The sequence below is a fragment of the Sesamum indicum genome, linkage group LG2, assembly GCF_026168435.1.
Source record: "Sesamum indicum cultivar Baizhima isolate 11 linkage group LG2, ASM2616843v1, whole genome shotgun sequence".
In the NCBI taxonomy this organism is placed as follows: domain Eukaryota; kingdom Viridiplantae; phylum Streptophyta; class Magnoliopsida; order Lamiales; family Pedaliaceae; genus Sesamum; species Sesamum indicum.
The window spans coordinates 3,116,580-3,259,460 of record NC_142658.1 but is presented as its reverse complement, the minus strand read 5'-3'; the positions used below and the strand labels follow the sequence as shown (position 1 = coordinate 3,259,460).

General features: G+C 35.5%; 11 protein-coding genes and 1 non-coding gene across 21 annotated transcripts in view; 5 read left to right on the top strand and 7 right to left on the bottom strand.

Annotated features, from left to right (window-relative positions):
• The window catches only part of LOC105178673 (phosphopantothenoylcysteine decarboxylase HAL3a), a 4,050-nt gene extending 819 nt beyond the window's left edge, over positions 1-3,231 (top strand). The window contains exons 2-6 of one of the 7 annotated variants that reach the window (XR_016063398.1): positions 1-126; positions 444-683; positions 2,011-2,086; positions 2,207-2,263; positions 2,379-3,231. The exon at positions 1-126 is cut by the window's left edge and continues 222 nt beyond it. Coding sequence is in view for 5 of the 7 variants with exons in the window: in XM_088876745.1 (XP_088732871.1) it covers positions 1-126; positions 444-683; positions 2,011-2,076 (432 nt within the window). In the remaining 2 variants the exon portion in view is untranslated. Of the gene's footprint in view, positions 127-443; positions 907-1,909; positions 2,087-2,180 lie in introns of those variants that run through there. The other 6 variants (XR_016063397.1, XM_088876745.1, XM_088876749.1 and 3 more) reach the window with 6 other exon arrangements.
• A 2,530-nt stretch (positions 3,232-5,761) lies between these two features.
• LOC105178686 (catalase isozyme 1) lies at positions 5,762-9,844 on the top strand. The gene is made up of 8 exons (NM_001304397.1): positions 5,762-5,911; positions 6,181-6,277; positions 7,104-7,381; positions 7,642-8,418; positions 8,502-8,591; positions 9,352-9,419; positions 9,514-9,607; positions 9,713-9,844. Exons 1-8 carry the CDS (start codon positions 5,897-5,899, stop codon positions 9,770-9,772), a joined length of 1,479 nt encoding a protein of 492 aa, NP_001291326.1. The 5' UTR covers positions 5,762-5,896; the 3' UTR covers positions 9,773-9,844.
• A 5,923-nt stretch (positions 9,845-15,767) lies between these two features.
• On the top strand, positions 15,768-18,979 carry LOC105178707 (cyclin-B2-3). The gene is made up of 12 exons (XM_011102239.3): positions 15,768-16,060; positions 16,261-16,338; positions 16,492-16,627; positions 16,734-16,790; positions 16,986-17,034; positions 17,143-17,295; positions 17,370-17,501; positions 17,663-17,752; positions 17,854-18,075; positions 18,159-18,257; positions 18,354-18,532; positions 18,616-18,979. Exons 2-12 carry the CDS (start codon positions 16,287-16,289, stop codon positions 18,758-18,760), a joined length of 1,314 nt encoding a protein of 437 aa, XP_011100541.1. The 5' UTR covers positions 15,768-16,060; positions 16,261-16,286; the 3' UTR covers positions 18,761-18,979.
• A 402-nt stretch (positions 18,980-19,381) lies between these two features.
• Positions 19,382-19,454, bottom strand: TRNAE-CUC (transfer RNA glutamic acid (anticodon CUC)). The gene has a single exon. It is a non-coding gene; the product is annotated as a tRNA-Glu (tRNA).
• A 194-nt stretch (positions 19,455-19,648) lies between these two features.
• On the bottom strand, positions 19,649-27,340 carry LOC105178693 (1,4-alpha-glucan-branching enzyme). Of its 3 annotated transcripts, XM_011102224.3 has the most exons (14): positions 27,182-27,340; positions 26,066-26,182; positions 25,492-25,699; positions 25,177-25,246; positions 24,748-25,017; positions 23,540-24,446; positions 23,101-23,217; positions 22,941-23,003; positions 22,667-22,774; positions 22,118-22,219; positions 21,815-21,882; positions 21,597-21,678; positions 21,029-21,145; positions 19,649-20,049 (listed from the first exon to the last, which is right to left on the bottom strand). In XM_011102224.3, exons 1-14 carry the CDS (start codon positions 27,257-27,259, stop codon positions 19,861-19,863), a joined length of 2,496 nt encoding a protein of 831 aa, XP_011100526.1. In that variant the 5' UTR covers positions 27,260-27,340; the 3' UTR covers positions 19,649-19,860. The 3 variants fall into 3 exon arrangements, with proteins under 3 accessions (XP_011100526.1, XP_011100531.1, XP_088733537.1); XM_011102229.3 differs by lacking the exon at positions 26,066-26,182 and having other exon boundaries at positions 27,182-27,338; XM_088877411.1 differs by lacking the exons at positions 26,066-26,182; positions 27,182-27,340 and adding an exon at positions 25,807-26,028.
• Positions 27,341-32,167: 4,827 nt separating this feature from the next.
• LOC105178720 (uncharacterized) lies at positions 32,168-33,719 on the bottom strand. The gene is made up of 2 exons (XM_011102254.3): positions 33,387-33,719; positions 32,168-32,969 (listed from the first exon to the last, which is right to left on the bottom strand). Exons 1-2 carry the CDS (start codon positions 33,505-33,507, stop codon positions 32,449-32,451), a joined length of 642 nt encoding a protein of 213 aa, XP_011100556.2. The 5' UTR covers positions 33,508-33,719; the 3' UTR covers positions 32,168-32,448.
• An 11,612-nt stretch (positions 33,720-45,331) lies between these two features.
• Positions 45,332-52,145, top strand: LOC105178729 (putative flavin-containing monooxygenase 1). The gene is made up of 4 exons (XM_011102264.3): positions 45,332-46,223; positions 47,976-48,142; positions 49,564-49,919; positions 51,656-52,145. The coding sequence occupies exons 1-4, from the start codon at positions 45,527-45,529 to the stop codon at positions 51,999-52,001; spliced, it is 1,566 nt and encodes a 521-aa protein (XP_011100566.1). The 5' UTR covers positions 45,332-45,526; the 3' UTR covers positions 52,002-52,145.
• Positions 52,146-57,981: 5,836 nt separating this feature from the next.
• Positions 57,982-63,279, top strand: LOC105178738 (UDP-rhamnose/UDP-galactose transporter 6). 2 transcript variants are annotated; one of them, XM_011102277.3, is made up of 6 exons: positions 57,982-58,254; positions 58,917-59,162; positions 60,162-60,346; positions 60,464-60,664; positions 60,890-61,051; positions 62,497-63,279. In XM_011102277.3, the coding sequence occupies exons 2-6, from the start codon at positions 59,033-59,035 to the stop codon at positions 62,824-62,826; spliced, it is 1,008 nt and encodes a 335-aa protein (XP_011100579.1). In that variant the 5' UTR covers positions 57,982-58,254; positions 58,917-59,032; the 3' UTR covers positions 62,827-63,279. The 2 variants fall into 2 exon arrangements, with proteins under 2 accessions (XP_011100579.1, XP_011100585.1); XM_011102283.3 differs by having other exon boundaries at positions 58,245-58,378.
• A 2,665-nt stretch (positions 63,280-65,944) lies between these two features.
• Positions 65,945-80,652, bottom strand: LOC105178750 (protein GIGANTEA). Its single transcript, XM_011102288.3, has 15 exons — positions 80,456-80,652; positions 79,128-79,454; positions 78,804-78,875; positions 78,598-78,652; positions 78,366-78,508; positions 77,890-78,161; positions 75,425-75,480; positions 73,147-73,387; positions 72,925-73,075; positions 72,458-72,667; positions 70,825-72,357; positions 67,562-67,630; positions 67,084-67,302; positions 66,787-66,879; positions 65,945-66,560 (listed from the first exon to the last, which is right to left on the bottom strand). The coding sequence occupies exons 2-15, from the start codon at positions 79,212-79,214 to the stop codon at positions 66,261-66,263; spliced, it is 3,501 nt and encodes a 1,166-aa protein (XP_011100590.1). The 5' UTR covers positions 79,215-79,454; positions 80,456-80,652; the 3' UTR covers positions 65,945-66,260.
• A 23,874-nt stretch (positions 80,653-104,526) lies between these two features.
• Positions 104,527-105,021, bottom strand: LOC148789109 (uncharacterized). Its single transcript, XM_088877520.1, has one exon. It carries the CDS (start codon positions 105,019-105,021, stop codon positions 104,527-104,529), a length of 495 nt encoding a protein of 164 aa, XP_088733646.1.
• A 3,127-nt stretch (positions 105,022-108,148) lies between these two features.
• LOC105178755 (tryptophan aminotransferase-related protein 4) lies at positions 108,149-112,067 on the bottom strand. Its single transcript, XM_011102301.3, has 5 exons — positions 111,696-112,067; positions 110,634-110,925; positions 110,087-110,379; positions 108,654-108,925; positions 108,149-108,557 (listed from the first exon to the last, which is right to left on the bottom strand). The coding sequence occupies exons 1-5, from the start codon at positions 111,983-111,985 to the stop codon at positions 108,346-108,348; spliced, it is 1,359 nt and encodes a 452-aa protein (XP_011100603.1). The 5' UTR covers positions 111,986-112,067; the 3' UTR covers positions 108,149-108,345.
• Positions 112,068-137,512: 25,445 nt separating this feature from the next.
• LOC105179018 (tryptophan aminotransferase-related protein 4-like) lies at positions 137,513-139,794 on the bottom strand. The gene is made up of 5 exons (XM_011102604.3): positions 139,468-139,794; positions 138,995-139,286; positions 138,327-138,622; positions 137,946-138,226; positions 137,513-137,858 (listed from the first exon to the last, which is right to left on the bottom strand). Exons 1-5 carry the CDS (start codon positions 139,752-139,754, stop codon positions 137,635-137,637), a joined length of 1,380 nt encoding a protein of 459 aa, XP_011100906.2. The 5' UTR covers positions 139,755-139,794; the 3' UTR covers positions 137,513-137,634.
• Between the last annotated feature and the right edge of the window lie 3,087 nt (positions 139,795-142,881).

Genomic DNA, 142,881 nt, shown 5'->3' with positions numbered 1-142,881 from the left:
CTTTATACTGATGAGGATGAATGGTCTAGTTGGAATAAAATAGGTGATAGTGTCCTCCACATTGAGCTTCGAAAATGGGCTGATATTATGGTCATTGCACCTTTGTCAGCAAACACACTTGGAAAGGTAAACATATTTAATGGTGTTTCTCAATGGTTCACCATATTGTCAGGAATGCTGGTGTCTTGCGTAATATAGTATGCATTGGCTATACAAATGGACCAGAAAGCATAAAACCTTGAACTTGGAGATCAATTTGAAATGAATCTTTGGGAAGTCACTTTAGCTTGAAGATGTATTTTGTAGATTTGACTAAAGCATTTAGTGATTTCTTGTGGGCCTGTGGCATTCCTTCCTGTAAATAGTTGTTCATCTTCAACCATCGTCGGATGTGGTTTGATCAAACTATGATTTTTGTTGGACTTTGGTGTATTTTTATGTAGATTGCTGGGGGATTGTGTGACAACTTGCTGACCTGCATCGTCCGGGCATGGGACTATACTAAACCCATGTTTGTGGCACCAGCCATGAATACCTTCATGTGGACCAACCCTTTTACGGAACGTCATCTCATGGTGATTGATGATCTAGGAATTTCTCTTATCCCACCAGTGACGAAGAGGCTAGCCTGTGGAGATTATGGGAATGGTGCAATGGCTGAGCCTTCTCTCATATATTCAACAGTAAGACTTTTCTTTGAGAATCGGGAACAGTCGAGCAGTGGCAATATTTAGTTATGATCTATTCCGTGCTTCATTTGTAGAAATGAAAAATTGTTGTATCTAAAGTTCCTGGGCTCGTATAATTGATGAACAATATAATGTATCAAAAGAGTTTGTGGTCATCTGAAAGCTGTAATGTGCAACTAGTGGTTGGTTCTGTTTATCTAACATCCTCTATTTGAAATTTCATGCTTGTATATTACTATTTAAGAACAAATATTCTCTATCTGCAAAGGAGTCAAGCGAATGCCAAGGCTTGGTAAGATTGACCTTTTCTTGCCAAAGCATAGGCCCTAGTTTGAGGGGATATTCAATATAGATTGTTCTCCTTTTTCCGCTGCTTAAATCATTGGAGTTCCATTCATAAAGGTAAGGTTTAGAGAAAGTTTTCAGCATAAAGAGCCTGGCAAGCTACTAGAGGATGCTGTTTCAATATCTTTATATATCGCAAACCCAGTTATCTCTGTTTCCCTACATCTGTTATCTTACACTTTTTCTTTTTCTTCTTCCTAATTATGTTTCATTTGGATATTATTTTTTTGAATTTCAAACAGTCAAAGTTTAAATAGTTCTAAGTCAAGTTAGAAGAAATTGAAGTAACTGGTGAAGCATCCTTCATGCTGAAAAAGATGTTATCCTACTACCTTATGCACAAGTTAACTTTTCCTGGCTTTCTCTTCTTTTTTGGTATGTTGTGAAGTTAGTTATGAGGATTTATGCAGCTTTAGGTGGCAAACTGCATGCAGTAAAACTAAACGAGGAAATGACCTTCTCTTTTTGGTATTTGGTTGCTAAAGTATGTTTTCATTTTTAAAGTGCTTGATCTTAAAGAGGAGTGTGATAGGTAATAATCGGCATCAGTTTGGTGTTTTCCTTATCTTTATTGAAGTAAGTTATTTGAAAACATGGCTGATTTGTGTGAAGGGAGTGTTTATTTCTCAAATTTTTTGGTGTTATAACTGATGGATCTCTTGTTTGTTGTGCTTGTCATATGGCTGATTATTTTTTTCCTTTGAACACTGAACCAATGGCCTCCGTTCATTTTGCAAAAGGAATAGTGTTGGGGCAATCCTAATATGCAAATTTATGTACGTGTGCATCTGCTATTAAAATTTCTTGCTTTTCAAGAATTAGTGTGAACTTCTTTATCCATCATAGCTGGCATTATATAAAAGATGCATGGAAAGATGTGCAGAATTAACATGTGAGATCATAGCCTAAGCAGCAGCAAGAGCATTTACTCTCCAGATGAGGGAGATCAAGTAGTGACACAATGAAGGTTTGTCAGGGAGGGTGGCTTACGATGGAACGCCTTGATAAATTTTTGGAGCACAATGATACCGCCAACCAATGAGATATATGTTGTGAGTTCTTGTTTTTCATGAATGGTGTTGTAGTATCTGTTTCTGTTATTTGATCCCAACATTAACACTGCTTGTTTGATGTGATTTATATCAGTGCTTTTGTATTTATCTCGTGCTCAGATTAGCAATCACGCAGTGAAGTCGGGAAGAGAGCAGTCCAGTTGACAACAAACGAAGGTATAAACTATTTGCAGTTGGTCACATTTGCATATTTGTTTTCTTCTTCATTTGTATAGTGATTGCTGTATCTTGTATCTGAATTGCCTGAAAACTTTACTTCTTGGCATGAAAGGGGAGAGATCAGCATGGGATCATGTTTCTAGCTTTTGAGGCAAACTCAGAGGAACTTTCCATATCCATATCATTGTTGAAATCGTGACATTTTATGGTGAGAAGAAACTTTTTTGTGTCGGTAAATTACAACGGGCTCTCTTGAGGTTCGTCATAATTATAAATACTTTCTCGCCCTTGAGGTTTGTTATAACTACAAACACCCTCTCATTTTTTGAAAAATTACAAATACCTCCTTGTGATAGCCATCATAAGGGGTATTTGTTAGGATTATTTGTAATTTCAGGGGAATATTTATAAATTTTTTAAAACACGAGTTATTTATAATTATGACAAATTTAAGAAAAACTCATCACAATTTATCCCCTTTTTATTTATTTTCCCCTTTCTTTGTTCAATCGGTCTATTAAAAGCAAGGACAAGCATAGTGGGAGATACTTCTATTATGAAACCAAAAATATAATATATATTGAGAATTTATTTAGGGTGTGGTGGTCAAATTGTACAAGTAACATTTGAAATCACCACACCATACATGTGAGATATATGTTCCAACTTGCAGCCCAAAATCTTTTCCTCACTATTTGTTGAAATGTTAAATGAAGAAACTGAGCGATATGGGTTGGAGTGTCATCAGACGTGTGCTGATATTTATAACATTTTATATGAATTTATTTATTATTTTTAATTATATTGATGTATTAGTCGAATACATATGATAATGTATCGATGAAACTGGTATACATGTAAGGTTTGAATTTGAAACCAGCACACCAAAAATGTGAGATATGTCTTCAAACTTGTACCAAATATTTCTACAACTTGTGGGTCTACTCTCCCACAATTTCCCCTTCTCTTTTCCTCACAATTTGTTGAAATGTTAAATCAAGAACCTTTTGACTTTTGGATGGATAGGATGTAAATAGCTCGTACTTAGTCCATCCATGACCGTTGGATCAAGAATGATCAATGGTTAAAAACACAAGTTCTTGATTATTGCATCTTACGTATTACTTTTTCGGTTTAGGCAGGTTTTGCACGTTGTTCTACCCAAAAACAAAAATTATGAAAACAACAAATTTTATAAGAATTTGATGCCATCTTTTGGAACAAACCAAACAGTGAGTATAGTTTGTTATCAATTTTAAGGGAAAATTGCACTTTTAACCCCCTAGGACATGAAGCATTGCATGTTTCGCCCCAAGTACTTTACGAGATTAATATTTTTAGTCATTGTGGTTGTAGTCCAATACATTAATTCTGTAGAACCAAATCTATTAAGCTTTTGGGACAATATTTGCATTATTTTTTAATTTATGGGACTAAAAATATAATTTTAACATGTAAAATTTTCCTTGCGCTGGAAAATTATAAAGGCCATATTTTTTTGTTTTTTCAGTAAATTAGCTACAAGTTCGTTACAAGCCTTGATAATCAGTATATCACTTATCTGCGTAACAACTAATTACTATTTAAACAGATAAACGGTCACTCATTGATGAGATTCGAACGGGCTTCAATTTCGCTTCATCAGCTTAATAAAGTCTTATTTATCATGTAATTTATGAATACAAAATTCTAATAATAAAAAGATAGATATTTTTCCTTATTAGATTTCACCCATACACTTCACATGTACAAATATTTATTTATTTATTTATTTAATTTTAAAAATATTTTATACATATAACTACAATATAAGTCCCAATTAAAAATCCAATTAGACCTTTGATTGAAGGGCACACACATCCAAAAAGCATATTTCCGTTTCACACTACGAGATTCAAACTTTGTATTTCTTCTTCATTTATTTTTATTTTTTTGAATTAAACATAATTATAAAAAAAATTACAACCAAAAAACTTGTGGTGTGGGCCCAGATGAATTGCGGCCCATTCTTGTTTCCGGCCCACGGAGGGTTGCTTTCTATCACCAGCACGCACCTCAAGGACAGTTGCTACGTGGCGCAATCGTATCGGACGAATTCATTACCGCCACACAGCAGCAGATGCAGACTGGATAAACTCCAAAGCCTTGGATAAGAAAACATGGCTTCATCACATCCTCTATTTTTATATTACCCCTAAAATAAATCATTTATATCTTATTTTATGAAAAAAATTTAGCCCACATAAAATATATTGAATAGTGCCAAAAATTCATTAATTATATCTTGAAATTTGATACCTGAATTGTTAAAAAATCTCCATCGTATAAAAAATTAATATATGGACAATTTTTATAATGAAATTTAATTATATAAACACTTTATGTTTTTTAAAACTTATAAATACATTTCTTGAAATTATAAATCTAAATATTCCCATTTCGTCTATGAAAAAAATTTATACAAATACCCTTTGAGTTAAATTCGATTTATGTAATTTTGCATTTTGCCATTTGTAACTGTTTTTTCATCGAAAAAATTTCACATGCATTGTGCAGTGATATTTAAAGGTTGTGTGATGTGATATTTTTCTCATATGCACAACATGTGATGCTTTTTCACCAGAAAAATCAAGAAAAAATGGTCATATATAGCAAATTGCAAAAATTTCACAAAGTTGAGATGGTAAGTTGACACATAAAAAATTTAGATGCCAAAGTGTACAAACGGGTACAGTTCATATGGCAAAATATAATTTACCCTTATTTATATTACTTTTTAACTATTGTTTCTATTTTTTTAAAAAAAATTCAATCCTATTTTGTTTGTGCTAACTAAGTCAATTATTAATAAAGCAAATGAATATTAAATATTCCACAGTCTCATCAAGAAGGATTTTGACCAATACGATGACATGTTACTGCAACATGAGTCTGGTAAAAGTCAAAATTTTAACTCGTTTAGAACAAACACAGATCAAAATATACGGAAAAAAACAACATAAGTTATTTAATGTTGCTCTTTAAGAAAGATATTATTTACGACAATAAATGACTAAAAAAATATCTGCATTTGCATTAAACTCGCCTCCAAAATCGATCTATATATATATTATATTTATTTTTGTATTATCAGATATGTTTATTTGACAAAATTCAAAATGATATTTTATGAAATTTCCGATCGAAATATTTATGATACGACATTCGTGATTTTATTTTTCGAATTACTGAATATTATCAGGTTTGCGTAGATGGATTGTGAGACACAAAAAATTCGAATATATTATGTGATAATAATAAAAGAAGAGCCACATATAATAAGATAATGATATAATTTTTATTTAGGAAATTAAATGATTTGGACTTTATTGTAAGAAAAAAATGAAATATATTTATTTTTGTTGTAAGGATAATATTTTTTCCTTTGGTTTAAATGTTTTGTTATATAAATTGGGTGTCTGTGTGTGTTTGTATAGAGAGAGGTATATAGAATTGCGAGCCGAAGAACAAGAGAGCCCCACCACCACAATTTAAAAACTCGGGAGCTGATCTCCACACGTTCCTCGTGCTCCTTGGCGAACAAATTGGATTCTTGACAAGGGAAGTGAGAACTCTGCCTGAGCTCTATCCATGGATCCGTACAAGGTACTGTTTTTGGTTTTGGATTTGGTTTTCATTGATTTTGGATTGATGGTGCTGGAGGTTATTCGCTTGGTTGTATGATTGCTAGTGTGTGGTCAAATTCGTGATTGTTTGGTGTTTTGGATGATGTTTTTTAATGGTTAGTGTATTGATTTTAGCTTGGAGGTGATGCGTACTGTACAACTTCTTCTTCTTCTTTTTGGTGTGTGTCTGTGTGTTTGATTTTCTGTTTTCCGTGGAATATTGATGTTGATGGTTTGGTTCTGGCGCAGTACCGTCCGTCTAGTGCTTTCAATTCACCTTTTATGACTACGAATTCTGGAGCTCCGGTTTGGAACAATAACAACTCGTTGACCGTCGGAAGTAGAGGTACTTCTTCTTTCGCTTGTGTTTCTCCTTTTTAGTGGAATTCAGATTCATTAATCATTGTGATTGGTTTGGTATTTTGGTTGGTAGATAGTGGAACTTTTCACTTGGTGGGTCCTTTTTTATTGATTCTGTGTCTGATGGTCAATGATGCAAGGAGTCGATGATTGTTTTGTCTTGCGGGGTCATTTTGAATGTTAATTTCCTACACAGTTGAAAGTGTTTTGGGGGTCCGCTTGGACAAGATTTGGATGTCCCAACTTTATGATAAGATGTTGGCCACAATCAGTTGCTTTCCACTTTTTCTTTTGGAATTGATTCAGAAGTTGTGATTCGCCCTGCCGATTGTTTGACTGCAACAATAGAGAATTGGGTGATGGATAAGTGAATAGTTGCATGATTTTTGCTAGGTGTTTCTGTTCTTGTGATTATGACGAAAATTCACTGTTTTTTTCTCTTTGAGATTTGTCCTTGATTTGTTGATAGTATAGTTTGTTTATTTCAGCTTTGTTTAGCTCTTAGGTTTTTCTTAATGCTTGTTGATATTATCCTTAACTTATGTTCATATGTGTAAGGCAAGATATCCGTTGAGCATAATGAATTCTTCAAGAGGGAATATTGATGAATTTGCTTAATGTGCATAGACTCTAGTTATGTGTATACTTTTTCATCGAAATGGTGTGGTATAGTATGATTACACTGTTCTCATCAATTTTGTATGCAGCTCGCTTTTTTCGTTCTTAATGTATAGAAGTCCTCTTTTATGGCCTTGAGTTGAATGGGTCATCAAACTTTGGGTACTGATGCAAAATAATCTTCTATTTGACAGGTCCGATCCTCCTTGAAGATTACCATTTGGTGGAGAAACTTGCTAATTTCGATCGTGAGAGGATCCCAGAACGTGTTGTCCATGCCAGAGGTGCAAGTGCCAAGGGTTTTTTTGAGGTCACTCATGATATTTCCCACCTTAGTTGTGCTGATTTCCTTCGAGCTCCAGGAGTTCAAACACCAGTTATTGTTCGATTCTCCACTGTCATCCATGAGCGCGGTAGCCCTGAAACTCTCAGGGATCCCAGGGGATTTGCAGTGAAATTTTACACAAGAGAGGTAAAAAAGTTGATGTTCCATTTTATTTGTGCTAAATCTCTTTTGCATATATGAACCAGAAAATCCTTTATCTCCTTGATTGCATGAATTTTATCGTTAAAAAAGATGGATTTTTTTACTTTCAATTCATTTATTATTTTCCTCTTTCAAAAATTTATCAGAATGGAATGCTTATTTAAAAGATCAAGTGGCAAAAGATGTTCGACATTATGACGTGATATTACTTAACTGATGTTGGTTACTTCCCTTCACTGTTGCAGGGAAACTTTGATTTGGTGGGAAACAACTTCCCTGTCTTTTTTATTCGTGATGGAATGAAATTTCCTGATATGGTTCATGCATTGAAACCCAATCCAAAGTCCCACATTCAAGAGAACTGGAGAATCATGGATTTCTTCTCCCACCATCCTGAGAGTTTGAATATGTTCACATTCCTCTTTGATGATATCGGTGTTCCACAAGATTACAGGCACATGGATGGCTCCGGTGTTAACACCTATACTCTAATCAACAAGGCTGGGAAAGCACATTATGTGAAGTTCCATTGGAAGCCTACTTGTGGAGTGAAGTCTCTGTTGGAGGATGAAGCTATTAAGGTTGGAGGAGCTAATCACAGCCATGCCACCCAGGATCTCTATGATTCAATTGCAGCAGGGAACTATCCAGAGTGGAAGCTCTTTATTCAGATTATAGATCCCGACCATGAGGACAGATTTGACTTCGACCCACTTGATGTGACCAAGACTTGGCCTGAGGACATCTTGCCCCTGCAGCCCGTCGGTCGCATGGTGTTGAATAAGAATATTGATAACTTCTTTGCAGAGAATGAACAGCTTGCTTTTTGCCCTGCTATTATCGTCCCTGGAATTTACTATTCTGATGACAAGCTTCTGCAAACTCGGATATTTTCTTATGCCGATACTCAAAGGCACCGTCTTGGGCCAAATTATCTCCAGCTTCCTGCTAATGCTCCCAAATGTGCCCATCACAACAATCATCATGAAGGTTTCATGAACTTCATGCACAGGGATGAAGAGGTATTTTACTGCTGCTTCTTAAGATTATGTCTTTCCAGCATCTTAAGTCTGATGTTTTAATCTGATGTTCTGGATCTTTCCAGGTGAACTACTTCCCTTCAAGGTATGATCCCACTCGTCATTCCGAGATGTACCCCATTCCTCCAGTGGTGTTGTCAGGGAAGCGTGAAAAGGTATATAGTTTCAATTGGCTTGTTTCTACCACCTGATATAATGTTTCTTTATATGAGTTAAATTTGATATTGCACTATAAGGAGTTGACGGGAAAGTCATGGATTGTTTCGGTCTTCGGTTTAGAATTTATTTGAGTTCATCAAGGTGGAATCATAAGGCCTTTCCCAAATCATCGGCAGTTAGTCTGTTCTCCTGTGAGCCTCAGTCCTTGGGCAAATTATATATATATATATATATATACAGATATATATGTAAGTAATTTCACTGATTTAATCCTCTGCCTCTGAACACTCAACTAAAAAAATATCTTCTGTATTTGTTTCTATGGAACCGAAGAAACTATCGAGATGGTGAACCTGGTAAATAACTCAAACACTAAATGAAGAAAAATAATTTATGATTCTCATCTAATAGAAAATAGAGATGGGAAAAGTGAGGTGATACGGATGTTATATTTTGGTGCAAATTGGATTAGATAAGATTCTGCATAGGGCATTTTAGCAAGTTGAAGCAGTTATTTTGGGATCAGGGAGTAGCTTGCCGTCAAGTTAGTTTGTTGAAACAAAGGGCTTATCTGCCTGCTTGTTTGGAGTTAAATCATATACTGGAGATTTTTATGAAAAAGCTAACAGTCGAATCACTGAACCCTTATAATCTAGTCCTGAAATGCAATATCAACAAAGTCTGCATCTTTTTGGTTAAGAGTGACATGCTGAACGTTTCATGCGATATGTTCTAACAATTTGTTGATCTATGCAGCGCTGCATCGAGAAGGAGAACAACTTTAAGCAACCTGGTGAGAGATACCGTTCCTGGGCACCAGACAGGTAAGCCACATCCTACCCACATTAAAATTGATAATTGTTGGCTTTTTGAGAGTACATTAGAGTTTAATTTTTCTTCATCTCATCTCTTCTTCAGGCAAGAGAGATTTATCCGCCGATGGGTCGAGGCTCTGTCTGATCCCCGTCTTACCCATGAAATCCGCAGTATCTGGATTTCATACTGGTCTCAGGTCACATTTCTTCTTCTTCTTCTCTTCCTTTTTCTCTTAATAAATATTGATGCCCATATTCGAGCGAAGACTCGTATTTACTTGTGTTAACCTCAATTTGTACAGGCTGACAAGTCTCTTGGTCAGAAACTTGCTTCTCGTCTCAATGTGAGGCCAACAATGTGAAGATGAATGAGGAGAGATGATCTTGTTTTGGGTTGTGGGATTAAGAACAGTGCAGAGGATTTGGTGCTTGGAACTATACACTCAGTTATAGTCGTTTGATTACATTGTTCCATTATGTAAGAAGTCGAACTTGTGTTTGTTGTGTCATCATTAACCAAGACAATAATATCCTAATCTTAATAAATGAAGATTCTGCATCCTGGTACTGCAGTTTCAACGGCGTTATTATCGTTGGGTTGTGTTTGGAAGAACTGTATTTGGAGCTAAAGATTTCAAACGACTCCAATTAATATTAGGTGGAGTTTCAGAACCTTTAGTTCTCAAATCTTTCAATCCAAACGCAACCTCAATGATATTCTTAAGGGTGGCACCTTTCGTTCTGTTGTTGTTGTACTCGTTTTTGAATAATTACCCATTTTTATTTAGCTTAATGAAATTATTAATCATAAAATAAAATGTTGTTTCTGGAAGGCTATATTATTATTGATATGGAATGGTTAAGGCAACATTCTTGTCCTAATAGATTAAATTTACTAGAGAGAATAAAATGAGCCTCTTGTCTCGGGACGAAAAGCCTATTTAGGAATATTTATTAGGTCAGGTCGAGTCGAATCAAATTAAAATTTTATTAAATAAAAAACTTAGTATATGGAATGTGGAACTAAGTTGACCTGTTCGATTCTTGATAATTGCTAAATCATATGTGTTAGGTGGTCGATGTTTGGAATCTTTTTGCTGCAGATATACAAAGAAATATTTAACAGTTAATTATTATCTATATTAAAAGTACTCATTAAGCACTGTACCTTTTTTTTAATAAAGAAAATTGAGTTAACATAGTTACCACTTTTGACCTTTAATTTCTACATCTGGAAAAAAAAAAAATTAGAGGGATTTTTAAAATGTTGAACATAAAAAGTGTCGAAATTTTTTCTAATTTTATTTTCACTTATCCATCAGGCTGTTTTTATTTTCATAATTCTAAAGTATTTGGAGCTAATTTTATTTTAGTTTCACTTATTTGTCAAACAAAATTAAGAATAAAGTTATATATATATATATATACTTAAAAAATATACAATTGATAAAATCAAAAGGGCAGATGAATTAATAAAAAGTATATAATTAATATATATATATATATATATGGTAGTAACAAATATGTGGTAATTATATATATGTAAAAATTTATTTTTAATTTGGTTTGATAAACAAGTGAAACTAAAATAAAACAAGCCCTAGGTATTAGGATTACAATAATGAAAAGAGCTCAATGGACAAGTGAAATTAGAATTCGACAAAGTCTCGACAAAGGGTGATTTGGTATTTTAGCAATTTTTTTATTTTTATTTTTATTTTTTGTCAGAAAGCAATATTTGTAATGATAATTGTTGTAGTGGATACTTTAGGAATAGTAATTATATTTAATCCAAAGAACTTTTAATAAGTAATTTAAAAAAAATAGTAAGAATAATTAACACATAAAGATATGTATACAAAAGTGAATATAAAAACAAATAAATATAATATTTCGATATTTGAAATGGTTCGGTAATTCAATGACAAAGATTGAAATCAATACGAATAATAAATTTTTGAAAAAAAAAATAATAATAATTGAGTTTGGTGTTGATTGATTTATCGAAATGTGAACATCTTTATGTGTATCTAAATGAGAACATCTATATGAGTGTGTATGAGTATGTTGTGCATGTATTTGGGCGTTGGTTCTCATTTTGGACTAGACAACTATGCTGAATACTTGAGATATGTTTACTTTATTGATCGACAAAGAAACCATTTCCTATTCGACCAATCGCTACGGCCATAGACTTAGAGAGTCTAAACCATCTCAAAGCGCATAGGAAATATATCCATTATATACTGATAGGGGACAGATTCTATCTTGAAATTCACCATTCTCACTACATACTCCGGCTACACTAGACAAGGCTTATAACAACCACATTGAAAACGCAGTCATTTCTCCCCAGATTCAAGATATAGCCATCATATGCATGCGACTGTCATGATTTCTCAAGTCCAAAGACTAATCATGTATTATTGGAGTCGGAAATTCAAGTCATACCGACCAAGCCTCTAGGGATTTCATATGATGATTCCCGCTAGTCAGTTCAATCAGTTAATAACTTTGTCAATTAATCCACTAAAATTGCATAGACATCACATGTCTATCGCCGATGAAACATGACACTCATCCAATGAATGCAATACTTAGTGCAAGTCTCTATAGGACTCTTGATGCCCAGTCTCGAAATCTTCGACTTGGAATGTTTCAGACCAACCCTCAAAAGTTAGTTAGGTAGTTGCCATCCAATGCGCAACCCAACTAAATGGGTTAGTCAATTGGTTTGTGGGCATTTTTTGTGACGTTAAAACACAACAAACACATAGTGCCACAGATGAATGCTTACTACATTCATCAAACTAATATCACATTCATAAGGATTGCTAAATGGTTTCCAAAACCTCCAATTCAATTGATTTTCTGGTCACCTATTCTAATAATTTTGTTCTATTTCTTTTTACAACACAAAAGCAATATCAACATTTTCATGATATGTTAAGACGATTTAACAAAACTGCCCCTGTAGCACCCCTATGACGCTACATTTAATCACTGTTAATTATCATACTCTTTCCTTAATTACAATCCCTCTTATAAAATATTCTCATTTATCGTTATAATAAATAAACACCTTATGGGATAATAGGCATTATCAAAATACAAACCCGACAAAACACTGGTATATCCAATAATCTCATAGCCAGAACTCCTGACTTCAGATGTCAGGGCCCACCTATTCACAATAATGGCACGTCTCAAAATCTAATATGACCAGTCAGTGTAACCTATCTCCTGAAAAGTACGTGGCAAGGAGTGAGTTGCCTACTCAGTAAGTGGAGTCAATCAATCCATATATATATATATATATATAATCATACGTCGCAAGTCAAACATAATACAATCATATCAACCAACCAATATTCGTCGAATAATACCAGCAGATATAAGAAATAACATATGCTCATACTAATATATCAGCCTCCGACATAATAGTGACAGTTTCGTTTATTTCCTTAGGGCCCTACTTAAGTGCATCACTCAAAGGCCTTGCCGGCTATCGTCATTATCTCAATCACAATATTTTTTTTTCTTTTTTTTTTTTTTTGATATCACACAACACATATGATATGTCACATCATCTCCATTGATCAATGATAGCACACAACTTGTTCTTAATCATATTATCATAAACCATTGCAGTATGCCCCCTTCCAGTTAGGCAAGCCATCTTTTATTCCAATTCACAACAACATCATTAACTTCATCATTCAATTCTATTTGATAATTCTCATCATTAACTTTCCCATTCGGTTTCACTCACCAATCAATTATACAACCACATAATTATTTATCTCACGTCCGTACAATACAACCACATATAAACATAATAACAATTTCATCAATATCAAAGTAACCCAACAAATAGTCCACAATCAAACATATAAACAATCAATATACTATATCCAAATATATAAATATAAATCCTTTTCAAAATACCCATTACATCCTACCTAATTTCTTAATTAATATAATTTACTCCCAAATTTTATAATAAGTTCCAATTTACTCTATTCAAATTTTAATATATTCTAATATCAACCTATAATTTATTATAATAAAATTTAAATTTTCTTAATAGTTATCAATTAATTTCTCAATCATGTATAAAATCTTACGGACGTCACATCCCTCCACAAAACTCTACCAACACTAAGCTATATTTAGATTGAAAACATGGCAGCAATATGTTTTTTACAGCACAAACAACATCGACAGCCGTAATAAATACAATCAGCCACATGAATTTAATGAAAATTCTGATTATCTAACAGCAAGAACTCTTTTCAAATTTACTTATAATTATGCCATTAGCCATTCTGCCATACTCGTATTACATATATTAAACAAATTGTGGGGGTGCCCTTTTGCAAATAAACAAATTTAATGAACTCAAAATTTAAATTCTAACAACATGTGTGGGGGTTGTGGTCCTGTACTAAATTGATTATTATACTACACTATATATGAATGATAAAGGGAAGAATTTTGCAAGGGCATCTTGAGGTTGAGGGGCAGTGTGCCTCTGCACAAATTCCTGTTTCTCTTGTCCTCTACTGTCATTATAGAAGACCAAAACTCTCTTTTTCAGAGGCCTGTTTATTATTACAACATTGTGTTTCTATACTAAAAAACTTACTTGTCCTTTTTTGGAGTTATTACAACATTATATGTTCTTTGACCATGTTTGAATACTATGTATGAACTCAAATATATTATTAGTAGTAAATTATTCCTTTATCCATTTTTATATGCATATGCTTGTGTATACGGGCAGTAATGGGCTCTTTTTTTCTTTTCGCATCTTCGCTGATTTTATTAAGAAGTGGCAGAATCACGAGTATGCTATCTTTTTCTTGATACGACGTACAATAATAGCTTCTCCAATAGCAATGGTATGCAGATGTGGCTGTCTAAAATACAAATTTGTTATAATAACGATACGTGGACTTAATAACTCAACATAAATCAGCTGATATAACACAACATGTGACTGTCTACTAGAGTTTAAGGGCGAAATTTAAATTTTTCGACCAACATGTATGATACTGCTATCTGAAAACCAGCCAAAAAAAAGAGTCTTACAAATTAAAAAATTGTTTGATTTGCATGTACGTATATTAAAAGGATTAAATTTATGTTATATTAAGTATTTTGTGAATTTGATATACTTAAAAGTTGAAGTACGTGTCAATTATATAACGGTTCGATCTGTTGTGCATTTATAAAAGTGATCACATAGGTTTATTGACTAAATCAAGAAAAGTAAAAAGAGAAAAGAGAAGAAAGTAGAGGCAAATGTGTGTACGCTCCATGCAATATTTCAAAATCAAATCATCATTTTAGCTTTTAATAAGATGACAACTTTTTTATGTAGTTTTTACTTTTGTATACAATTTGTGGGGTTTTTTGCTACTACACTATAAAGGTTGTATAGAAATTTATCAAATGCAAAAAAAGTGAATTTTCAAAGAAATTATAAATTTATCATAAATTTGGATTTTTTAAAAAAAAGAAATTATATGTATATGCAATGCAAAATCTTGTCAAAATATTTGCATAATCACATGAATTATGGCCCTATGAGTTGGAACCATCCCACACATTCTTGCACAAAATACCCATAATTGGAAATGTTTCAAGAAATTAGGGAATTATGTTATACCTTTTATGTTATATAAGGAAAGATAATAAATTTTGGTTGCTAGATGAAAATACATTCTTGCTTTTAGCATTTTTCTCCCTATTATATAATATTTTTATTTATAATTTAAAATACGACAGACAACACTTCTGTTATTTATTAAAAATAATTTCCGAATTACAGTAAGTTAACAAACATGGCGCCATGTACGATGTTATGATGAACCGCATATATACGGCCTAAACAAAATTTTTTAAATTGCGTTGTAATTAACGAAGATAATTATCATCGTTTACGGACTTTTAGATTATGAAAATAACAAAAGAAAAATAAAAGCCTAGAGGGTATTAATTGTTGTTTATTTTGTTCTGATTTGGTATTAAATCAAATAGAGGGCATTGATTATTATCTAATTATTTAGTATTAGGAAGAGAAAATGAAGAATTAATTGAAAACCTGACAATTAATAACAAAGAATACTTATAAATAAATAAATTTAATGAGATTTTGTTTTACTATTTTTTTTTTTTTTTTTTGAAAAGGAGCACATGGGGTGGGGAGGGGTGGGTAGCACAACAGCAAAAGCAAAGATGATAATATAACCGTTGGCCCAAACAAGGAACAAGCGCGACCTTTCATCCAACGGCCGTAATTTACTAGCCGTTGTTTTCAAATATATGAAAAGAGAAATAAAAAAAAAGAAGTATGGTGCAGACATATATCCGCTGTTTACGTTCTCCCCATATCTCCCCCATTGACCCTTCTGGAATTCAATCGAACAACACTCAAGAAACACACAGAGCAGATTTGACGCACAACACACACTGAGGGAGAGAAAGAAGGGGACTTTTTTCATCTGTGAATACTCCATTGATTGATTTGATGATGGGGTTTTCTTTATAGTCTCTCTCTTTCTGTCTTTCTTTCTTTTGGGATCCTGTTGAAGAGTGCAAGACTGGATTAATAGAGATTTTCGTGGATTTTTCTTGATTTGGAGGTTGCCCCTTTTTCATTTTTTATTCTTCATATGTTCTTTGTTCTTCATTATGATTTTATGATCTGGGGTTCTGTTGTTCATCAGCCTTGAATCTTGATTGTGTGAATCTTATTTAAAACTTTCCCTTTCCCCCCAATAAGTTTATCTTGTGGTTTTTGATTTCTTTTTATGGGCTTATGATTAAATCCTTTCTCTTCCAGCAGCTGTGTTTGTAAAGATAATCAAGATGGGATCAGATGAGAATTTTCCAGGTGTGATCAGGCCTTCAAACATTCAAGGTAGTTTGAAATTTCAAATTTATAGCTAAAAGATCAGTCCTTGTTTGATTCTTGTTTGGGGTCCTTTTTTCTCAGGTTTTCAAAGTGTTTGAATCTTTAATTGTTATGCCATAGAACCTAAGTATGAAAACAATCATTAATGTGTATTGGTAGGTGGATTGATGCCTGGAGGTGGAAAATTTACAGCAGGAGTTGCTAATAATAGGAGGGCTTTGAGTACTATCAACAGGAATATTGTAGGAGCTCCACCCTACCCTTGTGCTGTTCATAAAAGAGGGGTCTTGACAGAGTATGAAAATTTTATTAACCCTAACATTTCATAATTATTCAGCAAATCTTGTTCATGTCAACAACAACTTTTCAGTCCCATGTTGATTGATTTAAATCTTGACCAGGAAAAACGCTGCTGCTAACAAGAATCCCGTTATTCCGGTTCATCGCCCTGTCACTAGGTTTGTTGATTGTTCATCCATATGTTCTTGCAGTATTTTTGCTCCTAAACCTTTATCCCATGTTCCTTTATGAGAAATCTTAAGAGTTTATGGATAATTTGAAAATATGGACTTGATTTGATCAAACAATTTCTGCAAGAACAGGTTTTGGACTTCATAAAAAATGTTATGTTTACACTCTTGATGCTTATTCAGGAAATTTGCTGCACAATTGGCTGGAAAAGGGCAGCAGCCATCAATTGAGGTACATGATTCTTGCAAGAATAAGAAAAAAGAACAGTCTTTTTTTATGCATCAGATTTGTGTTGGGATTTTGTTGTGCCTAAGATCATTGAATTATGTGTTATTCCAGGAAGTCAGGCCATCAGCTCAACCAGTATTGAGTACAAATGAGAACCCCGACTGCATTATTATCTTTGCAGATGACTACAAGAAAGCGGATGACCATGACGTGCCGATGTTTGTGCAACATACAGAAGCTATGCTTGAAGAAATTGATAAAATGGTATCCATTTCTGCTTATCTTGGTGTCGACAAATATATCGAATGCAATTCTTTATTTTGTGAACTGATTTGTAGGATGCAGAAATGGAAATGGAAGACATCGACCACGATGAGCCAGTATTGGACATAGACAGTTGTGATAAGAAAAATCCACTTGCAGTTACTGAGTACATAGATGATATATATACTTATTACAAGAAAACTGAGGTGAAATTCTCTCTCTTTAATAGCTTGAGAACTTTTTAGATTTCGGGTTTTCTTCCCATTTAATTACATTCTCAATGCGTAAAGCTTTTACTCGGATTGTTGCCTAACGTGATAAATCCATTCTATCCATCTTCTTGACCATGTAAATTTGATTGTAACAGAGCTTGAGCTGTGTCCCACCAAACTATATGGCACAGCAATTTGACATTAATGAAAGAATGAGAGGTATTCTTATTGACTGGCTGATTGAGGTAAAAACTGAATCTTGCATACGAGCGTGCTACTTCTTGTGCAATATTTAAGCAAAGAATTATGTGGATCTCATTGATGTTGTTAAATGTTGTATGTGTAGGTGCATTACAAGTTCGAACTGATGGATGAGACATTATATTTAACTGTCAATCTCATAGATCGATTTTTAGCAGTCCAATCAGTTGTGAGAAAGAAATTACAGCTAGTCGGGGTGACAGCTATGCTTCTTGCGTGCAAGTATGAAGAAGTTTCTGTTCCCGTTGTTGAGGACCTTATATTGATCTCTGACAGAGCTTACAGCAGAAAAGAAGTGCTCGACATGGTAGTTTATCGCTCGATAATCTATAAATGAATGTAACAGTAGATTCTGTCCAGAGATTTAACTCTTTTTTTCTTGTCTTGTAGGAGAAACTGATGGTCAACACCTTACAATTCAATCTTTCCCTGCCAACTCCGTACGTGTTCATGAGGCGATTCTTGAAAGCTGCTCAATCCGACAAAAGGGTTCGTAGAAACTTAGTTTCATGTGACTGAATACACAACTTATGATGCTCAGGTACTTTACTCACTAGGAAACTTCTCTCTGTAAACCTTGACCAGCTGGAGCTGTTGTCCTACTTCATAATCGAACTCTGCCTCATTGAGTATGGGATGCTCCGGTTCCCACCTTCCTTGTTAGCAGCCGCTGCAATCTTTACAGCTCAATGTACTATCAGCGGATGTAAGCAGTGGAGCAAGACGTGCGAGAGACACACAAATTACACTCAAGACGAGCTCATGTGAGTGACTTTTTCTACCGTATATCTCAAGAAAAATTTGAAGGAAACATGCAATAAATTTGTATGGATGAATTGTTCTGCAGGGAATGTGCAAAAATCATGGCAAGTTTTCATCAGAAGGCAGGAAGCGGGAAGCTCACCGGTGTGCACAAGAAGTACAGTACTTCCAAATACGGCTATGCTGCTAAGGAGAAACCGGCTGTTTTCCTTATCGATGCTTTGATCTAACAAACTGCATTCGGGGTTGGGGGGGGCTGGATGATTATTGAGCAACACAAGTTGCCCCTTGGGGGGTTTACTCAGACTCGTTCTCGAGATTTCTTAGTGTTTTTCTTTTTTTTTTTTCTTTTCCTGATGAATATATGTAATTTTCTTCAAGAAAGTTTCAGTTTTTTTTCTTGTTCGATAAAGGTGTATGTATGTCTTGTGCTAGATTTTTGGTGTGCCTATCTCTCTCCCTTCTGTGCAGATTTTCATATTGGACACATAAACAGCACATATATATATAATAAGGATTTGTAATTGGAAATCCTACATTTCCTCCTACACACAAATTTCTTCATATTTCTCCATTGATGCGAGAGAGAGAGAGAGAGAGAGAGGGGGACTCGCACTTCCTATCGACTAACATTCTCATCATCATAATATATCATAATGTAAGTTGAGTGAGCAGTTTCAATAACATTTGCACTTATAATTTTATAGTGTTGGACTTATGGAAAAGAACACACCCTCACCCAACCTCTATACTAATAATAATAAATGTCTTGTGCTCCAAAAAAGGATTATTTAAAAATAGAAAACCCAATAGAGTTGACGTCCAAAAATCATAAAAATAAATATATATATTTCCGTTGCCGGGACTCGAACCCGGGTCTCTCGGGTGAGAGCCGAGTATCCTAACCATCTAGACTACAACGGAGTTGTTTCATGATTCTCTAAGATGCAAACAACTTTAAACACAAAACATCCAGTATTTCCTTTTCAGAGGATTTTATGTTAAATTTTTATTAGTTCAGTCGTTGGATTTCATCATCTGGAATTCCCAAAGAAGCCTTCCATATGCAGATAGTCAGTCATTGTCATTACTAGTTTGCACATAAAATAACAGTAAGGTGAAACACAAAAACGTATAAATCTTGATATTAATTGATTATACCATACTACTTAAATTCAAGGTGACACTATTTCAAGTTAATTACAACAATCATCCGAACGGTCCAGTGATTAAAAGGAGGCTGTGGAGCATTATATACACCAGCGCAGTAGGAATAGCAACTGCTATTTGATGACAAGTTGGGATGAAATTCTCACGATGCAGAATATGATCACTCATCTGGCTCATCGTCGTTGTCGTCCTCCACAACTCCAATTTCTGGTACTAACATCTGAATTGGCTCATCCGCATCTGCAGAACGAGATTCTTCATGAGAACTACTGTTATTCTGTTGAGCTTCTTTCACTGCACCTGCCTCGTTTTTGCTCTCTTGTGAGTCCTCTTCGACTCGATAATAGACCTTCATAAAGAAGTAAAACATGTTAGGGATAACATTTAGTGAAAGAAAATGCAAGAACAAAGGGGTAAGCAATAAAAGAAATGCAATATCTCGAGGTTGTTCGGTTATCAAGGAAAACAATGAGGAAAGGAGCATGGAGGAGATAAATGTGTTGGAGAAGGAGAGAACCCAAATAGGCTTTTCTCTAATTTTTCTCGTCTTTTTTATGATGAAAATGACTTCCCTAGTTATATACTATATTTTCTATCAAATTTTCATTTTCTTAGTATCTTCCTTAGCAACCTAACAATCGAATTTGTTTTCACCCCATTTTCTTTTCTTTTCCTCGCCAAAATACTTAAAAAATAGGGCGTAAGGGACTCATCATCCACAGGAAGTGAGTTATACAAGATTTCAAGTTCGATTGTCATAGTTGGAATAGGAGAGAGGTTATTTCCCTAGACTACTGATACAACGTTCTAATGTGTCAGCAAACTTGAACTTCAAATTTGAGTTTTAACTGAGAATATGGCAAGCACAGAGAGAGTAGATGAAGTTCATAATCATCAACATGTCTATCAGTTTTATTACCATGAATGCTTTCAGCCATAAGCAAAACATGATACTGATGTTTTATCTTCACCCCAATCAACTAAGGTACCACCGGTTTTGAGTATTACTAATTCCATATTCTGTGTTGTAAAGTTGTGAAAGAGCATATAAATGTGTGCTTCAGCACTCATTCTGAAAGCAATCACACATATATCAGACAAATGAAACCTTTACAGTTGAAGAGAAACATCACCAGTTCGTGGTGAAGGATGTGAAATTATAAAACTGGAACTATGTCAACTGTATACTGGGATCAATAAATTATGTGTGCTGACCCGAAACACTTCAGACTGTGTATTCTGGCAATTTTCTCATAAACGACCATAGATGACTAAAGGTATCATAAGGCATGAGACTATGTAAAAAGGGGCCAAAGTTTAAAGCATACCACACATGTACGGAGAGGAGAAAGCACTTTGAAGGAGTTGGGACGGTTATTAAAATTGGTTTCAGGAACACCAGGTACTCCTTCGGGGGTTGTGAAATGGTCCACATCATGGCCCACCTGTCAAGAAATTCGTTGGTGTCATTAAAATATGGCAAATCAAAGAGATATTTTTGCAGAAAAGTTAATCTAATGTCACCAAGCCAATAAGCTCTAAAGTAGACCATCAACTGGAATGGGGAAGACAGGAAATTGTTAGCTCACCTAGGACCAATCAATCAGCCTTGAACCTGTATAGCTTAAGTAAGGTCATACTTTTCTAATGCCTAGGCACATTTAGATGTGTTTGGAAAAAGTAAAAGCAGGGTTCAGGAAGAAAGAAAACTTAGATACATTTTGGCATCTTTTCAATTATGAAAACTCCATAGAGTTAGATAAAATGAGAGCTTTTCTACTTCTTCTATAAGTCCCCTCACCAATCAAGTCTTAGAAACATAAAAGCTTCTTGTTCACCAGGGTAAAGCCTGTACGAAGGAGGGGGTTCATTTGATTAAAGCAAAAGGGTCCTTACTCTTCCATGTCCACCAAATTCCCAAGCATCACTGTCCAAAGCAACTCTATATTTTCCTGGCAAGTCACATCCAACTTTATACCTGTACATGAGGTAGTGATAAATTTATTAAGAAAAACTTAACTCACAATAAAAACTCAAGCTATACTTTTCAGCAAAATTCACACATAAATCTTAAAAAGGCACGAAACAACTTAATTGCTTCATGAGAAATGTACCCTTCATATGTATTTTCTGAATGGAAGTTAAACACAAATACTAAATCTCCACGCTCGAAAACAATGACCTGCAATAAACATCAACCCAAGCTTAACATTAACTTGGTGATTACTATTTCAAAAATCACATGACCGCACAAGTCATCTTAGAGAAAATTGATTATATGTATCAGATAGAAATATTAATATAACGAGGGACCGGAACATCAAAATCATGTGCATCACATTATAGAAGGCCTTTCTACGCCGGAAGTTTAAGTAACAGGCAAAAGCTCTGATATTCTCTCTAAAAGATACTTTTACCTTGTTATCTTCATCCATACAGCTCACAACCTGTTTTGCTGATGCAAGGAACTCAAATTTTTCATCAAGCAAATTCATGGCTTTGTTGAAAGCATTCAGAAACTGCATTTACAATCACAAGTGAGATAATGTTGGATTGAAATGCATACTTGGAACAGATAAGTAAAATTTAATTTCAGAGAGAAACATATATTGTACAATGTCAAAAATGTGTGTCAAAGCTACAGAGGGATAGAGGTTTTCTTTTTTCTTTTCTCTTGTGTACAAGGTATTGTTTGTGATTCATGATAGATGGTGTCAACTAAATAAAGGTTGCGGAACATAGCCAACATAATGTGCAGGAAAAGATTAAATTCTTCCATAGATAACATTTCAATTTATTGCACAATTTCAGAAGTTGGAAAATCAAATCAAATGCAGGTATTGAATTAATCAGAGTTAATTGCAGCAATAAATTGCTCAGGATAGTTTAAGCAAGATTTTCTCTAGAAATTAAACTTCGGGTGGCAGAAACTGTATCTGACACATTTAATATCACTGAAGACGAACCTTGAATCTTAAATGATCTGTATCTACGAGGTCCCACTGGCGTCTGCACTTATCATAACTCCAACCATTTCCTTGCCTAGGGAAGTCAATCCAGTCTGGATGGCCAAACTACAAGAAATGTTTATATCAAAATTCAGTTCCGTTAGAAGAGTGGAAAAGAAGTACCTTTAACTGTTAAAGTTAGAAAGTAAATCTCAGCAGAAGCTCCAAATTCAAGCAATTTATTCCCATTACTATGCATCTTCTACAAGTCTCAGTTTTAGGGTCTGCTTACCTCATTTCCCATGAAATTAAGGTAGCCCTCTCCTCCCAATGCCATTGTCAAGAAATGAATCATCTGCGGAAAAGATTTAGCAATTTTAGCATGTAATCAGGAAGACCGAGCAAAGGCCATGATCTATAATATATAATGAACACAAAAGGTTTTAAAATACCTTGTGAAGTGCTATTCCTCGCTCAATTACTGGAGAAGCCTCGGTCAAACAGGACATACCAGAATACATTTCTTTATCCATCAGCAAAAAAGCAATTGTTTTGTCACCCACGATAGCCTACTCATTACAAGATCGGAGAAAAATATAAGGAATAGTAATAGCTGGAAGAGATAAAAATTTGATATTAAAGATTTGACACATCTCCTCTAGATGAGAATGGTGACATTATTCAGTGCCTTACATTTTCGAGAAATTAAATTAAGCAAAGAGAGATAATTAAGAAAACTCTGAGCATATCTAGCATGGTTATTAAAAATTTAAAAAGTGGTAGACCTATATAAGATGAGGTAAATTAAAAGGGTTTAAAGATTTTTGTTAAGCAATTGTCATAATGAAGTATAAGTAGAGAGCAGGCATGGTGAGTTGATGTTTATAATACCTGATCATGGCTCTCAGCATAAGCTACACACTTTTCAGTGTATCGTCTATTTGTCAAACTCCAAGTTATTTCATTCATTGACCATTCTTCATCCTTCTTGTTCTTCAAGTAGTCAATCCACTTGTCAGGAATGGCCATGGCCAGCCGGTAGTCAAAACCAATCCCACCCTCTGGAACAGGTCGGCCAAGTCCAGGCATGCCAGAAACATCTTCAGCAATCACAGTAGCATCAGGTAAGATACTGTGTATTAGATTGTTGGCCAACATCAAATAAACCACAGCATCAACATCTGTGGCCTCACTGAAGTACTCGTTATAGTTCCCAGTGAATGCCATGTTTATTCCATGATGATGATACAACATTGAGGTTACACCATCAAATCGAAATCCATCAAACTTAAACTCATCTAGCCACCACCTCAGATTGGATAGAAGGAATCGAAGAACTTCCCAATTTGCATAGTTGAATATTCTGCTATCCCACAGTTTATGATAGCCTCGATCCCCAGTGTGAAAGTAAGAATCTTGAGAGCTTTGCCCAACATCGAAACCATTAAGTCCATCAGTGATGTTGTTACTTGCATGGCTGTGAACAACATCCATCAATACTTGAAGACCTAAGCTATGTGCCTTGTCAATCAAATATTTAAGGTCTTCCGGCGTCCCAGATCGACTGCTCACTGCAAAAAAGTTTGTCACATGATATCCAAATGATCCATAGTAGGAATGCTCCATCACAGCCATCAGCTGGACTGTATTGTAATTGTTTGCTCGAACGCGAGGCAAAACATCATCTGCAAATTCCCTGTATGTATTGACACGGGGTTCTAAACTGCTCATTCCAACATGGGCTTCATATATTCGCGGTGCCTTAGGTTTTGGAGGACGAGGGTGTTTGAACTGGTACCTGCAAGGCTATTGAATGAGAGATTGTTTAATGATGTCTAATTATGTTTATAGGACATGATTAAATTAATACAACATTTTCCCCCATTCAAGTTTTCCTACTTACTCGGAAACTTCTTTGCATGAGATGATAAAAACACTTTTTTCCCAAGGAAAGTTTTATGGACCATGTGGAAGGACCTATGAGTTAAATAACTGAAAAAGCTAAAGCCGGATATGTTTGATTTGAATCTTTCTATTCTGATGGCTTTCGAAACATCTTTCTGGTTTCAATGTTTATACTTTAGTGGCTGTTGAAATACCTTTCTGAAGGTGGTGGGTCCCAGTACACGCCATCATAAGGTGCAGCGAATCTTGTAGGATCCTGAGTTGCATACTTTATCCAGGCAGGGATGCGGTCAACCCAGACTCCGTTGCTATGTTTAAATCTGAACTTGACTCTTGAATTATGCGGAATGGCTGGATTCCCATTGATATCAGGAATTCTGATACTCCATACACCAAATTGATTTTTCTGCATCTTGTGTCCACAACCATTCCACCCATTAAAATCACCAATAACTTCAGCTTCCCTGAGTTAGAAACAAGTTAAATGTTAGGCAACCACCTGACATGAGACAATAAGCCACAAAAGTTGAGAAAATGCATTTCGTAGCATAAGGTAAAAGTGAAAGAATTAGAAAATATAAACATAAACTGAACTCTTATATCCATGAGCTCAATAGACTCACTGTGCAGCTGGGACCCATTCACGGTATACAATGCCACCTTCTTCCCGATTAAATCCAAATTTCAGATAACCTGAATGCAAAGGTAAGAATTGAACATAAAGTCATCTTAAACAGTGAAAAATCTAGCTTCTAAGATCCTTTGGTGTCATAAAGTTGTTGTTGGTTTAACAGAAGAATTAAATAATCCAGCAGCCTCATAGAATAACTTAACTGGCAGAAACAGTGACAATGAGAGAGAATCTGAATTTTTTAACTGCACTTTAAAATTCAGAACACAAAGATGACAGCACCTTGCCATTTTTGTTTCATCATTACCTTGTGCAAATTCCTCAAGGCTTGTCTCATTTTCTTCAATGAGCTTTTTTTGATCTACGTATCTCTTTATTCTGTATCTGAAATGATCTTTATAAGCCTCCAAGCCTGGATCTAAGCTAAAGAGGCCAATGTTTTCAACGTCTTCCTCCATATTTGCTATTGTAGAATGTTCATTGGTCAAAACCGCTGAGACAGATGGACTGCACACCTGGTGGAATATGCACAAAGGTTTCTGTTTCATTCTCAAGATATAGCGAAACAAACTTCAGGGGCAAAGAAGGACTCTGTTGTATCTGTATATTTAACTAGGCGTACCATCCTAAATAAGAGCACCGTTTTCAATAAATTCATGCCTGAAAAGTGTCTTAAGACTTGTTTCTATCCTTTCCATGGCTTGATTGAGGATAGTCAATTAATCAGAAAGAAACAAGGAAAGATCAGTAAGAGATAAATCCTTTTTCAGCTTTTCGATGTACCTCACCAGCACACAAGGTTTTGGAGTCCAACTCCAAAATATATGTGGTTTTTGTAAACTTCAGCACTAGAAGTACAAAGATCAGATACCATAACATACCTTTTCTTGTGCTGTATTACTTAATGGTGAAATCACTCTTCTACTTGCTAGCAATTTTCGAGAGCTAACAACGAGTGCAGATTGTTGCTTTCTGATGCACCTACCACTAATTGAGGCCTGCCAAACAAATCTCAGAATACGTTTGAAGGACAAAACTTAAACTTTTATTATAAATATCACAATTTGCTTCCGGATATCTCAATGCAAAAAATAATTAGAAAAGAAAGAGGTTCTCTCTTGTTTGGAAACCACAAGCTTGAATACGTCTAGAGGAACATATTGAATTATATATTTGCAACGAGATTAGCATTAGCAAGTTGCAGAGAGAAAAAGGCACAACACAGAATTTTTCTCCCAACATTCCATATTACTTGTTGCCATTGAATATTTTCTGATATATTCTTTTGTTTTCATTTTCCTTTTGTTTTCTTTATACCTTTTTCACCTTAGACAGCACACCGCACCGTAGCTGCTTTGGATAGTAAGTTCGCACTACAAAATTCTAAAAGAACAAAAGCATATATAGTGAAGCATAATAAAGATGTACAAGTCAAAAAGTTTTACAGCATATACTTCATACTAAAAAAGAACTGATAACTGATGAGCTCCTTCAACTATGACATTGAAGCAGTTACACAGAAAAAAGATGTCCCCAACTATATATCACATGCAGCTCTGCAAAGAAGCTTATTTGTTGTTAATCATCATTCTTCAGCAAAAACTATCAACTTAATGTCACACAGAGTCTATCAGCGTCGAATCAAAGAGTAATTTGATAACTTTTAACATACTACGATTGCCTAATTTTAGAATATTACAACTGCAGATTAACTTTACCAACAGCAAACTATCTCAACAATCAATCCATGGTTTCAGCTTCATTGCAACTCATAGTTGTTCGCTTGACGAGCTCTCCTCTGGCATTTTCAGAAATTTTCCAGAAAACAGGAATTGTTTCATAAAATAGTTATAAACGAAAAAAAAAAAAAAGAAATCAACAGAAAACTCTGCAGATCACCAGTAACATTAAGGTCCAGGAAAAATTATATCAGATAAAAAAAAAAAAAGGAATAATTCAACAATCAAACGCAAATGAAATTCTAAAAAATGAATTACCGGTGAGGAGTCTTCGCTCAATATCAAAGATGAAGACCAAAGAGCAGGCGTAGAGAGAACACTGCACGAACTGTACATATTCTCAGTGTTCAGTTAACGAACAAACTGTAGAGAGAGGGATTGCTCGAACCGGCCAAGTCCTCACATGACATGGCATTTCCTCGACTTAAATTATACAAGGTGGGGTTGTGAAAATGCCAGAGAGATTACATTAGTTCCAGAGCAAAAATATCCTGTTTTACGTATTTACCCTTGTAAGTTGGCCTGGGACTATTTCTGGGTGAATTTTCACTTTACCCCTTCAACTACATGCATACCACACTTTGACCCTTTAAATTATGAAAATGTACATCTTGCCCCATTCACTTAGGGAAGTAAAGTTTGTATCACCCTTTTTGCTAGATATTTCGAAATTATTGAAACTTTAATTGTTGATTTTGAATTTAATAATATAAAGAAATTAAATTTAAATGAAACAAACTATGATTTATAGTAGAAAATTTTATGCATAATTTTAAAAAAAAATTTAATTTAATAAAATTAATTATTTCCTGTCTGTATACATAATTGTTAATTAATAGAAATCTTAAAGTTGGCGAGCTCGGACGAGTTTTCAGAAAGTAATCTTGAGTCCGCTATTGAAAAATTTGATTTATTTTTCATATTTGGGGAAATTCAACCCTTAGCTTGAGGATTTTCGAGATTTTTCTTAAAATAAGATTATTTATTAAATATTAAATATTGCTTGAGTATTTCAACTAAGTTCATTTTGTAATTGGTTTAATTTAAATTAATTGTCTAATATTATTAATATATACTAATATGAAGAAAAAAAATTCATCTATATTCACAAACGGCGGTAATTGACACCACCTGACTAGTTTTTAAATATAACAATTATATCTCTAATTAGATTAATTTCAATCTTATTGTTTCGATAATATCTTGAATTATTTTTTAATTTATTTCTTTTTTTTGTTGAAATGCAATTTATTAGTCTATATATTTTATTGTTATTTAGAATATATTTTAACACATGAAAAATTATTTATTATATGCACACAGAGACGGCATGCAACGACTTCTAGTTTAGAAAACATAAAGTTTCGATATCTTATCTTTCGTATTTTAAAAAGATGAGTCTAATTGAAAATAAAATTATTATTTTTTTCATCGGAGGAGACAAAGCGATATTGTTGTAGTTTTGAGGGGACAAAATATTAAATGTATAAAATTGAAGGGCATAAATGCAAAACATAATTTATCTTTAAGTGCTCATATGTAAATAGTGAAAACTTTATTGGGTAGCATTATCTCCCAACTAAAAGCGCAGATGACTGTCTGCGCTTTTGTTTGCTTCACGACTTGATTGATCGGAAGAGGAAGCAAAGCACATTTGTTGCAACTTACAATGGTCCAAAGCTCAAAAAGCATAAAATAAATTAATATTATCGTTTTATTTAATTAGATTTTCAAATTATTAAATAAAATAAACTATTAAATTATGAATACAATAATATATTTAAAAAGGTTTTGTTGCTAATTTCATAAGAAACGAACCACAAATATTTAAAATAATTTAATTGGCTTTTACTTTAAGATGATTGAATAATATTAAATAATAGAATAGGCAATAAGACTTTAAAGTTTATAAGTGTCAAAATCATCAAAATAATCAATATAGAAAGGTGGTGAAATGATGAAATAATTTGAATTTGTACTATAGTAAAGGGAGTGAAGCAAATGAAATAGGGTTAAATTCATTTTGATGCCTGTGATATATCAAAATAACAAAAATCTTCTTATGAAATTTTTAATATAAAAAATCATCCCTTTTTTGTGAATAAATAATCGCACCGCCCCCTAATTAATTTGAGCCTATTTTTTAAAAATAATGACTAAAATACCCCTTCTAGTCAACAGGTCAAAGTAGGCCTATTAGTATATAATTATTTTAATTTATAATATATATAAATTATAATTATTAAAATATATTTATAATATATATATATTTATAATTTATAAAAAAAAAATTCAAAATAATAATTATAACCCCCTCCCCCACCATCTTCTTCACCCACCCCTCTCGCCTCCAACCTCGCCCTTCCCTCCCCCCTCCCCTTCCCTCTGCCCACCACCCATCTGGGCGACGCCGGTCGTCGTCGCTGGATGGGCGACCATGTCGACCCTTCGCAGATATGGGCGACGGTCGTCGCCCAGAGGTGAGGAGGGCGCGAGCCACACCCTCCTCTTTAGCAGCAGCAGCGGCGTGCCCCTTTTTTTTAAAATATAATTAATTTTTGATTAATTTAATTAAAATAATATTTTTTATATAAATAATTAAATAATTATTATATAAAATAATATTTTATTATTAATAAATATATATAATATTATATATATTAAATGAGAGAGAAGGGCAAAAATATAAAAAAAAAAAAAGTACTTTCATAGCAAAATCACAGTCAAAGCACGTGTGCCAATTTTTGTATGGATGGAATTTTTTTAACTTTATTTTATATCATAGAGAGGTATTGACACTTTAATTTTCATAGGAATTTTTTTGAACATTTCTATTATTACAGGGGGGGTCTCTGAATTTTTCCCAAATGAAATATAATTGAGGTCCTATTCAAAGCTAAGTTTAATGTATACCTACGTAATATTATAACTAAATTTTTGCTACTTATGGTGATGAAATAATTAGTATTGATGTATCGTGCGATGTGATCAGTATCTTGTTGTTTGAGGTATTAGAATGAATAATTAGTATTTTCATTACTTTTTGTCAAGTCAAGACGAATTACAAATGCTTGCATTTAATGTCATTGGGATGATAAGAGTAAAAAGGGAAAGAAAAAAAAAATGTGAAACTTCAAGTTGTGAGAAGTGAAATGGGATGATAAGAGTAAAAAGGGAAAGAAAAAAAAATGTGAAACTTCAAGTTGTGAGAAGTGAAAAGATCGATTTCTTCAACAATGTATGCCTCTACAAATGAAGCCTCGATGTGTGCTTTCTTTTTTACCTTCATTTCAAGTCTCTTGATAAATCTATTCGAACGAATGTTTATTAGAAAATATATGACAATAGAACTATTTCAAAAAACTAGAAAAACTCGTGTATTTACCTTTAAAATGGATACATTCACTTGTACTGCGCGGGTCTTTCATGCATCTGCATCAGACGGATGACACATAGATCATTTTAAAGGTAAATACGCGGGCCTTTCATGCGCGGGCCTTTCATGCGTCTAATGGTTGGCATGCCACGTCATTTTCTCGGCTATCGCTTCTGAAGCATACAATCTCTGCGGGCGAGGAGTCAGCGGCAAGTACCTAAGAATGGCATACGGGGTCTTCTTGCGATTAGGATTTCGCTCTCTGGTCGGCTTGTAATTAGCTTCTTCATAAAACTTTCAGTAATCTAGATCAATGTCGTCCTTCCAATACAACATGTAACCATTTTGCACACATCAATTTCTTTACAGGTAAGCCCAAGTCTCTTCGTACTATAGTAATCGAGGGCATGGTCTGGTCATGGGGCAATATATTATTAGCCCACTAGGATATTCGATTATATGTCCGTTCAGATAAAGGGACCTCGACTTTGATATCGACCAACTCAGCAACGGATGCCAATTGAGATTAGTGTCTAAATAATACCATATTACACTAAGGTATACACACATACATACATACATGTATACGAATTTCATCTCTTCTGATCATTAACATAATAAAATAATAATTATTTTTTCAGTAATACACTGATGCGACGCCAATAGAACAACCCAAGAGGTGCTGCAAGCAGTATATCAGTATATCAGCAACAATGGCCTCAACGGTTGAGTCAGCTTCTCCGTCTGTCGAATTACTAGCTGATGCGTACTGCTCCTTTTATCTGTGTCATTGTCCGGTTGTTCCAACTTGTATATTGGTCTATTGTAGTAAGTGTCTAAATACCTCACTGTTGGGGTAAACCAGGGAAATGAAAGACGCAACTGGAGGACTATTTCTGTGATATTCAAGCGAGCAATCAATAATACATGAAATAATTGGAGAATAACAGCATGGCCGTGCTCTGGATGGTGAAGAACAAATGTTGCTGCCAAGTGAAGCAAAAAAACAAGTCATAATACAGCAGAAATTAGCCTGGAATTTTGTGAATCAATTCACCCCATGACATAACAAATATCCAGAACATCGTCAAAAAGTCTCTTCTCCTTAGAAGGATACCGGCTCCGGATAAGCTGCAAAACCAGCACGCATTAGAAACATTTCTTACTACATGTTCATAGTTCAACAGAAACCAAGCCATGCTATCAAACTGAAACAAATAAGAAGTTCCCTCCCTTGATATATTCATAGGAAACAGAAAATACCTCAGCTATATCATTTGGGAGGAGCCCAAAACAATGAGGAAAACTGCAAACTGTCAATCCACTTTCCATTGAAGTTGCCATGAACCTCTTTACATAAGGTGGAAAGCTGAAAGTATAGCTATGAATGCCCATATAAGCTTTGGACCTCAGAGATAATGCTGCAAGAGAACCCCCTTTGGATTCTAAGGTTCTTGCCAGAGGAAGAATTGTTCCCTGTGCCAACTCTTTATTCCAGCACAGGGATGCTACAATTTCGAAGCTTCAGAAGTTGTTTCCAACCCCATGATCCACCATTGAGCCTGGCCAACTAGGGTGATCTCCCTCTTAATCTAAGATGCATAATCCAGCTTACCCAGATGGAGGATCTGTTTCTCCTCAAAACATCCCAGAGATGTTTGGTCCTGAGTGCTTGATTCATAACCACTTAGATGGATAAGTGGAATTAAACATAATTGTACCAAAAAATTTCTACATTTTCACCACAAGACATAAATTATTAAACGAAGTGGGCTGTATGATAAAATTACCTATCGTGCATAATCTCATGACACAACCAAACAGGCGTCGATGACAACAAATGCACAAGAACAGAAGCAAGATGTGTGTGAAGTAATGTACATTACAACTTTCCCACTATTTGGTATGAGCAATTGCAATCATCATAGCTAATATTTTACAATGACCCAGTAATTCATAATCAAACGCAAGCCAGAATCATTACTGGAAAACACAATTAGAACGTGTATGATATGTATGTAGGCTATCATCCATAATAGCCTCAACCACACAAATACTGCTAACTTCATTGTTTTAGTTTCTAATACTCCCCAACACCAAAAACCTAAACAGCAAACCCTACACATTTCTCAGAAGAAATCACATATAATTACTTCTTCCTAATGCTTCTAACGCCAACTTTCCTCTCAGTGACCACACCAACAGACTTCTCCACGCTACTTATAGCTATAGGCATCACCGGCGGCTTCTGGTTCTCCTTCCTAGCCCCACTCCTCAATGAGTACCGCGGAGTCCGGGCCTCCCTCCTATCCGCCACAGGAGTGGCTGCAGCCACTGCAGCCTTCCTCCGGCCGTCCACCTTCATTGCTGACTCAACCCTAACTCCAAGATCATAGCCAGACTTCTTCTCCGTTTCGCCTTTCTTTCTCTTCAGCCTTTCGTTCCTTCTGGCTGAGTACTCATCATAGAATCTGCCTCTCTCGAATAAAGGGCTCCGCTGAGCGGCTGAAGCACCACCGTCCAAGGTGGTTTCGTCCTTGTTTCCGAGCTCTTGCTGCACCATCTTCGCCAGGGCTCTCAGTTCGCAGGATATGGTGTGGTATTCAGGCCGAAGCCCGGAGTTTTCCACATCCCAATTGCGGTTGGGCAACTGGGATTTTGTCAATGAGCCTGTTTTGGACATCAAATTCACGAGAAAAAATGTTTACAAGTTAGAATCAAGAACAGGTATGGCATACGGCCTGAATAAGCCCCGCCTGGATTTTCCACGTTAGGCAACTGGGATTCAGTTCAATGGACTTGGTTTCCACATCAAATTCAAGAGAAAAAATATTACAATCCAGAATCAAGAAAAGGCATTGTGAACGGGCGGAAGCCCGGAACATTAGGCCAAGAACAAATAACAAAATTGCATTAAATGTAAGTTTCTTCATTTTCCATGAATCTCGGAAAAATCAATAAACTTCAAGCCCATCAATTAAAACTCATAAATCTAATTACAAACACACACAAAAGAAGAAAAATCATAGAAACTTACTCATGTAAAGTTCTACATGTTTCTTCCATGAATCTTGGAGAAAGAAATACCTGGTGGAGTGTGGGTGGTGTTAGTGGCTGTTGGCTGAAGGGGTTTACGGCGGGGCCGGAGCCGAATTGGAGATCTTGCGAGAGGAGGTTTCCCATTTGATCTCAGCATCATTCTTGACATGAAGATTATAGTAAGAAAAAGCAACACAAGTAATCTCAGAGAGACGAAAGAACAAGAACTAGATTTAAACCCTTAAAGAGAAATCTTGATGAAGAAGACGAAGAGGAGAAAAATGGTGAGTTTGAATCAGTAAAGGGCGTTTGGATTTGATTCAATTTTTTAAAGTTGTTGAAACAGTTGGGAGTGAGTGTGCTTTTGTCTTTAGGGTTTTATTGTTTGAATTTTCAATGAAGTGGAGGAGGAGCGTCTCCAACGGTCGTATTCTTGATCCGACGACTGGAAATGATTTGTTTAAAAAAGGGAAAGTAAGCGGTGATGGTGATGATATTCCATCAAGTCTTGAGGCTGGTTTTATTATTATTTATTAGGAATAATTATGTTCACATCCCTTTATTTATTTATTGTCTTTTAACACAAATCATCCTCGTCTTTGAAAATTTACAAAAATTACCTCTAGCAGCCTTTAAAATAAAAAAAATGCCCCTATTGACTAGGTCAATCTTTAAAATTATTTTTCAAGGACAGCAACGCCCTTAAGGGTGTTCCTGTAATTATCAAAAGATAAAAGATGTGTCAAAATAATATTTATGAAGATCAGTAATATGACCCCATATATTTTTTTATTATTTTATATCATTTTTTAATTTAAATATAAATTATTATATTAAGTTTTTCCATTGAATCTCTATATAAAATAGTATCTTTTTATAATTAAAATATTAAATTATTTAACTGATATATATATTATTCCTTCATAAAATTATTAAAATTAAAAAATTATTTATCCTCTATTTTTATTTATAATTAAATTTTATTAAAAGTTTTTGTATTTTATATAAATTATATTAGAACTAATAAAATAAATAATTTATTTATTAAAAAGATATTTTAAATTATTAAATTATTTATTTTAAAAAGATCCCTTATTCTCCAACCACACTGATGTGTGCAATTATAGCACGGGCCCAAAGTCCTTGAATCTTGATGTTGGATTTGGGCTAATTGAGTGAAAGAATTTGAGAAAAAGGACCTTGAAAACAACACGTTAGCGCTCCGATGCTTAAGTTAGTTCCAAATTTAAGATAAATAAATGTAGAGATAAATTATAACGAGAAATTGTAAATGAGAATTTCGTAAGTAAGAACACGAGTTGAAAGAGAGAGAGAGATCTCAAGAAAGTTTTTGGATTGTTGAAGGAAGAAGTTTGTTGAGGGGTGCCGTCCATATTTATAGAGGAGGAGTCCCTCTTCGCAAAGACTCTGGAGAGGGCTGTGTATCCGAGAAGGAAGGCAGGATTCTAGTGGTGGATAAGGTCGCACCTTATCCGCTCCTTGAGCAACATGTCTTCAGATGAGGAAGGACTCCTTCTTCGTGAAGACTCTTGCTCTGCAAAGAGTCCTTTTAGCCTGAGGAGTTTACTTTCTTAGGACACCTCCCTTCCTTGGGCTTTAGAAGGATGTATTATCTTTTGAACTGGACTTCTTTCTTAGGTCGAGCTTGGTGAGGCAGACTTCTTTCTTGGACAGACTCTGGGCGAGCTCCCTCTTGAGCTGAGCCTAGTGGGCCTTCCTCTTGCGTCGAACCTGTCGTAGGGAGGATGCCTTCATCATGGGCTAACAGGCCTGTCATGGTCTTGGCATTTCTACTTGGACCGATCACTTTTGGACCACACCCATCATTCAGTCCCCCTCACTCTAAAGGACGGAGGATGCCTCTTAGCTACGTAGAGTAGGAGCCTTGTATAACCAGAAGAAGGAACCCATCTTCTTTAACTTGGCGCTTGTAAGGAAGGATGGTGCTTCCTAACTCTTTGAAGTGGGGATCCCTGTGGCCTAGGAAGGAGGGACATATCTTCGTTAGCCTAGTACTGCCTTTCTCGTTGCCTGGTATCCCCAGCCTTTTGTCAGGCTAATTTGATGGCCGTAATCATGGCAGGGAAGCAGGTTCCTGTTCAAACTGCAACAACCACGTCTGGTCCCACGCTCATGGAAACCGCTTTCACCCTAGTGGTTACCAAGAGAATGTGGGTTAAAACTCCCTCCTTAGCATCTTTTGGTTTTCTCCCTTTTCCTCTTTCAAAAAGTTCTTTTTGGGGCATCAGGATCTCTCTCTAGTCTTTATCTTCCTTTGTAAGTATTCTCTTTTCATCTTCTTAGAGTTTTGTCTTTTCTTCAAAAATGTCATCCTCCAGCGAGTCTGTTCGCTTCCTTAAGGAGACCTTTTTGAGCGATGATCCCTCGAAGGCGATTTCCAAGAGGGCAGACCCTGTCCTGCCCCATTTTGGAAGAGACCAGAGGAGGAGCCTAAGGCAGGCCACTGCAACCGCCCGCTGCTTGATAGATGGGGACACAGATGAGGAAGAGGGGGAGAACGAAGCTGAGGGTTCTTCCCCTGAGGATGAGAGGAGGGGGGGGATAAGGTCCCCGTCTGCGCCTGAGTTTTCTTCTGAGGATAAGCGTCTCGTTTCCTTCAGGAGAAGAAGAGGGGGTGGTCCCCAAGGGAAGGAAGGAGAGGAAGAGAGGGTTCCTCAGTCACCAACAGACTGCAGGCCTTCCACTTTACGAACCTCCTCCATAGACCAACTTCTTCAAGAATATCATGTTCTTTTTGCCTTTGTGTATATACCCATTCTCCAATAAGTCGCCCTTTTCATCCTCCTCCTAACTGTTTATGTTTTTTTGCTGCAGAATTATGATAAGATTTACATTTTCTTTTTCCTCTTTTCTATTCTGAAGTTGCAAGGATTTTTCAAGTTCCCTCTAAATAAGTTGACTCCAAATCTTTTCAAGATTCTGGCTGGATTTTTTATAGTTCTTCGTTTCCATGGTCATCCTGTAATTGCTCATCTTTTTGCTAAATGTTATTGCCTTAAAAAGACTGAAAAAGGGTTCTCCTGTTCTGTACCCCAAAAGGGGGTATCCTTCTTGCATCCTCCTAGACACTTGGAGAATAGTTATTTTTTCATTCTTCCTCCTCATGCTTGGTCTTTCCCGAAACGATGGATCTACAAGGTCACTTCCCTTGTGCGGTGGTTTGTGTAAAAAGATAATAGATGAGCGGGTGTAACTGTAATTATCCATATTTATTAAAAGAAATGGAGAGGTTATGTTGGAAATAGGGATAATTACACTCCTCTCTCCTGAAGTTAGGTGTAATTACACGTAAATCGCTGTGGTTTGAAAAATTATATTTAGTACCTCTGAGATTTGCTTCCATGTACCAAATAAGTCCTACGTTAGTCAAAATTCACTAAATTTGCTTATACTAATAAAAAAAATCAGAACAAAATCTATATTTATCAATAATTAACTTATTACTGACTTATAATAGGTCAAATAAATCTTTTCATAACCAAATTATCCTCGTACTTCTTCACACAAAAGGATAGTTTAGTACGAAAAAAATTGTTTGACCTGCAAGTAGTAATAAGTTAATCGAGGGTATGTATTAATTTTCATTCAGTTTTTGTGGTTAATATCAGCAAATTCAATTAATTTTGACTAATGAGGAGATTTTTTGTTGAGTAAAAGCAAACCTCAGAGGTACTAGATATAATTTTTTAAATTATTATTTCCAAACACTCCCAACTTTTACATTTTTAATCACTTATCTATTTTTTTTTCCTAAAAGTAAACACTTTTAATAAAGCATAAATTTTGACAAACACCCCTTTTTTAATAAAGCATAAAGTTTTTTATTGAAGGTTTTGTGTTTGCGTTAGACATTTCGGATTCTCTAGTATACTTAGATTTTCCCATCAAATCTGAAGCAACAATCACAACCTAAATATTGGATTATAGAGTTGGTCCTAATATTACATTCAGATCCATCGACTACAAATCTAATTCTATGTTGAGTTGACGGGAGTTGCTGGGGGCACAAGGTCCCCTACTTGAAAGTGGGGGTTTGAGGAATTGTCCTCAAATTTTTATCTTTTTTATCCTTTTTGATCAAGAACAAATTATAATTTTATAAATTTTATAAGTATTTCTTGTATAAATAGTTGGTGATTGTGTTCTCATTTTATGGGAGTCTTCAATCTCTGCATGAGAGTCATTCTCTAACTTGAACTTTGTTACGGCACCATTTCTCTTCTCGACCGGAGTGGAGTGGAGTGGTGATGGGATCGTAGTTGCTCCGTTCCAGGGTGTTAGGGTCTTGCTGCCATCAACTTCGGATTTTTTATTGCCCAAGTTTATATGTTTGAGTAGGGGGTTAGGACTGGGCGGCTACATTGATTGGAAATAGGATTGGGGTTCCGGGATATGGAGACGAATGACTCTGGTTGTTCGTGGAGTGCCTCTTTGCGGATATGAGCGAGCTTAAATGTTAAAATTTAAAGAGGGAGTCGATTAATGGCAGTGAAACAACTTCTGGTGCATTTCACATACGAGTTACTTCCAAAGTTTCGTTACCTGTGTGGGCGCCTGGGCATATTGATAAATACTGCGAGGTTCAGTTTGAGGATGGATTTCTTGACTTTGATGATGATAACCCCTGTGGACCTTGGTTATGGGCACCTACACCGCGGAAGGGTCAATCTCAAGTGATGCAAATCGGGAGGAAGTCCTCGTCTAGCTATTTTAGCCAACAACGCCCGCCCACTTTCATGGGTGTTGCAGTGTTTGGGACTTTCAGTAGGGCCCAAGATGTCAGTGAACCAAGAGTTGAACCTAAGGAGCATAGTGTCAGAAGCCAATCGGGTAACCATGTGGATTGGGGAGGTAGCGCGGTGGAGGAAGTGGATTCCACTCTGCCTGCCTTGAACCGTGGTGGTTTGGATCGGGATGTGGACATGACCAGAGTAGAGGAGCCAAATGCTACTAATAAAGTTCAAGACGTACAACAGGAGTTGGACGAGGCTATTGTTGAGCGATCAGACCGTGGCTACTGTTTGGCTGAAGAGGGGTGCGAAAGGGGTCTACTTCGAGTGGTGCTTGGACTTCTATCGAGCAAGAGAGGGGTATGGCGCTGAACTTGGTCAATATTCTACTATAATATACATCCCAAGACCTATTTTTTGGTAAGGGAAGGTGCAAGATGTGGGTGTCGTCCGGGTAGAGGCATTAGGGAACGAATTAGGAAGAGGAGTTGTGGGGTTCCATTTTTTGAGAATGATGGTGCCTTCATTTGTGGAGCGAAGAGGATATTGAATTTGATTGATGATTTCTCAAATTCTATATCGGCAGAGACTGTTGCGTAGTCCTTCCAGGAGCCATGAAACTCCTAGTTTGGAACTGTCAGGGGTTAGGCCCCCCTTACACAGTTCGAACTCTGACGGAGCTCATTAAGCTCCATCGACCTTGCTTGGTGTTTCTCTCAGGAACCAAGTACAAAGCTAGGAGACGTGATTAAGTGAAGAACTTGGTGAACTATAACGATATTGGGGTGGATTCAGTAGGTAAAGGATGTGGTCTCCTACTCTTGTGGCATAAAGACATCGGCGTCTGGCTTCAACATTTCTCATCGCATCATATAGATGCCACAGTTAAATTTGATGACTGCCGAGAACATTGGCGATTTACAAGGTTTTATGGGTACCCGAAGGTGGCTAATAGGAGGGAGGGGTGGATTATCTTGAGGAGGCTCTCTTAGTATTCTATACGTCCATGGATATGTGCAGGAGATTTTAGTGGAATCTTGGAACAACATGAGAAACAAGGGACCCTCTCTCGTGCTCATTGGCAGATTTGGGACTTTAGAGAATGCCTTGACGATTGTGGACTCCAGGACCTTGGCTTTGAAGGCGACATCTTCACGTGGTGTAATAGGAGGGAAGCACCACACACTGTTCTGGAAAATTTGGATTGAGCATGCAACGACCTGAGGTGGGCTGGTCTATTTCTGCGAGCCACGATTACTCTCGAGGTGGTAGCTTTCTCTAATCACTCTATTATTTAGATTGCCCTATGGGGAGCCGTTGTGGGGGAGTAACCGACAGAAGCGTCGCTTTCGTTTCGAAGCAGTTTGGATGTTCACTCCGACTGTGCAGATGTTATTAAACACGCTTGGTCATCTGTAAAGGACTCTTCATCCCACAAATCGTTGATTGAGAAAATCCGTGCTACTAGAATGCAACTTTCTCAGTGAAACAAGGACAACTTTGGGAAAATTAGGCGTAAGTCTAAGGAGCTAAACGTTAAGATCTCTATGTTGTAAGGGGGGACTATCATGTCATCGGTAAAGGCAGAAGTTGAGGAGTTGAGGGATTCACTTGAAAAAATGGCTGCTAAGGAAGAAATTCTGTGAAAACAACGTGCTAGGGCTCTTTGGTTGGAGGTGGGGGATTGTAATACTAGTTTCTTTCATGCTAAAGCTAATGAATGTCGACTTCGGAAGGAGATCTAGAAAATTAAAGATGAAAACGGAGAGGAAGTTAGCTATAAGGGGGCGGACGTTCAGAGGGTCATTATGCATTATTTTCGTTCTATCTTTGAGTCCATTAACCCCACGCCTGAAGCTATGAATAGGTACCTGGAAGCTTGGAATATCGAGTTACCACTACTATGAACAATGCACTCTTACAACCATTCACGTCGAAGGAGATCACACAAGCCTTGGAAGAGATGCATCCACTTAAGTCACCTGGATTAAATGGTATGTCTCCAATCTTCTATAAAAAATATTGGTCCATTGTTAGTTTTGATGTTTGTGCTTCTGTTGTAGAATTCCTTAATAATGGTTCTTTCAATCGTCTACTGAATTTTACTCAAAATTGTGTTAATTCCTAACTTCTCGAACCCGACTGATATGTCTTGGTCATAGTTTCCAAAGTTATTGCCAATCGAATCAAACCTTCCTTGATGCTTTAGTCTTTACTTCTCAAGCAACTTTTGTCCCTAGTCGCCTTATTACTGACAATGTTCTCGTCGCTTATAAACTTAACCACTTTCTCAAACATAAAAATAGGGTAAGAAAGGTTATGTTTCCTTGAAGTTGGATGTCGGTAAGGCTTATGACCGAGTGGAATGGAGATTCCTTGAGAGCGTTTTGATTAGATTAGGTTTTCGCCCGAGTTTTGTTTCCCTGATTATAACTTGTTTTACCTCAGTTTCCTTTTCCTATCTTTTGAATGGGGAGCAGTTTGGATTTTTACGCCCGGAACGAGGTTTCCATCAAGGAGATCCTTTTTCTCTGTATCTCTTTCTCTTATGTGCAAAGGTGTTTACCGGGACGATTCACAAGGCTAAAGATGTGGATTTTATACAAGGAATAGCTGTCTCGCGGCCAGCTCCTTCTATTTCCCATCTCCTTTTCACCGATGACACACTAATCTTCTGCCAAGCCTTAATGGAAGCTATGTCTTGCATTAAAGGGATTTTACTCTCTTTTGAGAAGGCCTCAGGGTTGAAAATTAACAGACACAAGTCCGCTATGGTCTTTGGCCGGAATGTGGAAGAAGGCCGACGGCTGGAACTCGCAAGTCTCTTAGGGGTTACTATGGTTTCCAAGCATGACAAGTACCTTGGCCTTCCAACGATTGCGGAGCGCTCGAAGAGAGAGTTATTTGAGGTAAGGATCGCATTTGGCGTAAGTTATACAGTTGGTCGGAGAAAAAAATTTCCTAAGCAGGAGGTGTAGTCCTTTTGAAATCAGTCCTCCAAACGATCATTTATGTACGCTATGAGTTGTTTTTGACTCCCGGACTCATTCCTAACTGAGCTAGAGAGCACTATGGCCGATTTTTTCTGGCATGGTGGAAATGAATCAAAGATTCACTGGATGACTTGGGCTAAACTGTGTCAGCCGAAAGCTAAGGGAGGGCTCGTTTTTCGTCGGCTTAGGAAATGTAACCTCGCTCTTCTCGTCAAAGAAGCTTGGAGGGTCGCCCTGTGTCTGGGTAGTGTCTTATGCTGTTATCGGTCACAAATACTTCCCGGGTTCTACCTTCTTTGAGGCGAGATTGGGGGCATCCCCCTCTTATACTTGGCGATCGATTTGGGACTCTCGTGATATCCTAGCTGCATGTATCAGATGGAAAGTTGGTAATTGGGGTTCTATTTCCATTCTGGGAGACCCTTGGCCCCCGAGGCCAACAACGTTCCAGCTTTTAGGACCTCCACCCACTCTTTTAGAGAACAGTAAGGTGGCGTCCCTCATTACGCCGGAACATGAATGAAACAAGTCTCTTTTTAGATCCAAATTATGCTCTATGTACACTGATTGTGATGAAGGAGAAATAATCAAAGGACCAATATACCCTTCATTAAGGGTAAAAGCAGAATTTTACCCCACTAAAGTCAACTTACCATCAGAAATGGCAACAGAGATTCATGGGCTTGATTCACGGATAAGATCGTGGGACTTGATTTGGAGCGCGATCCAGGCGCTTATCTAGCGATGGGCCGTCTGATAAAATGATCCACCACTCACGATCGTGACACGTGGCAACCCATCATGGCAAGTTCCAATTATATAAATAGGCTAAATTACATTTACTGCCCCGTATATTAGGGGGGGTAGCATTTCAAGGACTATAGTTAAGGGTGTAGCAAATAACATCCCAGAATTAAATTTTTTTTGGCAATTTAAGGACTCCGGCAACCGAATTTTTCAAATGCGCCGGAAACTGCTTACCTGGACACAAATTAGGGTTCAAATTTGGGATTTTTGCTGATGTGGCCGTAAGGTTATAAATTAGTGCCTACTAAGCTGCTGACGTGGCTGTGGTGTAGGATAAAATTGCCAAGTCCCTCGTTGATGTGGAAAAGAACATAAAACAAAAAGAAAAAAAAATAAAAACAAAAACAAAATGCTGTTCCTTCATATCCCGATCCTTCACGATGTGGATTTTGAAGGGGATTTGGCAATCACAAGCGACTGCCCCAGATCGGATGCCTCGTAGTGGTGAAGGTGTCGAAATCATCTTCCAGGCTTTTGCTGAGACTCCTCGTTCTCTGTGTCGACGATGGAGGTCGACGGAGCCCCAGTCAACACTATAAAGGCGTGTGCCCGTGTTGCGGCGGTCGGCTTCATCGTCGCAGGGGTTGAGTCGACTGAGAAAACGGCATATGTGTATATATCTATACACTTAAACCCAAGAACAAGAACCCGCACACAAAAATTGAGGGAGAAGGTGGGTTGTGGGAATAGATACAAGGGCTGTATGTATATGCTGAGAGAGAGAGAGAGAGAGAGAGAGAGAGAGAGGCAAGTTGGGGTTCCAAAATATGTGAAGAGGAGATCAAAGGAGTTGCATTTCATGAGAAAATTTCATGATTTTTTGGAGAAAGAAGAACAAGAACTAAGAAATGTAAAGAGAGAAACGGAGGAGAGAAAGAGAGAGAGACGAAGATGATGATGGTGACGATGAAGTCGATGATGGTGATGATGAAGATGATGAAGCCCCAAATTGGAAATAATTTTTTAGCTTAGTTGGCAATATTTTTTAGCTTAGTTGGCAATATTTTTTAACTTAGTTGGCAATAATTTTTAACCCTCGACCACATCAGCAAAAGCCCCAAATTGGAACCCTAATTTGTGTCCAGGTAAGCAGTTTCCGGCGAATTTATAAAATCCGGTTGCCGGAGTCCTTAAATTACCAAAAAAAATTTAATTCTGGGATGTTATTTGCTACACTCTTAGCTACAGTCCCTGAAATGCTACCCCCCCTAATATGCGGGGCAGTAAATGCAATTTAGCCTATATAAATACGCAAGAATTCTGACCAAAGGGAGGTAATCTTAACATCTTTATGCAACCTTTATATTCGCAATTACATCTTTTCGACCAGAATTCTAACTTGAGCGTCGGAGTGTCTTCGTTGGGGACCACCCGACTAGCTTGACGTGTTTTCTGATCCTCAGATAGAACGAGATCGAGACCAACTGGGCGGGAGACGATCATAGATATACCCTTCTGAATTTTGTTGAAATATCTGCAATTTCTGCTGGACGTGTTCTGCTGCTGTTGCTGTACAGAGGAAGAAGGAGAAGACTTCAGACTTCTCAGATCGTGTTTTAGTTTAACGCTTCCTTTTTTTGTTTTAAAGCACGGTTTTATTTAACCGTTGCTCTTAGTCGCACTTTCTTTTCTTTAGCACTTTTATTAGTCAAACGCGTTTTAGTTAAGAGTTAGTTAGCTCTGCTCTGTATAAAAGAAGACGGATGTCTTCTTCTCCAGTGCATCAGAAACCTTCAAGTTCTGAAATAATACAAGCTTTGATTCTTGCTTCCAATTCTCTTATTTCCTTTCATTTTAATTCTGCCAACCTCTCTTGGTTCTCTATGTTTCCGCTGTGTGAAAATTCACAAATTTTGACTCGATCAGATTGCATCTTAGGAATTAGTCTTTCTGGAACCGAGGTACGTGACGAATTGATCTAGCATTTCAAGAACGTTTTTTTCTCGATGCGGAGTGCTTATCGGGTTGCTTTAGACCTTAAGGGGGAAGGGGCCTGCACGCAGCTAGGGCGCTCTTGGGCTTTCATTTGGAGCTCGAAGGCTCCTCCTAAGTTAATCCTGTTAGCTTGGAGGTGTGCGTGTGAAGCTCTGCGAACCACGGAGAATCTGCGGCGAAGTGGGGTTTCAGTTTCTGATGGCTGTGGAGGCTGCTCGGCGGATAAAGAAGATGTTCTGCGCGCAATTTCCTTCTGCAGCTATGCACGGCTAGTCGGGGCAGTTTCTGGTCTGTCTTTGGGTGCTTTGAGGTGCAACATTTCCAGCTCGGAGGAACGGATTGAGACCTCTTTGTAACCATTTGCTGGGCATTGTGGGGGATGAGAAATCAGAGAATTCTTGAAGGCAGAAGGGTGGAGGCTCATGAAATTATCAGATTGGCCCGTCGAATTTGTGGGAGCTTTGGAGTACTGTCCGAGCTTGATGGTGGGTAGTTGATTCTAGCATTTCTTGTTCTAATTTTGTTTTCTGTTTTTGAGTTCTACCGGTGCTTCATTATGTACTCTTTATTTTAATCTAATATCCACCAATATTCAATATTTTCTCCAGATGAATTTCTGTACCAAAAGTCTATTTAAATTGTGTTTCCAAACAAGGTCTAAACCATGTAAAATACTCATTTCTGACCCCCTTTCTAGCTGTTATAGTCCTCATCTTGTCTACTAGCAAACCCTTAATGAAGAACTTTGTCTTTTGAACTTATGACTGTGTATGTTTGCCAGACAATGTAATTGGTTCTGTCTGAATTCCATACACCACTCCAAGAACCATAATTTGTTTTCTAGCATTTCTGTCTAAAAGTTCAACAGGAAATTAAGACAAGAAAAGGTTTCTCCCAAGGCAAAAGCTCTTATCAATTGTATGCAGCCATCCTAGAAATCAGCCATGCATGATGATGAAGCATCTTTTCATGGCTGTTGTTTGCCTTGGAATGTGTAAATTAAACAATATTGTTTTTCTTTTGTGATAGGGTAAATTAGAACTACTAATACCCTTTTATTTTATAAAGAATAATCAATACCCCATTGATTTTAACGGCCCTATAACAATTAGCTCAATCCGTTCATTTCTTGTGATAAACTAATCAAAATGCCATTGTGAACTAAGACTTATAAATTTTATTTTTTCCTATGGACTAAGTGAATAATTTTTTTTATAAATTTTCAAATTTTTTCACTCACCCGTTATATGTTTTAACAATTTTTTATTTTTTTTAAGAAAGAAAAAAATATAAGAGCAAAGTTAATAAGATACACATTTTTTTTCGTTGACCTAATAATTTCATTTGTTACAACCCCAAACTAACAACAATCAATCTGAACCTCCAACGTCCAACAACCAATCACTTCAATTTTGAAGAAATCTAGGCTGTGTCTGTATTTGGACAGTAATTCTTCAACATTTGACTCATATATAGTTTTGTTCTCCCCACTTGTTTTTCTAATTGCATCCTTTGCAAAGACCATCAAGTTGCTGATCTCTTGTTGACCTTTTCCAAAATAAGAGTTAATGCTCCACATAAGACCACCACTTATTCAAGGCTAGCTCCAAGTTCAGACAATAACTACGTACCAAGGTAATTTGATACAGATTTCTCTTCCATTTGTCACGGATTCTCAACAATGTCGTCACGCCAAGCAAATGAAGAGCGACGGATAGCAATCATCGGTGCTGGAATCAGTGGCCTTCTTGCATGCAAGCATGCCATCATGAAGGGCTTCAAGCCTATCGTTTTTGAGACACAGAACAACATTGGTGGAGTCTGGTCCAACACCATACACTCAACTAAGCTGCAAAGCCCCAAAGACTACTTCCAATTCTCCGACTTTCCATGGCCTGAATCCGTCTCAGAAACGTTCCCCGACCACAACCAAGTCTTGGACTACATTACATCCTATGCGCGTCATTTTGATCTTTTCCCACTCATCAACTTCAACTCTAAGGTTGTCGGCATTAACTATGTTTCGTCCGAGGATACATCTTTTTGGAGTATGTGGGGTGGCTCCGGGGAGCCCTTTTCGGCTCACGGAAAATGGGACGTTGTCGTTCAGGATGCCCGTCGTGCTGTGGAGGAACCTAAGGTATATCAAGTGGAGTTTGTGATCCTGTGCATTGGGAAGTTCAGTGAGCTGCCAAACGTGCCCCAATTTCCACGAAGCAAAGGCGCAAATGTGTTCAATGGAGAGGTCATACACTCCATGGACTATGCTGCAATGGGCAAAGTTGAAGCAGACAAGTTCGTTGAAAACAAGAGAGTGACTGTTGTTGGTTTCCGGAAATCTGCACTTGATATTGCAGCTCAAATTGCCACAACTAATGGTATGTTAGTTTCTGTCTACCTACTTTGCAAGCATGTAATTAGAAATTTTAGTCTTAATCGAATCTAAACCAATTACATGACAAGTACAACAATTCAAGGAGAGTGATCGAGGGTCTTACCATGTCATTGGTTTGCATCAATCAATGGAAATTTCCAGTTCAACCCGGATTACACCATAATAAATAGGCTCACAAGACCTAAAAATAAGATGTCGAGCTGCTTATAAACTCCTTCAATTTTGATCATATAAGTTAAAATATAAAATTACTAACATCTTACAATAATTATGTTTCATAATCTTATTTTATCCAAACACTTCAAGGATTTTTTTTTTTAAAAAAAAGAAAAGGGTAAATTATAGTCACCTCCCCTGGGAGATTTGATCATTGCTTGAAAAATTACGAGTATTCTCCTAATTTTAATATTTGTCTAACAACAAACTCATTCTATTAGCCTTTATTGGATTTTCTTCTATGTTTTCTATAAGCTATCAAAATACCATTTTAGATTATAAATTATAATTTTATATTGTTTTTATGGATTAATTATTTATCCACCCTCAGATTTTCTTTTATATTTCTTAGATATTTTTTTGAAAAAACAAAAAAGAAAAAATTAACAAGGGTAAAGTAATCCATATCACCTTCTAGGGACTACATAATTATTTTTCATATAAAGGAATATTTGTAATATCTCAAAATAATAAGAGGATATATGTAATTATAACAAACTTCAGAGCGATTGCTCTAATTTACATTTTTTTTAAATAAAATTTATTATCTTGTAAATTCTAAAATACATTTTTCACGATGTATGAGCTTATAAAATAATTTAAATAAGTTAAGCCAAACGAACATGTTCTTCTACCTAGATCGATCGAGGTACTATAAGGTAAAGAGGATTGTGAATTATTTTCATCTTGATTAAAGGAGTTGTTTGTTTTAGTGTGAAATTTAGACCAATATTATACTATCACAGCTCTGAACTCGGTAATGAGTCGGCAGGGCTTGTAGAGCAGCACTATACTTGGGAGAATTAATAATTTCTGTATGATCCCATTGGTTACTAGATTTTTACTTTTGATCCCTTAATTTTGAAGAAATAATATTTTCCGTCTCATGACATATTTCTGTTATATATTTTAACAGATACGTGGCTGTTAGAGGTTTTACACTTTTGTTCCCATATGTTATGGGATTTTCACTTTTAAAAAGTAATATTTTTTGTCTCATGCACTTAAAGGGCACCTGGCCTTTTCCATTAAATATCTAACGAAAATGTGTCACGGGACTAAAAATACTATTTTTTTTTAAAGTTACAGGACCAAAAAGTGATCATTCTGTAACCAATGAAACCAAAAGTGAAAAGGCCATAAGTTATGGACAAAAAGTGTCATTTCCCCGACATACTTACCTTCCCTCATTCTTGTGTTGTATTTCTTTATTATTATTTTTAGAGTAAAATGCAACTATTTTTCTTAATGTTTGACATAATTATAGATACATTCTTGAATTGAAAAATAATTATGTTATCCCCAATGATGAGGTAGAAATTACTATTTTGCCCTTACTAATTGTTCTTTTTAAAAATAAAATTGAAAAAATGTAACAAAAGTTTAAGAATGGGTAAAGTAAATAATCTATATTAATTCATAAAAATATTTTAAAAAATTCTAAAATATTTTACAAATTCATAATTAAAAAAAAAAACAGCATTTTGATGAGTAGGGAGGTGAATGTTTGTATTTTCAGGTGCCAAGTATCCATGCACATTGCTTTTCAGGAGAGTACACTGGACAGCTTCTGAGAACTTGGTCCGGTTCACCTTCAGAAATTTGAACCGGTTCTCCGAGCTTATGATCCACCGGCCCCATGAATCCCTAATTCTCTGGTTTCTTGCACTTGTACTTTCACCTCTGGTAATTAATTTCAACCATTCTTCATCACATAATAGTTACCCTCTTACATATGTTTATTGGGTTAAATTTAAATTACCTCTGTCAAAATCAAAATACAAAACTTTCTTTCTTAATATCAATCACCAAACATCCAATATTTTCTCATATAAACTTTATACTCAAACATTTTTCGTCCCTTAACTTAGTGTCTCTTTACTTTATAGGTTCGTTTGGTTCATCTGAAAGAAAAAAAAGAAGTGAAAGGGAGAGGAGGAGGAATTTCTTTTTTACTTTTTTTTTCAAGTTGTTTGATATGATTGGAACCAAAATCAATCTCAATTTATTAAATACTAAAAATACTAATTTATATATAAAATATATAATATATAAAAATATAATTTATATAACTCCTTCGTTCTCGCCATCGCTCCCCTACCCCCTCCCCTATCCCCGTCACTGTTTCTCTTTCTCTCTCTCTCTCTATATATATAGCTATTAATTATATGTAATATATATTTTTTATATATATTTTATTTATATTATTTAAGTTTATATATTTGTTTCAATATTAACCGTGGATTGAAATAAATCAAAATTTGGGTTGTAGATTTACTACTTCAATTTGGATTTTAGATTCAAATTAGTTCCAATGGTTATTAAATAAGGCTAAAAATATAATTTCATAATAAAAATTAATCTGATCCATTATCAGAGAACAATCCTGAGCCCGATGGATCATTTCCTTTTTTCGATATATGAAATAGTGGATTTCACTATGTCGATTCTTAGGAAATATCGAATCAAACCATTTGCCCTTATTTCAACAAAGGAAGCACGGGCTTCTTGACTAGAAGAACTTCTTTTGTCTGGATCCCATTCAATACTAAACAAGTCCGAAAAAATAAAAATTTGAAGAAAAAACACGTGAATTACACGAACTCGCATGAGGGGTGTAATTGCTCTATTTTTCTTTTCACTAGAGGGTAATTTGTTATTTGTTTTTTGATGGGGTAATTTGCTCATTTCGTATAACACAGGTGGGTAATTTGCATTTAACCCTTAAAAAAATAGTACTTCTGGTCCCACGGCACCTTTCCATATAAGATATTTAACATAAAAGACCACTTGACTATTAAGTATATGGGGTCGAAAGTGATAATTTTGTAATCAATGAGACCAAAAGTGTAAAACCCTTAATAGCCACGTGCCATTTTTCGTTAAAAGATTTAACCAAAAGGTGTCATGGGAACTCAAGTGATACTTTTTAGAAATTACATGACCAAAAGTGAGAATCGCATAACCAAAAGTCGAAACATCTTAATTAATTACGGGACAAGAAATGTTATTTCCTCCTCGGAGGTCCATTCAGAACGTGTTTATAGACAATCTCATAGTTATAACAACACTAACTACTAAAACATGCATCTTCATCATTCTTGCAGCGTTGGATCTTCTCCAAACTCGTGGAATGCTACCTCAAATGGATGTACCCGTTGGAGGAATACGATATGGTTCCCGACCACAGTTTCCTGAGACAGATACGTTCGTGCATGTTGATGGTGTTGCCCCAGAACTTTTATGAGAGAGTGAAAGAAGGCAGCCTTGTCTTGAAGAAATCTGGTGCATTAGGGTTCTACGAAAATGGGCTGGTTTTGGACAATGATATTGAGACGGTTCATTTAGAGACGGATGTTGTTATATTTGCGACGGGATATAAGAGTGACGAAAAGATCTCCAATATTTTCACATCAATTGAATTCCAGAAATGCATAACTGCATCCTCAGCTCCCTTCTACAGGTACCAACTCTACCTACACCTCAGATCCATTCATCATGACTTGTTATTATTTCTCGAGGGGTTAACAGCAGAAAACTGTATTTTACGTCTTATAAGTTAGATTTTCTTTTCTGGCAATTTTAGTCCCATTATTTTTAACTCAACGCATTGCATCCCTGACTCTGATAATTTAGTCTCAAATTTTAATTCCGTTAAATTTATTACAAAAACAACCTTAATCCCCTCAAAACTTAATGGAGCTCGTATCATGCACAGTTGTTTTTGTTAAAAATTCAATAGAATTAAGACTTGGGACTGGAATTGTAAACTTTTATTTAGGTATATATATTGCGATTAATGTGGTGAATTAGAAAATAATAGAACTAAAATCACAGAGGGGCTAACTTACGGGATGCAAAATACAATTTTCTTGATTAATAGCATTTTACCCCTTGTAAAATGATAAATGGGTTAGAAATTTTCTGGGGAAAAAAATTGAATAAGAAGTTCGTTATCTCCCTATCTGTTTTTAATTTGATAATTTTTCGTCAGGACAAAGTTGTCCATGAATATACATATATTTGAAAATTGATTATTTCATCACTAATAGGGGAAGATAATTCGATACCGTTCTTTTGTGTTTATTTAATTAAATAAAAAATAAAGAAGAAGCAAGATTACTAAAATATTCTAACTTTAAATGTACTAAAGATATGGTTATTTTTTATTAAAAAAGTATATGTTTAAGGATATTTTATTAAAAACACATAATACCTATAATAAATAGTATAGATTAGTAAGTAACTATTGATGTAACGAACTAAAGAGATAGTTATTTTATATCGAAGGTAAATATTATTTTTATTGAATTTTTTTATTAATATTAGAAAAATTGGTAAATTTTGACTAACACAGGACTTATTTATCAGAAAGAAGCAAATCTCAAGAGTGCTAAATATAATTTTTTTAATTATTGAAAATTGATTTTACGGTACTTCTGGTCATGTATGAGTAAGACGTCTATAAATTATATATATATATATATTTGACTTTTGTGGAATTACTTTTACTTGATTTTTATGAAAAGATATACAAATATTTTAAATATTCATAAATATTGAACATTATTGATTGAAACATTTAAAGAGGGTCATTTTCTATAAGAATAAGTATGTTTAAGGGTATTTTAGTCATATACATTGTTACAATCAAAGATAGTTACTCTAATTACCTCATACTTAATAAATTGTACAGATTATTATAATATAGGGTCAAAACCTTAGAGAAACTACTTTTATAGACAAAATATAGATTTTACTAATATGCCCTTACTTATACTTTTTTCTTTCACAATAACTATCTCTTTACTTATTTTATAGTATAAAATACAACGAGCCCTCCTAAAATATGCCATAATTACAAATACTTTCTTATTATTTAAAAAATTAAAAATACCTCCCTGAAATTACAGTTATCATCTCCAATGGGTTATCACAAGGGATATAATTTGTGTTTAGAGAGATATTTATAATTTTTCAAATAATTAGAAGGTATTTATAATATGGCAAATTTCAGGAGAATCTATTGTAATTTATCCTGTTTTATAACAATAAATTTGTATTCACGTATGTTAAAGAGTTAATTTATTTCTATTTTATTTAGTAAACAAGTATATAACAAAAATTTTAAATTATGCACGAGCATCGACTGTGTTTCAATTGCTAGTAACATGAACCTCTATAAAACGTTACATGCAGGGAGTGCATTCATCCAAGGATTCCACAGTTAGCCATATTAGGGTACTCGGAGAGCCCGGCAACGTTGTTCACCTTTGAGCTAAGAAGCAAATGGCTGGCACATTTTCTCGCAGGAGACTTCAGATTGCCAAGCGTACGAGGAATGGAAGAGGATGTCGAGAGATGGGAGAAGAGCAGGCGTCGTTACAGCCTCGACGACTACAAGAGGGCTTGCGTTGGTGCGCAGCTGCAGATACACTGCAATGATCAGCTGTGTAAGGACATGGGGTGCAATCCTAGGAGAAAGAAGTGGTTCTTCCCTGAGTTGTTCTCTCCCTACCACCCTTCCGATTATGCAGATTTATGAAATAAATAATCATGTTTGAGTAGTTAGTTGTTTTCTAGTCTTTCTGCATAATTGAAATAAGACAATTCACTAATAAGAAAACGTGTAACTTGTAACGGTCTTGTTGGAACTGCCATATATGAACAGCCCAATGAACTTGATTCAGGCTTGTGGTGAAGCAAATCTTGTCTACATCTTCATTAAGGTTACAAGTTTGTAGAAATTAAGGTTCTTGCACAAAATATATCGTTGATTCCTTGTCATACCTAGGGCATGGATACATTAGTTGTTATTCGACCACGTGGTTTAAATATATAAGGCACGTACGTTTTTTATACATGTAATGTATACAAGAACTACGCAAGAAAAGATTTTGTGTAGACGATGTGTATATATCAAATGAAACAGAAGATACAATAAGATTTGGATTAGGAGGGAAAAATTCAGTTGCTTCACCTTTCATTGTTATATAATTGAAATACACTTGTTATGTGATTGGTCATTCTCCCTAAATCTTACGTCAATCACGTACTTCTAGTATAATAGATTCAAATTTGGTCAGATCTAACTTAGGCTAGAATTTTCCACTGTTAACTTGTCAGCTTTTGTTCTCTTTTGACACGTTCGAAGACTAAAACATGAACTATTGGTACAACATTTGCTAGTTGCCATTTATAGTTTCACATTGTAATAATAACAGTATTGGGTTGGAAAATTCTAGCCAAATCCTAGTTTCTCCAAATTTGAACTAATTATATAACAAGTGTATATACTTGTTGTGTCATTGATGTATAATTAAAGAAAAGTGACCAATCACATTAATTTAGTTCGACAAAACCTGATTCTAAACATGTCAATAAGTAGGGTAGCCCTACCCAGGCCCATACCCTAAAATTACACACAACAATAATTGGTATATAGTCCCAGACCCCATGGGTCCAAGACCCGAAACCTATTCCACCAGACCCGACTCGATTTTTTTTCTTACTTTTAAACAACAACTACAACAACATAAATTAAGTAGTTCATATGAAGTAAAAAAGTAGAAAATACAGAAAACAAACAACTTATAACATTACATATATAACATTAATTTGTGTTAAATACTTCATGGTTGCTTCCTCTTCCGAACAAATCGATTGAAGTAGACAAGAGAAAGACCAAAAAGATTTATCATTGCCCATTAGTATATACTCTCCAAACATAATCTGACATCAACTTCCACGAATTCCTTAAGTCATCCCATCAACACATAAACACCAAAAACTCCTCTCAAAAATGAAACCAATCAAGTCAAAACTATGCCTCCAACAGCAGAACAAGCTTGGAAACTGTCCCCATAATTTGTTTGAGAGAAAATGAAATCGAACGAAAGTTCGAGTTACGATGAAAACAGAGAATATTTTCAGATTTTAAAAAATACAAAAAGGGAATTTCTCATGGAAATTCTTGACAAATGTTGCGATGGTACCAAGAGGATTGACCCAAATCTTCTCACGCTAGAAGAAGAGCAAGAATGGTTGAGGAACTTTCAAGTTCGACGGATACTACCAGAAAAAGCGGTGAAACGTTTATACTCCACTGAAGTCCATGGTAGAATCCTAACCAAGAGAAGCGGAATGGGTAACTTCTTGCATAGTTACAGTTCTAAAAATTATGATTAAAGGAACTGACTAGAAAGAACTCGCGTCGGATACCTCAAAAATCTTCCAAGATTGGAGAGAAATACGAAAGAAAGTTCAAGACTATGGACATAGGTTAATTCATATAGCTAAGGAAATAAAAACTTTGAGCCAGAAGGTGGACAAGACAAGGACTTTATAAATCTGAAGGCAGAAATTGCAGATTTGAAGGGAAACCAAAGAGAAAGCCCTGAGATATTTAAATCCAAACAAGAGCGAATCAGGGACGTCCTTGGAAGAGTACCTCTTCTACATCAGAAGGGGAAGGCCATGGAGATTCCAAAATCGAAGACAAGAGAAGATCTGATCATCACATCTATTAGATCTATAAAGTAATGGAGGTAACAAGAGCAGATCTATTAGATTTACAAGAATTGGCGAAATTCTTTTCCCAACAGAGGATTGTGGATTTAGTCAATATCCAAACCAATGAGATCACTCCAGCACTACCACCACCAGAGGGAAGTACATACTCCAATGATCCTCCACAGGATCATCCAATGAGAGAGAGCGCGGATTTCCACACTAACGCCACCCCAACGTTTGTGGAGACCAGGCTAAAAGAAAATCCAGGAAGAAATTCAAGAAGAGTGCCTGAAAATACACCTTGCGCAAGAACCATGCTTCAGCCCTTCCATCCATACGGTGCTATAATTAACCTGGATATTATCGACTTTCACAATACCGAAAAATTGATAGATTAATGGGTTGCAGCCATCAAGATAGCAGCAACTACCTAAGAACTCAACAAGAAAACTTCATAAAACTTGTGAAGTTAAATTTGGAGGGTTCTATGAAGATCGGATGTGATAATACTCCAAAAGATACCAAAGCCAGCATCCTTACTGGAGATTCAAAAGGTGCGATAGCAGATCGGCTAGGAAGGCTTATCAAGATACACTTCATCGGAGATGGTTTCTAGAGTGGAGAAGCAACAAAAGTAGCAGCTGCAATGTTCTTCGTAAAGATTTGCAGTCCATTGAGGGAAATGTTGATCCAGTCATACAAAGTACCTGAAGGACAGCTAGATTCAGTTGCAAGAAAAATGTCTTTCCTTAACATAAATTGAAGAATTGGTGTTATCAAGCATTTATCTTAAAAAACATGAAAAGACTGAAAGGTAAAATCAAGCAAACTCCTCTATGTTGTGATAGCAATGATTTTCTAACTGTTATAGGAGAATTGAGCGAGCCAAGGAAAATGAGGAAGTAAAATAGTGACTCCTACCCTTGGAGTTCTAGAAGAATATTTTTCCCGACGGGGATCATGGTGGTCCAAGGTAAAGGCAAATCAATCAAATATGGATAGAAAACGGGACCAACAAGGGCTTCATCCCAAGGATCTAGACCAACAGACGCAAGATTCACAGAAAGAACCCCTACAAGAAGAACTTTCAAACGGGCCCATACTCGAGCCAATGAAAGTTTCAAAGAATGCAATTGCTGGACGTGTGGAGCAAGAGATCATATCTCCCTAGATTGCCGATGGAAACGTGGTGAATTACGAAACTTTAAAGCCATGGTTGACATCTTGGATGCACTCTATTATGGCGATTTGGTACCTATTTACCTCTTCGAAGATCTTCCGTCAGACAAAAGTGTCCGTGAGGAGGAAATAGAGACGGATTCAGATGGATCTTCAACCGAGTTAGAATAATTACAATGAGGGAGATATGTTTTAAACTCTGAAAGCCTGTTAGAATTTTTTTCAAGGATGACAATGTCAAACAAATCTATGTAAAGAATCTTGCGTCAAGACTCCAACCTCAACCCATACGATAGATTTAGGATTGGAGGAATTGAGAAAATCCTGACCTTACTGGTAATGTGATGGAAATACAACTGATTTCTAAAGAAGAAATTCTTGAAGAATTCAATAAGCTTAGAGAAGAAGTAGCTGTTACTATGAAATGGGATGCACATAAGAACCATTGAAGTAGTAATAAAAGCAAATTTTAAAGAAGGAATTGATTTAGAAATATATTTATCTATAATGGATAGAAGAATCAATAACCTAAGATATGGTTGTCTTTGAACAATGATAGGTAATCTGTATGCAGGAAAATTGATGTTTGACATTCATTCAAGGATTACATACAACCTAGCAGACCAAGATTTTAGTAAAGTCTTAACCCTTCATCAAGATTTTAAAAGGAAAGATCTAATGAAAGAAGAAAATAGACCATATTTTATAACTTTTAAAATTGCATATGCCCTTTCCAATACGCATCATTCAGATTTGTTTCTTATGAAAGAGTATATTGAGATTCCTAGAATTTTCAAGGAATTTGCCAAGGTAATGACACCAGATCCAATAAGGATACCTAAAATAGGTAGTATCGATATCATCATAAAAGATCGCCTAGTTTTGACAGAATACTTAGCTTTAAAACTGAGTTGAGTAACAGGATGTCCTTGTCGGAAGATAGGAAGGAGAAAGAGTAATTAAAAGTTTTAACTCCTCAAGAGATTATGATGGATAACGTAAAACTTAGATGCCCTGAATGATGGAAAGAAAGACAAGTTATATTTGAACTTTCACTAACAAACGCTAGTTAGTAAAACAACAATACCAAATTTTTGTGTGTCAATAATATCGCTAAATTAATTTATGCTATTTATTCATTTATTTATTTTTTAAATGTGATGTTGGTTTATATATTTTATTTTTATTTATGATATATTTTAAAGTATAAATAATTATTTAATGTATGCACGCAAGGATGGCATGCCATAGGGTTAGTATATATGTTTATATATCAATACTATATAAAAAGAAAAGGCATTCCACACTCACAAATAATAGTTAATGACAAATATACCAATTTTTTGTAAAGCAAAAAATGTCCTTCAACTGATAAAATAACTAACGATTTAACTTTCTCAATTTTACATTAGTTGATAAATTAGTTTTTCTTTCTTTCTTGCTTTTTTTTTAATTTTTAATATAATGTATTGATTTATATATTTTATTTTTATTTATAATATTATTTCTAATATGTTTTAATGTATGTAAAAAATTCATTCATTATGCATAGAACAACATGCCACAAACGGCTAGTATATATTTATATATATATCTTCAAGTTGAGGTGTGAATGTCTTGTTCTTCTGAAAAAAAATGTAGCTCGCTGCAATAAAATATTCTCACTGGTCCAACAATATTTCTCTTGATTTATTCCTTTAGGATACAATAGCTTGACAACAGCGTATAACTCTCTTTTGTAGGATAATTATAATTTCTTGTATATATGTGCGTGTGCCAACTAGAAGAATGATGCCCTTTTTATATGTCTAGATATCATCCACTATTTAATATAAATTGGGTAAAGATGTGATTTAAGGGTTCATTTGTTTCGAGTAAAAAGAAAATGGAAGTGAAAGGTGGGAAGGAGTGAAAACGCAAGAGCGAGGGAAAGAATAATAATTTTTTTTTCAAATTATTTGGTATGACGGGAAAAAGAGTAAATCTCAAATACTTCCATATGTTTGGTACGAGAAAAAATGATTGAGAAGAAAAAGCTTATGTTCATAATTTTACTGATTATCCTTTTCTCTTTAATTTATATTTTGAATAATGGTGGAGACAAATGGCTAGTACGTGAATATATGGTCTAGTAGTGAGAAGATGGTATTGAAGTGAAAAGATTGCAAATATTAGTATAAGACTCTTGTCATGTGATGGGTGTATAGTTCAAGAAAAATTACATTATAAACGATTTGGGCTGTCAGACCTGGTTAAAATAAAAATTTCTAAGCACTAGCCTCAACATCAATGGAGGAATATGAAGGAGTATAAGTTGTATAATGTAAATATTAAAATGTATATAACTAACTGTAATAAATGTGGAAAATTGAATATACATACATATATATATATATATAGCATTAGGGGTTGTGTATGTAAAATCATGGCCCAAATAAGCATCACTCACCGGCATCTGAACAATTCTTTAAGTTGCTTTACAGAACTTCCATCTTGTATCATCAAGCAAAAAGTCAAATTGTGTACGATCGAGTATAATCTGTTGATTCAAGAATCATCAGACAATTGCTAAAATAATAATGTAAGCCCGAACCCTACTTGAATAGAAAGTTGTAGATCCTTGGATTGTTCAATTATTTTCAGAATGTTGGGGGCATTTCAGTAATTTTATTCATCTGTAGTAGAAAGAGTCGGGATACTTACGTAATTTTTCACACCTTTTCGATATTATAAATTATAATTCTTAATTTAATTACAATATATTTATAATTAAACAATATCTCATTAAATATGAATGTATATATATATGTGTGTATATATTTATATTTATAGGTGGAGAAGCAAGAAAGTAACTTCCTTAACTGAAACTTTCATCGCATTTTGGGGTCAAACCCTAAAACACAAATCTCGTTTTCCATATCTACATTCATTCATACTGGTCTACACTTCACTCAATTCTACTCCGTATGGATACGTACATATATACGTCGATATATACATCACATGCAAACACGTTCAGCCATTATTGACTCAAGAGTCCTGAGGATCTGGAGAAAACAGAAAGTCACGCCAAAAGTCCCTTTCATTCCGTTATAAACTTCGAAAGGGTACGCTTTTCTTTATATGCTGATTTTTTATTGATGAAGTTATTTCGTTCAGGAATGTGGATTTGAGTTGTGCACTAGTTTTCAGTTGAATTTGATGATTCTGTGTGGTGAGATCTGCAATTTGGTGAGTAATTCATGTGGGTTTGGGGAATTCAATGCGATCTGGGAAAATTGGGGGTTTGGGGAGTTTAGATCTGAAACTGGTGGGTGTTTAACTGAGTCTGTATTGTGGAAAATTAATGTGGTTTTGTGCTTCAGATATGGAAAATCTTGGGATCTGTGTTGAAGTTAACTTTTCGTAATTTTTGTTGATTTTTTAATTGGTATAGTACTGTATTATTGATTTGGAAAGTTAGATTGCGATGAATGTGACAAATGTGTATAGTTTCAGAAACCTATTGACAGTAGTAATTCTTCGAAGTTGATCAAACCATGCTTCTGATATGATATACCACTTTGCTCCTGCTTTTTATCAATATCAATTTTAGAATAGATAGTTTGCTCCAAGTGTGCCTGAAAGTTAATAGTCCTTTTTCTGCGTAACGTCCTAATTTGTTTCACAATTTTCCTGCTGAAACGCATTAATGAGCTAACTTTGCATTTGCTGTATGGAAGACTTACTATTTGGCTTAAATCTTCTGATTATATTGGTGCCTGTGCAGGACATTTGGAGGAAAGACCTTGGATTGAATGTGGGGGTTTTGTTGTAATTTAGTGGTCCCATCAGGGTAATTTCACCCATTGGACAGTTAAAAACAAGAATTGGACAAAAAGCAAAATGCCACCAGCAAGCAAAGCTGATAAGAAAGCTGCAGTTGATGCAGCTGCATGGATGTTTAATGTAGTCACTTCAGTTGGGATCATTATTGTCAATAAGGCATTAATGGCTACTTATGGCTTCAGCTTTGGTAATCCCATTTCCCCTTTGTATGGAATTTACTCGGAGTTTGCATGATAGGGACAAGAAATGTTCATATGTAGTCAAAGTTGAACTGTTACTTGGATCTAAAATATGCATGCTACAAATATTTTGTTGAGGAACTTGTTTGGACTTGTTAACAATAAGGACGAAAGTGTGTGCGGCAAAGAATACTGATTATGGACGACTGTGCACTCTTGGGGTGTAGAAAGAAGAACGTTTCAAGCGAGCTGATGATGGAACAATATCCCATGCTTCGCCAGTTCTTGTTTTCCCTTTTGACAAATTAAATGAAATTCTCATGAATTCCGCAAGCAGCAAGAACCTTGGTGTTAAGATGCTCCAAAATCCAACTGGGGACTTCTTGTTTGAATTAATTGTGTCTCAAGCATTCTACTCAAACAAACAGATAATATTCTAGGAAGCATCAAGGGTTTTTACAGTCACCAATGAGTGTCTTTTGAGTTGAAAAATCTAAAGCGAGTGCACAAGGTAGAACCGTAGAGGAATCCAAATTGATTTTCTTGCAGCATAGGGGTTTAAGCAGAAGATAGAGAAGATATTAATCTTTTCTTGTGCATGTAAGATCAGCTCTATGGAGCAGCTGTACTTTGAAAAATAGTTAATTGAGGATTCTCGTTGTGCCATCACTTGCATCAACTGGATAGTTGTTATTTTAGGAAACATTTACAAGGGATTAGATTGAAATATTAATGGTAAGATTCACATAATTATTTAGGTAACATATATGCGGGAGTTGGTTGAAATCTTCGTTGTAATATTTACAGTGACTAAAAGATAAATTTATGTTAGATTATGATCTTTATTTAGGAAGTTTAAACCAGGAGGTAGCCGAATTAAACTGAAGATATTCTTCTCTGTTTAATGGTGGACTTCATGCAGTACTTAATAAAGTTTCAAGTGTTTTCATGTTTCCAATCATAATGTAAGCTTGCTTTGGCTTTCTGACCATTACAACCTCATGCAGCTACAACGTTAACCGGCTTGCATTTTGCTACCACAACGTTGATGACGGCTGTTCTTAGGTGGCTGGGCTATATCCAAGCTTCTCATCTACCCTATCCTGAGCTTCTAAAATTTGTAGTATTTGCAAATTTCTCTATTGTTGGGATGAATGTCAGCTTAATGTGGAATTCGGTGGGATTTTACCAGGTAGTGATGAATATATTATTCTATTCTAAATCAAATTAGATAAAGAAAGAGAGAGAATATTGGTCAACTTCTATTGCTACACTACTAATGGTTATATTATGTTGTGCATGGTAACAGATTGCTAAGTTGACTATGATCCCTGTATCCTGCTTATTGGAGATTATGTTTGATAAGATCCGATATTCAAGAGACACAAAGCTTAGCATCTTGGTTGTTCTCCTTGGCGTTGCAGTGTGTACAGTTACTGATGTGAGTGTTAATGCCAAAGGATTCATTGCTGCGTTTATTGCAGTCTGGAGTACGTCTTTGCAACAGTATGTAAGTTCTACTTGATATCATGGTAATGTGAGATCTTTGTTTATATATTAAGCTAGTTTAAATTGATTATGGACCCAAGCGTGGAAGTGTTGTGTGGTCCAATTTATTCCGTGCGGTACAGAATATGTACCATTGGTTTTTTATTCTAGATTTTTCGTGGGTTCTTTTTCTTTTTTCCGGCAAACATGTGGCGGCAATTTCATAGTTGTGAGTTTGCTTTTGCAGTATGTTCATTTTCTTCAGAGGAAGTATTCGCTTACTTCGTTCAATCTACTGGGGCACACTGCACCAGCCCAGGCTGCATCACTATTGCTGTTAGGTCCCTTCCTGGATTATTGGTTAACAAACAAGAGAATCGACGCTTTTAACTTTAACGTACCATCTGTGGTAAGTGCTTCCACAAGCGTACGTTGTACAAAATTATAGTCAATTGTTTGTATGTTATCATACTAGTATCATTAATACACTTGGCTGTAGTTTTGCTCGGCTTTAATGTTATAATGTCTGCTGATCTTCTGGTTTAGATAATAAAAGGATTCTGACCCCTCAATAGATAAGATTCTTTAGTCACTTGACTATGTTAGAATTTTATCCGCATGATCCAACACTTCTAGCAATTTGGCCTTAACCAGGAAATTCATTGCCATCTTTGCTTGACAACACCCTGCACGTACCAACATCTTAGCCATTTTCCTGACAAGCTTTGGATGTTAATGGGGAATAGGAGTCAAGCAAAGATGACCAGTTCTAAAATATGAAACAGCAAAAGCATCTGAAGAATACGGTTGTGAACACAAACTTCTAAACGATTATCCTGGCTAATTTCCTACTACAATGTGATCTGGTACTTGCATGATATTCTGCAAGGTTACTGCTAGTTAACTGTTGGATTGCTCAAGTGGAAGATGACCAACCTGATTCACAAATAGTCTATGGCTTCTGGTCATGGCTTCCCCCCTGGCCCATGCTAATATTGTTTCTATTGTTATTGTTTTTAATGTTCCCTTAACTTCGTTTGCAGTTTTTCACCAACGATAATCTATTCTTGTGATTTTGCTCATCTCAAATATTATTGATAATCATATGACAGTACTATTGGCTTATAGGAAATGCTAACATTTTTGCTGCCTTCTTGATCTGTTTTCAAGTTGAATCTAATTCAAGCAGTTAGAAGTAACTAATCATTTTATTTTGTCATTGAATTACTTGTGAAGAAGAAAATGTAAAATAGAATATAAGTTCGGAGAATCAGGAAGTGAAGGGTTGAGTAAATCTTGTGGGCCCATATGGTGAAACCACTAGTGTGGGGATTGGTAGAAGATAAATTCATTGAATTCTTATCAGGTACCTTAGTTCGTAGAAGTTAAATTAGAAATCATTTAGTTTCTTGCATTTAATTAAAGTATCATGTGGGAGGATACGGTTAATAGGCATCATCTGTGCCTTATAGTATACCACAAATACAGGTATCACTTACATTGAGTCACTAGTATCAACCAAGTTTTTACAAGAAGATTTTTGCTGTTACAAGTTATTTTGGGGCATAAGCTATATATTAATGTTTCTTCACATTTTTGTGATGTTGCATTTATATGTAAGCTGGTTTTTATCGCACATTATCTGGCAGGCTTTTTTATCTGATAACCACAGTTGTAACTTCTGCTAACTGATCAGAATATTATGGAAAATATCAGCATGCCTCCATGGCATTGTTGTCTTGTACATTTTCTTCTCCCCTTCAACTATGCATAGATATTCTTCTATCTGAATTCCTTTGCCTCTTTTGAGTTGTATAGTTTCTCAGCAATGATTACCTTCTCTTGATTCTGCAGATCTTCATGATCCTCTCATGTACAATTGCCGTGGGAACAAATCTCAGTCAGTTCATCTGCATAGGCAGATTTACTGCTGTTTCATTCCAAGTCCTTGGTCATATGAAGACTATCCTTGTACTGATCCTCGGTTTCTTATTTTTTGGAAAAGAGGGTCTAAATTTACAAGTAGTTCTTGGCATGGTAATTGCCGTTGTTGGAATGATCTGGTATGGCAATGCCTCATCAAAACCTGGGGGGAAGGAACGGCGCAGTCATTCAATTTCTAGAATTAGTCAGCAAAAGCATGGAGGACTGTCAGAATCTTCCGAAGCTGATGAAAAGGTATAGTACTTTCTGCAGTTGAAGTTTAGCATACTAAAAATAGCTGATACTGGGATATTCTATAATCGGTCTGACTCTAGATACAGTGCAGTTCCCAAAACAATTTTTAGTAGAGTGCCAAGGATTTTGTAACATTTCTAAGGATATTTGGTTTAAGGATTAAAATCGCCCTGATACTTGGGTCTGGCACTTTGATCATAATTTATAGTGACAAATCAATTCCAGTTGCCGCCTGCTCATAATAATTAATTTTCACTGAGTTCACTGTATTTTGCTATGTATCTAAGGGATTGTCTGTTACAGGGACATTGGTATTTTGTGTAGTATGTCGTTTTCTTGTTCAGCCTGTTGTGTTGTTATGTATAAGTAGAGGGAGAGACAGAGACAAAGAGAGAGAGTTCATATTGTAATGTATACAAACCAAAAGAGATGTTGGTGCTATGAATTTATGCTACTTCACATGTGATTGTTTTCCTTTGAAAATTTGGACAATGTTAGCATTATTATGTTAATATTCGAGCAATGTAACTTATTAGGTGTTGAATATATTTTAGATGGTAACAATCTGGATTTAATGATTTGACCCGAAAGTCCAAATATAGGGGTCGAGAAAAGTTAATAAAATTCTAGAATTATTCTAATATGAGAACAAAATCAAATTTTGATTAAAATTTTTACTAATGAGATAAGATTAACACCTGAAACTTTTCCTATTATACCATTTAGCAAGTGTTTGTAGTTAAAAATAAAAGTAGAGTATTTGATTAAAAATCAATTTATAAGCGAAGCATCTCTAATAGAAGTTTACTAGATGCGAGTTAGATAATTTTTCAATCCAATTTTGTGTTTGTGATTTTTAAAGAAGTTAGCCTAAATCCAGCTTGATAATCATCAAAGTAGCATTTTGTTGTCGTGATTTTTAGTATAGATTCAACTACCTATGCAATCAAGTATATTTCAAAGTTCAATTTTTCTATATACATAAAAATTTTAAACTCAAAATACATAAACTAAAGTCACAAACAAAACTATACATAGAAATAAATTAAATTAACAGTGGTCATTTTATGAGTCTCTGTCACGTTTCAGCAAACATTGTACAATATAAACTATATTAGTACCAACTATTGACTAATTTACAAGCTTCTGATGTATTATAACTTTTGAATTTTCAAATCTACTGTATAAAAAATAAGTATTACCAAAAAACTTATATTTTAACTAATTATAGGAAAATATATAAGAATATAACTATACCATATATATTTTTTTTTAATTTCAATGATAAAATATTATTAATGTACAATATACATGTAAAATATATTATTATTAATTTACCTCAAATAAAGTGAAGAAAATGTTTGATTGAATTTAATAATAAATTAAGATTTTCAATTTTCAATGGAAGAAGTATGATAAGTTGATAAACTAAATAAAAATTAACATAAATTGGAAATATGATGATGGTTTACATATTTTTATGAATTGACTATTTATAAAATTTAAAGTGCTAAAGAACATGTGTATATTAATTTAATTATAGGAATATATTTTTTTTAAAATTCTTTTTATATATTTAGTATTTGTTTCATTAGAACATAATTAGCAAAAATGTAAAGATATAATATATCAATCACATTGTATAAAATACAAACATTATACGTCGTCATATATTTATTGCATAAGAATACAAATAATATAAAAAATTTTATTTTATTTTTATGAATAAGATTTTTTTTGATTGGATCTTTATGAATAAGATTGGGAAGAAGTCTTTATCTCAAATTGAATTATATAAAAACATGATCATAATAATATATAAATATAAAAGATATTGTTTAAAATAAACTAGGATATGAAGATGATTACGAAATCATATTATAACAATACAATGATATTATCTAGTTTAATAAGCTCTTGCATTTATTAATTGTATAAAAAATATATAAGATTATCAATAACAAATAATTAGTCAACTAATTGATTTAATTTACATATGAACACACATATATTATACAATACCCCCAAAAAATACCAAAATTATTATTATTGTCTTGATATTATTTTACGTATACATTTATAAAAGAATTCTAGTATATTTTATTATTGTTGTTGTGGTGGTGGTGGTCTATACATTCTACAGTGAAACCTCTATAAATTAATACTGTATAAATTAATAAACTCTCTAAAATAATAAAATCTTTCGGTCCCGACTTGGGCCTTTGTAAAAAATCATCAAATTCGATAAGATAATAAGATAATAATTTTTTGAAAAAATCCTTTATAAATATTAGGTCCCATTAAAACTCTAAATTAATAATTCATAAATATTACAATTATAAATATTATGGTAATTTGGTAAAATATGAAATCCGTAATGCTTTATGCAATTCATCATTCATGGGTGATTTTACGATACCTTTTAGATGAGAAGACATGATTGGGTGTTATGAATTATTTTATTTTCATATTGAGATTTATATAGTATATGTTTCATTCCTCATGCATGAATATATTAATTGGCTATAATAGTTATTTAAGTGCAACGAATTAATGTAAACATATATCTTTAACTAATTTCAATGAATTGATACATGCGTCTATTAATATAATAATTAATTGTATACAATAAATTGATATTATACATGAATATATTTAATTAGTTACAAAGAATTGATTGATACATGAATGTAATCAATGAAACATATACGAATTCATTTATTTCCAATACATATGTACTAAATTTGTTGAATTTAAAAAATCTGTCTTTTAATTAATAAAATATTAATTTATTGATAAATTAATATCTCTCTAAATTAATAAAATTTCATGATCCCAAAGTTATTAATTTATAGAGGTTTTACTGTACATAAATATAAAATCAAACCTGATAGTTAAATTTTTTACCAATCAAAAAGCAAAGGTCCAAATCGGATTTCTCCCGCACTTCCTTTGCTAATGTCACCGCTTTTATGCAAAGGACACAACACATGAGAAAAAAAGCCTACAAGATTGTCTGTGTAATTACTCAAACAGAACATTTTCCTGATATGTGGGGATGTCAATTTTCCAAAGAGTGAACAGACCACAAAGTGGATTGAAATCATTTAACAAACCAGAAGAATTACCAGAAAACATTTCAAGTAAATATCTATTGGAAACTGAGCAACTGTTTTAAGATGAACACAATGTTCAATATCTAATGGTCATCAAGTCGGAGTCATAAGATCGAACAAACATTAATACCTGATACACACGATAACAGAAGTGGAGGGCATCAGCCCCGACGATACTGTGTTGGCAGTCCTCTGTACTGTACGCCAACCGTAATCACCTAAAGAGCAGCAACTTCTTTCCGTCCTTCAAATGATTTGATAGCTCTTTTCTACTCTTGCACTGACGGAACAATCTAACGAAGTCATCAAAAGTTAAAGCTAGTTTCAAATGGATATAGTACAGCCTAATTCCTTTGCAGCAGTATTGACAAACTGAATAGGCAGGCCAGTTGCAAGTCGGCTATGTGCTTCCCAAGTCAAACACTTCTCGATATCAGCTCGCCAATCAGTGACGTCTACATTTATGTACTGAAATGGAGGACGATGAATGCCATTCACGCCCACTTGTTTGCCCTTTGACTTTGTTGATCCTGCATGTAGAATAGCACGAAGTACTGATGTGCTAAGAGCTCGAACATGAGCACTTGGATGAGAAACACAACGAACCGTAGCTGGGAGGCGACACTGCACATGATAAGGAGTGAAAAACTATTTCAAACTGGTGATTTAGTGTTATTAAAATCAGACGAGATTTGGTTTCTACCAAATATATGTGTACGCATGTGAGTGTGTTATCTACACGTAAACCCAGCATATATATCATGGTTCATGAAAGGGGCTGTTCAGTTTCCTTTTCCAGAATTTTCTGAATTACACACAGAACACAGAACATGTTCAGAGAGCTTTTTACCTTCAACAGGTTTGTAAGGCCATCTGCAACTGCCAATCCTGATTCTCCCCATTCAAGCACTGGTTGAACTGCTCTGGCTGTTACTTCCAACAGCTGTGCAATATTTTGAGGTGCAAAGGGGTGAGCGTGAGATAGAAAATAAAAAATAACTAGGATCTCACTAAATGCTGAAACATCAGAAAGTATCTCTATACACATCATAGAAGGTTTGAGAAAAAGGTTGAGTTAGCAAAACAGATTTCATGACAGAATGAGTGGAAAACGAAAGTTCACAAGAAAAAGGTCAGAATATGTTACCTCCAGCTGAGGTAAAGTGCATGCTTCACCATCAACAAGCATCCCATCTGTAGCACGGAGGAGGACGTCTGAAGCGCTAGCCAGAATTACCAACGACTCTGGGGCCTCATGATTTCTCATTAATTCAACAATCACTTTCACAATTCTCTGGTTGATTCTCCACATCTTTTGCCCGAGATCGTCGTCTTTAGCAATCCAAGGTTTCAATTCCCTCTCCGCCTGACAAACAAACACAGCAGGAAAGTGACTAGACAAAATGATATAAACTCAGACAAAAATAAACAACAAATGTGTGGTTTAGAATTGATATAAAACTCAATTGTGCCATGTAATCTAAATTAAATAGTAATTCAACTTGGAAAAAAACATACAAATGCATTACAGCTGTCATGTACATACGAAAAAAATTACTTTCTACAGGGAACAGAGTTCACAAAACTTTTTCATTGCGTAAATCCAAGCAAAACAAAATCTGGACCTGAAGAACAACAGCTGTTGCAGCTTTCGCTGGTGATGCTGATACCACATTGCAGAGTGCAGCAACAACCTGCATTATTTAAGGTGAAAAGATAACTAGGTACATATACTAACTCCGAGCACATTAAAGCAGGGTTTCATCAATGAATTTGACGATATCAGAAAATACCTATGCGAAAATCACATGCATACCATGTTACATTGAAAAGTTCAGAGAACAAAAATGAACTATAAGACTATAGGGCTGCTCCTTGGATGGAGAAAGAGTTATGTGAACTTTAGCAAAGCAAATGGCAGTAAGCACTCAGGTTAATTCAATGCAACTGTAGGAGAAACAAGTGAAACTCATCTAAACCCCAAGAAATGTTATTGATGCTGGAAGATCTAGCCTCCATCTTGGAATTTCTCAAGTGTATTTGAGTCATGAGAAAAATAAATGCCCATAATTCCCTACCCCCCCTCCCCCCAAATAAGTTATTTCCTCATGTATTGCCTGATTTCAAGAAAAGTTTGGCAGTATTCCCATTAACAATACCTGTTCAACCAAAGACTCAGGGCTAGTTGTGTAAACCCAACCAAAAATATGACTATCATGTGTACTCGTCTATCGTTATCCAGCAGTTGTCATCATAGTCTACAGTATTGTACACCAAAACAAATCAAACTATCAACCTCCATAACAAAATCCAAAAGAAGCTGAAGCCTCTTAAGAAGCTCAATGAAGTGATAAGTCTCAAGTCTTGGGAGGCAGATGGACAATTTGACTTGTATGAGAGCCAATTACAAATTCCTCGGGGGCAAAAGTATTTAATTTCATTACAAAACTTTTGAGATTGTAAACAAGTTAGGAGAGACACTGGGTCCGACCCCCCAACTGACTCCTTTCTCTGGCAGAGACTCCAAAACTCTCCCTTTTCCAGTAGGACTACACTTCTTTGTGGAAAAGGGAAGCTGATCCTATTAAGTCTCAACCTATAATTCCAATGCTAATACTAAACATAAAGGGCCATAATACAAGTGCCTAATCAAACATTACAGGAACTACTGCAATTAGTGACATTCCAAAAATAGGCCTAGTTTGAAACTGATAAACATAAATACAGATTTAAAAGCTACCAATTATATTAATCTGTCTATTATCTTCAAATAAACTGTATTTCAATGTTATAATTTGCTATATCTGTTTATACTGTCCGTACTCCTTAACAATTCTGACCAGGCTCCTCTGGTTGGAGAGAAATCCAAATTCAATTTCTGAAGTGTTGGGGTAAAGAGAGCTTTGACATTTCCACCTTTGGCCAAGATCCGGTACAAGATTTGAGACATACATTAGCATTTCTTTCCGAATACTCGAAGAATTTAAGATATCTATTTCCTTCCCGTCTCAACATATTTTTTTTAATGCCTGAGACTGTTGTCAAACTAAATTCCACTTAAAAACCATGCTTCAATGGGATTATGCCATGCTAGTTACTTCCAGTAACTTCTTGATCCAGAGATAATCTTTACTTCAGCAATAAGGTCAACATCAATAAGTTGAAATTATATGATGCCTCCTTCCAGAGTGTCCATATCAAACAAAAGCATCAGAACCTCAATTCTGGCTCTTTTCTCCAAATCAAGTTCATCTGAGTTAAGCTGCTTCTCTTCAATATCATGAAACAAGTTACACAGATTCAGTTCTTGAATCAGATAAACTTATTCTTTGCGTTCAGAAACAAAAATATTACCAACAAGAAAGTTTTCAGAGGCTTGCTTATTCTTGGATAGCAAGTTAGAACCCAGCACAAGCATATTTGCAATGGCTTCAACAACTATTTTTCCTTTTCTTCCGTAGCATCATCTGGCTCTTCAACTTCCAATCACCAACAAAGTTTTACTATATCATCAGGCAAAAACAAGTGATAGTCACATCAAGCATCCATTTCAAATACTTGGTCAAGAATACTGTTGAAAAATGAAACCATTTTATAATTATTTTTCCCAGGTCTTTGCTTCATAAGTCTCTCATTCAAGATTGGTGATTTTGAGACTTCAACTGTTGCATCATCAATCTCTACCAAATCTCCTGCTTCAGCTTTTTCTTAGCAATATGAAAAACCTTTTTCATAGGGTTTTGAATCATTCACAGCCTCGGTTCATTGTTCCCATCCCATTCCTGAAAACTAGATAAAGCTGACCCACATGAATATTCTTTTGTGATGGAATCTTCAGTTTATACCAGTGATCCCTTTGGCTCATCAAATATGAAAGATCTTCCCTCCTCAATGCAATCGTGTATGCATCATCTGAGCTATGAGATCCCACATATTTCCCAATTTCATCATCATTTAGTGCATTCGAAAATGATCAATTGTTTTTAACACGATATTCTTTAATTGTATGTAGAAACATTATCTTGTCAATTGTTCCATATTCCTCCATGAATAAGAAGTATCAATTCATATCTTGAGAAGCAATATCCGCATTGGTTAATTCTAGAATCTATTGGCCTCCAGACAGTCCAGAACAGAGCACTAAACTCTTTTGCTGCCAATAACTGCTAATGAACAACCTTTGACGAAGTTTAGGAGCTGCTGAAGGACTGTGAACAGTAGCCACAAAAAAGTAATGTCCATGTTTATAACATTGTCTGCGGAATAGGCAAGGGTCGCGGGCTTTCTAATTTACAAAATTACGAGTAACTGCAGAATGTATCACAAATGATATGGAGGAAAAGGATGTGAGAGGTCAAAGAATCCCGGCCATGTCACACCTAGAACTCCATGGCATCATACCGAGAGTTTTGAATTGTGTTAGAAATCCAACAGAAGCTCAACGCTCATTACAGTCTTAATAAATTAATCAATATCTGTTCAATAAACAATGAAGGGTACAACTCTATAAAAGACTTAAAAATCTTCTATTTCCACTAGGACCAGACTTTTGTATGGTTAAGATGAGATAATCCTGTTAGAAATCCAAGTTGTAACTCATTATTTTCTTAAACATAAAAGAGACTTTAAACAGATTGCTAATTCATATAGTACATAATTTATCTGCATTTGTGAAATTCCTAAAATAATCCTCACAAACAATAATAAGCAAATAGATTTAAGAGCTAAGGAATAAATTCAAACATGCCTTATTTGGAACTTATATGCCCATATTCTATTTACCTTACGTTTATACATGTTCCCATCAATCATAACCCAGAAGGCAATGTTATTAACCGTTCATTTATAACAAAGCAGAAGGTATCATTAATAAGATCAACAGCATTACCTGCCTCCATCCTTGCTGGGCAGATGTGCTTTCAGCACTTGGTTGTGTTTCAGGAGATACAATCAATTTGTGCCAGAGCAATGAAACAACAGAAAAGCATAACTCTTGTTTTTCTGCCAGGACAGACTTTAGAAGAACTTGTGCGCTGCAACTGAAACCTATATGCCTATCCATTGTCAGAAAGTTGGCCAAATCTGAAGCATCCATAGGTAAACTTGCAATTCCTTTGCCCATCGTACATCTCTCAACCTCACTGGAATCGGCCTTCTGATAATTGACCAAAGCGTCAGAACCAGGCAACTTCTCACACTGTAATGAAGATGGCTGACCTGTTTCTAAGTGGTGACAGCTAGCACAACTATCAACTCTGTTTCCATGGAAACATGACATATGTTCCTTTGACACAGGTGCATGCAGTAGGTGTGCCTCCAATGGTTCTGCTTTAATTACAATCGAAGCAACAACTTTTCTGTGAATATCAATTAGATTGAAAAGGGAAGATGCCCTAGAGTGAATTTCATTGTCCCATTTGCATCTTATCAAGATAGAAAGAGCACGCATGCAAGCCTTTGAGTGTCTAAACAAATCAGAAACATGAGCTGCAACCATGGCAGCAGCCACTATTTCATTTGAACTGTAACTCCAAGATGTGCCGATGGAAGATGGCTTCAAAGAAAAAAGCGCCTCCAGAATTGCTAGTATTCGGCGAGTGTGATAAACAGCTGAATCAATACCGTTCCTCAACCCATTGGACACGTCAATTGCTTTTGCAGGCTTAGCTACGTCAGTAGTATTCACAGCATCTAAGTGATTACTTCCTTTCGAGATCAAGGGGAAAAGCTGGAGTTCACAGGATAAAGCACAAACCGCGGCAATAACATAAGAATCAAATGCTGCTACAGGCCCCTGTTTCATACCCTGTTTTCTGTCTGCTTCTCGTTGCTTTCCATTTGTTCCTTGTACATCTTGGCCTACTTCAGAATAAGAATTTTCACCTTTAGCTCGCTTGCTGCCTTTGGGCTGTGCTTCATGGCTGACACAGACAGTTAACACAACAAAGAGAAGGCGGGAAGCTAGCTCTACAGAGGCACATGATTCCAAGAATAGTGAGTGGACCATTGTGCGGAGTTCAGCCACAGCAAGATTCTTCGAAGCAGACCCAAAAGAAAATGTACTTTTTCTAATTTGTTCTCTAGAAGACTCAGGCGGAAATGTTCTCTGTAGAATTGCTTCAACAGTAGCAACAAATATCTTCATTAGACAGGTTTCAGATGGACTTCCACGAGGAAGATACTCAAGTACTTTAAGAAGAGGAATGTATAAGTTCCACGATAATATGGGAGGCTGCAAAGGTGTTGCAACTATGATTTCAGGAAGATCAACAGCAGAAGAACTTAAGGGAATCAAACCATAAGCAGCTTCCCATATTGTACATATTCTCCATTCAACCTCTGGGCCATGTGCACAAAGCATAGATGCAATCCCTTGAGCAGTAGCTTCGACAGTAGCTTCTGCTGCAGGCAATTCTCTTTGCTGGAAATAGTTGACAAATATTAATTGAAGTGGAAGAACAATTCTAGGAGGGAAATTATATGGCTACAAAAGCATTGAGAGTCAGTGCCACATGAAGTACCAGCTTTAGTTCAGATGAAATATAACCACCTAGAGGTTCATGCTGAACTCCAACTCCATCAACTTGTCTCAATGGAGGAAAAAGTAAAGCTGGTTGAGAAAGAATCCGAAAAAGCAAAGCAGCTGCAGAATCTGCAGCGACACCAGCTCGCATAGACATTGCAATCCCAATTGCACGTAAGAAATGCAAGTGCATCCAATTCCTTGGAAGCTTCAAAGACAATAGCAAACATAAGATACTTCCATATGGTTAATCAGAACTATTACATGACCAACAAATCTTCCATTGAACATTTTAAAACAAAAGCTTTTCACATGCAGATGTATCCATATTCGAGGTGAGCTACTTAAAAAGCCTCAACTTTTTTTCGTGAATCGTCACAGTATAACTTGAATTACTTTTGTCAGATGTTTTTCATTTTATACCCAGAAAAAGGAGGAAAGTAAAGTGCAATAAAATGTACCCACCCTCATGCCTGTGGCATAGTCTTCAGCTGCTCTAAGGAGTTCAACTAGTTGTACAGCAGCATCAAGTGCATCTGGAGCCCAGGATGGTGGAGCTTCTAGCAGTCCAAGAAGCAGCCTTTGGGTGGCACTCGGACTAGCAATTGCATAATATCTAACCCAAAAGAGAAAATTAAAATGTTTGAATCTACTGTGGCCATCTAAAAATAATTAACAACAACTAACCTATGGAACAGGCGTGCATAGGGCTCAAGTGCTGGCAGACCAACCACAAGATGCTCATCCATAGGCGTAGTTGGTGGGGGCAGCAGAAGTGCAGGGACAGCAGCTGCTGTCAATGTAGCGGTTTCGTAACGAGCTACTTCTTCGTCACATACACTAAGTATAACTCCAGCACCATTGGCAACAGCCCACCTTGGAGTTGATGGCATGAGCTGGGGATGCTTTCCAGATCCACGAGAAGAAGCTGAAATAATATTTAAGTAATAATTATCCTTATGACGTAATAATTATCCATGTCGTATCTAGTCATTTTTCATGTTTTTCTACAACCTCACAAATACAGGTTTATATAGTTCTACCAAAAAATTAATTTTATATATCCATTTTCCACCCAGAATCTAGCAGTCAACAGCAAAGAAAATATATAATAGGCCACATTAAAGTAAATACTTATCTATGATTTGGTTGCAACAACCCAAAGCCTGAGTTTGAATAATTTGAATGAATGTCAGAGTGAAATATAAGATGTTCATTGTCATGTTATAGGACAAAAGTGAAACCAGTAGATTTCCATCATAGATGTTCTACAACTGACTTGATACAATATCACCACCATGATTTCCATCCACCAAGTTGAAATTATAACAACACTAAATTAGCCAACTAAATCTTCAATTTGAATTTAATAAAATGCAAGTCAATAAATATTATTACATGATATCTTCAATTGGCACATGATTTATGCTGTGGAGTGAAGGACTGTTGTTTAAGTCAAATTAAAAGGAGTCAGACTCCACGACAATTTATGTTTTCCTCTTACTCTTATTTTCCTAGATTAATATCATGTTCATAGTTATTCTGAGCTCTTCAGTTAGTAACATCCCAAAATGCTTAAATCTCTCTGACAACTCTTTTGCAACTTGTCTTCAAGATGAGCTACCTTAATTAGCTTTTGTATTTAGTTTATGAGATATATACCAGATATAATTGATTTTAGGAATATTTTTGTTTGAGATCCCAACATTTGGTTCAGTTTGCATCCTTGGTCTTATTGTCTATCAAGGAAAAAGATGGGCAGAATTAGGTTTCCAACCAGCAAAAATCCCTTCTATACAGGATGAACAAGTTAGGCAGAAAGCAAGGAGAGACCAGAAAATGTACCAAATACTATGAAACTGACTAATCTCTTCTGCAATTAACTATAAAGGGACCCAGAGAAGGAAAGATTAGAGCAAATAGGATACTCAACGTTAATAATCCATATGAAACCTGGGCTGATGCCAGCGATAGATTAAATGTGGATAAAACCAGCAAAATTCAGAAGACTTGTTAATTAGGAAACAAGAAAATCACAAAGAAATTGGAACTCCTTGTCCTTGTTCGATTTTGATTTTGTTTCCTTGGTCACATTTTCATCCCTTTGAAGATAGAAAATGTTCCTCTTGTATTGTTTTGTACTTAAAGGGCTCCCAATTTTCATATTCAATTATGACATTACATTGTCTATATATAAATTGGCATACACACAATACATACATATACACGAACTTATCTCTTCTAATCATTGACATAATAAAATAATAATTATGTTTCAGTAACACATTGATGCGACACCACTAACAATTTTTAAACAATGTAGGACCATCATTTTTCATTTAAATTAAAGATACATCGATGTGAGACCGCTGACAATAAAAAAAATATACAACGAAATCAAGCAATCCATACACATTATTATCATTTCACTGAAAAGCCAATAGAACCACCCAACACTCTTGAAAATTAAAGACTAAGAATTTAAAAGTGAAGCCAAATACCTATTTAACTTCTTGATAGTTCGGGAAAGTGTAGGTTAGATAACCTAATTGGGTAACAATCTGTCACTGTGTCTCTGATAGAATTTCACTACCAAATTACCAATTATTTTCAGTAAAGTCTAAAGAGATGCCAGCCAACATTACTAATAACCCATCTGAAGAAACTCTTAAATTGCCAGAATTGAGAAGTATCACATCCAGGTTCTTATTTCCCTGTCTGACATAATTTAAAGATGCTCCACATGTCTAGATTGTGCAAGATGAGATAACAATATCTACTATATAAAACAAGTACTGGTAAAAACACTGTGAGTGCGACAAAAACTAAACAAGGCAAATTAAGATCATGCATGCAGCAGAAGACTTTCGGTGAAAAGAATAATTTATCACACATTTTATCTGATGTATATCACATACTTCACGGTAAATATGTTAATTCAGCATAAGCAAGAAACTCAACTGACCAGTCGTAGGTGGTTTCAGTTCTCCAGCTGCATATTTTCCCATCACACCTCCGCACCTACAACATATGTTAAAAGGGTCAAGCATGTCGTTAGTTGGATGAAAGCAGGTTTACTTTGATGACAGATGCATATTTACAGCTATGGTATTGCTCAGAAATTTTCTTCTGATAAACTTTAGAGAATATACCATATTGGCATGACTGTTTCACTGAAATTTCTGGAGCTATGGTAAGGGGATTTTACACAATCCCATTCTCTTGAAAGACACAACCTCAATCGATCAATCATTATCAATATTAGACGAACATGAGATGTGTAAATCACATATGGATGACCAATGAGTGGGTTGGACCTTAGCACATAAAATTTGGTAACCAAATCAACTTGCAGCCAGAATCAAGGTTTAGGTGGAAATATGTCAGGTCAAACTTCAATTGTGATAACCTGTTTTTGGCAACTTTTGTCTTCATCAATTTACTCTAACCCAAAAGAAAAGGAGAACAAATTATTGATCCCATAACTAATACCCAGCAAATTTCAGAAAGAAAAGGACCAAAACTGTTAGGCAACCAAAACCATCTCTGTTTGATCATTGAATTCCCTCATGAACATGGGTGAGAAAATTGCAATTGCACCCTCTATAGTTGCAGCCGAAGAAGGTATTGAAAATCTTGGCTAATTTTTTTTTTTAAGTTAAATTTAGTTACCAAAGAAACAATAAATTATATGCAGGGATATACATGGGTTACAAACTAACACCAGTGTTTTCCTCTTATTATTACCACCACAGTTTATGAATGTAAAACTCTGGCAGACAAAATTACGGTCAGAATAAGATCCATATTGAGAGGAAATATTCATGCACTATGATATGGAATATCCATGAAATCATAATATCTGTGTAACCAAATATTAGAATGCATGGCAGGAATACCAGGCTATAACAAAGCAGAAGCAAAATGAAAACAGGGTTTCAGCCTAAAACAAGCTTATAAAATGAAGAGAAAAATAAGATGAACACAAGAAAGTTCCGTGTTTTGCCATTTTGCCTATATGTTCAAATACCTAAAGGCTAAATCATGTCATTCTCTCTTGAAGATCACATTACATTAGCCATATACTTATAAACGTGAAATAGAAATATGAGTAAAACGAGAATGAGGAAACTATTCCAATTGTATTACAAGAATGCGATATTAAATCTTAGAAAAGTTATTTGATTTATCTGATTTCTCATAATCTTAACCAAGTTTTATTTGATTTCTGACATATATGCAAGATGGAATATAAGTTAACCCACAATATTTTTGTTAGGGTAAAATTCAATATTAGTAAGTTAACCCACTATATTTTTGTAAGGGTAAAATACCATCTTTCGTATGTGTTAGAAATCAAATAAGATTTGGTTAAGATTATAAACCCACAATATTTTTTGTTAGGGTAAATTATGAAACTTGGGTGTTACAGTGTTTTAGAAATTATGAGTCCCAAAGACAAGTTCTTTTGTGTTGGATTACTGGCCTAGTGGCGAATCCTTCTGCTTCTAGTTCAGTTACAGAAGAGCAGTATAACTTAAAAGAATGCTGCAGACAGAAAGTCGGAAACAAAGTTTCTGAAAGGACTGGAATCACTATCTAGCATATCGAAGAGATAGATAAGAGAGATTGCCTAACAAAATTCTTCATAGGAAGAATTTTCCTAGTTCTTTAAGATGCAGAATTCTATGGTTGGATCTCTTCCTTTCACATCTTAAGGCCATAGATTGATGCAGAGAATGGAAATTACTTGATCATACAGTTCGATAGTAACTCTAGAATAGTGATTAAGCATTGTAAAGCTGCAATTTTCCATCTCACTTTAGATGTCAGCAGGAAACTTCATAATATTGTCATGGGGTCAGATCTCCCTCCAACTTCTATTGTAATTAACCAATAACTTATTCAAGCCTTTTCTTAACCCCCCTCTGACCTTAATCAAGATAACATACCATCATTACCAAGTTTCTTCACGCAACCCAGTGACCATCCATTGAGGTGAAAATCTACAGAATCCCCTCATTCAAGTAATTCCTCTAAGAACCTACCATAGAGATGCTGTAACTTTGTATTATCAGAGAATGACCAACTAAAAACTGAGTTCAGTTGTGAGGATCATATTAAAAGGAAATATGAAAGACTTGTGTTGTTATCTTCTGTTTTGTGTATCTGTTGCAAAAGAGTGTCTGAGATTTGAAGTAGTCATGAAGGTTTACTTCTTACTTTTTCCCTTATATGATGAAACCACTTTTGCCCTGATATTTCTATGACAGCTAGCTTTCACAATTTGAATTACTATTAGTCTTTCAAAAATCAAAGACCTCATACTACCACACAGGAGCTGAATGGGAAAGTCTAATTTGTGAACATGAATAATCAGTTACGTAATCAACTTCTGCATGTGATACTCTACATGTTTCACTCACTTACCACCGAAAATAATCGCTTCTAATACCAAGAGGTGCTGCAAGCAGTATATCAGTTATCCAGGGAGACAATGGCCTCAGCGGCTTCCTCTCTGGTTGAGTGGGAGGGAAATCAGCTTCTCCATCTGTCGAATTACTAGTTGATGCGTGGTCTCCACTGCTCCTTTTATCTGTGTCACTGTCCTGTTGTTCCAACTTGTATATTGGTCTGTTGTAGTGAGTCAAAATTCTTAATATTTCCCCACATGCAAGGGCCCACTGCTCCAAATACTCATTCTGAAATTCAGATGAAATCACTGACATAAGGTGTCTTTTTCAGTAACTAAAAGAGTATTCTGAAGACATGAATTACTTTTAGGATACAAGTGGTGAATTAACTAGGTCGAAGCAGAAAAGACACTCCAAACACTTTAGTTCATAGCGTATAAATGAAGAAAGGCCAGAGCGACCCATGAATTAAATTGGCAAGTGTCTAAATACCTCACTATTGGGGTAAACCAGGGAAATGAAAGACGCAAATGGAGGACTACTCCTATCATATTCAAGCGAGCAATCAATAATACATGAAATAATTGGGAGAATAACAGCATGGCCGTGCTCTGGATGGTGAAGAACAAATGTTGCTGCAAAGTGAAGCACAAAAACTAGTCATAATACAGCAGAAATTAGCCTGGAATATTGTGAATCAATTCAACCACGACATAACAAATACCCAGAACATCGTCAAAAAGTCTGATCTCCTTAGAAGGATACCGGCTTCGGATAAGCTGCAAAACCAGCATGTATTACAAATTAGAAACATTTCTTACTACATATTCATAGTTCAACAGAAGCAAGCCATACTATCAAACTACAAGAAATAAGGAGTTCCCTCCCTTGATTGATTCTACTTTCAGAGGTCATAGGAACAGAAAATACCTCAGCTATATCATCAGGAAATTGTTCTGAGGTGAACTGGCCAAAGTATTCAACATAAGCAGTAACTTGAGCCTACAATAAAGTTAAACTTTTTATGAAATTTTAGAACATGAGAAGGAGAAAATTCAAAAAAGTTTAGGAAAAAGAAGTGCATACATAAAGTTACCAAACAGTAAACTGTAAGGTATGGGATAAGCTAATAGCAGTACACAATTAGAATCCAAGAAAACAAAATACAGAATGCTTGATATTCAGAAACAAAGGCAAGGCAACTCTTTCACTTTATATCTATGATATTTTTATTAAAAGAATTAGAAACTAGACCTTTCGTTGTTCTGCATCTTGTGGAGGAGGCCAAAACAATGAGGAAAACTGCAAACTGTCAATCCACTTTTCATTTGAAGTTGCCATAAACCTTTTTACATAAGGTGGGAGCTGAGAGTATAACTATGAGTGCCCATATAAGCCTCTACCAATCCAGGATCAAAAGACTATAATTCAGCATTTTTTGCTGAAACCCAAATATAAAGAACTCGTCCAGATATTGATGATGCAACAGAGCTCCAAGCTTCCAGTCAAATATCAAAAGAAATTTATTGCATGTAACCAATCCAACAAAATAATCTGAGCTTGTCGATTTTGTATGTGCCCCTGCAAAACCACAAAATTACTGAAGTCTCAAAAATCACCAGTCGTAGTGAAGTTGAAAAACATTGAAGAGCTAGGAAGAGAGAATTTACTGAATGAGATCAGAATGACAACTTAATATAACATAATGAAAATGCAAAAAAACATTAAACTTCCATAGCCGCTAAGGGGAAATGTAATTTATGATTGTAAACCAAAGTTACCATACTTTTATGATTTCTATGTCCAAAAAAAATGAGAACTGAGCCGGTACACTTCCATTTTTTTCTTTACGCATTTAGATTGGGATTTTTGTGAGCAAAAGAAAAGGAGAAATATTGATAAAAAAAAAGAAAAAGAAAAGACCACAAAATAATTTCTCTGGTGTTTTTCTTACTAAACCAAGGTCAACCTAAACCCTATTCAGCAGAAAACAGAGCATGAAAATCATGGAAATATTCATGGATTTATTCCTTGATATGGAGAATTAGAAAGAAAAACATGGCACCAGGTATAAAAGCACACAATACTTTATATAAATAAGATCCAAAAGTCCAACCATGTAAGAACCCTAACTAGTTATAGTATAAACATTTAATCAAACAAGATGAGTTTCCTTGTAGCATATACTGAATTAAATCCATAAATATCTATTATCACCAAGAACAATAATATATACAAATATATATATATATGAGAACTATCTATATATAGGTGTGTATATAACTCCTCTCCCCGTTTTATCTCCAGGGGAAATTTTTCAATCACTCAAACTGCAAATTGTTCTCACACCAGATTTCAAACATACTGGCTCTATTTTAAACAGTTTCATAATTTTTCTCGATTATCCAAATACCAAAACTCCCAGCACGCTACAAATTACTGCATTTTCTACATCTAATTCCGCCAAAAAAATATATTCACAAATCATCAACAACTTCAAGCAAAAGAACAAAATTATCTATTTGCAAATAATTAAACCAGAACACATAAATTAACAATAATAATAGTAATAATAATCCTACCTAAGTCAAGCTTTGTTCCGAGTAATCCAAAGCGAAGTAATTACTGATTCCGAACCTCAGTCCGTATTAGCAGAGTGGCGAAAATGCGCAGATTATCGGGGGGTGAGATTTTGGGTGGAGAGAGATTAGAGAGAGAAAACAGAGAGTTTAGAGAGAGAAAGGGGAAGAGAGAAGATCCGAATGAGATCTTTAGCTGGAAGCTCTCACATGCGTACGTGGCGATGATATTTTCCTCATGCCTCACTGAGCCATGTGGCATCCATCATGATGATCATGTGAACCCCATGCATGCCTTCATATGTATGTCATGATGCATCATCATGTATGTATTTCGCATCATTACATTCATTTGACTTCCACTTTTCATAACTTGTCTTTTTCATTTTTCAGAAACTTTTGCTATTTATGGCTCTATTATGGTAAGCAACATTTTTCTAGGGTTTTCTTTCTTTTAATTTTATTGATTACGAAATAAAAAATACTGTATATTTAGCACGTGGCCATCAGAGCCTTAACATTATTTATTTTATTAGTTTTGGGATTCTCACTTTTGGTCCTATAATTTAAAATAATATTTTTTTTATCACATGCACTTAATGATCACATAACTTTTTCATTAATTATCTAAGGAAAAAGGACCACAAGTACATTTTTTTTAAAATTATAGGACTAAAATGCTATTTCTCCACTCGATTACTTTAGTTACTCTAGTATCTTGGTAAATACATTTCGCCTTCCTTCGGGGGCTGTTTGGGTAAACTTATTTTAACATCTTATAAGTTCATACATTTTTAAGATTTTTTTAAAATGCATTATAAAATTTAAATTTTATTTTATAAAAAAACTCCTAAAGTATTTAAATAAAATAATATTATGAAACTTATAAAATGTTATTATAATTAATAGAATCAAATTGAAGGAACATTTTGAAATATCATAAATAAGCTAGGAAACTCCTATTCTTTATGAAAGGACTTGTAAGTTTGGAAAAATTGTAATTTCAATCCCATAAGATATAGGACACACTTTTGGTTCTGTATTTATAAGATAATTCTTTTCGGGGTCCCATATGATTAAGCAACATTGCGAATGTAGTCCAATGCACTGATCCAGTGGGACCAGATCTGCTGCATTTTTGGATCACGTTTGTAATAATTTATAATTCTATAGGATCAAAAAATGTTAACCTGCAACGTGTGGAACCAAAAGGACAACATCCCCTATTCTATGGGATCAAAAAAGCAATTTTTCGTATTTTTCTAACTTATCATTTTTTAATCTTACAAACATCTTATAAAAATATTTTGAAAATCTTATAAACTCAGTCAAACACTCGCTTGTTGATCTAATAGTTCATAAGCTCTCTACACAACTATTTTGGTAAATTATTTTTTGGAAAAATCTCAATAAAAATAGCCAGAAAATTTTTATAAGCTCTTTTTTTTTTAATAAAAAAAAAGTATACCCAACCTATCCTTTTTATAAATTCTTTAATTATAAATTCAATAAACAAAATCACCTCATAATTTTATAAGTATTTTATTTTTTTACCTTTCATACAATTAACGTTTTTTTTTCTAAATCAAAATTATTTTTAATTTTTTTGTTTGAATAACTTTTTCATGTTTTAGTGGTGGTATGTCCAAAGGGGTCCACTAAGTGTTTAAATTTTTCCACGAGAGGGGTTAGAATTATAAAGAATTGGTTTGTGCCTTAGATATTTTTGGTAAGTTGTTGATAATGTCAAATCTCCAAAGACCTAATTCTATTAATCAAATGGTCATCATTGTATTGTTCATCCTTTCCAAGAAGGGGAGACGTCACACTTTGGACGCCGTGAGTTCATTAGACGTGAAAATGGTCTCTAAACTCATCGAATACATTCTAAAATTCAACTATGAATAACTCGTTAAAAAGAAGTATCTAATTTGATGTACTTGAATCTTTTGATCAGAACTTATTTCTCGATTGATGTGGGAAGATATTATGTAAATTTTATGACTATACTTGTGTCATCGCAAAATTATGAACAAGCCCTCATGTTGAAATATTGTTCAGAAAACCCCCTATAACATATTAGTAACCCTTTATCATGCATATATATATATATATACATATATAAATAGAATTTATTTGTGGCGACTTATATAACCAAACAAACTTAATATATATGAACTTTTCGCAGGTTTTCAGTTTCATATAATATAAATATAAAAAGAAGAGTACTAAAAGACATTTTTTCTATATTTTTAAATGACTTAAAAATTCAATGTGTTTCAATTTCAGACACAATCAACATGTGACAACATGCTTAGGAGATATGTAATAGATAGGTTTATTCGGGATTCCAAGATTCATAAGAGATTTTAACAATTTTATAATGAAAAATAATTATTTAGTTATTTTGTGCACCCAACTTTTTCAAAAAGTAGCTTGATCATAAGATGCATTCACTTTTATGATAGGATGTGCCATATTTCAATCCTTGATGAAAAGTTTCAAGTTTGAACATATGTTTCTCATTTTCATTTATTAAAATAAATGGAAAAAAAATTACGTGTTGAATCCAACAAACACGTATGAGGATCTTCTTCCTCTTCCAAAGGGTTTTTCGTATGGTCTGAATTCTGATCTAGTAGCAAGGGAGGCTTCTCTCCTCTTTATTTCAATTTTGACTATAGGCTTTATTATTTGCTTTTCCGATTTCATCATCAATCTTGTTTTTCACTAGGAAACTCTTTTTCTATTTCGATTCATTTTCCTAATCTTGTGCTTAATCAATTTGAGATTTCTGCAACCCACTCCAACATCCATCTTGCTCTTGTGCTTGCCCCCAAGATCTGTTCTCTGATTCAATGGATTCGGATTTCAATAGATTGGGGAAATCGTTATCTTTACCCGAGGAGGATGTAATGGTTGTGAGTGAAAATTTGCAGAAACGTAAACCACAAGGAAAAAGGGGTGGCAAGAAGAAGAGAAAATGACAAGGGGTGCGAGAAATTGATCTTAATTCTTTCAATACTAATCCCTTACACGTCCTTGGCCCTTTTTCATGGAGTTATAGCCAAAATGACAAAAGTAAAAAAGCTGAAAATTACAATAAAAATTTATGAAAAAATTTGTGTCCTATTGTCCTCCATCTTCAGCTCGTATTTGGTTATTCTCTTACTATGCAAAAAAGGTTCAAAAAGCAACTCCACAGCAACCCAATTATGTGCGTATCTCAGTCATCCCCGTGTCCCTTTGTCGGTCCAAATTAGGAATGGGTATCAGAGTCGAATTCCCCAATTCTTTCCTTGATATGCTCGTACCCTAGCTCCTTCAAAAGGATGTCGCTTTTGGTTTGATTTTTTAATAGACCCCAATTTTAACCTTGCTCTTGATTCAATGGTCTAGTTGGGTCGTTTCAATTGCACGATCCTCTTCAATAGTCACGTTTTGGCTGGAAAACGCGACATTCCTTCCTCTTTTTTTTCGATCCTTGCCCCCAAGGATCAAAACCTGGAAACTTGGCAGCAATCACACTATAATCTTCCCAAGTCGCCTGATCAAGCGTGGCGTGAGACCAGTGAATCAGCACTTATGGAACTCCAATGTTATTCCTTGGTATTAACCTTTTCACAAGGATGACTATGGGTTATACATTGAAGATTTCATCTTCAAATTCAGGCAACTTCATTGGGGGAAAGTACTTTGGTCCCACCTTCTTCTTTAGTAATGAAACATGAAATATGGGTGAATTTTGGACCCAGGCAGTAATTCCAGCTTATAAGCCACCTTACCCACCTTCCCAATCACCTTGTACAGCTCGAAGTACTTGGCAGATAGTTTCAGCTACTTCCTAAGTGAAACTGAAGTCTGCCTATAAGGTTGTAACTTCAAGAACACATAATCCCCAACCTCAAACTTTCTTTCTAACCTGTTTTTGTCTGCATACATTTTCATTTTCTGTTGTGCTTGGTGGAGATTGTCAATTCAGTAACTTTTCATCCTTTCTGGTATCAGTTCCTCCACTTCAGTATGATGATTTTCCAAATAAGGGCCAATGGATCTCTGGTGAGGAGGGTAACCATATAAGGCTTGGAATGGTGTAGCTTTCAGTCTTCTGTGAAAACTAGTGTTGACCAAAACTCAGCAAGAGTTAACCACCGAGTCCACTTCTTTAGTTCTTGATGACACATGCACCTCAAGTAGTTTTCCAAACATTGGTTAACTCTCTTAGTCTGACCATCACTTTGTGGATGATAGGCTGAAAACAATCCAAAGATACTCTAGATAAAGTAAATAGCTCCTCCCAGAACCTGTTGGTGAACACCTTATCTCTATTTATTATAGCACTCATAGGGAGGCTATGTAATTTGTAGATGTTGTCAAAGAAAACCTTGGCAATAGAAGTTGCGGTATAAGAATGCTTGAGGGCTACAAAGTGGGAATACTTTGTTAGTTTATCCACAACAACTAAGATAGAGTCTTTACCTTCAAATTTCGATAGTCCTTTAATGAAATCCATTGAAATGCAGGACCATGTCTGATTAGGAATAGGCAAAGCCTGTAATAATCCAGGATAAGGGTTGTTATCATGCTCGGATCTTTGGCACACTTCACACTCTTTCACCCAATTCTGAACATCATCCCTCATCCAATAAAAAAGAGGTTTGATCCTTTGATAGGTTCCATTGATCCCAGAATGTCATCCTAGAGTTGAATCATATAAAGATTTGATGATCTTCTCTCTAACTCCTCCATGATTTCCCACACATATCTTGCTCCCTCTTCTGGGTACTCCTAACTTATACTCATAGTCAGGATAGGACAGTGAGTCAACATCCTTGGCCTGAATAATTGTTTGGATCAGGGTGTTCCCTTCATAACTGGTCTGCATCTCTTGCATCCATAATGATATCTGTGTAGTAATGACATTAGATTGAGTCTCCAAATCCTCATGCTCCACTTTGGACAAGGCATCAGCAGCCCTAATCAATTTCCCTTTTTATGTTGAACTTTATAGCTAAAATCCCAACAACTTAGTAACCCATTTCTATTGCAGCAGGGAATCCACTTTTTGATCAAGTATGTACTTTAAACTCTTATGGTTAGTCCTTATGATGAAATGATTTCCCTACAGATAATACCTCCACTTAGTAACAACCAACAACAAGCTACAAATTCTTTCTCATGGGTAGAAAGTTCCTGGTTCTTAACTGCCGCCAACAACAAGGCTACAAATTCTTTCTCATAAGTAGAAAGTCCCAGGTTCTTAATTGTCAAAGCTTTGCTTAGATAAATAATGGACTTGCCTACTTGCATCAAAGCTGCACCTATTCCTTTTCCACAAGCATATATCTCAACCACAAAAGGTTGAGAGAATTCTAGCATAGCTAACACAGGTGCAATAGTCATCACTTCTTTCAACTGATTGAAGGCCGTTTCAGCTTCTGAATTCCACTCAAAAGCATCCTTCTTAAGAAGATAAGTCAATGGCTAACTAATAACAGAATATCCTTTAATGAATTTCTTGTAATAGCTAGTGTGTCCCAGATACTCACTTTTAACTAAGCAAAAGAACACTTTCTCTTTTTTTGCATAGAGTTGATGCTTCCTAAGTAGTTCTATCACCTTTTTTAGGTGCACTAGGTGCATTCCCCAATCCTTGTTGTAGACTAAAAATGTCATCAAAGAACACCAAAACAAACTTTCTAAGGTAATGCTTAAAAACAACATTTGTTAGTGTGCTTGGAAAGTTTAGGGAGCATTATACAACCCAAAGGGCATAATCAGAAAATCATAATGCCCGCTATGAGTAATGAAGTTGGTTTTGGTTATGTCTTCCTCCCTCATCCTTATTTGGAAGTACCCTGATCTTAAGTCAATTTTAGTGAAGTATCTAGCACCATGTACCTCATCAAGTAATTCATCAATTATAGGGATGGGAAACTTATGCTTAACTGTTAGTTTATTGAAATACTGTAGTCAACATATAGCCTCCAACCTCCATCCTTCTTTTTCACCAACGGCACTGATGATGCAAAAGAGCTATGGCTTGGTCTTATGATCCAACTGTCAAGCATTTCCCTTACTATTCTCTCAATCTCAGTTTTCTACCCATATGCATATCTGTATGGATGATGTTTTTTGGGGATTGCATCAGGGAGTAAGTCATGCGATGCTCAATGCTTCTTTTAGGGGGTAGTGAATAGAGCTCCTTAAACACATCATTATATTGCTGAAGTAGCTCAATCACTTTAGTGTTTTCATATGTTCTGCTTAGGACATCGGAGGTTAAAAATAGATCACAATCAACATCTTGAATTCTCCTTCTTAACATTTTAACCAAGAAGTGTGCAGTCATGAATTTAAGTCCTGGTTCATTGGATAGGGCCTTAAGGATCAGTTTTCCTTCTACCTGGTTGAGGGTGATCTTTAGTTGGTAAAGATCTAACTCTACAGGGTTGTAGTTGTTGAGCCAGTCACATCCTAATACTAAAACCGTACCCTCCTAACTTCAGTAGTCTCACAGGGTGTGAGAACTTATACCGTTGTACCTCCCAACTGAATCTTGGACACATCAACTTGCTAAATAACTTTGTTGCCATTAGCCACCATAACTATCATGGGGGTGGTATTTTCTAATTGACACCCCAAGGCTCCAGTAACGTTCTCATCAATGAAACAGCCTAGCACTGTCTATTAGAATAAGGATTTCCTTGTCTCCTACCAGCCCATTGACCTTCAGAGTTTTACAACTGACACTTCTTTTCATAACATGAGATTACAACCTCCTCTATATTTTCCCCTTCTACTGAATGCTCATCTTGCTTAGTTGTATCATAGTCTCTTGCTTCTTCATCACTCAACAGCATATAGACTTGTCTGAACTTCCACCTATGCCCAGACGCATAAGGTTCATCACCTGTAGCACAGATTTTTTTTCTTTCTTGGCCCTTACTTCTGCTTCAGTAAGAAATCTTTTGGCTTAGGGGGTTGCTCTAGGAAGAGGGCTCTTGTTTGGAGGTCTGAAGAGGGGTTTTGGTTGCGTGTTCCTGTTACGTTGATGGGACTTTTTAAGATAGCATTCATAGTATGCTCTTACTTGCTGACAAGTATAACAGCTTAGTTCAATGAGGTAGGATTGCAGGTAGACACAAAGGACTTGACCTCCTCCTTTAGTTCACTAATGAACTTCATCATAAAGAATTCTTCATCAAGATTCTTGTTGAAGATGAGCATTTGATCCTTTAACTCTTCAAACTTCTCCAGATATGCAGTATAACCTTGGTACCACAGTCAGCCCTTCTTTGCGTATATACTGAAGCCACTAGAACTTTTTGATCTTTAGGTATTGGAATCAATTGAAAATAACTGGTGCATCTCCTTACCCAGTTTCTGGCATTCTCTCCATCAAAATAAGGAAACTCCATTTTTTTTAAAGGCACTGTAAGTTCCAGTATTTGATAATTATGATGCTCTTGTCTAGAGACATTGCCACCCTCCTGCCATAAGGAGTTGCGCATAGCAGCCCTTGAGGATGAGCCCTTCTCCCTAGATGCAGTTAGGCTCTTTCCTAGGATGAATGGTTAGCAAGTTGTGTTCCACATTTAAAACAGAAGCTTGAAGCCCCTCTTGCATCTCCATCACCTGATCCAAACGACTGTGGATTTCATCCTCACTAGCGTGTCTCCGAGCCCTTTCATACATGAACATTATATCTGTTTTCTTTTGTGCTTCTTGTATATCTTTCAATCTTGTTCCATCAGCTATTTCAGTGTATTTTAGGTCTAAGATCGAGTGGCTCTAACGCCAAATGTAATGGTTGTGAGTGAAAATTTGTAGAAATGTAAACCAAAAAGAAAGGGGGGTGGGAAGAAGAAGAGAAATGAGAAGGGATGCGGGAAATTAATCTTAATTCTTTCAATAATAATCCCTTGGACATCCTTGGCCCTTTTTCATGGAGTTGCAGCAAAATTTGACTAAAAAAATTCAGAAAAAATGTGTCCTTTCGTTCTCCATTTTCAGTTCGTACTTGGTTGTCCTTTTACTCTGCATAAAAGGTTCAAAAAGCAACTCCACAGCAACGCAGTCACGCGTATATCTCAGCCTTCCACATGTCCCTTTGTCGGTCCAAATTAGAATGGGTATTAGAGTCGAATTCCCCAATTCTTTCCTTGATCTGCTCGTGCACTAGCTCCTCCAAAACAACGTCACTTTTGGTTTGATTTTTCAATTCACCCCTAATTTTAACCTTGCCTTTGATCCAATGGTCCAAGTAGGTCCTTTCAATTGCATGGTCCTCTTCAATAGTCGCGTTTTAGTAGGAAAATGAGACACGCGACAGAGGAGAACAATGAAGTGATACTCTTACTGGGATTATGGCGTAATGGTAATAATCTTGAGGGATTCTTTGTGGTTGGTCGTATCCTCAGTTAGAAAACCTTCAATCCTGATGCTCTCTGCTCTACACTAATTTCTTCATTTAACCCGGTGAACGGGATAGAATTCAAACTTATTGAAATAATAGATTTATGATTAATTTCAATCATTTTTGGATCGGAATCAGGTTATCAAAAGAAGTCAATGGGCTTACGAAAAGAATCTGATTGTTTTGGCCATTGTAAATGAATCAAAAAATCCCAGCACTATTGATCTTAACTGGTATGAGTTTCATATTCTACTACATGAGCTTTCGTTGGGCAAGATGATAAGGGACATAGCCTGCTTCATTGGAAATTAGATTGGCGTTTTATTGATATGGATATGGAGGACAAAAGATCTACTTGGGGTTCCTTTCTCCGCATTCAGGTTGCAATAGATTTCAGAAAGCCACTGTGTCGGATTATAAAGCTATGCACCACGATATACGATGAACAAACTGTCTCTTTCACATAACAGAGACTGCCAAACTTTTGCTACCTGCATGGACAATTGGGTTATATTTCCAAATCCTGTAAAATTCAATTTCAAGATGGCTTTATTGATCCTGGGAATGATACCCATATGGTGCTTAGCTAAGAGCTCCCCCACCCTCCAACTCCTGCTCTCATCCTTATCTCTCTGATAATAATTCATCTACCTCTAGTTATAACCCTCAACACTACCTCTCTAAAAGTCATACCACCAGTCTGCCACCAACCCAAAAGAGGGGCCCAGCAATTTTTGATATCCCGTCACAGAATCCTCATAGTACATCCCTCCAATATATAGGAAATAATAATTCCCGCCCACAATCCTCCTACTTAACCCAACAGAGTTCCCCAACCTCCATTCCTCCTCTAAACCAACACAATGAACCCCTGCCTCGACACTTCCTCTATACACATTCCTCCCGTCCCACTCTATGCTCTAAGTGGTTGGATGCCCACAATCTATTCATCTACCATCTCTCAATTTTCAAACACTGATAAATTTCCCTCTGTCCTTTTCAGCTACTATCCCAACATTTTTCCTGCACCCTCCTTGACCAGCACCTCAAAAACTGCTAACAGGAAAATCTTCAGTCCAAAAAAATCTTCCCGCAACCACAAACACAGACATCCCCACCTCCTAAGCCTCATTTCTTCACAACCCAACCCTACTCCTCCTAAACAATCTAAAACATTAGGTGTTCTTATTGACATCAAGAATGAAATGGCGGAGACTGCCTTGCAATCCCGCCAAGCATCATGAGTGCCCTAGTCTGGAACTGCCGCGGAATGGGGAGCCTCGGTAGTCTTCGCGAGCTCAGTTCTCTTATTCAGGCACATCACTGCCACTTGGTTTTCTTAGCCAAAACCAAGTGTAAATCTCGCCACATAGAACTTGTGAAGTTAATATTTGACATGTTTGGGTTCTTTGTTGATGCAAGAGGCAAGAGTGGTGGTCTCGCCTTTCTCTAGGATAAATCAGTAAATATTTAGATTCAATCTTTCTCCTCATCACACATTGATTCTACTATCACCTCATATGACTATCCTGATTCTTGGTGATTTACGGGATTTTATGGGGAGCCTGAAGCAAGTAAACAAAAATAGTCATGGTCTCTATTGGCTCGCCTCACTATACAATCATCTCGTCCCTAGATCTATGCCGGAGACTTTAATAAAATCCTCCTCAATTCTGAAAAAGAAGGCGGATTAGACAGACCACTTTGGCAAATGTAGGATTGTCAGCAGACACTCTCTCAATGTGGTCTTCATGACATGAATTTTCTAGAGGAGCAATTCACATGGTCTAATAATCACTCACTTCCGTCTACCATTCGTGCAAGACTCAACAGAGCCTGTTGTAATTCCAGCTGGGCCCAATTAATAGATTTTCGCTATGGCACGATCCTTGGCATGATCTTGGTCCACCCATCCAGCAGTTCCCGCAGGGCCCTCGACTTACAAACACTATGGAGAAGGACAAGGTTGTGGTTTTCCTTCTAGATGGACAATGGTGTTGGCCCTCTATCACTGACATTCACTCCCTATAACTCTTGCATCCCCTTCCACCCATCCATGGAGGGGCTGATCGTATCCTTTGGCGGTCAAGAGATACACAACTAACAGTTGCTATGATGATTTGTTCACAACAGGGTGAAGGGCCCAAGGGAGGCTGGTCTTCACTATTGCTAGACCGCTTCAAAACCCCTAGACATACTTTTGTGTTATGGCTACCGATCCTTGGTAGACTCTATATTATGCATAAAGCTTGGTTGGCTCATCTTAATAGTTTCTGCGTACTATGTTCTGATGGTGCTGATGAGACCCATGATCATCTTTTCCTTCGCTGCACTTATTTGCGTGGCTGCTTGAGGGTGATTCGACGCACACTACGGTTTGATTGGGCAAACCAAGTTTGGGCTACTGGCGTCCTATGGGCTACTCGCGGATAGAAAGGCAAACACTATATTTCTACAGCCTACCGCGCTCTTTTGGCCTCATGTGTGTACCATATCTGGTGTGAGCGCAACATTAGGCTATTTGATGGTGTACATAGAGATACACGCACTGTGGGTGAGTTGATGGTTCGAGATATGGAATAGAGGATTCTTAGTGTAGAACTACATACTGCTATTAGCACTTGTGCGCTTTACTACTTATGGCAGATTTCTTAGCCTGTCGAGAAAACCACTTAGATTAACTATTAGCAAATTATCCCTAATATTTTGGGGAAAAAAAAATATATTACCTCCCTATATAAATCATTGATAAAGGGTAACTTACTTCATTTTTATGAAAAACATAAGGAAAATTTATTAATTTTTTTTTAAGAAAAATATTTACTCATTTCAAATATCAAAAGACGTAAATTGCATTTAAGGATGACAAATGTATCACATCCTATGTTGATGAACATGAGAGGAAATGGAATAAACCTTTCCACGCATGAGAGTATGTCTGATTCTTGTCAGCATAAACAAGCAATTTAGCATGTGCTTCAAGTGGATTGATGTGCAAACAAAGACAATGTGGACCCACCGAAATACTGCTTTTAGTTTTAAAACTTCTTTTATTATTTTCTTTTCGTTCAATTGATTATTTTATAATATGTCCGACTCTGTGCCCCTTACTCATTTTTAAACTGCGGACAATTTCAGATCCGTGTCATTCATTTCGGGTCCTTACAATCCAGTCTCAATACATACAAAATTTTAATATACATGAACTCATCGTTATTATTCGATCATTTTTGTATTTGTAAATTCACATAAAAATTTTATAATTAGACCTCATTTACTTTGATATATAAGTCTGTATAAAAAAAATTAGTATAAATTGTTGAATAAATTAGCTGCCCACCGCGTGTGCCTCAGGTATAACTTTGGTTGCTCTGGTATTTCGTACGATCTTAAATAGTTTATTCTTACAGCTTATTTAACTTAAGTATCACAGGACTATTATCGTGGTTTGTTCTGTATGGTTCTAACGACAACTTAATCCACGTTCATGACTTGATAGTAACTCAGTAAAACTAGGAACAACACACTAAAATTTTAAATTTGTGTTCTTTTTTTTAAATAAAGGACATAATAAACTCCTTTCGTGCAATTACTATAAGACCCGTGACGACATCGTCTACAAATAATATACCAAGTTGTGAGTATCGTTAATTACTGACATAGATATAGAGAGACAATTTCATACACAATTATTTTGTTGTTGATTTTTGGCAGTGACTACTTTTTCAGTTATATAATGTCACAATTAATTTCACAAGATCTAAGTAGGTATTTGGTAAAATTATTACCTCATATCAAAACCTAATTTAATAAGATCATTTGACAAATTGCAAATTATTTAATTACTATAGAAGTTCTTATCCTAATAATTATATTATTTTCAAATATATCTTCAAGTAGTGATCTCCCTTTGACTTGAGAACCACAAATTCATGCACTTTGCCTTTTTTTGCAAAATGCTCAACTTTAATTAGTCAAGCCAGTTAAGGAGGCTAACAATGCTAAGTGGGGAATCTTAGTGCAGCAATAATAATAATTAATAATTAATAATAATAATAATAATAATTATTATTATTATTATTGAAAAGTAAGATTATAAGAGCTTAAATTTTAATTTGTTTGCAAACACTTTCATTTTCGGTCATATTCAATACGAAATTGTCATTATGCGTATGATCTTATAAGCTCCGTAATTTTATTTAATTTGAACACTTTAAAAGTTTGTATTTAAAATAAAAGTTGACAACTTGTAAAATGTACGAATTTATAATTTTTTTAATGAATAGTAAATAGTTAATTAGTATAATTATAAATTATTGATAATTATTAAAGGACTAGAAAAAATATAACTTTTTGTTATTGTTAATTACTATAATCAAAAGAAAAAAGTTGTGAGAAATACAAATCAATCACAGCTTCACAACGACCATTGATCGTTGTTCTGCAAGTGTAGTCAAAACATTAGCCATGGTCGAAACTACGGCAAATTTTTTGACTATGACTAAAAACTATGACGAATGTCGATTAATCGTGGTAAATATTTAAATTTTTACTTTGATTTTATTTAACTGTAGTTAATAATATTACTTTATCTTGAATTTTAAATTCAGATCATTTACAATATTGATCTTGCTCGAAATCAGCGACATAAATGAGTGACCTCACGACAGTTAACTAACTCCACCAAGATCAAGTGTTGGGTTCCTGAGAATAAGACAAGTAAAGTGAGCTCGTCGGGCAGGTCCCCGACAACGACCCTCCGACGCTCAAGTTAGATTGATCGAGGTAAATGTGTGCGATTAAAGGCGTAGATCGAAAAGGTTTAGCATTAATTACCTCGAAATATGGCGTCTTAGGGTATTTATAGGGCTTAGGTGGATACTGTTGAATGGGCCACGTGGCCTTATCCCGTTAGCTTACGTCCGCGATCGGACAGCTGTCGCTGCCTAGATCTTCAAGTGGATAATTGGGTCGGGATCAAATCCGCTCCGACCCGACTGATAGAAAAGATGCGGATCCATGGCGAAAAGACTAAAATACCCTTTATTAAGGGTATTATAGGCATTTTTCATATATACCTATCATTAAGCACAAACTTAAATTTTTTAATAGTGCAGATTCATGATTGAAAATAAAAACCACTCAAGTAAGTTTATGCAAGTTGGCAATTTACAAAATCAAATTGACTTTATTTTATTTTGGTATAAATCAAAGTGGAAAAGCAAATTATATATTTCTTTTTTGAAGAAAAACACTATTTAAATGCTTATTATTTTGTTTAATATTACCCAACTTGCCCAATTAGCAATCCGTAACAGTTGATGAGCCTCACTCACTATGATTAATTATAAGGTTATGGAATATGGGTTCGAATTACATCAGCGCGTGTGCTGTTATTCTATTTTAATATTATTTATTAATTAATTATAAATATTTGACATTAATTATTAATATATTTATCAATAATTTAGATTATAACGTAATTGTACTCGATTACTCAAAAAAAAATCCCAATTAGTACTATTGCAATTCGAAAAACTACTTTTTTATTTTTTTTATTTTGGTGTGTAATATTTTTTTTTGGTGAATTGATTATAATTATATCAAGAATTTCAATCAACAACACGTTAATATTGATATTAAGTATGTTAACTAATCAATAATTACTATTACAATAAACCAAGAACTGTTATTAAAGTAGACTAATTAATCTAAAGATTGACGGGATTGAAACTAATGAAATCTTGGTTACGAGGCCTCGATTTTGCCAATTAAATTAGCACTTATTTGCTTAATGAGTAATGCTTAATGATTGAGAATTTTCAAAATTTTAGTTAGTGATACTGTATCAAATACTCTATATGTAACTACATAATAATTAAATTTTGAGAGAATTAGAACGAGCCTCCACGAGGTCTGATACAATCATAAATTAATATATCATTGTTGTTTGAGAAATTATTAATACTCGTTGATTTTGCATACGTCCAACAACTAGCACAATCTCAGTTAGATTTTTATCTATTTTTCTGATGAATTGACCAAAATATCCTTATGAACTATGAATTACAATTCTACTTATTTAAAAAAAAAATTGATTTTTTTTATGAATTAAGTGGATATTTTTTTATATTTTTTCAAAATTTAATTTTCATTCGCCTCGTCTACTTCTTTACAAAATTTTAAGTAAGGGCAAAACTGACAATTTAAAAAAATTCAGACCTTCATCTAAAAACAACAGAATTTATTATGTGGTATTATTAAATTTTTATTCGTAATTATGTCAAATTTTTAGTAGAGTTTGTTGTAAACTTATAATATATTCTAATGATTAATAATAATATTTGTGCAAACATTTACATTTAATGTGTGTGTGTGTGTGTGAGAGAGAGAGAGAGAGAGAGTGCAAAATGCAGAGAAATTAAATGATAAAACACATAATAAATTAGTGTAAGTAGGTGATTTAAAGGCTAGAAAGAAGGGGCAGAAGCTGCCCGAGCGGGATCCCAATCGGAAGACGGAAGCAGATTCAGTGGCTGGGAATGAACGAGCAGGATTGAGGGGCAGATTGGGCAGCATAAATATCTGGTGCGACAGCCCCCCACCATCTCTAGATATTTTCGCCTTTTCTATCCAATAGCAGCGAAGCATTTGATATTACCAGAAATAGCCCTTTCTCAATATTAGGGTTAATCAGGACACGTGGCTCCACTGGATTCAAGTTTTATATCCTCCCTTGTGTGATCTGATTGACTCCTCCACTTGCCCCATGAACACTGGGCCCATCTCATGTGTCATGGGTATGGCATGATGCATGGTATGGTGGTGAGGTTATGTGCAGAGTATTATGACTTGCATGCATGTCATACCGTACATGACGACATACATACATGTATTATATGTACATACCAATGTGTTTATTTTATTTTATTTCAAATTAGATTAGTATTAAATAAAAAATAATAAATGGTTTTATATCTATGTTTGATTGTTTAGATTTTCTTTTTAGAAAAAAATGGTTATGTGCATAAAGGAAAAATATTCTATTTTTTTTCCTAATATTTTGATTTTGGACGATGTTTTTTAATTTTTTTTCTGGTCACAATTACGTCTTCTGATCTTGGAATTGTATCAGTCCACGAGAATCATAAATCGAGGAGGCTATGTTATTTTTCTCGACCAAAACAAGGACCAGTATAATACTTTTTTTCTTTAAAAAAAAATCAAAATTTGATAAAATTTTCGTCGAAAATAGTCAGATCAAAAGGACTAAATTTCAATATAACGAACTAAAATGATTCTAAACACGAACTTTAACATACCAATCATAATATTTACCCTATTTTTGAATATATTATTACAATGGGTTCTATCTTAGGTTGTATGGTTGATTACTTTTGTTTTTACTTTTGTGGTTCTGTCCTTAGTCAATGTCTACTTTATTGGGCAGAAATTCCCTTAGAGTCATTGAGCACTAAGATGAACAAATTCTTTGGACATTCTCGTCCATGTTCTGTAAAAATAATAAAATATATTTTATAATATAAAATTATTTAATTTTGACTCATGTTCATTTTATTAAAGCTCGTTTGAGCTTGATTAATTCAATAATCAAATAAAAACGTATTCTTTGAGCTCGATAATTATTCAAACAAGTTTGAACAATGATGCATTCGGCTCGATTCGAATCATTTACATCTTTAATGCAAAGTACTTGTGTAATCGGATCTAATTTCAAAAATTACCAATGTAATTTACGCAGTAGTTCAATAGATTTAGAGGCAGTCAGGAAGAACTTATAAGCTTTTTTAATATGTTATAATATACTGAAAATATTTGATAAAATTTTTAGAAAACGGGTTGATAAAATCCAAAAATAAAATGTTAGAAATTTATAATCTCTTTTTTTTTCAAAAAAAAAAAGCTCACAACATAATCTTGAAAATCAACAAATATTTATTATAAATTGTTGATTCGAAAAATAAAAAATAAAAAACCATCCTCTTATATATATATATATATATACTATATATTAAGTGTGTCGGGTCTATAATAATCACCATGGGTCGATAACATGTGTATGGACTAAAATACCCTTAAATATTTTTATTTTTCCACCGTCTCTTTAAAATTAGTTTTCTATCAGTATTTTTTTTATTGATGCATATTTAAGCTTGATTCAATTTATCAATTTTTATAAGATATTCATTTTTTTATTTTTTATTTAATTAAATATAATAAAATATAAAATTACATACATATCGGGCGTGTTTTAATTACTAATATAGAGAAAATTTTGATCTGGATCAAATTTAGTCGGAATTGAACTAATTATATGACAAGTGTAATACAGTTGCAGTGTGATTGGTGCACAATTTTAAGAAAATGACCAATAATATGATAAATATATCACAGTTATTCTGTGATTCATTTAGTTCGATAAAATTTAATTTAAAAAAATAATATTTTTCAGGGGAAAATAAGCACTCCAAGTGAAGAAACCTTAAAAGCAAAATGAATTGAGCCACATACCCAACTTTAAGAAGAATCTAGAAGATGGAATATTGGAATAAAGCGTCATTTGCATTTTCTTTTTAAACAAATTTTGTCAACTTTAGTGGAACAAAAGCCAAACACGGAAACATAAACTAAGGAGAAAGTGCTGTTATGGTCGGCAACGATTTATGGAATAATTGAATTAAACTATTACTAAAGAAGTCGTCAATTACCGTTGATAGTAACTCCCCAACTCAACAACATGTATCCAAGTAATTTAATAAAAGCACGAGAACCGTCGGATGAGCAACGTGGCGGCATAACAGCCATTCACGTCATTTTCCTTTTTCATTTCGTTGTCCTAGTTTTTTGGACGGTCGAAACTTGAGACTTTTGTCTATGGGTGAAATGATTGATGCTACCCTATAATAATTCTATAAGGTGAGTTGTATGTGGTACAATCGATGTGTGTGAAAATATTCGAAATTTTATATATAATATAAAATATCGGGATAAATCAATTTTGTTTCTTAACTAAAGTTATTTGTGCAGTTTTGATTTTCAAACAATTTAAAATTACAGTTTTTGTACTTAAACTGTTGTGTTTTTTTTTTTTTTTTGGTAAATGCAATTTTCATTAAATAAATAGTACAATCGTACAGTACAACAGTGTTCAATGAGTGGTATCTCTCTCGATAGGCCAAGGGATACGCCAAAGTCTATATAACGCACAAGAACTAACATAACGAGCTAAAGAAGCACTAAGAATCCTTTGTTTAACTTATTCCACAATGAGTCCAGTAAGTGCGGTCGGTTCTCGCTCGGACTACTCAAAAAGTCTCCATAATGTTTGGTTTTGTTTTTAACTTGTTTTGGGGTGTTTTGTGAAGATAGAGAGAGCAAAACAAAGATAAATAAAAATAAGTTAGAGATAGTGTGTATGTTTGAATTTGTTTTTGGAAATAATATAAAATAAGTATGGTATGTTTGATGTTGGATAGTGGGGAGATAAAAAGTACTGTTCATTGTCAAATCATGTCTCTTTTATATATATGTATGTGTAAAAATATATATAATTTATTTAGTTGTGAGTGATTAAAATAAATATTATTTTTTAATTAATTATATTTTTTGGACAAAAAATAACTAAAACTATTTTAAAATAATAAAAAATATATCCAAAACTTACAAAACCAAACAAGACAAACATACACTATATTTTGGCCCATCTTAAAATTGAAACCAAACATACTGCTCAAGTTTTGTTTCTCCAAATATAATACACACATGAAGCTAGTAGCGCACGATTAGCCAGATTAATAATGTGTTGCCCTCTCCATTTTCTTGTAATCCAATCTATGTCCATTGGCCAGTCTCAGTTCGGCCAATTGAAGCGAACAGATCATCGAATAGCTTAAACTGTGGCTTTATTGGTATATTTAGTTTTTTTTAAGATCCTGTAGGAAATTTATCGCATAAATTCATTTTTTTAATTATTTCTCTCTTGAAACTTGAAGAAAAATGAGAGAAATGAACAAAAACTTAAAAAAATTAGAAAATGGGAGAAAAATAACTATTTTTCCTCTTCAAATGAAACTTGTGTTAATATTTTACTAATGAAAGGAATAAAAATATAAAAAAAATAACAAGTTGAGAATGAAAACTGCAACTTCAAATTGTTTGAGGACCAAAATTGTATAAGTGATTTTGTTTGAGAATCAAAATCGCAATTATCCTGTAAAAAAATCATTCCACATTAGTTATAGATAAGAAATTTAAGTGGTTATGAATTTTAATGGGGTGAATAACAATTTATCCTCCTGTGATATTGAAAATGAGCACATTATCCTCCTATGAAAAAAAAATACAGTAATTTACCCCCCTATACTTTCTAATGAAGCAATACATGGAGGTAAATTGCTTCATTTTAAAAATCATATCGGGTAAATTGTTATATTTTAAAAAATACAGGAAGATAAATCGCTACTTGTTATTTCATAAAGGGGTAATTTGCTCATTTATGATATCACAATAGGGTTACTTATATTTTTTCTAATTTTAATATCTCATTTTGTTAACGATTCATCTTAATAGTATAAAATCATAAGGCTCCTTCCCACAAGATTTAAACTTGATCGAATAATATATTGTATAACGGGATACCGTATGAATCGAACCCCAAATCATGTTAATCTATGATTAAATAAATATTTTGTACTGAAATTTATTTAATTCATTTTTGTATAAATTAAAAGTTAATATAACCTTTTGAAACATAACAAGGAGAAAAAGATAATACTTTCAGATAAAATAAATAATTTTAAAGGAGAAAATATAAGAAAATTGGAGTAGAATAAAAAAAATTAAAATTAAATAAATATAAATAACTAAGCATAAATTTAGTTTTCCTAGTTGGATATAATGGGAATAATAGAAGTAATTAAAAGGGTGAAAAGATAAATAAAATTATTAAGAGAGTATAGATATAATAAATTATAATTAACTCTCAAGAAATTAGATTCTCACTTATGTGATGACTAAAACTAAATTTACATGAATTTCGGAATTGCTTTGCTTTGAAAAAAATAATTTCTTTATAATATACTATTTATTAGAACATTCGTAATGTTCAAATTTAAAAATCGAGTCAATTCATAAATAATTCAAACCAATAAATATCTTTAAACGAGACAAAAAGACAAAAAATTATTATAAAAATAGACGTACACCCACATTCATAAAACTCGAACTTACAGCCTTTTAATCATGAAGTATATCAAAATATGCGTTTCTTTGAGACTTAATTAACTCGGTTCTTAATTTTTCTCACCAAATTTTACTAATCGATGATATAATTTATTTATTTATTTTACGACATAAAAAGGGAAAATGAAGTAAGATCAAATATTTGATCATCATTCACCCTAAGGAAATTAACTATTGCCTATAATTTTATTGACTATAGATTGAAATTATGGTAAATAAATATTATTCATCATGAACAAATAAAAATTTATACAAAAACATAGATTATCCATTATAAAAATTATTTTTGTCATGATTATAAGATATTTTTCGCCATACTTGCAGAAAAACACAGCCAACAACGCATGGCCATGGTCAACAACTATTTATAACGATTATTAAATTTTAACTATGATAATTAATCATAGTTAAATATTAAATTTCTTCTAGCGATCCTAGTCCGATTTACTTTCTTATTTTATTTATTTTACGACATATATAAGGTGTCCCAACTTTTTGGTAGATATTTTTGATGAATTTAATAATAAACTAAATATTTATATTATCATAAGAAAAAAAAATTCTCAATGTTTGATCATGTTGACCACTTTGTCACTATATTATAAGGTAAAATATGAGAATTATTCTTATATATTGGCCCTAATAGGTTATATATTTTGACTTAAAACAAGATTTGATTCTCTTGTCTTTGTAAGATCCTTGGCTTGATTTATGTTAATATGACTTTGTTTAGCCCTTAAAATTCGTTAAGGTTACATTTGGATTGCTGAATTTGAATTTGAGATAATAATTTGTAATAATGATTTCAAATGATCCTCTATAAAAAGAATTAAAATACAATATAGAGACTGATCCTACTCTAAATATGCGACCTCGACTGGTAGATCGAACGCGGCCATGTATCCTTCCAAGATCGAGTAATTGGATCCTGAGGATAAAAACACGAACGTGAGGCTCGTCTGGTGCATCCGCGACAATGACCCTCCGATGCTCAAGTTAGAGTTGTTCGAGGTAACAATGTGCGAGCTGATGATGTAGGTCGAAAATATTAAAGAACAATTACCTCATTAAATGGGGTGTCGGGGTATTTAAAACTCCAAGTGTGTACGGTGGTTTGAACCACATGTCACCATCTGGGTGATTGCGTTTCAGATCCGACGGCTCTTAATAAGTTGGGTCTTCCTTTTCCGGGGCGGGTTCCTTTCTACCCGATTGAGTGGGGCGTGGATCTTGCTCTAAATAATTACATAAATACCCTTCATTAAGGACATTTTGGTAAATTTAGGGTACTCCCCATCAGAGACGACTCGCGTTTGTATGATCGAGTGTGTTAGTATATTTTGTGAGTTTTTCAGTCTTTATTTATAGCAGTTTGTCTCAACGTTTGAATTATGAGCAAATATAGTAAAGTTTTTCACAAGTTTGAGCACTATAAATTCTTTACTTTTTTTTAATACATTAACTTAGTTCTCGTTCAATTTTAATTCACTAATTATGATAACTATTATATTTTATACACTATATGGAAAAATACTTCAATTAAGTACTTTGGTGGCTGATTTTTTTCAATTTTCATAGGAATCGTTTCAATTTGGGGATTTTTTTTATCCCACTTGGCATTAAAGTCTGACGTGGCAGATGAGCTCGATGTATTTCTTGAGTAATTATATTTTTTAGTGCACAAATTTTGTCCATGGTTAATTTGTTTCATGTGGCACTAAAGAATAACTCGACACTTGAAATGGATATTTTTTCTCTCTTTTCTCCCGCATAAACACTTATATAAATAATTATAATTATAATTTTATAAATACTTATAAATTATAAAAATAATTAGTATTTTAAATAATTATAGAATATATAGATAAAAAGTACATAAAATTATAGATATTATTTTATATTATTATAGATGATTATTTTATTTAATTATAAAATTACAGATAAACATATGTAAAATTTTAATTTACAAAAAGTACATAAATTTATAGGTAATTATAAATACTTATAAATTATAAAAAATTAAATTCTTATTTATATCATATAATGCATAAAATTATAAAACTGAAAATTTTTATTTTTATAAATAATTATAGATTATGAAATAGAAAATTATTATTTTGTATAATATAAATTTATATAAAAAAATAAATTTTCATTCAATTGGCTGAAAAATTGAATCCAAAACTCTAAATTGAACCTAATTTGAGCATTTTTCAAATGTAATGCATAAAATGCGATAATTATCATAATTAGTGGATCAAAATTGAACAAGAGCCAAGATAATAGACCAATTTTTTTTTTCCCTTTTTTATATGAAAAATTATATTTTTGATACCACAATACATGGCCCATCACATTTTTAGTCTCATGATTGCAAAATACCTTCAAGAGGTACCACAATTTAGCCTTCCCCTACACTTTTGGACCACCGTTTATTTGCAAAACGGTAAGTGCACCTGACTGTTAAATTAGGCTTATTTGCGTGCAGAACCTTATTTTTTAAACCTGTAGGAAGTGGATCGGTTCGAGAATATGCGCAGCAAGAGTGCAAATAAAAGAAAGAAATAACGGAATAATTAAAATTTCAAGTCGACCAAAGGGTGTGCCCTTGGTGGTTCTCGAATGAGGATTAAAATAAATAAGCACCGACACACACTAGGCTATAAATAAATATAAACGAACAAAGAGCAGCATATAACGTAAATGGTTATTACCTTTTTGTGTTTTGTTTCAATCGGCAAATCAGTTTACTTCCTATGTGTTCACCCTACGCTCTAAATTAGAAATGATCCACACTAGAGAAAATCAAAATCCATTTAGAAGAAAATAATCAAAGAGAACTACACTATGAGTCAGTGTTATTCTCTTTATCAAAAGTCTTTATAACTCTATACTTGATCGTAGATCAAAGACAACAAGAGAAAGTGTGAAAATGTGAGAGAGGGAAAAATGCATGCTAAGGCCAAGAGGGGTTATATATTGTTTGTATGGGAGAGTAAAATGTGTCTACATACATTCTACTGATCAATCCCACACGACAAACTCCCTCCTACATGGTATGACCCAATATATGTCATAGGGGTGGATCAGTTAATTTTGATCTAATTTTTCACGTACACTTATTTTTATAAATATTATTCTTAAATGAATAAATTTACAAGTTCTATAAAATATAAAATTTATATTTATCTATTTAAATGTTATTGACTCGATTAGACGTTGGATTCATTTAAAATAATAATTTTCGTTCATGAAGTAATAATCATATAAGTATTATAAGATGGTATTTAATATAATTAACAATAATTTATGCTATATTTGTGCTTCATACATATTACTTTGTCCAGTTTATTTATCTTTAAGAATTGGTTGGCTTATATACTTATATTGGTATATTTTGTTCTTAATTTTTTAAATTATATATTTAGAATTAATATATTCGAAACTATTTTTGTAAGTTTGTTTTTTAGTGAATAACTTTTAAATTTAGAAGAAATTTATATCTCACTTGAAATTCATGTTGACGTAATTTGCAATACCATCTTAAATATTTTATTTTCGTACATTTCTTAAAAAATATAGAAAAATATATTTTTATAAAATAAATTAAAATTAATAAATATAACTCATTAAAATAATGATAAAAATTGGTACCAAATTAAATTCAAATAATTTTAACGAGTTCAGATTTTTATAGAAATATCATAAGAGAAAAATATACCTCATTTGAAATTAAAGTTGACATTTATAATATCTTTTAAATTTCTTTTCTGGATGTAATTTGAATAAGAAAATATATTTTTTTATTTTAAGTTCTCTTAGAAAAAATAATTTTTTTTTCTGATAATATAAAATAAAATTAATAATATGACTTAAATTAATTTAAAAAAAACAATTACATAAATTAGTTCTTCAAAGTAGAGTTCCTCTTTTTGCAATGTCATCTGACTTGTGCAGATTCAATCCTTCGATGATACTCTCTCTCCTCTTTCTCTCTCTAAATCCAATCGCTTACATTTAGTCTTTGATCTGTGCTCCAATTTTCATGCACATTCTAATGATGAAGCTAAAACGTTAACTTGTTTTCATTTCTTAGCTAAGAAATGGATATGTCAGGAAAATCTGCAAGACTTTGAATGTGCAAAATAATTGTGGTCTAAATCCACATTAGGCTCAGTCCAGTTCTCCCGGCCATTTAATGGCTTGCTCCTTTATATACATGTTTCTTGGCCTCTGGCCTTCAGACGAAAAAATATCCTCTACAGTCTTCTTCTTCCCTTCTCTCTGAAAAACCCTAATTATCTAAAGCTTTTTTGGCTCTGCTTTCGTGGCCTTAGATAAGAGCCTCTGTGGTCTTTTGGTTTGATCATGTGCCTTTTTGGCCATGGTTAACCTAGCCTATGTGGTTGAGTCTACAAGCCTTAGTGGCTAGCCTCTGTGGCTTTTGGGTTCTCAAGCATTTGAGTGTCTTGGGTTGATGGCCTTTGTGGTTGGCAACGTTCCACGTGCGAGGGATGTTCTTTTCATCGAGTTGTTGCAACTTGTAAGCCCCCACATTCACAACCTTTATCATCTTGTAGGGGTCTTCCCACTTCGGATCCAACTTTCCAATGGGACCAGAAGCATTGGCTTTCCGCATCACTAAATCTCTTAGTTGAGAATTTCTCGGCTTGACTTTTGCTTTATACGCTTTAACCATTTTGGCTTTGTACATAGTGGCCAAGACTATGACTCTCTCTCTGGCCTTTTCGATAAAGTCTAGGTTCATTTTCAATCCTTGCTCGTTGGAGTTCGGGTTGTAATGTTTCACTTGCCAACTAAGTTCTCCTATTTTTGCCGGCGCTATGGCCTTCGTCTTATAAGATAAGTTGAATGGGGATTCTCCCATAGTGGTCCTCGGCGTTGTTCGATACGCTCATAAAACACTAGGGAGCTCATCTACCCATGCCCCTTTGGCGGTTCCCAATCGAGTTTTTAAGTGCTGAAGGATTGTGCGGTTGGTGACCTCCGTTTGCCCATTTGCTTGGGGATTACTAACTGAAGTGAAGAATGTTTGATCGCCAGTCCCTTGCACCAGTCCTTAAGTTTATTCCCCGAAAACTGAGTCCCATTGTCAGATACTAGGGCGCGGGGATTGCCAAAAAGGTATATGATGTTCTTCCATAGGAACTTGATCACTTCTTTCTCTGATATCTTGGCCAACAGCTCGACTTCTACCCACTTTGTAAAATAGTCAACCGCGATGATCAATAACTTTCTCTGTCCTGCGGCTTGTGAAAAAGGTTCGACTAGATCCAAATTCCACTGATCAAAAGGGTAAGGACTTTCAAGGGGCTGCATTAACACTTTCTGTTGGTTATTAATGTTTGCATGTTCTTGACATGTTCGACATCACCTTACCAACTCATGCACGTTGGGGAGCATTGTTAGCCAAACGAATCTGCCTCAAGGCCCTCCCCGCTATGGTTTTTCCTCCAAGATGGTTTCCGTAGATTCCCTCTTGTATCTCTTTTAGGACCTAATTCCCCGCTTCGGAGTTAGGCATTTTAGAAAGGGTTGCGAGAAATCACATTTATATAATTCTTCGTCGATCATGTGTCCTTAATTGTAAAATTAAACTCAAAATATATATATATTTTTTTTGTTGAATAAAATGACAGCCAAACATGTCCTTATATAGGGCAAAAGACAATTTTCGTCCCACAGCTATAGGCCATTTTCGTTTTAGTCCCGTAAGTATCTAGGGTTTCAATTTGGTCCCGTAAAACTGAAAAATTCGCAATTTCAGTCCAAATTTCGCCGGAAAATTTTGTGGGTCGCCGGAAAAAGTCACATGCGATGCATGTGACTTTTAAAATTGGGGGCTCGATCTTGATTGGCTGGAGAAGCTGATGTGGCGCATACGTGGAAATTAAAAAAAAAATGACGAAAATCGAGCTCGCGACCGTCGGCAAAGGCGAAGGATGGCTTTCGTCAAATCTTTGCACAGAGGTGACCAAAATCGATGGGACTGGTCTCAAAAGATTCGCCAGAACGAGAGGCGTTCAACGATGGTATTCCGAGCAGGTGGTTCGTTCAGACGAAGGAGAATACGCCGGCGGAAGGTGCAGTCGCGGCGGACGACGACCGAAATCTTCAAAACGATGGATCTTTGCACCTAGTTGATGAAAATGGATGAGACTAGTCCCATTAAAACCGCAGTGAGGAGACGAATCCAATGGTACCAATCCGCGATCGTGGGTCGTCCTATCGCCGGCGAATCGACAGGAATTGTCCGCGGCGGTCAATTTCAAAGCCCAGTCGCTGTCGTGGTGGGATCTCAAAATTGGTTGAGGGGTTTTGTTCTCCTTGATATGGGGAATTGAATGGTATATGTGGTGGCCAGAAATTCCAAGTAACGGCGGGCGGAATTGAAGAGAGAAGGTGGCGGCGACTGGCGGGCGATTTTTAATCCACGTCAGTCGTTTTTTTTTTTTAATTTCCACATATGCGCCACATCAGCTTCTCCACCCAATCAGGATCGAGCCCCCAATTTTAAAAGTCACATGCATCGCATGTGACTTTTTCCGGCGACCCACAAAATTTTCCGGCGAAATTTGGACTGAAATTGCGAATTTTTCAGTTTTACGGGATCAAATTGAAACCCTAGATACTTACGGGACTAAAACGAAAATGGCCTATAGTTGTGGGACGAAAATTGTCTTTTGCCCCCTTATATATACAAGATTTCACTTAATTTTTCCTCCAAAATTGAAACAAACGGTCAAACTAATGGTGGTTATAAAAATTAAAAATTTTAGATATCAAATTTGAAAACTTGAAGACCTCGGTATTAAAATTAAAAAAGAGATATCTTTGAGTATGAAAAATGAAATTATTCCTTTTAAAGATCGAACCAAACTTTTGTAGAGGATACTGAACCAAAATTTTAGTTCCATATTTGGTACAATTTTTTTCTTTTTCATTGGATTCTGATTTTGGGTACTCGTTAACCTTACAGTACCGAATACTGATTTTTCTTCAAAAAACATTATATATCTAAATGTATAATAAATAAACACATATAATAAATATATACCAAAATATATTATATATACATATATAATAACTAAATATATATAAATATTAAATACACAGTATTTAAAAAAAATAATTTTAATAAGCCCTAAATGATAAATCTAATCTTCTTCATCACAAATTCACATATCACAATTCATTTATCAAACTGTCATATGTAATATATTGGATTGTATTTGGATATTTTGAATATAAATTGTATTGATGTAAAAATTTATTAGTAGTTGATTTATGTGTTGGGTAACTTGGGCTTTGTATAACTGTATTTTTAGTTTTGTAATAATATTTTTGGATGTGATTGCATGTGTTGGAATTATAACTGGTTTATGATGTCTTCATAAGTTTATATTTTTCATGTTTTTTGACACGTAAATTTGGAATTTTGATTTATAGGATCTTTTTAATTTTTTTTTTGGGGTTTTTTGGTCATTTATCGAATCGAACCGAACCCGAATTTTGATTAACCGAAATTCAATTCCAAAATGCGCACACCAATCCTAGTTAAAACGTCCTTAGAACTCATGTTGGTAAGTTGTAAGAAAATCATAGTTTGTTCCATGGATTGTTTGATGGAGTCATTGCATCTTAGAGGCAAAGTTGTATGTCTGTCTTGTTAATATCTTACATATCTCTTTCTGGGAGTTTGATGTGGTTTATTGATAAAGCAACCATGCCTGGATACACTAACAAGGACTGTCGATTGTATTCTTGATCATGAGACCACCAACAGGGGTGGTCAAAGAATGGAGTTTTTGCCATGGCAGCAACTAGAAATTTCTATACTATTGATTCTGATTCTGGCATTTCTTTGCTTCTTAAGTAAAAGCAGATCATGTAAACCAAAGACGGACAGTTGGGGCCAGACACGAGCTCGTCTAACCCCTGTAACGACAATTGCCGTTCAGATGCGCAAGCTGTAGCATGCAGGCAATTTGAGGTTTTGGCAAAAGGGGTCTAATTTGTATCTCATTGTCAACATCTCTTACATTAATATAATTCTTAATTTTTTTGATGTAAGTCTTAAGGTCATGATGAGCATGACCTGTTTAAAGTTGTTATTACAGTATTACAGGGAATTGAGCAATGAGAGGTGGGTAAACATGGCCATCAACCAGAGATTGATGATTCTGTGACTTCACATGGTTTGTGCTCCTTTCTCCTCAGAGATGAGATCGTTTAACCGACGCAGCAGCAAGTCGAAGTCGTCTTGGCTCCTAAGGAGGCTGAGACGTACATAACGATCATCAGACTCAAACAAGCTTCCCTCGCGGCCTATGATCTTAGCTGCCCGGAGGACTGCCCTGCAGTTTGAGTCTTCTTCCCTCTCACATTTTAACCATGCATATGCTGTCATTGACATGAACATCATTTTTTAACGTAATGATACATCAGAATGATTTCTATTCTATAACCAAACAAGTAGAAGAGAAAAGGAAAGATCACCGGGAGACGGTCCTCTGACTTCCTCAAAGAAGTTGCAGAACCGAGGAGGGATTTCTTGGATCGTAAAACGGTTAGACCTCGACACAATCTCGCTTAGTTTCTCCCATCTGTTGCTCATTGTTTTATATGCAAAATGAAAAATTTTTTGGCCATGAATTGCTCTGAGAAGCTGCAGAGCTCTGAGTTGAGTATCCTTTGAGGTTCCCAGTTCTGCTATCTGTATGTAGTTCATCATGTTTTCATACACTTGCTTGTCCTTTACCAAAGCCCATCTGGTCAAGAGAAAAATGGATCAATATGTCTAGCCACTGATCTGATGTTCATTATTTGCTCATCTGTAAAATACTTGTGGCTGATTGGAATAAGGAAGACAAATTGGTCAATAGCAGAACAACTTAATTGACTATTGCAAACCTTGTTCTTGCATTTTGTGGGTGTTCGGCTAAACTTGTTTAAAACATCTTATAAGTTCGTGCATCTTATTATACAATGTTTGTAATGCTTATAAAATATTTCTAGGAGCTTATAAGCTCACTTAAACACTCTCCTAATACCATAGTTTATATTATATTATGTAGTAATAAATTAAATGATTAATTATATTTTGCCATCTGAACTATCGTTTTTATACTTTAGCATCTATTCCGGCTTATCACCGGCAGTTTGTTCAGGGTTCCATATTCAATGATGGCAACCAAACACGAGGGTTGCGCTTGTTGTGAGACTTAACCCAACACCTCTCGGCACGAGCTGACGACAACCATGCACCACTTGTGTCCGCGTTCCTGAAGGCACCCCTCTCTTTCAAGAGGATTCGCGGCATGCCAAGCCTTGGTGCCCAGATCGTTACACCTTTCGTGCGGGTCGGAACTTACCCGACAAGGAATTTCAAACTTTTTTTTTGTATCAATTTAACATCTGAACTTTATGAAATTTTGCACTTTGCCATTTATAACTTTTTTCAATCAAGTTTTTAATTGAAAAAACATCACATGCAGTGTACTTGTGATACTTAAGGATGTGATGTGATACTTTCCACATATGCACAACATATAATGTTTTTCCAACAGAAAAATCAACAAAAAAAATATAATATATGACAAAGTACAAATTTCACAAAGTTGAAATGGTAAATTGTTACAAAAAAGAGTTTCGATGAAAAAGTATAAAAACGGGCATTGTTAAGATGACAAAATGAATTTTACCCTAAATTAAAACCCAAAGATGTCATTTATACCCCAACCCTTTGAGAAGTGCCTAGTAATATGAGGTAGTTTAATATGTACAATAACAAATGCTTGTTGGTATACTTATTAGTGAACTTTTTCTATTACAAAGTAAGAGGGGATTTAACTTTATGTGTAACCTCGTTAAGGAATGCTTACCACAAAGAATGATATTATATCAAAATGTGATGAGAAAGTGATAATTACCCAAATCTGCTTCCAGCATGGCCAGTGAGTTTTGAAATTGTGAAAATCATTAGATCTTCATCTGCTGGAGCTGGAATGGCTGTGTAATGAGGCCAGTAATAAGCATGATCATATATAGCCTTCACATGGGGCCCCTGCAAAACACCATTTCTCAACTGTGCATCTGGATTGTTTGGTGAAGTCACAAACTCTATCACTTCTGCACCATCACCAGAGGTATTTTTCAGCTCTGATGCATCGCCCTGGAACCCAAACCACGCCGTTTGAAAGAAATCTGTTTGCACCCTGTAAGTCTGCACGTATGAATTTTCATGCGCCTAAGTTCCTCACTTGATTAATAAACGATGGGGGTAATTACACCGACACCTCCTAAACTCTCAACATATTATGAATAGTCCGTCAAGTTTGGAAAATGGACCGACACTTACTTCAGACGTGTTCCTATATCGTGTAAGTATGTCTTTTTGGTCATATGCCTCAACTTTAGGGGAGTTGGTGTAATTATTTCATAAACTTGAGTGAAGATTTTGATAGTTTGGGACGATACCGGGTAGTAAGGGGCTTGAGCTACAATCTTTGCAGGCGACGAAAGATTCATAGAAAGGGCAAAAACTGCTGCAGAGAGGAGCTGAGTGGATCCAGTTCCGTAGACTATGTATTTGCCTTCTGTGACAGCGTTCTTGGCTATGGAATGGACTCTACGAATGTGATTTTCGAGCTCTTGTGATATGAAAGAAGAGCCTGGAAATGCGTAGCTCATTCTGTGCCATCCTGATATCAGGACTGCACTTCCAGCAGGATTTTGCATCCAAAACGGCTCCAAGAACAACGGATCACCACTGCATTCACAAAATTCAATTGTTTGGTATAGTTTTAAGCATGAAGTAGAGATCATACGTAAGCATTAAGCATGTCGTCGTGAAATAAAGCCTTCGTTTATGTCGTATTTAGAGTAAAATCTTTTAGATAATTACATAGACATATCCTAAGATTTCTTGCATGGTTGTAACTTGTTAAACTTCACGCATTACAGTCATGTCTTACATTAGAGAATCCATTGAAGATAGATTGATAAGATTAGTGACAAAATGAACATGCTGTTCATAAGTGCAACAATTGTACAAGTCAAAACATTATTTTTTAAAACTTGATGGACTAATGCACAAATCTTGGAAAATGTCTATATAGCTATGATCAACAATCTTTAAGTAAAAAAACTCATAGTTTAATGTATTCATATTAAATGTTCTATTTTCAAACTGTAATTTCTCGATAAAATAAGATGATCATTTAACATGATATTAAACTAGACAAGAGGTATTGGGCTCGAATCTCGTTGACCCCATTTATTTCATAAACGGGGGCAAAAAGTTTCAAGCCCAGAACCTCATGTTTAGCTTGATTTTAGTACCATATTAGACCCCATCTAATTTAAACAGTTAAATGTCATAAAGAAAAATTATTTAATATTAATATCTTAACAATATAACCAATCAAATTTCTAGATTGAATCTGCTTATTCTGTCGCGTTCATGAGACCTCAATTTTACCGTTTCGACAGCCTTGTTGCCGAGTTTGGAGTTTGAGAGAGAGATAGAGAGAGAGTTACCCATCAGCATCAGCAGCACAATCAGGAGAAAAGAGAGAGCAGTGAGGTCCTCCGTAGCATGTATTACACTCACAAACAGGCTTCCCATCCACCACAACTCCATCCAAATAAGCTCTTCCATGCCCAGAACAAGAAATCAACGCCACAGCTTCTGCTTCTGCTGCAGCTTCTTCAGCCCAACTACTCAGCCTCTGCTTCTTCCACTCATCACCGACATAAAAATTCCTCACAAGAAAGATATTAAGAGCAACAGAAGCCAAAAGGCACACAGCACACAACCCGATCATCATTGTCAACTCTCCCTCTTCTACTACTTTTCCACTATAATTCACTTTTTCTTTGTCCCACTCAAAAAACAAATGCAAGTGTTGCTACTATTACATAAAATAAGATTATAGTACACATGTGACGTTGGTCATAAAAATCTAGCTTGTAATGGCATAATTACACTTTTGATCCTCGTATATTGCCACAAATTCGTTTTTAGTTTCTGAACATATTGAAATTTTATTTAAGTCCTTTAATTTTTAAAATATTAATAGTTTCGGTCCTTAAGCCTAATTAATGATCATTTTGCTGTTTAAATAATAAATATAGTCCAACTATCTTTTTTCTATGCTCGTGATCAGGCCTAGCATGCTTTTAGAAATAAAATTATGTCTCGATAAATTCATATATACCTTTCTTTGACCGTCTTGTTTCTGGGGTATTCAACAATGAATATCAATAATGATTTCGTTAGGTTATGATAAAAAGAATTTTAAATAATCATTAATTTTATGTTTTTTTAAATTTTTATGAAAATATTAGTTTCAGTTGTTTTATAAATATTAGGTCTAAATATTTATAATTTTGTAAAAAATAATAGATAATTATCTAAATTTTTACCACTGAAAAGAAATTATACATGTAATTATTACTATAGCAACAAAAAATAATAATAATTTTTCAAAAAATTAAAAAAAATTATATTTTTGAATTTAAATTTAGAGAGCGTAAATATAATTTACCCTATATAAAATTTGAAATAACCCTTAGTTGAGAGGAGGGCCGGCCGCCAGGTACAGCCACTTCTGTCTATATATGCTAAAAAATAGTGAGAGATAGTGACATAATTCTACTATATATGTTAAATTTAATTAAGGAGAATAGTTAAACTTAATTTTCTTGACCTACCAGCAGGTGATGTATGATATGATTCTACTCTCTCTCTCTCTCTCTATATATATATATAATAAAATAAAAAAAGCATAGCAAAAATTTGACCGCACCATAGGGGTTGAAGGATCTTAAAAAAAAATTCTAAAATTATCGAAGGACTAGCCCTGCAAAATAGAGGTTAGCACTCCCGGATCAAAAGAGAAATAAAAGAAAAACTTGAAATAAGTGAGAAGAATGGTGAGATATAATATGAGAGTGATAAATATTAGTGTAGTGCAAAATATAAGTTTGAAATATCCTGAAAATTGAGAAAGAATGGTGCAAGAAAGTGAGAGTTTGAGAATAAGTGTGATGTTGAAGACGTGCCCCAGAAACTTGCACAAGACCCCTATTTATAGGCTCGTGCAGAATTGGATACGAGGTAAATTGCTGAGTGTCGTACGACAAAAGCTCTTCGAATTAGATTTCATCCGCAACAAACCATTATAAATTTGGATAAGTATTGATTGAGATATATGAGCTGGACGAAACTCTGCCAAATCTGCCTACAATTTCAGGAGTTAGTTATTCATAGACTTTCCAGCTCATTTATGCCCGATTTATCTGGAACCACCTGGAAATATTTTAAGGTGATGTTTACAAATGTGTTAGCAAGCTATATGATCCTCCCAGCTGTGTAGTGATGTGCCGGCTGGAGTGGTTTGCTTCTTGGGCCTGCCAGTTTTCTAACTAGCAGGTAAACCTGTGAGCCTTTCTTCCCTGCTGATGGGATCTTATCTATCCTGTTGACAAAGCAGTTGGGCTCTTAACCAGCTAGACTAGTATGCCTAGCTTGTGGCTTGGTCCAATAATTTTAGGGGGCATCATCACGACTTCCGCTCCAAGAGTACAAATCGTAGAGTTGAACTGCTGGAGTAGGTAAGATGTCTTGCAAAAAAAGAGAGTAAGTTTCCTATTTGTCAGCAGTCGAATCCCATTGAGTATCCTAAGTAATGCTGGTTGACTAAAGGATTCTAGCTGGAGAGTTCTTTCCATCATGTTTTATCCCACCTGCAGGTTAAAAAATATCTAATAAATGTCTTAAAATGACATTCTCTCCTTTGTTTTTGCCCATGAAGCTAGGGTGTCCTCTAACCTTTCGATTTTCATAGGTTTCTTCTTTTCCTCTATTATCATGTCGCTTTATTTTCTCTTTTAGGCAAGTTCCTTTGTTCTTTCTGAAAGTTTTAATCATGTCTGAAGAGGAAGTAGATGAGCGAGTAGTAGAAGATTTCCTGATTGATCTCGCAGCTCTCTCTGATACTTTTAACTTGGATCCTCAGGGGGCAACAGGAAAGAGGAGGTGAGTAGTAGGAAAAGAATTTCTAGAGAAGAGTTGGAAAGGAGGAAGACGAGGATTTATTAGTTGCCTCTTGTACCGAATCATAGAGAGTTTATTGTTCCTACGTGAAGGAGGAAAATATAAATTATCTTAGATCTAAGTTTGGCATACCTGGAGATTTTTTTATTAGAATCCCTGTTTTTAACAAATGCCCTGATTGGCCCCTTAAGGGTTTTATATGCTTTTGTGTAGCCCAATTAGAAGCTGGTTTGTAATTTCCTATCCCTCCACTTTTTGCTGAAGTATCTGCTTTATTTCAAGTGCCTTAAAGCTTTCAATATAATCGTTGGTTTTCATATTTTAGAGCGAAATTTGGGGGAAGATCCTACTACTGCTCAATTTCACTCTTTCTTTATGCTGAAGAAAGCTAAGTCCTGGTCTATTTTACTTTACTTCTTGGGGAGATGCTCACTTTCTGTTGAATTTGATTTTCAAATACAGAAACTCACAGATTGAAGAGGTAGTGAATGGCCTTATTATTTCTCCTCATCATGGCCATTATCTCATTGCCAACACCCTTTTCAATTGCCTTGAAATGCATTAACTTCAATTTTGAATGTAATGCTGCAGTTTTGTTCAAAATCAACCTCCCATTGCATTTGATTGAGATGAAACAACAATTTTTATTCAAAATCAGATTTCGGTTTTTGAATGGGAATTCATGGCCATCAATTTGTCTTCATTGCCATGTTTAATTGCTGGTTTTTGGAAGCCTATATAAAGGCTTGCATTCTTTCATTTGAGAACACACACAACAATTATTTTTCCAACAATCTTGAAGAAAATATACAGGTTTTGAAAAATCGGATTTTGTGTTGGAACTGTTGTAGAAAATGCTATTTTTCCAAAAGCATTTTTGAAATATTACTTTTAGTTTCCTAAAGTACTAAAAGATGGCCGAGCCGATTTCTGTTGCAATTCCGATCACACAAAAGGTCGACTTGACCGGTTTACCGGACAAGTTTTCGGGCCAATTTTTCAAACACTGGCAACAACGAATGAAAATTTGGTTGACGATGAAAGGACTTTTGTCAGTGATTCAGGTGATCAGACCTGAACCTACTGATACCGATCCCAAAACTGTTGAGATAGCGCAGTGGACAGAAAGGGATCAAATAGGCAGAGGAGCGATTTTGTCAGCCCTGTCAAATACGCTCTTCGATGTCTATTGTTCTGATTCTTACACTGCTAAGTCTCTGTGGGATGAGTTGGACCAGAAATATAATACTGAAGAGCAAGGGCTCGAAAAGTATTCTGTTTCTAAGTTCATGAGGTATCAAATGGTTGATGACCGGTCTGTGGCTGAACAGACTCATGAGATTATCAACCTTGAGCATGCTCTGGCTGATGCTGAGATGAAGCTTCCCGAGAAGTTTCTAGTCATGTCTATAGTGGACAAATTTCCCAAATCTTGGGAAAATTTTGGCATGACACTCAAGCATCAAAAAGGGAGATTGTCTCTGGATGATCTTATGATTGCTATCAGCATTGAGGAAGAACATAGAAATCAAACGCACAAGATGCCTGTTGAACATCAACCAAGGGCCAATTTCATAGTGGGGAAACCAAAAGTGAATAAGATTAACACGAACTCGAAAGCCATCAATAAAAGCAAGGCCTCCAAAAATAAGAAACCAAAAGCAAACAAACCATGCTGGAACTGTGGGCAGGTTGGACACTGGGCCAAGCTTTGTCCTGATAAAAAGGCCAAGACTGGGCAGGCAGTTGTCAACATGGTTGTGGGAGGTTCTAGCGGAGCTAGCACCTTAGGAGCAACTGATGGGTATGTATCTGTACAACCCGAACTCTTGACTATTTACGAACCATATGATTGGTTGATTGACACTGGAGCTAATGTGCACGTTTGTGCTGATAAATCTCTCTTTGTGTCTTATCAGGCCATCAGTGGAAGGACAGTAAGCATGGGGAACTCCAGTACAGCAGAAGTACTTGGGATAGGAAGCGTGGACTTGAAGTTTCCTTCAGGGCGCATTCTGTCGCTGAAAAGAGTTCATCATGTACCCACTGTCAGAAGAAACATTATTAGTGGTTTTGTAATAGTTAGGGAAGGATATGAATTGGTTTTCAAGTTTAATAAAGTTGTTATTCAGCAATTTGGTATTTTTGTTGGTAAAGGCTACTTAGATGATGGCTTGTTCAAAGTTCGAGTTGATAATAATAAAATTGATGTTTCTGATTCTATTATATTGAATGTTGAATCTTCTACTCTGTGGCATAGTAGGTTAGGTCATTTAAATTTCAATTCAATCAAACGAATGATGAATTTGAATTTAATTCCTAGTCAAAATATTGAACGAAATCACAAATGCCAAGTTTGTGTAGAAGCTAAACAAGTTAGGAAACCCTATCAGTCAATTGAAAGGGATTCGGAAATACTTGATTTAGTTCACACTGATATTTGTGAGTTCAATGGAGTTTTGACCAGGGACCACAAACGATATTTTATCACCTTTATAGATGATTGCAGTAGATACTGTTATGTGTTTCTCATGAAAAATAAGGATGAAGCCTTAGACAAATTTATTTTGTTTAAAAATGAAGCAGAAACCCAAACTGGTAAGAAACTTAAAAGACTAAGGTCCGATAGAGGAGGAGAATATGAGTCGAGTAAGTTCAATGGATATTGTCAAACATTTGGCATTATTCATGAAGAGACTCCTCCTTATTCCCCTTCGTCTAATGGAATGGCTGAACGAAAGAATAGAACATTCAAAGACATGATTAACAGTCTCCTACTAACCTCTGGGTTACCAAAGTATTTGTGGGGAGAGGCTTTGAATACGGCTTGCCATATTCTGAATAGAGTCCCTCTGAAACACAATACGAGTACTCCTTTCGAGTTGTGGAAAGGTAGGAAACCAAGCCTGAAATACTTTCGAGTGTGGGGGTGCCTAGCAAAAGTGCTAGTCCCAGAACACAAACGAAAGAAATTGGGTCCTAAGACTGTCGATGCTGTATTTGTGGGGAGAGGCTTTGAATACGGCTTGCCATATTCTGAATAGAGTCCCTCTGAAACACAATACGAGTACTCCTTTCGAGTTGTGGAAAGGTAGGAAACCAAGCCTGAAATACTTTCGAGTGTGGGGGTGCCTAGCAAAAGTGCTAGTCCCAGAACACAAACGAAAGAAATTGGGTCCTAAGACTGTCGATGCTGTGTTCTTGGGCTATGTGGAGACAAGTTATGCCTTAAGATTTCTGGTTATTAAATCAGAAATTCCAGGCATTGAGGTCAACACAATAGTCGAATTTCGTGATGCTGTATTCCTAGAAGATGTATTTCCTTTAAAAACAGGAATACCTTCTAATGTTTCGCTTGATGATTCACTTACCTCCACATCTATTCCTGAACATGTGGAAAAGATGTCAAATGTGGGGGTTGGTCCTAGTAGTTCTAATCAGACTCATGAGGAGTCAGATGAACCTAGACGGAGTAAGAGAGCTAGGATCGTCAAGGATTTTGGAAGTGACTTTGTCACTTACAACATCGAGGATGATCCGATAACTTTCAAAGATGCTATGGCCTCTTCAGAAGCCAAGCAGTGGAAAGAAGCTGTCAAAAGTGAGATGGACTCCATTGTTTCCAATGGAACATGGGTGCTAGTCGATCTCCCTCCAGGGTGTACTACTATTGGATGTAAGTGGATTTTTAAAGGAAACTGAAACCTGATGGGACCATAGATAAGTTTAAAGCCAGATTGGTGGCCAAAGGGTTTAAACAAAAGGAGGGAATCGACTATTTCGATACCTATTCCCCGGTAGCTCGATTGACTACAATCCGGGTGCTTATAGCACTTGCTTCGGTGTATAATCTCCCGATTCACCAGATGGATGTGAAAACAACCTTCTTGTATGGTGAACTCGAGGAAGAAATTTACATGGATCAGCCTGAAGGGTTTGTAGCTCATGGTAACGAGCATAAAGTCTGTAAACTTGTTAAGTCTCTATATGGACTTAAACAAGCACCCAAACAGTAGCATGAAAAGTTTGATAAAACTATTCTTGCATTTGGCTTCACTGTAAATGAGAATGATAAATGTATATACTGCAAGGTTAAAGGAGATAAAATGATAATTCTATGCCTGTATGTGGATGATATTCTGTTAATAGGATCATGTCTAGATATTATTACCGAAACCAAGTCATTTTTGAAAAACAAGTTTGAAATGAAGGATATGGGTGAGGCAAATGTGATTCTTGGTATCAAGTTGACTCGGTCAACTGATGGGATATCCATTTCTCAATCTCATTATGTTGAGAAGATAATTGAGAAATTTGGTTATCAAAACAGTAGAATTGCTAAAACACCATATGATCCTTCTGTAGCTTTATTCAAAAATGAAAGTGGTGTTCCGGTTGCACAGCTAAGGTATTCCCAAATTATTGGGAGCTTACAGTATCTGGCAAATGGCACGAGACCAGATATATCATTTTCTGTCTCTAAGCTGGCTAGATACACTAGTTGTCCTGACAAAACTCATTGGGGTGCTTTGGATAGAGTACTAAGGTACTTAAAGGGCTCGGTGTCACTGGCCATACATTATGGCAGATTCCCTGCTGTTCTTGAGGGATATAGTGATGCTAGCTGGATAGCCAAAAACTCCGGGAGTAATGGGTGCTCAGGATATGTTTTTACCTTAGGTGGGGGAGCAGTCTCCTGGAAGTCTGCAAAACAGACTTTGATAACCCGGTCTACGTTTGAAGCCGAGTTATGTGCGTTAGATACGACTGGTACCGAGGCAGAATGGCTATTTGGGTTGTTATCACAACTTCCCATTGTAAGTCAGCCTCTTTCACCGATTGCTGTACATTGTGATAGCCAAACCACAATAGCAAAGGTGAGGAGTCGTAAATACAACCAAAAGACTAAACGACACATCCAAGTTAGACTGAAGTCTATAAGGGCATTAGTGTCAGACAGAGTAATAGGCATTGACTTTGTGGGAACAAAGGACAATGTGGCTGATCCTTTGACGAAAGGATTGAATCTGTCACAAGTTCATAAGTCCAGATTGGGGATGGGACTGAAAACCCATCAGTGATATATCTACGATGGCAACCCAACCTTTTGAGTGGAGATCCCACAAAGAAGGTTCAATGTGGTATCAACAAGTCGTAAGGGTATGTCAGAGCACCAAATAGACTGATACTTTGTATCTGGAGTCTATCCCCTGAAATTCTGGAAGGTGCTGCTACTGCAAGTATAGTAAGAGTCTAACTCTGAATGGGGTCAAGTCTTATAAGACGAGATGCTAGCAGTGCATCCCTGGAGACGCCCAACTAAGTGAATGTCGTTGTTTGGCCGCAACTAAGGAATTGGGTTATTCCTGAAAGCATTCATGAACAGGATCAGGACACATGGCCTAAGTGTCAACCCTAAAGATCAACACAAAGCTAGTGGCTTGTTGTTACTGACAGACGTTGTCACACTCACAGGCTTAAATTCAAGGCATAGTTCCATTTAACCTGGTGATAACTGACGTCAGATAACTTAGACAGTGGTTCAAACCGGAAGGTACCATTGTTGAAAGCAAGTCATGGAAACCTGAGATTCAAATCTATGAGTTTGTGGGGGATTGTTGAATTTGATTTTCAAATACAGAAACTCACAGATTGAAGAGGTAGTGAATGGCCTTATTATTTCTCCTCATGATGGCCATTATCTCATTGCCAACACCCTTTTCAATTGCCTTGAAATGCATTAACTTCAATTTTGAATGTAATGCTGCAGTTTTGTTCAAAATCAACCTCCCATTGCATTTGATTGAGATGAAACAACAATTTTTATTCAAAATCAGATTTCGGTTTTTGAATGGGAATTCATGGCCATCAATTTGTCTTCATTGCCATGTTTAATTGCTGGTTTTTGGAAGCCTATATAAAGGCTTGCATTCTTTCATTTGAGAACACACACAACAATTATTTTTCCAACATTTTCTCCCTTATGACTCCTCTGTCAAAAATGGAAACGTCATTACTTTTTCTCATCCTTCCCTATGTCTTGGCAATTCCCCACATCTTGGATCTCTAGTGCTCCCGATCTTCCTAGGTATTCTACCCGTACTTGTCCTACTCCCTTCAAGTTTTTTGTCAGAACGTCTGAATGCTTTTCATTCTGATCCTCGTGAACTAGTACATCAGGCCCTCCTCTTTCGTTGTGGGTTGAGTCCCAAGGAAGTGGCCTTGGATACAACTGCTGGTATAATCTCCTGACGCATTTTAATTTACAGCTTTGATTATGTATGAAAATTTTGTGCTAACGACCTTGTATTTCCTGTAGTCAATATGTTCAACAAGCTGCTGCAGGATAAGGCCTTGGGTGAGGGACAGAATCCTAGAGGTAGATCCTCTTCCAAATGTCCGTTGGCTAAAGTCCTTCTTCAACTCCAGCGATTTCGGTTTCCAAAGGGAAATGCTAGGCGGAACCCATGTTGCCTCATGCAAAGAAAGCCAAAGCCTCTTTCGGCTTCTTCGCTCAACCTGTATCGAACCCTCTACGAGTTGACAGTCTTCTAGGGAGAAGCTTAGTTCAAAGAGTTCCAATCTCTGCTAAAGGAGGAGGGTGAGAGCAGCCGGGTTGCTGATTTTGTGAAGGGACTTTTCGGTCTTTCCGGTAAGTCCTTTATGGAGGCCCTTTTTTGTGATCAAGTCATGAATTTGTTGGCATCATGCGCAAGTAAGGTAAGGAGTAAAGAAGTTTAATTCCAATATATGCTAACCTGAAGGATCTACTTACCCTATTTGTAGACCATCTTGTTGATTGGTGTCTTGCTGGAGCGAGGCGGGCCTATTGCAGAGGATGCCCAGAGGAGAACAGAAGAGCTGCAAGAGAAAGAGCTTAAGCATGAGACCAATGTTGTTCATTTGAAGTTCAAAATATCAAGTCTTCATGATCGTTGGGAGCAGACAGTGTTAAAGCTTCAGGAATACCCTTCCACAGAGGTGGGCAAGAAGCGATTTGATGAGCTATGGACCAACCTGGCAGATTTCAAGAAGCTGGAAGAGTTTTAGCGCCTCGTTGCAGATAGTGCATTGAAGTACTATTATCATGGATATAGGACTTGCATGGGGCAATTTGCTGATGCTGGTTATCCTCCTTGGATTGCTCCTATTGATTTCTTAGATATCCATGCTAGACATGCAGATGCTCCCGAGCCTGATGAGGAAGTGCCTTAAGAATTGCTCGAGAGCCTGCTCCATGTCCCTCCAGAAGGTGAGGCTCCAGCATATCCAGAGGACCCTATGGTGGAAGATGTTGTTCCTTTGAAGGTAGTCCCCCACGGTGACGATGATAGCACCGCCCCCATGTTTCTAAGTAAAACTTGCTTTTATTTTTTCTTGCTTTTCGACAAATAATACTACTGCCTTCTGTGTGAGGTTTATGGAAATGCATGTTTGTGGACTTTGAATGCTTTTGAACTCTTATTTCATTCCTTGCTTTATTGATTTATGCAATATGCTGCCTTTTTCTCATATATTGGTGCTTTGAATGAGATTCCTGCAAAGGCTACTATAACCATTAGGAGGAGCGGGGGTGATTGTCTTTCCTCCCTTATAAACTAAGTGTGATTCTGCTCTAGGCGTAGACCTGTTCAGAGTACTTCTCTTTGAAGTGAAAAATATGAGATCAGTAGGATGTTTTAAAACTGAGAGTGCGTCAGCAAGGCAGCTTAGCTAATTGTGTGCCAATAGGAATTTGAAGGAGGGCAACTTAAGCATGTGTGTGTACACCAGCATGGCGGCTTAAGTAAGTGTGCCCCAACAAGGCGGCTTAAGTGAGTCTCCGCCAACAAGGTGGCTTAAATAGAGCTAAGTATTTGTACTGTGCATTTAGTTTTGAGATTCTATCCTGCAATCGTCATGAGAAGAAAAGCAAAGGCTGCATTTTTATTTAGAAAGAAGTGCTTTGCATTTAACAATCAGCTTTGTAAGTAAAGAAATTGCACGAGTAAAACTTCCTAAGGTTGCAAGCACTTCATGGTCGGGAAAGCTTTCTGCTATCTATGTCTTCCAATTCGTACACACCAAATTTTATGATCTGGGTGATTTTTTAGGGTCCTTCCGAATTAGGGGCTAGCTTCCCTACCGGTCCTAAAGCGCCAGCTCGTTGGAGTATCAAGTTTCCACTTGGAATTCTCCCCTCCGTACCTGTTGATTGTAAGCATTGACTACCTTCTGCTTATACCTTTCTATGCAGGTACGAGCATCTTCCCGTACTTCATCTATCAGGTCCAGATAAGCTCGTAAGAAGCTGTCATTATTTTTCTGCTCATAATGTTGGATTCTAAAAGTTTCTAGTTCTACTTCAGCCGGGATGACTGCTTCTGACCCGTACACTAGATTGAAAGGAGCTTGTCTAGTGGTGCAACGAGGAGTAGTTCTATATGACCACAAAACTCCTGGCAACACGTCTACCCACTGTCCTTGTGTTAGCTTTGTTTTGATTCCTTGAACTAGGATTCAGTTAGTGACTTCGATTTGCCTATTTGTTTGGGGGTAAGCAAAGGACATGAAGCGTTTTAGGAAGCCTTGCTCGGTACACCAATCTTGAATTTTTCAACCCTGAAATTGACAACCGTTATAAAAAATAATAATGCGAGGTAAACCATACCTGCAAATGATACAGGCTAAAAGCTCCTCCTCCACCCACTTGCTGAAATAATCTACCACAAAGAGGAATTTACGTTGTCCTGCTGCAGCTGGGAAAGGTCCAACTATATCCATCGCCTACCGAGAGAACATACAAGGTGCTGATATTGTTCTAAGGGCATCTGCCGGAGCATGAATGATGGAGAATGCTTCTGGCATTGCTCACATCCTTTTGCCCACTTTATGACATCTTTCTTGAGGGTTGGCCAGAAATACCCGATTCGCAAAGTTTTATTGGCTTAAACCATACCATCTACGTGGGATCCGCAAGAGCCTTCATGTATTTCCTACAATACATCTCTTCCTTTCTCCTTCGACAGACATCGGAGATAAGGTTGAGAAAGACTACACTTATATATGACACCATCAAATAAAGAAACCTGGCTGCCCTGCTCTTTAAGCGGGCTGCTCCATCTCATCAGTCGAAAGGGTACCTTCTATGAGGTAGTCCAGGAGGGGTTTCCTCCAATCTGTCTCAATTTGCAATATAGCTATGTCAATTTAAATAAATTTTTGACGAGGGTTCTTATACTGATAGTGCGAGTTTTACAATCAACCAGGGTGCTGGCTAATTGGGCTAGATAATCAGCTTTGTTATTTTCTGTTCGAGGAATTTGGTGGAGCTGGAAATTTCTCAGCTGACTAATTAGCTCACCTATCTCCTGGAGGTATTCCTTCATCCTTTCCTTTTTAGTTTCATACTTGCCTTCTACTTGATTAGTCACGAGCTAGGAATCGGAGTAGGCGATTAAGTTTTTAGCTGCTGCATCTAAAGCTATCTATATACGTACAATGAGCGCTTCATATTCGGCCTCATTATTTGAAGCTTTGAAGTCAAATAGTAGTGCGTATTCTAACTCACCCCCCTCTGGGCTAGTGAGAACCACTCGTGTTCCGCTGCCAGCAAGGGTGGAGGAGCCATCTACATGTAGTAACTAGTTACCTTCATCCTCTTCCATGAGCGTGGCTTCATTCATGAACTCGAACAAGGCTTGGGTTTTGATAGTCGACCTGGGCTAGTAAGAAACATCATATTCATTGAGCTCGATAGCTCACTTGACCATTCTTCCTGAGCTTTCGGCTTTGCCTAAGGCAGCTCGCAATGGGCGTTAGTACGCACACAAATAGGATGCGATTGAAAATAAGGTCGTAACTTACGTGCTGTTATAATTAAAGCGAAAGCTAGTTTTTCTACCGTAAGGTACCGTTATTCAGTCCCATGCAATACCTTGCATACATAATGGATAGGGTTTTGGTGTCATTCTTCTTTTATGAGCACAGAGCTAACCGCCTGCTGGCCTACTGCCAAGTAGAGGTATAAGGGCTCGCCTAGTGTTGGCTTTGCTGAGTATGCTTTCAAATCCTAAAACGCCTACTGGCATTCTTCATCCCAGATGAAGTTCTTAGTTTTTCTTAGGGCTTTGAAGAATGGAAAGCTTCGCATCACTGATCGTGAGATAAATCTGCTGAGAGCTACTATATGTCCTGCTAATCTCTGTACTTTATTGAGGTTAGTAGGAGCTTTCATCTCTTGGATAGCTCAAATTTCTCGGGATTGACCTCTATCCCCTTTTCTGGAACCATATATCCTAAGAACTTGCCATTTCTTACTACAAAGGTGCCCTTGGCCGAATTGAGTTTCATGTGATATTTCTTAATGTATCAAATGTCTCTGCTAGATCATTAAGGTGTTGGTCCATTCGCTGGCTCTTTACCAGCATGTCATTAACGTACACCTCCATATTGCGTCTTAGCTATGCTCCAAACATGCGATCCCCTAGGCGTTGATAGGTAGCCCCTGCATTTTCTAATGCAAAAGACATAACAATATAACAATAAGTTCCTCCTAATGTGATGAAGCTAACATGCTTCTGATCATCATGATTCAACATTATTTGGCGATAACCCTGCAAAACATCCTTTAAGCTCAATAATTCATGGCTCGAGGTGGAATTCACCAGTTGGTCTATATGAGGTAAAGGATAGAAGTCTTTGGGGAATGCATGCCACGGAAGTCAACGCAAATACGCCGCTTGTTACCTGGCTTGGCTACCAGCACCATGTTGGATAACCATTCTAAAAACTGGATCTCTTTTATTTGCCCTACTGATAGCAACTTATTTACCACTTTTTGTATAATCTTATCTTTGTCAGGCCCAAAATGCCTCTTCTTCTGCATTATAGGGGGAAATTTGGGCCTATGTTTAGACTTTGCACAACTATGCTGGGATCAATTCCTATAAGATCCTTAGCTGTCTAAGCAAACACGTCAACATTTTCCTATAAAAGGTGGTTAATTTTCCTGCTAATGTGGGACTCAACTAGGAACCGATCTTGGTAATCTTATCTGGTTTTCCTGGCACCAGATGAATGCTTAGTAGTTCTTCAGCTAGCTGGACATGAGCTTGAACTGCGCCTTTCTGCTCGTCCTGCGGTATAGAATTCTTACTACTTTCCTTACTGGGAAGATGCACTTCCATCTTGCTGCTGATGCTCTTTACTGCATCCACATAGCACTTCTGTGTTGTGTATTGATCACCTTTGACTTCTCCTACCTTATCTCAAACTTCAGCTTCATATGGTATATAGAGACAAAAACCTGGAAAGTGTGAAGGTAGGTCGCCCTTTGATCAGATTATATGATGATGGCATGTCCATGATTAGAAAGCGAACCATCCTGGTCCTTCTGGTGGGTTCCATGCCTAAAGAGAGAGGAAACAAGATTTGTCCCAACGGGTGTACGTCATCTCTTGCAAATCCGTATAATGAAGTATCCATAAGTTCTAGTAGGATGTCCCCTAACTGCATTTGCTTATATATTTTATAGAATAGGACATCAGAGAGCTACCTGAATCTACAAAGATGCATTGAACAGTATAATTAGCCACTGTGACAGAAATAACAAGTGCATCATTATGGAGTAAATGTACTCCCTGGGCGTCAGTAGGACCAAAATGGATCATTCGTTCTTCTGTTGGCAACTTGTCGTCTATCTCCTTGTAAATTCTAGCAGCCCTTGCGTGGGCGCATCTGGCTCATCTTGAATCTCCATCAGTGGGTCCTCTTGCTATCATATGGATTATCCCTTTAGAGGGAATATTCTCCAGGCTTGCTTTTCTATCTGAAGCTCCCTTATTCTTATGTTCCCTTTTGCGGGAATCCTGGTTTTGTTGTTCAATCCTGCAGGAGCTGTGTTGTCGAGAATGTTCTTCCTTCTATTCCCGCTTTTTCTGTTTGTCCATGTATTATTTAAGGTATCCAACTTGATGAGTCTTCTATTTCTTGTCTTAGCTGGCGGCGGGAACGATTGGTATCGTGTCTATATTTCCTATGGTACCTGCAGAAATATTTAGAATTTGGGACCCGAGAGCCCTCCTCAGAGCCTTTAGGCCACTACAGGGCAGGGAGTCGATCAATAGCTATAAGCATTCTGGACTGGTTATGAGAGGTGTGTAGTGGTCATTCTTTCGATCAAGGGGATTGAAACGTCCTTGAGATTTTCCTCTGGGCCTGCGGGTAAATTACGACTCACCTTATTTCCTCCTATCACATCTATTATTCTTTACCAGCCAAGCATCCTCCAAATTCATATATTTTTCTGCTCGATACATCTAAAAAATATGAAGCCAGCTTCCTAACCAAGGATTCGAATAAAGTTCCTCCACGAAGTCCCTGGGTAAATGCACTGACAAGCACCTCTTGGTGGGCCATGGGGACTTCCAGTATAGCTGTGTTAAAACATTGGATATAAGTCCTCAAGGTTTCGTTCTCTTCGTGCTTGATTCTGAAAACGCTAATAGCTAACTTCCGGCACTTCTAGCTGCTAGCAAACTGGTGTTGGAAGACGGAACTAAATTCTACAAAAAATCTACTGATCTAGCTGGAAGCTGGTCAAACTATTGTTGTGCAAAATTCGTTAGTGTAGTAAAGAAAACACGACTCTTGACATCGATATAACCTGTTCAGCAAGGCTGCAAAATTATGGATATGCTCAGCTGGATTAGTAGTACTGTCATAAGCAGGTAGGTGTGAAGGTGCTTGGAAGTGAGCAGGAAGTTTTTCCATTATTGATGTGTTTGCTGAAAGGGATGCCCCACCTAGCAGGCATGGTCTCTTTTGCTACCTGCTGGCGGAGTTCCACCATCTCCTTCTTCAAGGACTACCAAATACCAGGGGATTGATGTCCAGTACGAATTTGCTCGTCCATGCCTTGACTTCCTGGTGTTCTTCCCCTTTTCTACTGGGAAAAAGGTCCTGCTCCGTTGACTTGAGAATCGCGAGGGTCAACTTGATGTTTTCCATGATGAACTGACGAAGCTGCTTAAAAAAAAATGGGTTTAGAACAGCAGGTCCAATTGCTTGCTCAAGAGTGGGAGTTGGGACAGGAGCGTTAGCTCCTGGTGCTGGGTCTAGCCCGAGAACTTTAACATATCCTAAAGTAGGATCTGCGGGTGGAACAGTAGGTCCAGATACAGTAGGGAGAGATGAGTCTCCCTCATAAGATCCGTGGTCACCTCCATTGATATAATTCGTCATTTCTCACGCCAAAGCTCAAGTGTTCTCATAAACAACACCAATGATGCATACCAAAAATTTGACCACACCACAAGGGTTGAAGAATTTTCACGAAAATCCTGCAAAATAGAGGTTAGCACTTTGATACTTAAATCAGTAACGGATTAATAGAGAAATAAAAGGAAAACTTCAAATAAAGTGATAAGAATGGTGATATATGATGTGAGAGTGATAAATATTAGTGGACTGTAAAACATAAGCTTGAAATATCCTAAAAATCAAGAGAGAATGGTGTAAGAAAGTGAGAATTTGAGAATAAGTGTGATGTTGAAGACATGCCCCAGAAACCTGCTCAAGACCCCTATTTATAGGCTTGTACACAATTGGATATGCGGTAAATTGCTGAGTTTCATACGACATTGAAAAGCTCTTCGAATTGTTTTTTTTGCATTAAACCTTTATAGATTTGGATATATGTGAGTTGGACGGAACTCTGCTAAACTGCCTACAATCTGGGAATTAGTTATTTACATACTTTCCAGCTCATTTATACTCGATTTACCTGGAACCACTTGGGGATATTTTAGTATGATGTGTACAAACGTGTTGGCAATCTACATGATATGTGGCCCCAACTATGTAGTGTCCTATCAGGCTGGAATGATCTTGTTTCTTGAGTCTGCCAGTTCAGTAAAGTAGCAGGTAAGTCTGTGGGCCTTTCTTCCCTACCGATGGGCCCTTATCCATCCTGCTGATGAACCAGTTGGGCTCTTAACTGGCTAGGTTAGTATGCCTAACCTGTGGGCTTGGCCAATAATTTTAAGGGGCATCATATATATATATAATGTAATAGACAGAGCATTTCATTGTAGTTGAAAGCTACTCACCGTTAATTCCTCACAAACAAAACGAGTTAAATGCAATTTACTCCTATGATATTTGAAATAAGCAAATAATCCTCTATGAAAAACAAATTAACAAATTAACTCCTATAATTTGGAAATGGAGCAAATTACTCCCCTATCAATGGTTTAGATAAGGGGTAATTTATTATTTTTTCCACAAAGATTTTCTTACTAATTTCTCATATCACATGGGGTAAATTGCATTTTTTTCTAAAACATTCTATGGGATTTTTTGAATATATCTGAAAAAAAAAAAATGCAGAGAAATAGGGAAATTAATGATCCTTCCACTAATCAGGATCATTATGGTGAAGCACTACTAATTCTGTATGATTGTTACTGTGGTAGGTAATGGAAAAATTGCATTTTTGGCCCAATAATTTACATTTAAGTACATTTTTAGTTTTTTTCTTACAAGATTTTGCATTTAGTATCACAATTTGAAATCTCATTTTCTATCTCTCTATTAGTTTCTATTAGAAAATTGAAGGAAAAAACCACGTGTAAGCCACGTTGTAATCTTTTTAGGATGGAGGAATATAACTATGTGACTTGTATATGGTGTTTTTTTCATCAATTTTCTAACAAAAGTTGATTAGAGAATTGAAAGTCAGAATTTCTTAAAACTATGAGACTATCTTGAGAATCCCTTGAATATACGTAAAAATATATAGTCTAAATAATTGGACGGAAAATGCAATTTTTCGGTTAAGTAATTATATTCAAGAAACATGTCTTTCTATGATTTTTCTTATAAACATCTTATTTAAGTGTTTATAAATTTTTTATAAAAATTAAAAGAACTAAACTAAATTTAAAATAAAAACCCAAATTAAGTCAAAGAAAAATTAAGTAAATTAACCTAACAATAACTTTTATTGTTGTCAATTATTTTTTTCTTTTTTAATTAACCTAACATCCATTTTCTTTCTTCTGTAAAATTTTGTTCTCAACTTAAAACTCGACCATTAAGTTTTAATTCTTCTCAAGTTAGCGAGCTTGAAAATAGATCTCATTTTACTATCATTCTTTGTTAATTAATAATTACATCCTACCAAAATACCTATTAATCAGTACCTCATAAATGTAGTTTAAGGTTTTTTCGTCGTTTTAGAACCTTTAGCACCAAATTAGGTTTAGCTGATTTCTTACAACAGCCATTGTTCATCAAGCTCTCATCAAATCACTCATCCTTTCTCCTTATATACAACAATCATCATTTCGAAATGTGATCGTCGTAATTTATTTGGAGTTGATTCTGTTTTTTGTTTCACGTGACTTCAAAATTATTTATCGTATAATAACTGCAAATGAATAAACATTGTGGCATTATAACCAGAGTCAGACAAACATCTAACACTTTTTAGAAGGTCGTAGAGGAATATGAAACGTTCAAAGAGTCTTCTAGAAACTTCTAGAAGCCTCAGCAGATCTCTACATAGTTGTAGAAAATAAATTGAACATTTTTAGAAGCTTGTAAGGAAATCTAGAGGATAAAACATATCCGTTAGATCAAAGGAAAAAATGCAAGCAACTCCCTTGTGATATCGCAAATGAGCAAATTACCCCTTGTGAAAAAATAAATAACGGTTTACTTCCCTATATTTTTTAAAATACAACAATTTACCCCCCTATGATTTTTAAAATGAAGCAATCTACCTCCCTATATAAGGAGGTAAATTGCTTCATTTTAAAAAGTATAGGGAGGTAAATTGCTATATTTTTTTTCACAGGGGGGTAATGTGCTCATTTTTAATATCACAGGGGGATAAATTACTATTCACCCTTAGATCAAATAGATCTCAACAATCCATTATGGAGGTGGAGTCGTATAAATAGTCCTTGAGAGTTAATCTACTAACCATCCACCTCACAAGCTCTTTTGTAAAGCTTTGCGTTGTAGTATAAGCTCTCTTTAATTTCTCGCTACTAGTTTTCTATCTGTCAAAGTTTTTTTTCACTATCTTGGATTAGTAAGCTAGGGATAAAACTATCTTTGCGTCAAAACTAGTTCAAACTTATTATAAGGTTGAATTTTTTTTAGTTTCACCCGACTTCGAAATTATTTGCAATATATACAACCATAAATAAATGTCATCACTTTTTAGTTCTCGTCATTTGATCTCCTATAAAATTCCAAATCAATACACCCAAGAGTTATTAGCACTAAACTCCTATCCTCTGGCATCATAGTGCCAAAGTTGTTTAACTTTGGCTCATTTTCAAGTGCTACTAAAATATTTTTAAGCATGATATCTCCATAGATATATTTCGTGTTATGTTATTTTTTAAGTGTTCATCTGATCGCATATTCAAAAACTAAGCATCTTGTATGCTCAATAAATAATGACCAATTAATTTTGAGATTTTGGGATGAACAATTTTTTTATTTGTTAAATTGTTAACGTTTTATAAATTGACCTTATTCATAGTCCTTTTTAAGGCGATGACTTACCCTGGTAGTTCATCTATGTTATCATCTGGTATGACATCTTTGTAGACTTGTGCAACAATGGAAGGCCCAGTCAAGTGTGATGCACATTGTTTCTTCATATTTGATCTGCTCATCACTTCTGAAACATTAACATCCGGATCACTGTCAAACTCATTAAACTGCATCTGCTTAAGTACAACTTTCAAACCCATTTGAAGCCATCTCTTAAAACTGCAATTCCTTATCACTAAGGTTGTGACATTAGTTCACATGAAGTCATTCCAAATTATGATAGTTTGAATTAATACGATTTCCATCCCAAGATAGCAATTTCATGGCACAAAGTTGAGTTCCATTGCCCCACCAGTGGATAACCTTGTGCAATTTTGATAATGGATCATTGGTTCTACACGGTAAAAAAGTTGAGTACTCTCAATTTGGAAAGAAGTGCATTATTGATTGCAACCAACTCTTTTGCCCATGAATGGACCAACTAAGGCTAGAAATATTTAGGTATTCGAGTCCACGTCCACTGACAATGGCTATTGTTCCTTTTTGTTCAAGCTTGCATGAATCAATTTCTAAATATGCTAGAGTTTGTCAAAATCTTTGAAAGGCAACACCGATTACACTTCTGTAGTGATATATGTTAACGATCATGAGATGATGACATTTTTGGGAAAGAGCTCTTATTCCATGATTCGAGATGAGCAAACAGGAGAGATTCACATCCTTTTAGAGTTAAGCAAGATTTAGACAAAGTTTTTAATTCAATATCCATCATGTTGCACTAACAAAGACTAACTATCGTCAAAGGAGGTCAACCACTGGTAACGAAGGAAAGGCATGAGGGGTAATGCTAAACAAATATCTAGATGCAAACTTTCCAACATCAACCATACTTAAGCAACATGGATAAACCTGAATCTAGGTGCTACATGCATCCGATGACGACAATGACAATGTGGTGTCGAGTTTCAAGGGAGTAACAAGTGGCTGATTGGGCACATGCAAGGGAATTCATCAAGTTTTGCATTGTATTAGTCAATTTTCTTTTCAGTCATAGATAGGTGTGACAATGAAGCAGCCTTAGTTTGGCAAAAAATGTGGGTCTTTTTGCTATGATCGAAGAATTCCCCTCTGTTACTGATGTATTGCAGCATGATATTTGGTCTTGAATGAAATTTTGAGTACTATACTTTTTTTCAAAAAAAAAAAAAGAAGAAGAAATCAATGTACTATACATATTTGATCCAAATAAAAGTTTGAAAGCAAAGATTAATTTCAATTCGTGATTTTCTTATTATGTCCAATTATGATAGTGTAGTCTATATATTTTATCATACTCATCAAATTTTATTGCGATCAATAATTTTCTTTTTTTGGTCCTTAACAATAAATATAAAGACAAAAAGAAAAAAAAATAAAAATACTATACTCATCTTCTTGGAAGAATCTGTAGCAAAATAACAATGAAATTTTGTTTTTAATAGAGAAAGCGACTTTAATAAAAGCTAATTTTTTGCTGTCAGAACTAAAGATAATAAGTTGCTCTAAAATTAGTAAAATCATTAGAGAGAAAACAGTTATATATACATAATTTTAGTTAATAATAGAGTTTGTCTGCTTATGGTCATGAAGAAAGAGTGAATAAGTTTGCTAGTTTGAGTATGCTTACTGGTGTTTGTGTGTGGTTGATTGAACATAATGGAGCTCTTAGACAAGTCAAAAATGACTTCAATGCAGCTTTAGCTGATTATATATTAAGTTTTAACATGTGAACTTGGACCAGGGGATAGCAGATGCAGATGCAGATTACTCTCAAGTACAAGTTTTAGCCTGGTAACTTGTAGATTTTGTAATTAGATATTTTACATGTTGTAATGGTACCATGTTGTCATGCATTTCAATACAGTCACAAAATCCATGACATTCAGTATACATAATTGTATCTCTTGAATGATCATATGTAAATATAAAGCTTCAGAGCTGTATTTATTGGTATTAGTGATTCCATATCTGTTACTCTATTAAGTTGTTTAAAAGGGACTTTTATATTTTTGGAGCAAATATCCGATGGTGAATCAGTAACCAATGGAGTTGTGAGAACTGAACAAGAAAGCAGGTTGTTGGCTTGTCTTTCTTGAGTCTCTGATGGACCTCTTTGGCTTTTGCTCCAACATTTTTATATATTGATTCGACACAACAGTCCGTTATAAAATCAGTCTTATTTGACGTATATATTCCTATACAAAATTGGAAACACACTAGTTTCACTCTATTCTCGAATCTCGACTGCAGTACACGGTAGGAAAACTGACCCTATTAGTTGGATTACGAGGCGGCATCAACATATAAGGGACAACGTCAGCCGGATTATTAGGCATTTCCGATAGGACAACATTATTCACCTCCAGCCCTGTCCCTATGGGGTCGTTCGGTGTTGAAGGAGGAGGGAGCAGCTGGCAGTTCATAGCCTGTGAGCAAAAACCATGTAAACGTTGCACGTTATAACTTTGATTTCCATTGAGCATCCGGATGCGACTAGTGCTTGCTGTATGATTGATTTGACAGTTGGTTCGTGATTGACACGGATCGTCAGTGGGATGCATCGTCGAACGCATTGATTGGACGTGTGCTGCGCTGGTTGATTCATCGGCCCACACAACTTGAGGGTCCCCCAGCAAATGCTCCTCGATGTTATTCAACGCCATAGCGACCCGGTGGTAATTGCTAGAAGTGATCATGGCCATGTTGTCTTGTGCTTGTGAGGAAACAAGTTGTGGCCTTCCAATGCCAACATTAATATTTCTCCAATCAATCCCTTGGTTCCCAACTGTGTACGTGTCCATCTTTCTCGACAATTCGTTTTGCAACGCAAAATTCAAAACTGTCGTAACAATGGTAACTTAAATTAGTTGGCGAAACAACTCAAAATCCGTAGGTGTAGAACGACAAATTTCACACAACATAGTACCTGTCGTAGCCAGACTTGGAGTTTGTCTGGCAGGAGTCGCTCTTGTTGACATTGTGTGATGAGACTGGTAGGGATACTGCAACGCTGCTGATGATGCAGACGACGAGTTGCAAGTACATGGTAACTTTGGATCTTCAAACAACGATTCTAAGTCAAAATGCAGCGATGGTTGGCTTGGAAATGGTTGCTGACTTAATTCAAGAAGGCGACTGTCGCATGACAAAAGCTTCTGGTAGTGAGTGTTGAGCACTCCAGACGGGAAGACAACAGTGTGTATCCTAGTGATGAAGACGAGAATTAACATGAAAAACTTGCATAACAGTTAAGCCAAGCATAAACGTTAATTTGTACGTTCGGACATAGACACCTGAAGGTGGAGGCTTGACGGTCAGTAAAGTCAGGTACGAGGTGCCAAATAGTATGCTTTCCTGGTTGGGGATCGGTTTCTCCAGAGAAGGAAGGCGGCTTACTCAACTGCACGCACAAACTATGTCATGTCAGTATGGTCACAATCTCCACCTAATCATTCGATTTAATCGTAATTTTAGTCGTGTAAGTCGTTTGATATTTTGGTTCTATAACTTATTAGGATAACAATTTATTGCTTCTATATGTTTTTCAATTTTCACGATTTCATGACAAAATCGGCCAAAATTTTCAAAGTTGATGGAAAAGTGACGACTTTCCAGCCAATTTTCATCACTTTCTGGCTGATTTTGTCCTAAAATCGCGTAAACTATTAACCGAGTAATTACAGAACCAAATTTCCAAAAAATAATAGTTTTTACGAGATCAAAAATGGATTCAAGGTTAATGACTCATTCACACACATCACTTACTGTAAAAGACAGGGAAAAAGAACATAGGAAAACTAGAAAACGACAATGCATGCATTAACCTCAATTTGAAGAAGTCCAACTTCGTTATCTTGCATATTGGCTCGAATGGCAGAAATATCAGACCACACCATTTCGATTTTGTTCTTCAACGTGCCGGCAAGAATCTCCCAAACTATTCTTTTCTTGGCGTAGTACAATTTTGCTACCAAATGTCCCTCATGTTTTGAAGTCATCTGCGCAAAATCTCACATATATATGTTAAATGACAAAATAAATTTATCCATGGGGGGTTAAGTGTACTATAAATACATACATACCTCCCAAGTTCCAATATTTATATATTTTATAGGGAAATTGGAGGCCGTAAGTTTCTGGGACATTGGCAGAGATCCCACGTTGTCCCTTCTTCTTCTACGCCCTCTAGGCCTTCTAGGCGGATAGCGGTCCGAGCTCCCCTCGTTGTCGTCTCTTGAAGGATGTGCTTGCGACAATGCAGATAGTCTGTTTTCCAACAGTTCTTCAAAGGAAGGTGTTTTTCTCAGTGTAAGGCCGATGGGGCTCGACAACTCAGGACCAATTTCCTACAAAAGAAATCCAGATGAAAGAGAGAGAAGAAACACATACACTATCTTTGTTTTCATGTTTTCGTATTTATCGAAACATGATAAAACACCCAATATTTAATTTTGTATTTTTACACTTTATTTGTGTATTTTTTATTTTTCAATTTTTTATATATAATATATCTACACTTATACATATAATATAAAAAAGCATGATTTGATAATAAATAATGATTTTTATCTTTTAAAAATACAACATTAGACATACACTATTGATATATATACATATTAAAAATATATATAAAAGAGATATAATTTGATAATTAACAATGACTTTTATCACCTAAATCCCAACATCAAACATACACCAGATATTTTAAAATATTTTAAATTACCTCAAAACACAAATACAAATACATTATCTATTTTCAATACACACTTATCTTTCTCTATTTTTGTCTCTATCTCCAAAATACAAAATAAAGCACTCAAAACCCATTGAATATTATTGGCCAATTCGTTTCGGGCTGAAATAAGTAAAAATAACAGGCCCATCTGTCAATGTTAAGAAAACAGTTGTATGGGTTGGTGCGGTGAACGAATAGGCAGCAGGCAGGTAACTGGAAAACAATATGTATGTTGGTTTCTTCATATAGGACTAGGACTGCAAACGTTATGATAAAACCCTCATGCAAGACTTGGAACAGGAACTACGTACTATGTCTGAATTCGACTTGTTAAAGTGTATCACTAATAAAAAGTTGATAACTTGCGTTCGACTCATGTATGATGAACTACTAACAAAGTAAGATAAAAACACAATCATCTATGGATCGCAACTTTATAAAATTAATTAAGTTTGTAAGCAAATATTGTAGACTTGCATGCATGGATGCACATGCAAATCAACACGCAGAGAAGAGAGGCAGCCTTGGAAAAAGTTCAAAACAGCCTCAAAATACTGACAAAACCTAAGACTGATAAACCCATTACACAAAAACACAAACAACTGACGACAAATCCATGTCCATACACACATCATCAAAAATCTCCAAGAAAAAAGGAAAAGAAGAAGAAAACAGAACGAAAACAACAACCTTCAGACTAAACGCAGGTGAACGTCGAATAGCAGTGGCGGGAGAGTGCTGATCAGAACTCCCAACTCCAACAGCACTGTGGACATTGATGCTCTGATTCCCGGGCTGATGAGAATTCAGGTTGTCCTGAAAGTCATCATACAACCCTTCTTCTTCTTCTTCTTCTTCTTCGTCCAACGGATCAATGACTTCTCCCCCACCCGCCATGTTTGTGTTCGACGAGAACTCTGAATTCTTCGGGTTTAATCAATAATGTATACTTCATCAACAAATAATGATTACTCTGACTTTGTCGCACTAATAAATAGTATAAATTTTATATATGTATATATCACAAAGATCACTCCTCTTAAATATTTAATTTAAAATACAAAAATGTATCAAGAATTCCCTGTACGACATTGTCAAGATGGACACCCATCATGGGATCATCGTTGGATTCGTGTGTCTAAGAATTTTTACTTGGTAATAACTCTACAAGAAGTGGATTTGTTTTTCTAAGTAGCTAAAGAAAAGAAAATTAGTAATATATAGAGATGGTGTGTGAGAAGAGGACTGTCCACATGTCATAAACCCTTTTTAATTTGGGTAAAATTATATTTTGATCTCATAAGTTTGGGAATCAATATATTTAATCCCACATTTTTTTTAAAAGTACACACTTAGTCTTAAAATTAAATTTTTTTTCACACATATAGTCCCAAATGACGTTTTCCGACAAAAAATTAATGGCATATGCACAAATGGCGTGCCCGTTAATTGACGGGACTTTTTGAAGGGAAGCGTTGAACTAAATGAGTAATTTTAGAAAAGCATAGGACTAAATGTGTTCACCTCCTAATCTATTGGACTAAAAGTATAATTTTATTTATTTGACTGGTATGTATTATTCTATTTTTTTAGGAACAAGATTGTACATCAAATAGATTTTCGAGCAAGAGGGAGCACCTCAACGGTTGAATGCCAGTGTTGAAGAGCTTGGTGTTAAGTAACAGTTCGCAATCTTGAATTGCATAGATTTAGTTCGGCAAAAATGCAAGCAACCCCCTTATAATATTGCAAATGAGCAAATTATCCCCTTATGAAAAAATAAATAGCGATTTATCTCCTTGTATTTTTTTAAAATACAACAGTTTACCTCCCTATGACTTTTAAAAGGAAAAAGTATTATTTTAATCCGCTAAGTATGCCTAATTTTAAGTTTAGTCCGATAACTATGTTCATTTTTATTTAGGTCCAGTAACTTACGAAATTGCTTACTTTTAGTGCTCTAACAGATTTTCGAATAGTTTTCCCTATCTGTATGATAGAATATATATCTCTGATGAAGTCTAAGAAACTTCATATATACATTTGACTCAACACTAACTGCTTGCAAAATTTCATAGTCTAAAAACTAATTAAGAGCTCCGTAGAGTTTGGTTCTGCTCTTCCATGGATACTAGCTCTTTCAGACGATCCAATAGTAAGTTAAAGTCATCAGCACTCTTCACAAGGCTAAGACGGACATAACGATCCTCTGCATTAAATGAGCCACCCTCGCGGCCTAGGATGTTTGCTTCATGATGGAGTACTTTGTGGCAATTTGAATCTTCTTCCTTGGCGCATTTCAGCCATGCGAAAGCTGCGAAGATAGCATAAAACTTTATTAGCATGACGAGGAACATTTAAACGCTTAATTAAGCTTTTATTTAGTACTTCCAATAATCACCTGGAGATGCTCCTCTCACTGTTTGGGAATATTTGCAGAACGAAGGTGGGATTTCTTGGAGTTTGAAACGCTTTGACAACGACAAGACGTGGTTTAGTTTTGTCCATCGACCTCTCATTGTTTTGTATGCGAAGTTGAAAATTCCTTGGCCACCATCTTCAAGAACTACCTTGATGAGCTTTAATGCTCTTAGTTGAGTGTCCTTTGATGTGCCGGAATCAGCCAATGACTTATATTTCAGCATGTTTTCGTATACATCCTTGTCTTTCACTATAGCCCATCTGTGACATATAGAAGGATCAATTACACTAACTTTTGGAAAAAGTTCACTGTAGATAACTATCATCATCAATTATATGTAGAAAGAAGAGCTTTTCTTACCCGAATCTACTCCCAGCATGGCCAGTTAACTTGGACATTGTAAAAATCATTAGGTCTTCATCGGCTGGGGCTGGAATTGCGGTGTAATGCGGCCAATAATAAGCATAGTCATGAATAGTTTTCACAGAAGGGCCTTCTAAGACAGCTTTCTTTAAGTTGCCGTCTGGATTATTTGGCGAAGCTACAAACTCAATCACATTTTCAATAGTATTTGAAGTACCGTTTCTCAATAAGGATGCATCTCCATGAAACTCAAACAGCTTTGCTTTGAAGAATTCTGTTTGTTCTTTATAAACCTGTGAACCACAAGGTGAAAATATGTATTACTTCTCGTTGTTATTTCTGTACACGTTTCAATTTTATCAATATCCGAGTTAAAAGCAACAAAACCCCGAATAAATGGCCAAATCCATTTGAAAAAAGAAGTGACAATATGATCTATAGAACATTTAAAAAGGAAAGGCCAATACGACTTCGTGACGTTGGAGTTAGTGAGCTTCTTATGTAAAACTTCAGCGTTCAAGTTGCTATTTCTTGTTTTGTTGAGGGAAGTTTTGTACTTATTAATACTTTCAAATATGAATAAAAGTCAACAATCGACCCACAATTTCCTAACACATAAAATCAATTACTGTTGCATAAAATTTATGGCAAGGATTTAAACGTACCGGATAGAAAGGCTTTTCTGCAACGACTTTGGCAGGTGAGGACATATTCATGGAAAGGGCGTAAACTGCAGCGTTGAGGAGTTGGGTTGAGCCAGCTCCAAAAACAATGTATCTTCCATCTGTGACTGCATTCTTGGTGATGGCATGTAGCTTTCGAATGTTCTTTTCCAGTTCTTGTGAAATGTAAGAATTATCCGAGTAGTCATAGCTCATTCTGTGCCATCCCGGAATCACGACAGTGCTTCTGCCTGAATTTTTCAACCAGAAGGGCTCCAAGAATAATGGATCCCCGCTGTAAATAATTTTCAACAAAAATAATCATTAATTATACTTCTTCAAATCACAGATAAATAAGTACATATATAGGGATTGTTCAAACCTGTCCAAATATTAAACATTTCTTCATGATCAAGAGTAACATATATATAACTACATTTGAAAATCGCAGAATGGTGTGTAATATGCAAGCATACCTGTCTGCATCTGCAACACAGTTTGGTAAAAGTTGAGAGCAATCAGGGCCGCCATAGCATGCATTGCACTCGCAGACAGGTTTGCCGTTTTCAATCAATCCATCCAGAAATGCTCGACCATGGCCGGAACAAGAAATGGACGCCACAGCTTCTGCTTCTGCTGCCGCCCTTGTGCTCCAACTTAAGGGCTTCCTACTGATGCACAAATTAGCTATAAGAAAGACGTTGAGAGCAACGGAAACAATAAAGCACACTAAACGATAACGGTTTTGATCAGTCTTAGCCATTTCTGTGAGATTGCAAACTGTTTCTGTTGGTAATATAATGGGATCAAGTTCCCATCTACTTATACTACTGCTGAAACATGTCTGAAAATTGTTTAATTATTTTAACCATGTGTTCCGTAGGAAGAATAGGATTTAATTATGCATGATGATGAATTCATTACGCGTAATTAGGACAATTGTGTTTTTAATCATTGGTAAACGCAGGATGATAGATCAGATGACAGATTGTGGTAATAATTAAATAATATCAGAAGCTCATCAGAAAGCTTCATTGATGTCTGTATTCTACAACTAGTTTTTAGTTTAATAACGAAACGTCACTATTGTAGTGTGATTTTGGTAGCTTTGGAGGAAAACTGATTATTCAAATGGCTTTGTACTTATCAACACAATTATTTCTCTTTGTAGGAGTCATGAAAAGATGTTGGTTAATTAGTTGGGAAAACATAGTATAGGAGCACTCATTCTAAAGTATAATAAATTAACCAATTCTTATTAGTTATATACAAATATTTGGAATAGATCTTCTTATCAATATATCGTATATATCTATATAGATATATAGGCTTTAAGTAAAAATTACAATTGTAATCATGTAAGAATTCATTTTATTCTGTAATTTCAAATATTTCGAGGACAAAATGGTTGAAATTTGCTGAACTGAATGATAGTGAACTCAGTTAAGCACATTTGCAGCCAGTTTGGCAAATAAAGGCTGTTTATCTTCAATGTGAGAAATTGTTAAAATTACACGACATGATTGTTCAAATTGATTCACACAGGACTACACCCCCACCCCTGTACTTACATAACTAGGATTATATTTTTTTTCTGAACTTAATTAAAACACAGAGATATTGTATTTGGACTATAATTTTTTATTTCTTAGGTGTTGGGAATCAGTGAAAATAGAGTTATACGAGGAGATTATAGTGGTGCTGGAACTTAAGAAGGGTTTGACGATTGGGATTGGGGTTTTGATCATAGTATTTGAAGGGATTCTAAATGACAGAATGAAAGTTTTAATTTTCTATTTTATTTGTGACATGGTTGTAATTTTGATGAAAGAAGTAAACGGAAATTTTACTCTCGGCACAACAACTCACGAGGTGAAATTAGATTTTAGAAAGAGATTTGTTGAGGAGAGTGTATAGTGTGGTGTCAAATAAATAAATAGTCCCCTTTTTTAAAAAATAATATATGGGGTATTTATAATTTTATTGAGAGTTTTAGAATGTGGTAGAGTGTATGTGTTCATTGTGTAGCTTGCATGTAAATATTTACTTTTTTATTCTTGTAAGTAAATGAACTGTAGGGTACAAAACCAAGTGGTATCCTTTATCAACAGAAAGCCTAACCAACTATTACACTCGATTTGGAGTACGAAACTCCTTAAGAATACAAACCAATATTACAGTAATGAATAAATAACAAAAATAATAAGAGAAAAGAATAAAATCGTAATATTTGAAAGAGGCTCAGGAACAAGTCAGATTCAGTCAAGAGGGTCACGGTCACTTAGCGCTGCACCCACAGAAACTTCGGCCCACGGTTGCTCCTCACTCAGAGAGACAAGATCACAAAGATCGACCCAGAAACCCGTCACACAGTTTACTTCCATTCACTCAAAACTTCTCAAGGAATAGGTAGTGATATCTCAGATTTGTTTCTCGGTTTCAAGGTACTAAGGACACGGAGCAAGGCTCCTATTTATGGGAGAAGAAAGTGCCATTGGAAAAAGCTGAGTTGGGGTGGCTTTCCTTAAGTCATTTGCTTGGCTAAGAAGGAAACTGAGATCTGCCATGGAAGGCAGTCTCAAGAGAGAGAGAGAGAGTTTCACAGACAGTGGCACATAGGAGAAAAGGGAGAGGGAAATCTAACTTAGGTTTAGGTTAGAAACAGGTATAAATATAAAGATACCTGGGTCGGGTGAGGGCCTTCTAGGTGGGTTGAATGTTTAAGTGGATCGAGCAATGGGCCTACCAAATTAATTTGGGTCCTTGGGCCATATAATACTAACAAACTCCACCTTGGACCAAGACCCACTTAAGGGAAGAGGTCCTAGAGTTTATGACTGAATCCGTTGTTTCATCATCGCCTTAAAAAAGTTCTCCGTGGGTGTACCTGTAGAAAACCAAACAACTTGAAAGCACATGTTTGTCTGAAAATAAATTCAGAATTTTTAAACAGGTATGAAATTTTTCAAGAGGCAGACATTTGGTACCCATATCTGCAAGATTATCCTCAGTTCTGATTTTCTCCAATTTTGTAACCTCTTTACTGAGGATATCTCGAATGAAGTGATACCTCACATCTATATGTTTCGTCCGATCGTGAAACACGGGATTCTTACATAGGTTTATTGAAGATTGACTATCAGAGTATACCGTGAGTTTTTCATTGGAGAAACCAATTTCTTTAATGAGACCATCTAACCAAATAGCCTCCTTGAAAGCTTCTCTTGTGGCAATATTTCTGCCTCTGTGGTAGAAAGAGCAACTATATGTTGTAGTTGAGATTTCCAACTTATGCAAGAACTACAAAATGTAAAAATATATGAAGTTGTGGATTTTCTGCTATCCCGGTCATTAGCATAATTAGAATCGACATAGCCAACAAGTTGGATGTTCTCACCTCTTTTAGAAAATAGAATGCCAACATTTTCAAAGCCATGCAAATATTTCAAAAGCCATGCAAATATTTCAAAAGCCATTTTAGGGCCTCCTAATGAGGAAGGCCAGGATTTGACATGTATCTAACTCAAGCGACTAATAGCATATGCAATGTCAGGTCTCGTGCAAACCATGAGAAACATAATGGATCCAATCATATTAGAATAAGGAACTTTTTCCATTTTTGCCTTTTCAGCATCAGTATTTGGACTCTGAGTTTTACTAAGTTAAAAATGGGCAGCAAGAGGCACGGAGGTTGGCTTAGAGTTTTCCATTGAAAATTTCTTTAAAATAGACATAATGTAAGACTTTTGATTTAGCAAAATGGTAGTCTTTTCTTTATGTCTAACAATGTTCATGCCAAGAATCCGTTTTGCGTCACCTAGATCTTTCATTTCAAAAGTTTTGTGTAAATCTGTTTGCAAAAGATTTATGAGATGCAGGCTAGGACTAAC

What these genes read in the sequence shown, in the direction of transcription:
- LOC105178686 (NM_001304397.1), top strand. An exon ending in GTTGACCGTCGGAAGTAGAG is followed by an intron (nt 6,278 to 7,103) that starts GTACTTCTTCTT and finishes TCTATTTGACAG; the next exon opens with GTCCGATCCTCCTTGAAGAT. An exon ending in TGAAATTTTACACAAGAGAG is followed by an intron (nt 7,382 to 7,641) that starts GTAAAAAAGTTG and finishes TCACTGTTGCAG; the next exon opens with GGAAACTTTGATTTGGTGGG.
- LOC105178707 (XM_011102239.3), top strand. Translation starts at nt 16,287, where the DNA reads ATGGGATCAGATGAGAATTTTCCAGGTGTGATCAGGCCTTCAAACATT. An exon ending in TTATTGACTGGCTGATTGAG is followed by an intron (nt 17,753 to 17,853) that starts GTAAAAACTGAA and finishes TTGTATGTGTAG; the next exon opens with GTGCATTACAAGTTCGAACT. An exon ending in CTGCTCAATCCGACAAAAGG is followed by an intron (nt 18,258 to 18,353) that starts GTTCGTAGAAAC and finishes AACCTTGACCAG; the next exon opens with CTGGAGCTGTTGTCCTACTT.
- LOC105178693 (XM_011102224.3), bottom strand. Translation starts at nt 27,259, where the DNA reads ATGTACAGTTCGTGCAGTGTTCTCTCTACGCCTGCTCTTTGGTCTTCA. An exon ending in GAATGGGTCCCAGCTGCACA is followed by an intron (nt 25,018 to 25,176) that starts GTGAGTCTATTG and finishes TTTCTAACTCAG; the next exon opens with GGAAGCTGAAGTTATTGGTG. An exon ending in CAGATCATTTAAGATTCAAG is followed by an intron (nt 22,220 to 22,666) that starts GTTCGTCTTCAG and finishes TTGTAAATGCAG; the next exon opens with TTTCTGAATGCTTTCAACAA.
- LOC105178720 (XM_011102254.3), bottom strand. Translation starts at nt 33,507, where the DNA reads ATGTCAAGAATGATGCTGAGATCAAATGGGAAACCTCCTCTCGCAAGA. An exon ending in CACCACCCACACTCCACCAG is followed by an intron (nt 32,970 to 33,386) that starts GTATTTCTTTCT and finishes TGTCCAAAACAG; the next exon opens with GCTCATTGACAAAATCCCAG.
- LOC105178729 (XM_011102264.3), top strand. Translation starts at nt 45,527, where the DNA reads ATGTCGTCACGCCAAGCAAATGAAGAGCGACGGATAGCAATCATCGGT. An exon ending in TCAAATTGCCACAACTAATG is followed by an intron (nt 46,224 to 47,975) that starts GTATGTTAGTTT and finishes TTGTATTTTCAG; the next exon opens with GTGCCAAGTATCCATGCACA. An exon ending in CACTTGTACTTTCACCTCTG is followed by an intron (nt 48,143 to 49,563) that starts GTAATTAATTTC and finishes TCATTCTTGCAG; the next exon opens with CGTTGGATCTTCTCCAAACT.
- LOC105178738 (XM_011102277.3), top strand. Translation starts at nt 59,033, where the DNA reads ATGCCACCAGCAAGCAAAGCTGATAAGAAAGCTGCAGTTGATGCAGCT. An exon ending in TACTTATGGCTTCAGCTTTG is followed by an intron (nt 59,163 to 60,161) that starts GTAATCCCATTT and finishes AACCTCATGCAG; the next exon opens with CTACAACGTTAACCGGCTTG. An exon ending in ATTCGGTGGGATTTTACCAG is followed by an intron (nt 60,347 to 60,463) that starts GTAGTGATGAAT and finishes GCATGGTAACAG; the next exon opens with ATTGCTAAGTTGACTATGAT.
- LOC105178750 (XM_011102288.3), bottom strand. Translation starts at nt 79,214, where the DNA reads ATGGCAACTTCAAATGAAAAGTGGATTGACAGTTTGCAGTTTTCCTCA. An exon ending in TTCCTGATGATATAGCTGAG is followed by an intron (nt 78,653 to 78,803) that starts GTATTTTCTGTT and finishes CTGGTTTTGCAG; the next exon opens with CTTATCCGAAGCCGGTATCC. An exon ending in CCCAGCAAGGATGGAGGCAG is followed by an intron (nt 67,631 to 70,824) that starts GTAATGCTGTTG and finishes TAAATAATGCAG; the next exon opens with GTTGTTGCTGCACTCTGCAA.
- LOC148789109 (XM_088877520.1), bottom strand. Translation starts at nt 105,021, where the DNA reads ATGGGAGAATCCCCATTCAACTTATCTTATAAGACGAAGGCCATAGCG.
- LOC105178755 (XM_011102301.3), bottom strand. Translation starts at nt 111,985, where the DNA reads ATGATGATCGGGTTGTGTGCTGTGTGCCTTTTGGCTTCTGTTGCTCTT. An exon ending in CTCAAGCCCCTTACTACCCG is followed by an intron (nt 110,380 to 110,633) that starts GTATCGTCCCAA and finishes TCATACGTGCAG; the next exon opens with ACTTACAGGGTGCAAACAGA. An exon ending in AGTCAGAGGACCGTCTCCCG is followed by an intron (nt 108,558 to 108,653) that starts GTGATCTTTCCT and finishes TGTCAATGACAG; the next exon opens with CATATGCATGGTTAAAATGT.
- LOC105179018 (XM_011102604.3), bottom strand. Translation starts at nt 139,754, where the DNA reads ATGGCTAAGACTGATCAAAACCGTTATCGTTTAGTGTGCTTTATTGTT. An exon ending in TGTGTTGCAGATGCAGACAG is followed by an intron (nt 139,287 to 139,467) that starts GTATGCTTGCAT and finishes AATTATTTACAG; the next exon opens with CGGGGATCCATTATTCTTGG. An exon ending in AGTGAGAGGAGCATCTCCAG is followed by an intron (nt 137,859 to 137,945) that starts GTGATTATTGGA and finishes CTATCTTCGCAG; the next exon opens with CTTTCGCATGGCTGAAATGC.